At 35.2% G+C, this 120,520-nt stretch overlaps 4 protein-coding genes across 23 annotated transcripts; 2 read left to right on the top strand and 2 right to left on the bottom strand.

The window, feature by feature from the left end:
• The first annotated feature begins 1,899 nt into the window (after window positions 1-1,899).
• LOC123310964 (glycine--tRNA ligase) lies at window positions 1,900-37,587 on the top strand. 2 transcript variants are annotated; one of them, XM_044894690.1, is made up of 22 exons: window positions 1,900-2,214; window positions 2,300-2,643; window positions 6,662-6,961; window positions 14,026-14,191; window positions 14,243-14,388; window positions 14,441-14,538; window positions 20,830-21,044; window positions 22,332-22,496; window positions 22,596-22,746; window positions 23,908-24,072; window positions 24,127-24,314; window positions 24,378-24,769; window positions 24,851-25,016; window positions 25,075-25,220; window positions 25,277-25,374; window positions 27,253-27,467; window positions 27,526-27,690; window positions 30,225-30,478; window positions 30,531-30,655; window positions 34,286-34,447; window positions 34,506-34,693; window positions 37,427-37,587. In XM_044894690.1, exons 1-22 carry the CDS (start codon window positions 1,987-1,989, stop codon window positions 37,532-37,534), a joined length of 4,185 nt encoding a protein of 1,394 aa, XP_044750625.1. In that variant the 5' UTR covers window positions 1,900-1,986; the 3' UTR covers window positions 37,535-37,587. The 2 variants fall into 2 exon arrangements, with proteins under 2 accessions (XP_044750625.1, XP_044750626.1); XM_044894691.1 differs by lacking the exon at window positions 6,662-6,961 and having other exon boundaries at window positions 1,901-2,214.
• Window positions 37,588-37,682: 95 nt separating this feature from the next.
• Window positions 37,683-41,169, bottom strand: LOC123310965 (co-chaperone protein daf-41). The gene is made up of 4 exons (XM_044894692.1): window positions 40,958-41,169; window positions 40,626-40,712; window positions 39,808-40,133; window positions 37,683-37,884 (listed from the first exon to the last, which is right to left on the bottom strand). The coding sequence occupies exons 1-4, from the start codon at window positions 40,969-40,971 to the stop codon at window positions 37,796-37,798; spliced, it is 516 nt and encodes a 171-aa protein (XP_044750627.1). The 5' UTR covers window positions 40,972-41,169; the 3' UTR covers window positions 37,683-37,795.
• Window positions 41,170-44,975: 3,806 nt separating this feature from the next.
• On the bottom strand, window positions 44,976-99,980 carry LOC123311457 (uncharacterized protein PFB0145c-like). Of its 9 annotated transcripts, none has more exons than XM_044895445.1 (18): window positions 99,822-99,980; window positions 99,646-99,763; window positions 99,447-99,590; window positions 99,234-99,391; window positions 92,900-93,065; window positions 92,584-92,752; window positions 89,406-89,600; window positions 79,823-79,843; window positions 76,324-76,798; window positions 74,188-74,303; window positions 72,353-74,004; window positions 70,285-70,471; window positions 70,179-70,234; window positions 69,977-70,127; window positions 64,488-64,579; window positions 63,920-64,306; window positions 58,351-58,491; window positions 44,976-45,612 (listed from the first exon to the last, which is right to left on the bottom strand). In XM_044895445.1, the coding sequence occupies exons 1-18, from the start codon at window positions 99,847-99,849 to the stop codon at window positions 45,441-45,443; spliced, it is 4,428 nt and encodes a 1,475-aa protein (XP_044751380.1). In that variant the 5' UTR covers window positions 99,850-99,980; the 3' UTR covers window positions 44,976-45,440. The 9 variants fall into 9 exon arrangements, 7 of the variants coding, with proteins under 7 accessions (XP_044751380.1, XP_044751382.1, XP_044751383.1 ...); XM_044895447.1 differs by having other exon boundaries at window positions 76,690-76,798; XM_044895448.1 differs by lacking the exon at window positions 63,920-64,306.
• Window positions 84,196-86,484, top strand: LOC123311460. 11 transcript variants are annotated; one of them, XM_044895457.1, is made up of 7 exons: window positions 84,196-84,361; window positions 84,429-84,664; window positions 84,722-84,862; window positions 84,921-85,461; window positions 85,512-85,665; window positions 86,050-86,169; window positions 86,236-86,484. In XM_044895457.1, the coding sequence occupies exons 1-6, from the start codon at window positions 84,320-84,322 to the stop codon at window positions 86,070-86,072; spliced, it is 1,137 nt and encodes a 378-aa protein (XP_044751392.1). In that variant the 5' UTR covers window positions 84,196-84,319; the 3' UTR covers window positions 86,073-86,169; window positions 86,236-86,484. The 11 variants fall into 11 exon arrangements, with proteins under 11 accessions (XP_044751392.1, XP_044751393.1, XP_044751396.1 ...); XM_044895458.1 differs by having other exon boundaries at window positions 86,223-86,484; XM_044895461.1 differs by having other exon boundaries at window positions 86,042-86,169; window positions 86,236-86,257.
• Window positions 99,981-120,520: the final 20,540 nt, after the last annotated feature.

Genomic DNA, 120,520 nt, shown 5'->3' with positions numbered 1-120,520 from the left:
ATGTCTTAAAGACTCTTTTGACTCAGGAAGTTCCAAAAGGGGACGCGAGGAAAAGTTATCATCTCACCGTGACGACCATTTTGGAACTCAATAATCAGAAGAACAAATACAGATAGAGTTATTTTATAATCTTTGCAGCAGACTTGTTTATTTCTTAACATAGAATATCAATTCATAAATGAATAATAATCAATTGAATTATAACTTGCTAAAAAATCAACATGAAAAAACACTAACCTATAATGTAATGTCAGTATCGCCAAAAAGGATTGTTAATATTTGAATATTTAACTACCTTGATACTAGATTTAGCTTTCTTTTATAGGTGTAGGTAGGAAGTTTTTGTTTGAGAAATCAATTCAACACTTTGTCGACAGGGTCTTACATCCAGGCCCGCCGCTAGCTGTCTGGGCGCCCGCGTGCAAATACTGTTATGCCGCCCCCAGTAGGGCGCTACATCAGGGGTGTACCCAGAGAGCAATTCGGGGGGGGGGGGGGGGGGAAGTAGTGGCAAGTTTTAGCCAGGGACCTGAACTGATAATTGGAATTCAATTTTTGATCGTTACTGTTCATACATACACCACGGAACTGTTCGAATCGAATCATAGACAAGAGAGACAAGTTTCAATTTCGAATGCAAAATGCAACTGATCCTAGGGGGTGTATTTTCCGACAAAGACCCTCATTCTGTTTTTATCTTTATTTTCGTAATTCTCTCTTGAAAATGACGTACCTACCTAAACTCGGCTGGTAGAAAGGGCGCAATTTGGTAACAGATGGTTTTTTATGACATGCAATAATTGGCATAAACGATACGGCGACACTGAAAATATTCAACTACTACTACTACTACCTGGTTGCAATTTTGAGAAAAAGAACATCTGCAAATTTTTCTCGTAGAATATTCAACAAAATTAGAGATGCCGTAGGAACTTTCTGAATCGATGTTTCTTTCAGAAAATTTTTCCCGAGGGCGCAATTCGAAGTTGCGGGAGGGCAATTTATCGGATTATGTGAATTTTTCGATCTTGAAGTTTTTCGCCATAACTGGATCTAGGCGCCCTCAGTATTTCGCCGGGGGGGGGGGGCGCCTGCGGAACTTCGGGGGGCGGCAGTGCCCCTCCCGGAAATATACCTGAAAGAAACACTGCGTGGATATACGGAAATTATCGATGTTGGCCGCCTGTCCTCCCGATCCTTCAGAGAAAAAGTCTCTCTAAGGGGGATGGGGAGACCTTGCCGCCCCCAATGTTGAACGGAGTTGGAGAAATTTCAAAGCAGTTGGCAAAGTTTCGATCGCATATGGCAAAATTTCTATGTTTCTATGACAGTTGGCAAAATTTTAAAGCAGTTGGAGTTGTACAACCGCCCCCCCCTTTTTTTCTCCCTCCCCTCCGCTTACCACGTTGTTTGTCCCCTCCAAATAAAATTTCAATTTCACTGGATTTGCCGCCCCCCTGGACGTGCCGCCCTTGTGCCGGGCACGCCTTGCACGCCCGCTTACGGCGGGCCTGCTTACATCTTTTATCTTCAATTTCTGGGTATGTATTTGTATGTTTATGAGATTTTTTCTCCTTATAAGGGTAAAATATAAAGCGTTGAATATTTGTTAATCATTCTAGAGCCCTGAGGATGATTTTACATAAATCTAAACTGTCGGCAAACTGCTGATAGATTTCTCAAAAATTTCCTATCTATACCAGAGACAATCTCTTGTAAAGACAAGAGGCAGAGGCCTATACCTATAAAAAGAATCTAAATCTAGGAATGTTCACCTTTGGTAGCGTACACCACTGAGCTAACTGGTTAATCAACATCAATACAACTAGGCCATAAACGAAATATAAATGAATTCACTCACAACTCTCTAGTCTTGTATGTGTCAAAAGGTGAGGTTAGGTTAGGCCAACACATGAGTTGACAATCCACTCTAGCAATTAGCAATTGGAAAGGAACTTTTCATCTGTTAGAATCTGCTTAGAATGTATGGAAGCTCTTAATGCTTTCAGCAAGTTATACCAAGTAGTGAAACTAGGGAAATTCATCACAGCATTTCCGATTCATACTAGTTCTTTTCATTTTAAGTTTAATCCTCAGTGGGGTTCTAGAAAGAAAAATAGAAATATAAAGCTGAAAAAATTGTATTTGGGAGAAATGGCTGATCCAGAAATAGAGCAAATACTCTCACCTTTGAGGGCCCTAGTCAAAGAACAAGTGAGTTCAATTTTCTACAATAGTAGAGAAGATATGATTCTGATGTTAATGTGGTGAGTTCTACATAGTGTTCACTTTCTTCTAGGGTGACTTGGTGCGTAGCCTTAAATCAGCTGGGGCACCATATATTGAAGTGAAAAAAGCGGTGGCTGAATTGAAAGCTCGCAAAAAAATCCTAGAAGATAAAGAACTTAGTCTATCACCCAATGTTACTTTTGATAGAGCAAGAATGGAAGATTTATTGAAACGAAGGTTTTTTTATGATCAGTCATTTGCAATATATGGTGGTATAACAGGCCAGTATGATTTTGGGCCTATGGGATGTGCTTTCAAATCAAATATACTACAAACATGGAGACAGCACTTTGTTATGGAAGAACATATGCTGGAAGTTGATGCAGTTACTCTTACACCTGAACCTGTACTCAAGTGAGATTTTTATAGAAACTAGGATTTTAATGTTTTTTGTGGCATGTATGTGGGTATAGTTTTAGACCTAGTAATGTATTGCCTGGTCGTCTCCTAATTTATTATTGAAAACTTTGCGGACAATATAGATGGGAAAGGTTGAATATAATCTTTGTCCATCAAAGACAACCTACATTTCTCAGAGAAGTCCAAGGTTAAACAGAAGAGAGCCTGTTGAATGATTGAATAACACAGTTAACATTCAGCATGTATTCAGATTGAGCGATGCAACCTAATTATTTACACAGTGATTTAATTGCAAGATTCTTCATCTCCACCACTGGAGAGAGTAGATATAATTACTTTGAGGACCAGACCATATATTGATAGGTCTATGGTTGTAGGGGATGAGAACTAACAATCAAATATCAATCTTGAATTTTATCTTTTCACTGTTTGGATATCTACCAGGCTATTAGAACATCTCAAGTGTCAACATGTTTTTATGGGTTGTCATGTTAAGCTCCAGAGCTGCCCAAATTTAACATCTTCCACCCCCTCCCCCATTTTGCACCTTTCTATAAGCAGGCTGAGATGAAAGTGAAATTATTGTGCTCTAAATTACAGGCTGGGCAAAATTGGTAATACCTGAACTACAACTTTTTAACCTAACAAGATAGAGAAAAATGAATGTGCCATTCATGTCGTCTTTTTTCGAAAAACTTAATAAATAATGCCATCAACTGCATTCCACTATCTTCTTTTGTTTTCAAGTTATAGGCCAAAATTGAAATTTTGGCAAATTCAATTTTGATCATTATGTCCCTTTCTTTTTGTGCTAAGATGTTGAAATAAAAACATTATGGAGACACTTTTCCGATAACAATCCAGTGGCGTACTATGATTTTTTTCAAACAGGTTTAGTTGCTGAGCTATAACATAAAGTTGTGTTTCTTCTTATGAAAACAGTAGTTTAAAATGACTTAGAAAGAATCGCCATTTTTTTCTTGTTTCAGAAATACATCATACATCTCACTCTTTCAAGTCATTTCAAACTACTGTTTTCATAAGAAGAAACACAACTTTATGTTATAGCTCAGCAACTAAACCTGTTTGAAAAAAATCATAGTACGCCACTGGATTGTTATCGAAAAAGTGTCTCCATAATGTTTTTATTTCAACATCCTTGCACAAAACGAAACGGACAAAATGATCAAAATTGAAATCGCCCAAATGTTATTTGTTGAGCAATAACATTAAGATGAGTTTTTTCTTAGGAAAGCAGTAGTTTAAAATGATTTAGAAAGAATCGTCATTTTTTTCCGTTTCAAAAATACATCATAAATCGCCCTCAGTCTCTTTAAACTACTCTTTTCCTAAGAAAAAAAACATCTTTATGTTATAGCTCAACAAATATACCTGTTGGAAAAAATCATAGTACGTCACTGCATTTCCATCAAAAAAGTGTCTGTATAATGTTTTCATTTCAACATCCTAGCACAAACAGAAACTGAGATATTGACTAAAGTTGAAATTTTAATTTTGGCCTATAACTGGAAAACAAAAGAAGATAGGGGAATGCAGTTATGGCATTATTAGTTTCTCGAAAAAAGACGACCGTAATGTGCCATGCATTTTCCTCTATCTCGTTGGTTTGAAAAGGTTGTAGTTCAGGTATCGGCAATTTTGCCCAACCTGTACATAAACTGATCAACTTCGATAGATTATGTTTAAATATCTAGAAACAAAGTATGTGTTGCTCAAGGTATATCAGAATAGAATCCAACATATAAATATTAACAAATGTTACAATTCAATTCAATCTAGTCGCATACAATCCTCTGGAGTGCCAATTGTGGTCTTTTTTAACCTTCTCTAAGCATCACAACGCTCACACCAACAGAAAAGGCACGGATTCTACTAAATTTAGTGAATGCTAGTGCGCGCTAGGAAGTAATCTCCCAGCTCCACCTAGTAGTATAGGTCCAACTTGATTCTGTTATCTTGCATAGAACCTAATGGCGAATTCGAGTTACGAGTTGTTCAACAGGGTATTGTCGAAGAATTTACAACAAAGATAACAATACAATTTGAAACTATAGCTGCAAATAACTTCTCCACTAATTCTTCAACTTGTTAAAGTATCTGCAGAGGTTCCTATGACTTATTCATCAGATAAACAACGTTTTCGCACTAGTTGAAGGTATTTCAACTCATCTTCTTTCTAACTTTACCCATTGTCTATGTTTCGCCACTGCTAGCGATACCAGTTCTGTCAATTCAGTTTGACATTAAAAACACAGAAAACAAAAGAGAAAGACCCGTTTGCACCAAACGCGCTTAGTGTTAAGTGTCCCTTAAAATGAACCCTTAACTTAAATTACGTTGCACCAACTGTTAAGTGACGTTTAAATGGCTAAAGCTAGCCTTAAATTTAAGAGCTCCTGTAATGACCACTCAGATATTTAAGGCCGGGATTCTAACCTAAAATAATTTGTTGAACTCATATACTGGCTGCAGAACTGCTGTGGTTTTTCTAATTACGTCAAGTACCTTTTATTCGACAATCCATTTCATTATCAATCATAATGCTAATTCAGCAAAAAAAAAGTTGTCACTCTGCTGACAGGACAATAAAGTTAGGTAAATGAAATGACAACGATCATCAGCAACCGGCCCACCAATGAAAAGGCTTCATTAGACTAGAATGAAGTTGCACCAAAATAAAAAACTGAAATATCATTAGATATGAAAACTTAAGGGTCCCTTACTTAAGATTCTGTTAAGCCGCAGTCGTGCAACTGACAATAAAATTAAGCGTCCATTAACTTTAAACTACGCTTAGTTAAGTACTCATTTTAAGGGGGATTGGTGCAAACGGGCCTAAACCTTTTTTACTCTTTTCACCCATTGCCAAGACGGTGCAGCTCATGCCGCACCCGAGCTGAGTATCTTTACCAAAAATGGATCTTGTTATGGACCACAGACACCTAGCCGACAACGGACGAAGGTAAACCATTCCAAACAGCAAATACACGGTTCGTCAAAAAGTGCTTCCCCTGGACAATTCTGAAATTTTCCTTCCGGAGCTTGAACGCATGGCCACGCGAACAACCATCCGAGCTAACCGAAAATAAATGTTTGAGATCTACACCAAAGATGCCACGAAGGAAACGTAACTAAAAGATCGCCTCTAGTCTTCTTTTCTACAAACGTCGACAGATTCATGATGGAAAGTCCCTCCTTGTAACTCGGACGAGAAATACCATACGTTAGATGTGTTATGCGGCGTTGGACATTTTCGAGGAGCGAAGGATCGCGACACAGAACTGAGCACCAAACTGGACCGACGAACATACATTTTGTAAAGGGCAGTATCGGCAGGATCGGACCCAAAACAGAGCCTTGAGGGACCCCACTTAAAACTGGTGAAGATACCCACTTGACCGCTCGAACACGGAAGGATCGATCGAACAGACAGAAACGCCCTGATCCAAGAAAGGATATGACCACGAATGCCAAGTTGTTTCAGCTTGTGTAGAAGACGATCGTGGGGCATACGGTCAAAGGCACGAGAGAAATCCAGAAATAAAACGTCGACCCGAGAATCCTTCAAATATTTCGACCAGCAATTTATACAATCGAGAAGATTGGTGATGATCGAACGACCGGGTAGGAAGCTGTGCTGGCAGTCTGGGATCAAACTACATTCAAGTACAAACTCAAGAATGATTATCCTCTCGCAAACCGTCGCCACCGCTGACCTTGAGGTCACCTGTTGAGGAAAATGTTGGCCGATCTGAATATGCGGCGCTAAAGCAATAATGAACCGCATATTTGGAGCTTGATATTCTCTTGCCTCGATATAAACAATGGATTGATGGAAAACCTTTTATAACTGTGAATAAAATGTGTCGTGTTGAATTGTAATCTTGTAAACACACTAATGACTAATGGTTCACTTGTTATGTCGTTCGTTATGAATGGGTCTTTTTTATATTAAAACATGACCACAAAGGAAAGATTGTTGTGGTTTCAGAAAATTTCGTAAATATCTTGTTGTGCCTACACCACCTCGTCGAAGATGCGAAATACTTCCACGTCAGGAAGATGCATGTTGGTGGACATCAAAGCTCGGACGGCTTCGTAAACGGTTAGTCCGGCTCAGAAGAATCTTGACAAGAGCACGCAAATCTAATAGGAAGGATACTGAGGAATGCTTTCTTGAATATAAGCAGGCAAGAAGAAATTTGAAAAAAGAAATAAAGAAAAGCAAAAAATTATACTGGCACTTCATTCGTATATTCTTAGATAGCAATCCATGGCACACTTCATACAGGTTAGTAGAGGAAACTACCTAACGGAGTACTTCTCATCGTTGATTAAAGGCCCGATCACACGATCAAGCTATTTGCTCAAACTGGAAGTTTGTGCAAGCTGGATTGAAAGTGTGAACGCAGAAGCGCAATTTTCCCTAGCCAGATCGATTGGCTTATGTAAAGTCTGTCCTGGACAAAAAATAGGCTCTAGGATTAATTGGCTTGAGTGAAGTATCTCCTTGAAACAGGAGAGCTTGAAATTGGTGCTTTCGAATTAATGTCCGAACTTTATTTCTGCGTTCACACGTTCAATGCTGAAAGTCGGATTGAACGTGATTGAACAGTTTTTTTATCAAATGACTCGAGCGTGCAAACGCGCTTTTGTCTTCCTCAAAGAATTTCATTGGAACCATACTCATAAGCAAATTGAGTAGGAGTAGTTGTAGCAAAACGGGTCTTATTTCCAAAAACAAAACTGCAGGAGTCGCATGAAAGTTTTCCATTAATAAATTATATAAATAATCGTGAAATGTAATATTTTCATTAAAAATCGTATGGGAAGGTAAATAGCATAAAATCTCTTTGATAAAAGGATTGCATTGTCCAAAAACAAAACTGCAGGAGTCGCATGAAAGTTTTACATTAATAAATTATATAAATAATCGTGGAATGTAATATTTTCATTAAAAATCGTATGGGAAGGTAAATAGCATAAAATCTCTTTGATAAAAGGATTGATTTCTTGTATGGGGGGCTGTAGCCCCATAGCCCTCACAGACCAGCCGCCACTGTTTCCAAGAGACTTACTCAGGCTACAAAAAAAGTAAAAGCTTCGGTATATACTATTCTGTAGGTAAATGCTAGTACAGGTCTTGCACCCTCTACGAGGGGTGGACGAAAGTTGGGTTCTTTAAATGGCAACGCTAACCTGATACCCTTTTTATTGCTCTCCTAATAGAAAAATTGTATTTAACCACATAAGATATGAAAAAATTAAAGTGACTTTTCCTGAACAGTTTTATTCTCTTTCATTGTCAGTACGAATGTAGCTTGTTTATTACTGTTAGTGAAAGATGAATCCAAAAGTTCTGAAACAAACATATCCTTTTTTTTAATATTTGAGAAATATCGTTGGATTCACGATGGAAAAAATATCAGGAAAATTTATTCCGGTCACAAAGGGTTAATGTAGGAATTGCATTTACTTGCCAATTCACCGAATAAAATACGTATAAATTACTTGAATGAGGATTTTTTTTGAAGTTGCCCTACGACGAAGTCATGTTTTCAATTATACTTCAGAAACATTAATCACTCCTGAAGTGTATGTCACTGTCACGAAAAATTCCTAGCAGTGTGTAAAAGCCTTCATACCAACAACACCGCTAGAATACAGCATAATGGCTCTACAACCGACCATTTCTCAACCAACTCTGGAATAAAACAAGGCTGCGTATTAGCGCCTTTACTGTTCAATATTTTCGCGATAGCTGTATCGATAATTGCTGACATGAGCATGCCCGTAAGAGGTGTTGGGATAAGATTCAGATTTGATGGAGGCCTGTTTAACCTGAAGCGCCTCAGAGCAAAAACCCGTACCAAGTTTATCACGGAACTTCAATATGCAGACGACTGTTCACTCATCGCTAGCAGCTCAGAGGATCTACAGATAATGATGGACACCTATAAACATATATACGAAGCTTTAGGCCTTAGACTCAATATTGATAAGACCAAAATCCTGGTGAGTCCGCCAGAAAGCCTTCAAACAGATATCAGCCTGGACAATGAAACTCTAGAACAGGTCGAGCAGTTCAAATACTTGGGAAGCTTCATAAATACTAGGGCTAACCTTGACACGGAAATACACAACCGTATCAATTCGGCATCACGGGCATTCTGGAAGCTGAAGGACAGAGTGTTTCAAAATCACGACCTCAATCTGAAGACCAAGACAGCTGTTTACAGAGCAGTGGTCCTCCCAACGCTTCTTTACGGAAGCGAAAGCTGGACTCCCTACAGGCGACATATTAAACAGCTTGAACAGACGCAGCAACGTCATCTAAGACAGATAATGCACATCAGATGGTTCCACAAAGTTTCGAATGCAGAAGTCTTGCAGCGCGCGAGTTGTACAACAGTTGAGACTCAAGTAACGAGGGCCCGACTCAGATGGAGCGGCCACATTCTGAGGATGCAAGACACAAGACTCCCCAAGGTAGCTCTATACGGCGAACTCACTGAGGGAGCCCGGAAACCAGGAGGCCAGTATAAGCGGTTTAAGGATACACTACATCAATCCCTAAAATCAGTTAATGCCAACCATAACTGGGAACAACTAGCGTTAGACAGGTCACAGTGGAGGTCTTTGGTAAACAGATATAATGGAGAATCGAGAAGGATACAGCGGCGGCCAGATCTGGTTGGTGACTATCCATGCCCTGAGTGTGGAAGGATCTGCAGGTCACGGTTGGGTCTCTTTAGTCACAGGAGGGCACACAGTCGCAACTAGCACTAAGAAATTACTTATAATAATAATAATATAATAAGTCTGTTCGAATTTTTTTTTTTTTTTTTCTTCTTCTTCTTTTTGTAGATTCATTCCCGGTAACGGGATACAGCAATGAATGAATGAATGAATGTATGTCACTGACCACAGAATACATAAAAAAGTAAACATTCGAATTCAATGAGTTGAAACGTTTCATATCTAGATTGAAAAAAGGTAAAAAGAAATCGTGCATTATCATCATCCTCAGCAACTAGAGGCCTTTCCATTTTTGAGACAAAAAGTTGCTGTTCAAAAAACTCAACTTCTCTTCACTCTTCGTAGAGTGTACATGAAAAGTTGCATTATTCAAAATGAAAATTTACCTGTTCGATCGAGCATTTTTCTACGAAATAGTGAAAACAGATATCTATATGGATATTGTGCGTTACTTTTAAGTCACTTGGAATAAATATACGTACATATCAAGTGATGAGAAAACACCTATACAATTATTCATGGTGCCATGAGTTTGCGATCTCAATATAATGCCATTCCCAATGATCGGTCGATAATTGCTAGTAGGCAACATGAAGAATAAATCTAAAGGAGCTGCAAAATTATTTACTTTCAAGAGACGTGTAAACAAAAAGTGCCTGTAAGTATTCTTCATTTTAGGAAATTAATTCGTGATTGAACTAAATTTAATTGTGAGGAAAACTCAAGAGATCCACACATTCTTAGAGAGAAAATTCTAATTGGGATTTTAGTTCCAACTCAAATCAAATTGTTGTCATCTCTTATAAGTGAAAGATGATGAGTCTTGAATTGCATTTCGAAAGAGGCAATTCTACACGTTATACTTTTTTTAAAAACATTGCTCGAACCCCCTTCGCTGTCGCTTCGGTGTAAATCGCTGATGAAGATATATTTGGAATAATTCAAGAGATATAATGAGCGGAAAATCAACAAAGCTAACTACGAAAAATGGGAGGGAAAAAACTAAATCACAAAGTAATAATAATTGATAATCAAGAATGATTAACATCATAAAATTAATAAGCTTGTAAGTAACGAAAATCCTCACGAAGAATAAAACAAAAGAAACTTCTATTATCGAAAGATTGGCGGAACCCTCCTGAAAAAAAGAACAATCCCCCATTAGCCATTTCAAATAGAAATTACCATATACAGGGTGTTTTCAAAGGTAAGGTTTTTTTGACAGAAGGTAGAAGTCGTCAAAATACGTCATTTCACAAAAAATTGTCTACATAAAATATTAACGAAGGCTGAGCTACAACCCCTAGAATTTCAACAATATTTCGGAAAAACGAAACAAAACCTAAACATATGGTTGAGAAATGAATGATTCAGAACATCCGAGTCTATCTGATTAGTTCGAAAAATTTTTGTACCTTGCGATTCGGAGTGGAAACACAATGCTATTATTGTTACCCTACTTCATCCCTTTTTTACGACGATTGTTGGAAGGTTCGAACAAGAAGAAGATGGTGATGACCATCATGAAAAAAGTTATATAGTGATGAATAATTTAGATGGATTTTATTGGTGAGATTTTGAACTAATACTCTATTTTTTTATACTTGACCTTGAGTATTTTTCTTTCAAAAATGAGCCATTTCATAAAATCGTTTAAATTACTAAATAATGAGAAAAGTTCAGCAATCCTAAGTTATCATATTCATTCTCACCCAAAAATCGAAACCATATGGTTGAGTCAATCATCACGATATAAGTTTTTTCCCATTACTTTGCCATAATGCAGTCAGTCGTATTAGGATCTATCTCACAAAACATTTTTAATTTTTGTTCAACTTTGTCATTTTGAAAGTTTTGTAGAGGTGATTTTTGCTGGGACGCTCTATTTTGACCAGTTCTACCTTCTTCAAAAAATGATGTAAATTGAGAAGTGCGAAGCTCAATCGCGATGTATACATATAGTTCCTACTTAAAATTAATTGAATGATTATCAAGTATGATGAAGGTTTCAAAGAAAAAATAAATGAAATCGGTTCAGCCGTTTTTAAACCAAGCCATGAAAACACAAAATACACTGCGCAAAAAAATTTACGCACATTATGAAAATCTCAAATTTATTCTACAACTGAAGGTGTTCTCAATGATAATTATTTTTATCAGAATTATGCATGCATATGTTATCCACTTTCAACGATTTCCTTCAATACAGATGTTTTTTCCCAGCAGGAATAAAAAAAGATGATATTATCAGATTTTGAATGTATTGGCACCATTATAAAATCAGTTTTTCTCGATCAATTCTGGTGATCAATACTTTTTCTTTCATTTGATTTTCTACACTCGATAGCTATGCAACGCGAAACACGCAAGTTGACCCAAGAGGAATGTGCCCAAGCGGTAGTTTTGCGAGAAGAAGGGTGGACATACACAAGAATTGCAGAAAGGTTTGGAGTTTCCCATACAAGTGTGTCCAGAATGTTGCAGCGATTCAGGGAGACAGGTATGAATGTCCGACGACCAGGACAGGGTAGACCACGGGTAACAACTGCCATTCAAGAACGTTACTTGAGAGTTTCTTTGTTGAGACAACGGTTTGCAACCGCTCGCCTCCTTCAAATTCAGCTTGAGCAAACTCATGAGGTGCAAATTAGCACTCAGACAATAAGAAATCGCCTCAGAGAATATGATTTTAGCCTCGTGTCACGGCAAGAGGCCCAGCTCTTACCCCATCCTATCGAAGGGCGCGTTTGGATTTTGCGAGAGAGCATATCCATTGGGAAGAGGCCGATTGGGAAAGAGTTCTCTTCACAGATGAGTCTAGATTCTGCCTCTACCATTGTGATCGACGTTCCCTTGTATAACAGACGTCCACATGAAAGATATGCTCAGTGCAATTTCCTGAATACTACTGGTTTCGGGGGAGGATCGATTATGGTATGGGGTGGAATATCTTTGACTGCTCGCACAGACCTAGTGGTCGTTGATAATGGAGCTATGAATGCTGATAAGTATATAAGGAACATTCTTGAAGAGCATGTAGTGCCATTTGCCCCATACATTGGTAAAAATTTCATTTTTATGGACGATAATGCCAGAACCCATCGTACGCGCATCATTCAGGAGTACCTTGAAGAAGTCTCTCGAATGGAATGGCCAGCAAGAAGTCCAGATCTCAATCCGAATGAGCAGGTTTGGAACAACTTCAATAGAAGGCTGAGAAGTTCAGAAAATCATCCAGCTACTCTTAATGACCCAGGAATCCAACTCGGAGAAATCTGGGAAGGATTAGATCAGAACATTTTAAGATCACTCATTTTGAGTATGAACCGTCGTTCCCGAGCTGTAATTAAAGCAAGGGGTGGAAATACCAAGTATTAAATCACTTATCAGCATTTCAGTATTTTGAAAATTGTTCATTTCTCTTCTTTCACATAATATTCGGTGAAATCCCGAATTGTTCTTCCATTTAATGTGTCTTGTTCAAAACTTTCCCGAGAGAACATGAAAAATAAGTTATAAAGTCAATGTAGAGTTAACTTTCATTAAAATTGAGATTTTCAGAATGTGCGTTAATTTTTTTTGCGCAGTGTAGATAACTTCATACGAGTTAATTTCCTTTTTACAGAATAACCTGATTTGTTAATATGTGCGACTATTAACATACGTTAAAAATTAACATGCAGCTTAGACTTTACAGAATAACCACCTATCCAGAACTGGATAGAGCATGCTAATAAAATATATAAGGTCATTTCGATAAACTGAGATAAAAGCATTTACTACTTCTTTATGCATATGGCCCATTATGATGGCTTATATTCACACGGATAACGAGATGATGTCGAGTTAGGTGAATCATTCAAGTGATAATAGCCATAATATGCCAGTGAAATATTTTAATTTATCCACGGTTGTAAAATCCTATAATTCTAAAATATCTCACCTCGTTATCAATAATTTATGTATTCATTTCGGGATCTCAATATATAGGTACTAGCAACAACGGCAACGTCTGGCAATTCAAGTATTGCTATAGCTATAGCAATACCTAGAGGCGGCTCGTTCTATGATGCAGAAACACATAATAAATTTAGGATATCATTATAGGACATCTCATTATTCATATTTCAACATCGCTCTTCAGTCATAATTTCGTTTCTTTTTCATGTGCACTAAGAATCATTTATAGCATAATTTCGCTCCATCATACATAGCTTTCTTTCTATCGGACTACGAAGTCTCACCTATTTTCATATCCCACATCTCATTAGCCCTCACATCCAGAAGACAAGTATGGTTAGATGAGGCGAGCCTCTGCGCTCCTTGTACAGTATGCCTTATTTTATGTACGTTTTTTTTGGATAAAAAAATACATACTGGAAAGATTATTTTGAGTCAACTCTTCAGAACTTCAGGACTTATGCACTCAAAAGGTTTCATTCCGAAAGAAAGAGTCGCAAATCAACTTATAATTCTTGAATTATATTTGAATGAGTAGAATGTATGAAGTATAAAATGTTAATGTAGGTAGTTAGAAAAAAAAAAACTTTCTTTGACTCCCACATTTGCCAGCATTCAAAACTCTCTGTATTTTAGAGCTTCAGGTCACGTGGATAGATTTGCTGATCTCATGGTGAAAGATCTGAAAACCGGTGAATGCTTCAGATTGGATCACTTAATAAAAGCACACCTTGAACTTGTGTGTGCTGATAAAAAGACATCATCGCAGTTGAAGGAGCATTGTGAAGATATCGTAGTGAAGGTACCAGTATATTAATTTCCATTCTTTCCTTTTCAGAAAGTATTTTTTTAGCTTGATGGTATGAATAAAGATGAAATGGCTGAATTGCTGAAAGAATTCAATATTAAGAGTCCATTGACTGGTAATGACCTCACTGAGCCCATCGAATTTAATCTGATGTTTTCCACCCAAACTGGTCCTTCAGGTCAGACCAAAGAGTAAGCTGTGGAATATTGGATATACAACTAACTTACTCAATAATATTTTTAGGTTTCTAAGACCAGAAACGGCCCAGGGTATCTTCGTTAATTTCAAGAATTTGTTAGAATTCAATGAGGGAAAACTTCCATTTGCAGCAGCGCAAATAGGTAAATATTTCATAGTTAATCCGAATTAGATAGTCATAAAACATTTTCACTTCAATCTGAATTACTATTACGTTCTATCCTATATATTGGGCACAATAGGTTTCAAGGTTGCAGTGCAACGCAACCTTCTTGAAAATCTATAGTTAGTAGTACAATTTCTGCTCCTTCATTTTAAATAATCACACACAAAAATTAATCCTCCATATACTAAGGCGGATGATCTATCTGTTGATACTCCGAGTAATGTTGCTTGGTTGGTTCTATTTAGATCGTAACATTTGTCTATTTATATATATCACTTCACTGGAAGAAAATAATCCTTCATGAAAATTAATATATACAGGGTGTTTCATGAGTCGTTGGCCATAGCACAATGGTGAATGCAGGTCATCCAGGCCTTTCAGAAAACTTGCTTGTTTTGTATCATAAGGCTATTAGTTTCGGAGATACGCGGTGATTCTTGAATATTAGCCTAAATTTGCGAAAGCCGTAACTCTGGAATGCAAGGTCCAATTTCGATCAAACTTTATGGGTTTGTTCACTTCAGAAAGCTCTTCCAAACGGTTTATGAAATATTAATATTTTCAGGGCAATACTCAGAATATCCTGATTTTTCACTCAAGCTCCAAAATCTATATTTCTCACTTCCCTTACAGAAATTTCGTTATTACCATAAAAAACTACATAACCCATTTTAAGGAATTCAGTTTTCACTTTGCATGGCACACTTGTCACAAAAGAATTCGAACCGGACGAATTAATATTTTATATCATTTTTTCGAAATACGGTCCTGTTATTATTTCTTTGGTGATATTATTCATTGTCTTCGGTCGAGAATTAAAAATTTTCAAAATTCTGTTCAGCTCTGTTTCATTTTAAACCCTCAGTTCCTACTGAGTGTGCGTGAAAAAGTGACAGACACTTCTAAATTCACGGGAGCATTTGCGGCAGAGGATAGAAGAAGCCTGTGCAGAAGTTAAACAAAATCCCGATATGATGAGAAGAGCAATAAATAATCTGATTTCAAGAGCTAGGAAGAGATGGAAGAACTCCATTTTGAACATCACTTATGATAGTAAATTTTCATTGTTGAAGAATAAATTTTATGTGTTCTATGAAGCAAATATACTTACGGATTATATTTTCCAAGATAGTTTTACATCATATGTATGTAAATTCAATATGTAATTTAAAAAAAATTCACAGCTCGACCTTGCATACTTTCAAACAATTTTTTACGAACACGCAGTATGTGCTGGGGGTTTAAGATGAAGAAGAATTGAACAGAATTTGAAGTAATTCAGAATCACGACCTTTGTCGTGATAGTAATCTAGTAGTTATTGTCCTTTGACAATAACTACTATCACCGAAGAATAAAAACAGAACCGCATTTCGAAAAAATGACATAAAATATGAATTCGTCCGGCTCCTATTCCCTTGTGACAAGTGTGCCATGCGAAGTGAAAATTGGATGTTGTTTTTCATGTCAATAACGAAATTACTGTAAGGTATGTACTGCCCTGAAAATATTTCATGCGCCGTTTGAAACAGCATTCTGAAGTGAACAAACCCATAAAAGTTGATCAAAATCTGACCTTGCCGTCCAGAGTTATGGCTATCGCAAATTTAGGCCAATATGCATTATTCACCCCGTATCGCCGATAGTAATAGACTTAGGATACAAAACAAGCATGTTTTCTGAAAGACCTGGATGACCTGCATTCACCATTAGGCTATGGCCAACGACTCATGAAACACCCTGTATATCTTTAATATTGAATTTTTTGAAACTCAAGTTTGCCGGCCAAGCTGTCTACTACCTGACCTGAGCTACCTACTAATACCGGCGTTCGTAAGGGGCTGGACGGTTAGTAGGAGGAAGGGGCATTAGCGTATGTTTGCGTATCACATACATACAGAAATGGTCCTCATCACACTTTATTTTCCTTTGTGGTCCGTAGGTGCATAATGATAGCACATCTGGTGTTGTATAATATCAATTGTGGATTAATTGTCATGCGTTTAAAAGCCTTCCTACAAGAAGTTGCTAACCGTCTCGGGTGTTCTCAAAGTAGTTGGTAGAGCGTGGAATCGCTATAGTACAGAGAAACTACTGCATATACTCATGAGAGTGGAAGAGCAAGAGCTACTACACAAGATCGGCTAATATGCTTAACTGCATGACGCAATTGCTCATTCCGTCAAGCTACTGGTGGGATATTTTTTGGTCAAAAATCCGGAATAGGTTGCAGCTTTGATTCGACGGCAAGAAGATCAGCCGGGCACCCGCTTCATCAACAACGGTCCAGAATTGTCAACGACTGTATAGAAATATATGTCCTTAACCGAATGCAGTGGCGCGCTGCCTCTCCACACCAAAATTGTATTGAACATGTCTGGTCTGCAATATCACAGCAAATACGCCGTAGACATTACAACAGCTCGCCAAAGCTTCCAAAAATTCTCAGTGAGAACCTCATTGGCACAGTGCCGAATAGAGGAAGGGCACTACGAAGAGCTCGAGATGGCCACAAACGATATTAAACCTTAATTTCAAGGTCGTAGGACGTTAAAAAAAGGTTCCTTCCATTACAGACTCTTATCAGGTAGAATGTTTCGTTCATTTACTATATTGTCACTCTAAAGCAGACTTACTTACTGTTTAGAAGGCCGACTCAATACATTGGTATTGAGGAAATTTGGGATTTACTCGAGCGTATCAGATTAATATAAGAGGAGATACCTTGATTGATACCAGATTAATATAAGAGGAGATACCTTGAACCCTGTAAAGTACCTATACAAAAAATTAGAATTTTATATGGAGGTTTTTGTTTAAGACACCGTGATATAATGGTATAAGAAACACATTGTAAAAACTCGAACGTGTCAGATTAAGCACCACGTTATGTGGTGTGTGATTTAAGCGTAATAAATATGTTTTCTTGTTCTGAAGCTAATGATTCAAGACTAACGGAAAGAATATAATCCGACAGTTCCAGCAAGCCGAAACAACAAAGGTCACAAAAATCAGTGTTTTTGAATTATCTCGTTACCTGGGCGTTTTTGCATCCATTATAGAAGTTGTAGAGCTTAATAATTTCTTCGGAAGAAATTTTTTTCTACATTCAAACGTTTTTAAGATATGGGACGATAAATGTACATTAGACTGGGATTCTACCTCCTTGCTCTTTCGCATATATGGCTAAGCTAATCGCCCTCATCACCCTCTAGTTCGAAAACGATTAAAAGTATGTAAAATTTCTTCAGACAAAAGTTGTATAGAATTTTATTATCTACAACTTTTATGATGAATTAAAAAATGAGTAGAGATTAGAAGGTCATAGAACGTTCTTTTATTTCTACCATCTAATCTTCAAAATCTACTAGGTCTTCACGACGCTCGAGTAAATCCCGATTGAGCATCGTGGGCTCCCCAACTATTACATGTACGCAAATTATCCACTTCAATTTTCGAGCAGTGCATTCATCAATAACAAAAATACTCTTCTCGAATTTTTATTTGTGTTTATATCATTCTTTTACGGCTTAAAGTGCGGTTAAACCGTTCGTTTAATCTGAATTCAAAATCATCGTTCAATGAAATTGGCCCTATTATTATAAGTTTGACCAAGATGTAACCGATTGTTCTGGGTTAACCTCCAACATATCGTCTACAAATGGTTGCACAGAGTGCGAGAGAGCAGATTAACGAGTTTAAAAAAATTGTTAAATTTGGAGGAGAACTGTTTTATTTAATCAGTTGGTAATATAGTTTTTTTCCCAAGTTTAGAAAACCACATCGATAAGATGACGGCCGTCAGCAGCGATACACTGATGAAGTCGAATTCGGAAGTTTTTGATCACTTTTCGGCATATAGCGAGAGGTATGGCCTGGATTTCTTCGGTTATTCCCTACTTGAGGGTGTGTGGAAGCCCTTATCTTTAAGGTTAGAAATTCGCAGATTCTGAAAACACGTAAGCGCGCTGCCCCCCCACGTCCCTACTCAGTGAGATCAGTGGCCCCTGAAACATCTGTCTTGAAACAACTGATGAACTTCGAGATGTGGGCTGTAGCCCTATCTTGCTCGAACCAGATTTCGCCCGGATCGTGTTCTTCAGCACATTTCAGGCTTTAGGAAAGTTTCCAACATCGAAATGTGATGCTGGGAATTGTGACGGTGACATTGCCCCCCTCTTCCAAATAAGGGCATTTCGAATTGAAACACAGCACACCAAACTGTACTTTAGGGATGGAGTGGTCTTTCATGGATTTCCGCAAAGGTGGCCGCGATCATAGAACGGTTATTTTCGTAAAACGTGCCAACGCCAATGCTAAAACTACAGACCAAAGATTATAGAGTTAAGAAGATAGGAAACAGCCTCATATCGCTAGTACTAAAAACCGACTACGTTTTGGCCTGTGTTGCACACAATTGACAATCAGATGGCGCTGAAATCGTACTGTCAAACTGTTAAATAACAGTTTTCTATTTCATAATTGAAGGGCGCGAAATTCGAATTTTATTCCTCAATAAAAGGGCGCGAAATTCCAATTCTATTCCTTTTATTGAATTCGAGTATAGACTTGGTCGAAACCAGAAAAAACATCCTGAGCGACAAAACAAAAATAGGCCTTTTGTTTTTTCATCTACACATTGTTGTGAATCAATTAATATTAATGAAATACTGTGTTAGATTTGCTATACTTTTTATTTGAAATATATAGAAAAATTTGATTGGTACAATTGGTGAATATAATTCACCTTTGAAAACACCCTGTACATAAATAATTGAGCTCTGAATATAGGACACAACAGAACATGGTGAATGTTATATATCAAAGGTGTTATTTCTACACAATAATTTTTTTTTCAGTCAATAAAATCAGTTGATATTTTACAATTTTTATCAGAAATTAATATGAACAAATATTCGGTACAACATATTTCAAGAATTATTTTACATATTAGTTACAGAATTCTCAGAACCACAATTAAAAACAAATTTACATAGGTGTAATCTGTATGTCGGTAAAGATATGTAAGAATAACAAGTCAACTCAAAAATGCGAATAACTTCACTAATAACATGAATTGCATATCAACATAATAATACATATATCCCGCTATAAATGATAAAATTCATTGATGAATTGAAATACGTGTATCTATTCTAATGTATAAAATTGTAGTGTCTGAATTGTTGAATGTCTGACTTTCTGAAGCGGGGAGGCATTTAATTAATGAATCAAAAAGTTTGCGAGACATTTGCCCCAACAGCAGTCCAAATTAAAAATATAGAAGAGGGCTCATTTTTCACAAAACGGTGTGTAAGAGCCTAGGAGTAAGTGCATTTTATTTGGTTTTGAGAAAATCAGATTTATAGTTAAAAATTATTCCCAAATTCGACCTGTTGGTTTCTCAAGTACCATCCTCAGCTTGTCCCACCACTTACTTACTTTTTCTGCTCAGTATTTGGGAGATGCAACCTCAGAGAATCTATAATGACTCTACTTATTCCAGGAGAAACTTTTTTACTGCAGTTCACCAAGTCAATGTCTTGACATACTGAAAATCCTATTCACTTCAGAGTACTGAAAATAAAAATCAATCAATATCAGAGTCACATTGTACGAGTTTCAATACTTACGTTCCCATTTTTATGGTAAATTCAAAAAACTTATATTCGGAGAATCTTTTGTACTACAGTTTCCACAGTTTCTCACCATACAATAGTTTCCATACGACCTTTTGAACAAAGATATTTTTCTTTGTTTTTAAAGTTTTCCCCAAGAAAATACACAAAAAACTTTAATAATAAACGACTAAAATGAGCTAAATAAACGACGAGCGGGAAGAGAAACAAAACAAAACGGCCATGTTTCTTCAAATCTTAAAAAAGTCAAATTATGTTTCTCCAAATGCCGTCGAATAAATATTTTAACCATTCTTAGCATCTTAGTAACACAATTGAACACCAGGTGGCGCTACCGAAAGTGAAGTCGCTCTATAATCTTTGCTACAGACCCTAAGGAACTCAAAAAGCCGTTCCGCACCTACCCCACCTACCTACCCCCACCGCAGCCCGCGCTACGACCTTCGAAACTCGTCAATCCAATCTGCCGTACCCTGTACCATACCAAAGAGGAACCTTTGACCATACCACCTGCTTCGGCTGCAACTAGGTGGCCCGCTTAAACAAGGAGCAACTTTACTATAGTTTTAAGCCCTGAACATTTAATTTATATTGAATGAATAGTGAAAATTGATGCAAAAATTATTTTCAGGTCATGCATTCAGAAATGAAATATCACCTAGATCTGGTTTGATACGTGTAAGGGAATTTACAATGGCAGAAATCGAACATTTCGTTGATCCTGAAAACAAGAAACACCCCAAGTTCAATTCCGTCAGAGACACTGAACTGATCTTGTATTCCGCCTGCAATCAAATGGACGGTAAAGCTGCCGAGAAGAAAACTATCGGAAAGGCAGTGGATGAGGTAGACTTTGAAACATTTCGCAACTTTTGAATAGCTCCTATCAGTTTTGCCTTGATTATAAGTAGACTTTTCGCGATTGCTCCTAGGAGCACGTTCGTTATTATTTTTCCAAAATGAAATTTCTCCATTGATGATGAATTCGTGGTCAAATTCAATTATGTCTTTTTTGCCATCCGTAAACACCCTTTAATTTCCGAAAACAGAACATTTTTTTCAAAGTAGGTATAGGTTCCCAACGCGTCGGATAACTTCATTTATACATTGCATCTTAAAAACTATTGAACAGAAGACACCTAAACTCTGCAAGAACTTTCCAAAAGTTATTTCATAGCTGCTTTCAAGTTTTACACTTCATACTCAATACCTTAACCTGAATTTCACATTAGTAAGAAGCTGAAAGTAGATAGTCCGGTTATGTTCATAAACTTCTCCATGGAAGCAAAAATACTAAGTGACTAAAACGGAACACCCAGTATTAAGGAATTTATTACAAACATGCCATGCTCTTCAAACTATTGGTTCGCAGTTGAACCTGTGAATGTGAAGCGTTCCCGAGGATTTAAAGGCCTAAGGCGGCGATCCTGAAATGGGATCGTTTTTCTGACACTTGTAACTCTAGGTCTCGTGTGCGGCCTTCTTGATTCCATACCCGACAATTCACTATCGTATTCACCGTATCATTCATTCGTATCACCAGCCTCGCATTAGCCTATTCAACATTTTCCAACTAGCTAAGCTGTTGAATATGTTCTCGAATTCTCACTCTTGGCCTGATAAACAAATTAATCCAGCTTCTTAGAAGGCATTGTACGAAGATGAATTGAAAATCGCGGCTTCAAGATGGCGGACCACTTTTCAGAACATGGTCCGATTCTGTGCAAAATGTGCATATGACTCATATGAGGGCTTTCGGAGTAGGACATTGTTTTTTTTTTTTTTTTTCGAGAAAATTCATAAAGAACTTAGATAGCTGTTCCCAGTGGCAGACAAGTTTTGTAATCGATTCGTTTCAAAATTTTACAAAAAAAAAACATGAGAATACGAAACGGAACAACTAGGGGCGCATCTACAGGGGGTACTGAGGGTAATAACTTTTTCAGAATTCAATAATTTTCGTGAATTATTATTGGCAGACAATAAATCAACTTAATTATTTCTTGAGTTTTATATATGTTTTAATTCTTGACTTGTACATATTTCCATATGTATGTTTCCATAAGTTAGTGAGGCCTAATTTTTTTCTTGTGCTTAATAGTGGAAATTTTCTTCCGAATACAACTTTTTTAGGGTTTGGTAGCCAATAGTACACTCGGTTACTTCATGGCCAGAATACAAGCATTCCTCATCAGATGTGGTGTAGATCCAAAAAGATTGCGGTTTAGACAACATATGAATAATGAAATGGCTCATTATGCATGTGATTGCTGGGATGCTGAATGTCTGACAAGTTATGTAAGCAGATTTGAATAATTTCATATGGTTATAATAGTCATTCGCACAGTGTTTTAGATTTATAATATCATTGATTTTCATATTTATTGTCATTTTAAGGGATGGATTGAATGTGTTGGTTGTGCTGATAGATCCGCATATGATCTCACTCAACACACTGCTGCCACCAAAGTGAAATTAACAGCCGTAAGAAATCAACCGTTCAGAGATATTATTGAATTTACTCCAAGTGTTATAGAACCTTCATTTGGTGAGTAGTACATTATATCTGACTAAATTTATTCAATTCTTTCTCAATATTAAAATTATGATATTACATGGAGTTTGATAACGTTCAATTCAATTAGGTATTTCTTCACCGCATTGCATATCATTCCTCCAATAAATACTCCAACTGATGTCATACAAATTTTATGTCATTGAGTACCTATCAATTTACCAAGAGAAACAACCCGATTCAAAGAAATGAAGTCACTTTCAGATGATTGGTCATATACATATGATCCAACGCTACTCCTCACTGAATACTTGTTGCTACAGATAACTCGCGTTTAGAAAAATTCGTACCCAAATGGGCTGTGAAATTTTGCATGTTGGTGTTCTTTCCCTGAATCAATTCATGTTTCCGTGTGAATATTTATGCCATTAACCTATATATCGTAAGTTTGTAAGAAAAAAGCAATTTCTAACCTAACCTATATATTGTAAGTTTGTAAGAAAAAAGCAATTTCTCAGAAAAAGTTACTAGCACATCCAATAAATATTTCTTTCAACGTACGCAAAGTATTACATTCATTGAGTCAGATTACAAGTGGTATTGAATAATTTTGCAGAGTTGTTTATGTGGAAATAATAAGGGGTGTCCATCCATTCAACCATTTATTTGCTATAAGTAGGTAAATCGGTTCCAGAAACTGTTGATACGGAATTTTGTTCTTAATTGTTTTCTATCATCCTTATTTCATTTTGCCAGCACTAATATTGTCGATTAAACTAATCTCATTCTACATATTTATTGTCGGGGATTCTGTATGAGTAAGAATTTGGTTTCGCTTTATTCTGGTGAATTTATCTCAACAATATCATTTACTCGATTAATAATTAAACATAATTTCGCGTGAAATCGGGTTTGGCCGGTAGCAGATACACTGGGATGTTGTATCAGAGACCACGAAGTGAATGGTATTGACCGAAAGCGCACATTTCCAACCATCTAACGATCCACCCTTTGAATTGCTTGTGCAAAGCAAATCCAAACAAATGCAGGAAAATTGCTGTTTTTGTCTGGAAAATTTGATTTAAACTACTGAGGGTTTGAGTTGGATGGTGGGCGAAGTTGATCAACAACATTTTTTTTTGTTCTACGATAAAAAATCCCCGCCACCAATAATAAAATTATTTTGATTTTCAGGAATTGGAAGAATTATGTATGCGATATTTGAACACAACTTCAAAATGCGCGAAAACGATGAACAACGTACTTATTTCGCATTGCCAGCTATTGTGGCTCCAGTGAAATGCAGTGTTCTACCATTGAGTCGAAACGATGAATTCGAACCGTTCATTAAATTGTTATGTAAGCTGTAACAATATTTGAAAAATTCTATGTTGATTTTAATTTAATGTTTAGCTGCTGCTCTCACAAAAGTTAATGTCTCGCACAAGGTAGATGACAGTTCTGGATCTATAGGACGAAGATATGCTAGGACAGATGAAATTGCTATTCCTTACGGCATAACAATTGATTTCGATACACTCAAAGAACCACATTCTGTAACATTGAGGGAAAGAGATTCTATGAATCAGATACGAATATTGGTGGGAAATTTAGATAAAAAGAGTAAAACAAACATCATTTGATAAATTTTCTCGAAATTTTAGCTTGACGAAGTAGCTACTGTTGTTCACAACTTATCATTCAACAAAGATAATTGGGAAAATGTTGTTAAGATGTACTCAAATGGACCTCAAGCGTTCGAAGTCACAGTAGATAAAAATTTGATTGAATCTAAACCCGATAATGTACCGAAATTTGCCAGTTCTGCATCAAACAATTCAATGGATAAAAATAAATTGGATGATTTGTTAAAACAGAGATTCTTTTATAATCCATCGTTTGAGATATATGATGTTTTCAATGGCAAATATGACTTTGGGCCTATGGGTTGTGGCATAAAATCTAATTTGCTAGAAAATTGGAAGAATCATTTTGTTATGGAAGAACAGATGCTAGAAATCGATTCATCTATATTAACACTCGAGCCAGTACTCAAGTGAGTAAATATTTGCAGAGAATCTTCAGAATATCTTCAGAGAAATTTTTGAAGAAAATAAATACCCATCATTGATTTCAGAGCATCTGGTCACGTGGATGAATTCAACGATGTGATGGTACAAGATTTAGGGAACGACGAATACTTCAGAGTGGACCATTTGGTGAAACAAAGTCTTGAACAACTTTGTCTGAATGAAAAAACATCATCAGAAACTAAAACTGAATATGAAGATATCATTCGCAAGGTATATTCTCCTTAATTCACTATAAATGTTTTTTACACATCTATATATTTTGCTGTAGATCCGAGGTATGAACAGAGAAGAGATAGCCAATATCTTGAAAAAACTCGACATCAGGAGTCCCTCAACTGGCAACCAGCTCTCTGAACCGGTCGAAACTAATCTGATGTTTGCAACTCAGATTGGACCATCTGGATTGATTAAAGGGTAATACCCGAAATTCAAGCTAATCAACATTGAGTGTACGTTAATGAGTGTTTTAGATTTTTACGTCCGGAAACAGCTCAAGGTATCTTTGTAAATTTCAAGAGATTATTAGAATTCAATCAAGGAAAACTTCCATTTGCTGCAGCTCAGATAGGTAAGAATTTGTCAAGCAATGAATAATATTCTAGGGAACAGAGTAAGGATTTGAAATTTTTTCTTTATTCCTTATGGTTATCAAGGTATTTCACAAAATATATAAAATAGTTCAGACCAACATTTTTCCAGAAATGCAGTTTTAACGGCTTAAATAAATTGTGTCAATTATCTATTGAGTTGTGTCGGTAATTTCCACGAATTTCGAAAATGAGGAAAAAGCTAGTCCAGCACTTTTGTTTCTTCTTGTCAAAAATGTGGAAAAATTTGTGCTGACTTGTGCCGTGAATATTTGCATGAAAATTCTTTGGATTTTTCTGAGAAATTGGAAATTGAAAAATCTTTGTCCCAGCACTTTTTTTTCTTGTTGAAAACATACAGCGGTTGAAAATTTATAGAATTAATTCATTTTCTCTCAAACAAATATTTTTTTGTTAAAAATGCTGTAACATAGATTAATACCGTGTAAGTTTTAAGTATGGAACGTTTCAATTATTTCGGAAACGGATCGAACTATTTTTAAAAATTATAGTGGTTTTTACAATATTGTCAGATATAAGGAATACTGAAAACTTCTCATTTAATGTTCTCTATACCTAAATGCCATAATTTCGTAGTTAGCTATATTTACATTATCTTCGCCGAAGTTGAAATAATACATTTTGATAGGTATGATTCAATAAACTCGTTTAGTTTTAATAATCTTAAACTGTTTGTTTCATATTATGTCCTCATTTGAATAGTAGAAAAATCAGGAATTTTAGATAACATACAGTACAGGCGTTTACAGCGGAGAAAGAAAAAAAGGTTTTATGATGTATGCACGTTAAGCGGTTCGGAAAGCAACTGCACGTTGCCAAAGATGTAAAAAAAAAATCGTAGGTCTACATACTCGACCGTTTCAGATTAAGAAAATGTATACACGCAAACTGACGGTTTGCGTGGTGGGGATGATCGTACGGAATAGTTCGAAATGTTTTGAATATCTCTATTTCTGCCCCTCTAATCGTTTTTCTATTCATTATGAAAGATGTAGATAATAAAATTCTATACAACTTTTGTCTGAATCAATTTTGCATGCTCTCAACCGTTTTCGAGCTAGAGGGTGATGAGGGCGGGGAGCTTAGCCATACATGTGAAAGGGCAAGGTCAATGTAGAATCCCAGTCTAATGGTACATTAATATAAATCTCAGAAACGTTCGAACGGAAAAAAATGAATCGGGCGAAATTTAAGAAAATGTTATGCTCTGCAACTTCCACCAAGAATGCAAACAAAATTTGAAGCCCAGGAGAGGAGATAATTCGAAAAAAAACTTATTTTTGAGACCTTTATGGCCATTTTTATTGTCAGATTATAACTTCTCCATTATCTCGAATCATTAGCATTTTTGACATTTCCACCATCTGAAAGAAAAGTTGAAAAATATTTACGAACCAAATTCATCCACTCATGTTTTAAGCCCGTTTGTAACAAAATTCTCGCAAGAATACGGCAGAGATTCTTGGGTTTGCAACTGGACAATGAATTCTACCGAAAATGCATATGTAACTGCAGAGCTGACTTTTTTCTTCAATTTCGATATTCCAGGAAATTTAAAGGGCGTACGCAGAAATTCGAACGGCAGCACTCAGTGCATGCATAGCACATCTATTTAAGCCGTTAAAACCCGTATTTTAAAAGAATGCTGTCCTGGTCCGTATGACAGATTTTGTGGAATATCTTAAAACCGTATGCAATTTTACAATGATCCAATACATCACAAACCTAGCAGATTCAGCACAAAAATAAAATCGAATTTCGAAAAGTGCTGGAACAACTTCACGCACACATATTAGCTTTTGTTTTTGTCATTCTGCATAAAATACAATTAATTTCAGGCAAAGTATTCCGTAATGAAATATCTCCGAAATCGGAGATTCTGAGGGTTAAAGAATTCACAACTGCAGAAATTGTACATTTTATGGACCCTATAGAAAAAGAACATCCGAAGTTTGATTCTATCAAGAACACTGAAATAATAGTTTATCCTATTACTCATCAAAAACAAGGAAAACCTGCTGAAAGTAAAAAAATTGCAGAAGCAGTCGAAGAGGTATGTAAAAATTGGAATTGAAATGGTTAATATAATCATGAAAATTTTCTTGTTGAAGGGTTTAGTTGCTAATGGTACTATTGGATACTTTATGGCACGAACCCAAATATTCCTCGTCAAATGTGGAATAATTCCTGAGAGATTGAGGTTCAGACAACACATGGACAATGAACGAGCTCATTATGCAACTGATTGCTGGGTTGCAGAATGCCTCACTAGTTATGTAAGTGGGAAAAAAATTCATCCAATATATTTCTCAAACCATAGAATAGTTCAAAAACTCTTGTCAATATCATAAATAGTCGCAAAAACTTTTATTGAAAACGTATTTATCATTTGTTCTCGTTGTACCTTTCGGCTGTCTTAATCAACAATTGTATTTTCAAGGTAAGATTTTCCATTTTTGGTTTTTAACAAGATTCGCAAGAATTCCGCCGAGTACCAGCAAAGATTTATAGCCGTTTTCAATAAACCTATCTATCCATCGTTTAATTTACTGACGATTGGAAACCATTCTAAAATATAAGATAGATAACGAAATCAGATGGTTTTTTTTATCTTCAGTAACTGAAACAATGGATAGATAGGTTTATTGAAAACTTCCGTAAGGCTGGTATTCTGCTTTTATGCAATTCTGGACGTTTTTTAGTGTACTGTAGCTCACAGAAATCCGTAACTATTTACGATAAGTAGTTCAAAAGTAACACTGTAAATAAGATAGTTACAGGAACATTTCTAGAATTGCATTATTTACGTATCTGTGAATCGGACATTTACTGCGATCGTACGCTACAGATTCGTAACTTACGGATGGAAAACAGAATGCCACCATAAATCGGTTCAAACACAGACGTATAGAGACGGTTCGGATCCAGCTTATGGTTTCGTTCAGTTTGGAATATGAATGTTCCTATTTTTGACCGGGAATGAGAATTAATCGCTGTCGATGTTCAACCTTTGGCGACTTCTTTTAATTTAGTTCATTTTGATGAGTTTTATCCCCTGTCAGACACCAATGTAAAAAAATGAATATAAGTATAAGTAACTTATAATTCTTATTAAATTGATGTGGCCGAAAATTGAACTAAAAACGGATTACATTTATGTTGTAAGGTAAGAGTATACCTTCACCCACCTGAAGAGGCAATTGTGATAGCGAAACAAGTATCGTTGTCAAGGTAATCTAACATGATAGCTTTGAGTATTGAGGGGTTTAATACTCAATGATGACAATAAACCGCCATGAATTGAGGTTGTCCAATATACGCCTTGATATACTTATTTCAACATTTGATCTCGATTTTTATCATTGAACAGGCCATACTGACAAACCCCAATATACACTTAAGTTAGCAACAATATCACCTTCACCATGCACAATTTTTTCTGCTCACCAGTTGGCATCTTTGTAGAGTGAGGTCCTGAACATGGACAAACTAAGATTTGTTTATCTACGATGACGGGGATTGTCATTTCACGGATCATAATATTGGAGAAATTGAATATAGAAATATTTGGTTACTAATTAATATCTTGTCCGTCATTTTTGTATTTTTAGTTCGCGCATGAGTCCCTTTCTGACAATAATTTACTTCACTTCTTTTATAGCGTAAAACACGTAATATCAATAAAAGTATTATAGATATATGGAGACCAACCTAATATTAATCATATAGTCTAGTCTATGATGTGGACCTCACGCTACACTAGCACATCTAGCGGCGAATTCACACGCGGTAGCCCTCATTCTTTTGCACTGTTCACGGTATTATTCCTTTATATTATTATAGATAGTCTTGAACATCTCATTGAGGAACCAGTATAATGAAGATTATTCCAAGTTGAGGACATTTTCTACTCGAAAATTACGGACAAAATGATAACCCATTTGTCCCTAGTTACGAAGAATATTTGTTTGTTGTTGAATCTTGTTCGTAATTGAAAAGCTATTGACGAAAACGAAACAGCGTTAATTGTTTTGCCCCTGGGAATATACAGGGTGAGTCTTCGACTCGTACAAATATTTCAACAGTACCTTCTTGAGTGAAAAGGAACACTTTTTTCCTATACAATTTTTTTCGATTCGGTCCTGATAAAAAGAAATAGCCATTTTGAGTTTTCATAATGAGCTGTGCCACCTGTGTGAAAACAAAATTATCTAGCTAGATCTGTGACCTACACATCTGTGGATTTTTTAAACAGGGTTGTATTCAGCCAAAGTATCCAATTTTTCAAATCTCACAGATACTTCTAATTTTTGAACATAAAATTACTCGAAAACGGCGGGAAAATATGAAAAATAATTTTATTTTTAAAAACGTTCAAATATTCATTAGATAGCGTCCAACTTAGTTTCAATAGTTGGGTTTCTTGAATGTTTGGTATTTTTATGGTACGTAATGGTCATAATGAGGAAACTAGGAGATATCTTGTGTTCGAAAAAGATTCATCAAATAAATGAAAAACTTTATTCCAAAATCAATTTCATTGGATGAACCGTCTGTGAGATAGAACTAAAAATATCATTTTTTATGGTTTTCCAACAGCCTGTATCTTTTAAACCGGGCCGATTCGAAAAAAATGGTAAATGAAATGAGTGTTTCTTCTGTCTTCAAGGGTCTACTGATAAAATATTTGTATGAGCAGTAAAAGACTCGCCCTGTATTATTTGATAGAACCTACCCATGCTTTCACGGTCCTATTGAAATAGGTGACATGTAATTGTCCATCCCGAAATAATTATTATTCCACTTCCAGGGTTGGATTGAATGTGTAGCCTGCACAGATAGATCCAATTATGATCTTACCCAGCACAGTAAAGCTACGAGTGTAAAATTGAGTGCAGAAAGGAGATTGACCTCTCCAAAAGAAGTTAGTGTAACGGAAGCTGTTCCAAACAAAGGTAAAATAGGAAAAACATTCAAGAAGGATGCAGCATTTATTCCAAAAGCCTTTGAAAAGATGCAGCTTGAAGAAATTGAAGATCTTGACAAGAAAATGAATGATGAGGGGTAATATATTGTAATACTTTTCTCTTCTCAAAATAAAAAAAAATTCTTTCAGAAAATACATTCTAGATATAGATGGCAAAAAATTCACTTTGGAAAAGGACATGGTTGAAGTGAAGAAGTATCAACAAATTAAACATGTCGAGGAATTCATTCCTAGTGTTATTAGTCTTTCCTTTGGTTAGTAACTATATTCAGATTTTTTTTCAAAAATTTCCCCATGGTAAATTCCACTATGAAATTTATATTCTAATTGATATATAGGGCGTCTTAATGAATAGGGGCCAACCACGATATTTCTCATATTGTAATAATGGATTATCGAAATTTCATGTTATACGTTCTAATTAACCAATAAGAATATTTATGTTCGTATGAGGAGACAATTTGCGGTGCACGAAAGTCTTAAAATTGCAATCTCTACCAGAGGGCGCTACACCCCCAAGATTTTAATAGGGAGCAGTGGTCGAGCCATATCTCATTCTTCTTCTAAGTGAGGTGCCTCCACCCTGTTGAACTGAGGCTTTGTTGACCATTCCGACTAGAGTTTCTCGGTCAGTGCTTTGGCATTTTCTCTTCTGAAAAATCATATGAACAGACCTACATCAGAAAAAGCGGATTCGGAAATTTAAATTATATTTTGTTAGGTCTCTGGTGTTAGGAGGAGTTTATATCACGGACTTGCTCGCCGTCCGTATATGCCGGAGGGGGAAAGATTACCAGAATGTGGAGTGTTGCCAGAAAACTTGAACGAGCAGTAGAAGTTGCGAATAGTACTATATTATACACTTCCGTTGAAAAGATGGCAGCACTTTACGAACGTCTTTTTTCAATTTCAGCAGGTTTCGCATTGTAGCCAATGGCGAGACTTTTCGAGAAATTGTTTTATGTGAAAATTCATTGAAAAAATCATTTCACCTCGGAATGTGAATAACATGAATGAATTTTCCTATTTTTTATTCCGTTTGACGAATAAAAATATTTTTGGCTTTCGGAGATCACGAACTGATTGAATTTAATTAAAAAAAATGTGAACCTCATATAAATTAGTGGTTTCTGTCATAAGATATATCTTTTCGCTTTTTGAATTGGCCACTAAAACGTTGTAGACCCTCCTAAACACATTTATTAAACATCTGAGATTTCCATGCAAATTTTCACCTTATGATTTCTGACTTCTGTCAACAAGAAAAACTTTGTTTTCTCATTCGCTTCCGCTAAGTTTTATTTTGAATCCTCGTTAATATTGATTTGATAATTGAACATCTTGGCGACAAATCTTGAAGTGGTAATTATTCACGTGGGCTGCTCCAAGAATTTTCAACCAGAATCATCCTTGCCATTTTTTTTTGTGAAACAGATATGTTTTGTATAAAAATTCAGGTAGACTGGTTTAGTTTGCAATAAAAAACACCACCCAGAAAGAGTCGTCAATGACGTCAATGGCAATTAAATATGATATATTATTGAGAGTGTACATGAATCAGCACCCATTTGCAAAGTCAAGTAGTGGAACAACTGGCGGCGATGCGCTTTTTGTGGGTAAAAATTAAAACATGCTCTACGAGTGTTTCGTACTAATTGAAAATTGTCAAAGAATAAGTTTATAGTACGAAAAAAACTGAAGAGAGTGGTCAGACCGCTACTTTCTTTAATAAAAGTTAAACGCTGTTCGTCAGCACTCCGCATAAGCTGCCGCCATAATTATGATGGTGCAAGTGTTTTGTAATGGTTAAAAATGCATTTAGTACTTACTTATCATATATTATTTGAGAATAAAATAGTCAGTCCACAGATTAACCGAACAGAGGTAGTCAACAGTCGTTTAAAGTGGAGATATTGTAATTTTACTTACATCGAAGATCGCCGCCGCCAGGTGTTCTGGTCTATGCAAGAAACCCCCAAAAAATGGCCTGACGTTCGTAGACATCTCAGTTTGCTGTGTCTGAATGAAATCTCAACTAGTTAGCTCAGCTGTTGAATAGATCGCTTTACTGTGAAAGTTCAAAGCTTTTGCGAATAATTCAGTTAATAAATAATGAAAAGTCTACATTATTGTTTGTATTATGATATAATTCATAATGCCGTACTCCTGTTGTGTTCCGGGTTGTAGGGGAAACTACAAAAATGGAGTGCATGAATTTCGTTTTCCTACAGATCCCAAAAGGGCAAACGGATATAAGCTATTTTTAGGAAATATTTTACCCCATCTGTACATAGCAGAGTCTGTGAGTTGCATTTTTCAGAAGAAAATATAGTAAGGTCAGATTTTAACGATTTTCGATAAAAATCCCAAGGCTTAAATTAGATGCTGTTCCAATGCAGTTTCCTAATTGCCCTCATTATTTATCGAAAGATATTAAATTGAGGCAGAGTGGGAATGAAAATTAGAAAGAACTGACCTAGGGAATATTGCAAAAGCGATAAGAGAAAGGCCGATTTTGAAAAATACCAAAAATGTCATTATGCTAATTTCGAAACGTTTATTAAAGTTTTGAATTATTGTAATTTGCCGGAATAGTGAAACACAATTATTATGGGCGATCAAAAAGCTTCATTGTTCAAACAAGAGTGTTCTTCATGACTGGTTATTATATGTATATTCTGTTGTAGTTAATAAAAATTTAAAGGTACAAACGTTCTTCTATGGCAAGGATATACAATTACTTCGAGTTAATGCAGTGGCGGCTGGTCTTTGAGGGCTATAGGGCTACAGCCCCCCATACAAGAAATCAAACCTTTTATGCTATTTACCTCCCCATACGATTTTCAATGAAAATATTACATTCCACGGTTATTTATATAATTTATTAATGTAAAACTTTCATGCGACTCCTGCAGTTTTGTTTATTTCAATCATAATCTAGCAGTTCGTCCCAGCATGGGCGATGAATCGTATAGCCCCGAATTCTTGCATTCGGACAGTCATTCGGCTCCAGCCGCAACTCTTCGTGTCGGTCGTTTTAAAAAGTAAAAGGGCTACGATAAAAGTCGCCCCTATCCGCTTCAGTCTAGCCGCTGCCTGCTAGCGTATAGACAACCTAGCGTGTGTTCGTATTTGTTCACGTTTTGAAATCATGGCGGACAATAGTGTTCCAAATATTTCGAAAACTGATTCGCGAGGCTTTCGCTGGCGGAAAAAAGCCGTATTAAACTGCTGGGTAGACCGATTTAAATTTAACCCAGGCAGATAAAACTCCAAAAACTTCTTACGCAAGACGATTCTCAAGACAAGTGTATAACAAGTGATAACGTATGGGCAAGGGCAGGATTTAGAGATTTGAAGCACCTTAATGAAAAAATTAAGAAGCATGAGCTATCTGCCAAGCATGTAAATTGTTCGACAGAATTAGCTTTTCTGGTTACGACTAATATCGCTGCTCAATTAGATTCAGCTTATCGGAATAATATTATATTATTAAGCACAACGAGCAAGTAGATAATAACAGGTATGTTTTAAAAAGAGTTATAAATTGCATCAAATTTTGCGGAAAACTGGTTTTAAAATTTCATATTTTTATTATTATTCTAAAAGTAGCTCCCTAGTGAACTAGATCACGAGCTGCCACTGAGTTAATGGAAAAACTGAATTCACACCTTTTAAGTATAACATTTTCTCTTCGCAGTAGTTTGAGTGGATTTTGTTCTTGAACTTCGTTTTTCCAAAATAAAATCGAAAGGGATCGAAGGGCTCCGTTGACGATTGGCATCCTCTATTATACTATGAGAAATATAATATGGCTCATTTTCATTGAGACACTCTGCATAAAGAAATCTGTTGTTAATCAAAGTTTTAATGATATTTTGTAGGTGTTGAAAGATTGATGTATTCCATATTGGAACAAAATTTTAAAGTACATGATAAAGAGCAAAACCACTACTTGTCACTTCCTACAAGTATTGTGCCAATTAAATGTAGCATTTTATCCACTCGTAAAGAATCTGAATCACATGAGTACATTGAATCTATAAGTAAGTTCCAATAATACATATTTTATATAATATAATTACTAATAACACAATTTTGCAGCATCTTCTTTGAGTAAACTGGATATTTCTCACAAAGTAGAGCACAGAGATATCTCTTTGGAAAAATTGTTTCTCAAAACAGATCAAATTGCAATACCCTACAGCATACTCGTTGATTCTGATACTGCCAAAGTACCACACACTGTTATTTTGAGAGAAAGAGATTCCACTACCCAAATCAGGATTCCGGTAAGAATGTTCTTGTGATTTTGGTAATGAAAAACAATACATGTATATCATATTCAAGCGAAAAACAATCCAAGGGAAAATATTTCAGAATTCTTAGAGCTTCCCATTCGGGTGTCAATGAAAGTGTTTTCGCGCGCTTACAAAACAGGCGGCTGGCGCTGCGCTATAGGAGTTGTCCACTGGCGCTGCGCTATGGGAGTTGTCCACTGGGGGTAGCTTTGTGTGGTGAAACACTTTGTTGAAAAATTGGTCTTTGGGTGTATGCACTGGGTCCTATCCAATGCAAAATAGCATAATTGTATGCTTTACAACATTTATATGCGTCATTTCATTTTATATAAAGTCTTTGAAAATTACTTAAGGCACATCGGGGCTAGTGAAGTCAATTTTGATCTATCTGGAGTAGACCACGTTGGTATTCGTGGGCATTACAGTTATCAGAAGCAAAGCCCTGCATTCCCTCAGAAAGCGGATTAGAGCAGAGGTCACCTGGCATCCTTAATTCACGTACTTGAAATCAATCTTTTCCACCAGTCATGCAGAAGCCCATACCAAAAAGTATCTACTCTTTGTCCATACACATGCAGTTCCAACTCCTCCCGGGGAATTGTTTCCAAACACTTGGCTAGGGCGGTTAAGACAGAAACTCCAACATTTTTTTATTGCCTAACAAAATGACAGTCATTATTCAAGATGGTCATTCTGAATGTCTAATTTTCAACCACTTTTTTGTGCATTTTGGGACCTACCCCAATAATAACGCGTTCAATATCAGTTTCCAAAGCGTCAGAGTTGCGGGCCCCAAAGGAAATACTCCATTTATATTTTCACTAGACGCCATCTTTGATGATTAACAGCATAACCCTCTAATATTCGTGATTTTTATCTACGGCAAAAAGAACTGTTTCCTTTTATTTGCACATAATCTTAGAATTCTAGGTTGTGTTCGGAATCAACGTCGAACGTTGCCCAACGCGCACTTTAACGGGACTTAACGATCCGACAACCAATAAAACAACCGTTTCAGACGTCGGACGCACAACGAGCGATGATTCCGAACGCTACCCTAAGGTCGATTCAAGATTTTGCCAAAAAATCATGATGATCTCGTGAGACTTTTGATGTAGGTACTGCTATAGCATACATTGTGAAACAACTAGTTCTCTCCATGTCCATAGACATAAGGGACTTTCCTGTCATTAGCTGAGACTCACCCGGTGCGCCCCGGGAGCGTACCGCTCCGAATTTTGACCGTTCCAGTACGCGAGGCGAGGTTAATTTGACAGTTAAAGTTAATATTAGGAGTTCCTGTCAAAGCAAGAGCGTGAAGCTCCAGTGCGTCAAGCCCCGGGGTTTCGCGCACATGACTGGAAAGCAGCCATAGAGACATACATGCACTGTGCCGTGCCTTCCCTTTCTATCTGTGCATGAAATACGGTCAAAAAAAGTGACAGAGAGAAACTGAACATCGGGCCATAAAGTAAGTCAAGCAAGTCAACACCACAGAACAGACCCATTGACTTACTTTATGGTCAACACTGGTGTGTTGTGTGCATCGGGCCTGGTATTTGTCTTTTTCTAGATTTTTGATTGGTCCACACTCACCTCTATGTTAACAGAAAAGAGACAGGTATTGGCCCGGCGATCACTTCGTTCTTTCTATAAAATAGCTTATTTCATGCTGGTATTGCTCAGTCCATGTCTATGATCCTCAATTTGAAAAAGTTGGTAAAAAAATACGAAATATCAGAAATTTTTGTTTTTAGGAAAGCTTAAGTGATGATGTGTTCTTTATCACATAATACTTAACAATAATGCCGTCCAAATGACGGTCTTGGCGAGTGCCGCACGCACTAGAGTCGTGGAGTCTTTCGCGAAATATCTTATTTCATTTCGATACAAAGCTTAATTGAAAAAAGTCAACTAGTGTATTGCTGTTTGCAAAAAAAGCATTCAATTATGCATATACTAAGTATCGCTACTAACTGGAATCGATACTTTTGGTTATCGTTGTATCCCTAATACCATTGAATATTTTTTTTAACTTTAACCTTTCATTTGGGACAGCCTGCACATTAAAAAAATGTTTCCAATTTGAATTCAGTTTTTTTGGCACCAGTGTGAGCTTTCTAAATGAATTGAATATATGTCCATATTTATTGCCTTTAGAATTCGTATACACATTTGGTTGCCCAGAGTCGTCAGTAAGGTTACTCTGACAGATATTGCACCGAACTGACCAAAGAAATCAAAAGAGATTTTTCCTCGAGCTTATCACACCTAACCATAGCATACCATAGTTAACTACTTTTTCTTTGCCGAGTAGTTATAAATGACGTCAAATTTTACCACACCAATTAACATCAGACTACAGCTCAGGTAATGGATACTTGGTGTGGTAAACTTTGTACTACTTTGACTACTCGGCGAAGAAATAGTAGTTAACTATGGGATGCTATGGTTAGGTGTGCTAAGCTCGAGGAAAATATCCCCAGTTTATATATGGACCATACCCTATCGATCAGAGGCAGAAAAAGGATCCTACTCATCTAGCAGGGAGTTTACGAAGCAGAAATGTACAAATTCTTATACTTTTGAGCTTTGATTATTAACGAAAATATGTTTTATAACTTTTCATTAAATTTGAAAAGATCTATTTGGAGTTACTGACGATTCACAGTCATATGTCCCAAATATTGAATATTTATATTTCTTTAATTTTTTCTATTTCAGATTGATGATATTGCAAGCGTCGTCCAGAAGTTACTGTCAAATAATGATGAATTTGAAAATGTTATTAAAAAATATTCGCTATCGCTTATGAATGAAATCTCAGCTTAATACGATACACATATGTTGATACAGTGAACGAAATAAAACATATAATTGATTGATACTCTATTTTTTGTAAATACATACTGTAGCAAAACTTCAAATTCTAATTTTCACTCAAACTTCAGAAAAATTGAAGATGTTCAAATAAAATTGCTACCACTAAAGACGTTTTATTTGTAACATAAACAGGTGGAAAATTGGCTTAGTAATAATGTAAAATACAAAACTTAAGTTTGTATCGTTAGGTTGATTTTATTGATCTAACATTTATTCAAGATCGGGAATTGGCTCATCATCTGAATCTGCTTCTTCACCATCATCTAAATCATCAAAGGAAGGTTTTTTGCCACCAGCACCTGAAAGAGATATCAATTAAATCAGGTAATTAAATCCAGAGCCGAGAACCAACTGAGCAAAATCATGTGGAATAGAGTATTATTTATGATTCATACCAATATGAAAAACTGCTGTGGACTTTCATGACAATTCAATAACATAAGGAAAAAAATTTCAATTCCAGTTGAAGAGTGCTAGAATCAAAAGTTCCCTTCCAAGGAGCCAATGCACACCCTCAAATATGTTTTATTAGATTGATTATGCGAAGATTTTTTAATGTTTTTTTTTCAGGTTAACATTAGATTCTGTCCTACTCAAATTTGATTAAAAAAAAAAGGAATAAGTTGATTTTTCCAGAAGCAAACAGTAGGTATATATTATACCCACATTTCTATCAAGACCAAAAAAATATGAGGAATGTTGAAAGTTCTCTAGACCTAAAGCATTGTTCAGATATTCTGAAATAAAGGTTGTGTAAGTGCAAATTAAGTATGTATCACTTTTTATCTATGTTTGCCTGTACCTACATGAAACTATGACCATTGTCGAAAATATTTTTCAATGTTTTTGTGATCACCAGTTGGCGTCTCTGTAAAGAGAGGTCCTGAACATGAAAAACTAATACAAGTTTAGTTTTTCTTATGATGACTGGGGCTTGTCATTTCACAAATATTGGAGAAATTAAATACATAATTTAGCTGGTTTTTAACCAGTATCTTATCAGTCATTTTTGGTTTTTTTATTCATGCATGTGTGCGAGTCCTTTTCTGGCAACGATTTGGCTTAACTTTTTTGTAGCATGAAACATATCAAGGGTTCCTTGGCAGAAGGGCGCATCCACAAAATGTTAAGATAAACCCTTCTGCATGAAACCCTCGATATAATATCAATATAAATGTAATAGATATATGCAGACCAAAAACTTAATATTTTTCAGTTTTCATTGTGAAAACTGTTGATAATAGACACAAAATATTCAAACTATGGTCACATGTAGCAGTGATGTTTGGTTAAAAAAAAAACTGCTACAATCCTAATTTGCTCTCATGTCACCTCGATCTCAGGATATTCCAAGAATATTATATTATATTTTTGTATCATTGTTCCATGTGCATTTAAATTTTCGCAAAACTGATAATAGGGGGGGGGGGGGGTGTTATGAAGTGGTTTTCAAAAATTTGTAACCCAACTCCATAGCAGGGTAACAAGCGTTAATGTGGCAAATGAATGTGAATTTTGAACATTTCAATTTATAGTTAAGAAAAAAATTAAGACCCATATCAGTAAAAGCTATGAAAATATTTGTATCCTCCATTTTTAAAAGTATCTAATTGTGAGTTAAAAATCTACACCTGAATTTCTAGAATTCAGGGCAATGGATTAGATTTGATATTCTACAAGGAATAACATGTTATTGACTTCAATCAAGGAGGGTATAACCATACAGTTACTGATGGTTCAACAGGACATTAGCATGGTAACTTTTGGAACTATTTTTTGTTTCAAAACAACAAGCGGTACTGTTTATATTTAAAAAAACTGCCAGTATCTTTTGAACCTTCTGTTATTCAGAACCTAATGTGATTTAATAATAGGTACTCCTGGCATAGACCTAATAGATGGACTGGCCCTCACATGGCTTTTGCATTTCGAACTTCAATTCATACATTCAAGAAGCATCAAAGCTGTGGTAGCTAATAGGCTATGTTGAAAAAGATCAATGTTTACACTTCTTCGAACATAATGTCCATCTCCCTCTTCGGAATGAAGGGATGTCACTAAAGGCCAGTCCATATATTATTAGATCTAAGACTCCCAGTGCTACACTTTGTGTATATTATATAATATATTACATTCAATATACTCTGTATTTCTATTTTTGCCTGCACATGAAAACGAATATTACTTGTTCTTAATAAATTTTGATTATGATAGATCCTTACCACCTAAACCTCCCATTTGTTTCATTATTTCATCAAAATCGCCTCCGCCACCCATACCACCTAAGCCTTCATCACCTGAATCGTCCTCATCATGCCATTTGTTGAAATCACATTTCAACCAATGGAATTTCTTTTTGTCTTTGGTTAGTGATGGCCAATATGGTTCATCACCATTAGCTTTCACAAGGAGTATTTCAATACATCTACCTCTTTGAAAACTTTTACTTTTTTCTGGGTCAATTTCTTTGTATAAAGGGATTGTAACTTCATAAGTCTTTTTCTCTACACCACCAGTACCTTTGAAATATACCGAGTCCTTTTCAAATCTGAAATTGAAAAATCACATTTATGCAATCCTCGTACAACCTTCGTCAATATTTTGAGCATCTGAATGAAATATTTGGCAAGCAAATAACAAAATGATATAATTAATAGGCTTGTTCGTAGAGTGGTTCACAACGGTTGTGAACTGTACAGAGTAAGCGCAAATGGATTTTCGCTACCCTAAAATGGAATTGCGCTTGCTCTGTACAGTTCACAACCGTTGCAAACCCCTCTACGAACAAAGCTATAATGTTAATACCAAAATGTTGGCGATAAAAAACAGTTAACTGATTTATTTAAAAATTTACATAGAAAATATAATTACTCTACCGACATCACTTTTCACGTAACTTATAACAACTAGCAATTTCAGGACAATTCTTGATAAGGATATATCAAGCAATCGATCTTGGAGTAATAATATAACCTCTAAGCAACAATTTTTTTGGATTAAAGCCTACTATTCAAAATACAAATATAAAATATATACTCACTTTATTTCAGGGTCTTTTACATCTTCTAAATTGATTGTTAAAAATACTACGGCCGTTCTTTGCGCCCACATTACTGGTGGTGGTAAACTGAAATTTGAAAGGCATGAGAGGAATGTTAAGCATTATTTTTATTCAAATTAATTTTGATTCAAAGGGATGGAAGGAAGAAATCCTATTTAGCTCATGAAATTAAAAGGAAATTTCTAGAATCGATAAAACTTAATACAACATGGCCGCATCATGAATCACAAATATAAATGGATGTTTTCGACAAGGAAATTATGTTGGGAACCTATAAAGACGTAAATTGTGTAAGGATAGTTTACACTCACCTTTGTTCGGTCATTTTTGTTTAAGTTACTGTACTATTTACCGTAAAACTAGTTGCACTAACTAACCACAAAATGCCGAATTGTGGATACAATCACCGACGTGAAGTTGCCTTCACGAAAAACAGAGAGGAAGTGGAATAATAAACTTCAGCGGTAAATGCGCAAGCTCTACAAAATTGGGACTTTCAAAAAGAAGCTTTATTTTTTATTTTTGAAATGAAATTGTCAAATCAATGACATATAAAAAAGCTGAATTCAATTTTTTTGAAAATAGTTTACGAAAAAAATCTAGTCTTCCGTCCTAACAATTTTGGAACCACATAGATACTCAATTTATGAAGCCCTTTTCATATGAAATTCAGACAAATGCAGTAAATTTCAACTTGATATGTTTATTCCAAAATTTAACCTGAAAATAAAAACGATCGCGAGACAAAAAAAAGAGCATCATATTATCATTATTACAATAATGATATAGAAAAGATTTTATCACTTCGGGAAAAAAAAATTATAGATCGATACTACTGTTTATACAAAAGAAGAGGTGAGCAATTTAAGCATAATAATAAAGGAAAATATGCTGCTTCATTCCAACTTTTCTTCCTTCTTTCCTAAAATAAGTAGAATCATCCATGGCAGGAAGATTCTTGGTTATGTATCATGTTCTATGTTCTATCTTTGGTTCTATGGTGAACATTGAACTCTAACGATTTGTCAAAATCAGCTAAGCACACAGAGTAGGCTAAGCGTTCGTTGCCGTGGTGCACACAAGCTTTTCATCAACACACAACCGTAGATAGAGGACATCTACCTACGCACACAACACACAACAACTCTTTGTTGTTACTTTTTTTGTTACTCTTTGTTTTCACTCCATTGGTTCGCATGCTGTTTTGGTCGAGTATTGTGTTTTTTGCATGTTATTATTAATATCTTTGGTAATAACCGCGGTTATTGTTGGTTTTGCCCTTGGTTATGGCCCTTCACAACTTTTAAGCTGCATTCACAATCAATTCGCGGGCCGAAGTGCACTTCGGCACGAAATTTACCATTCGCAATAATCTTGGAACCATATACTCAAATGAATCAAAAATGTAACTGATCAAAACATAAGCATCAGCATCATCTATAGCCGGCACGAAATTCCTTGACGAAGTGATAGTTTGCGACTTGCAAGAAATTTGGTCTTGAACTTCTACTCTGTAATCTGTGGTCTTGAATTTCATTGTGAATGGTAACGGAGAACGCCATCTGCTAAGCTTCCGTGCCGAAGTGCACTTCGGCCCGTGAATTGATTGTGAATGTAGCTTGAACCTCACTTCAATAACCAGAAGTTTAACCCAGCTCTTGAGTATGGTTATCTCCGGTTATCTGCGGTCCAGATGATGACGTTAAGGGCTAGTTCATGACGTCACGATATTATAACCACAGAACATTATTATTAGATTATAACCAACAATGACCAGAAGCGCTTGAATGCTTATTGTTGGTAATTACCAATGATGACTAGGTTATTCGCTTGAAATTGATTCATTAGGTCTATGTCTTAAATACATCTTTTATTATGTCTATGGGCGGGAGCTTTTTTCTCTATGGCTTATTCCTAGCGGGACTTTTAAAAGAGGCATATGGCAAATGATTAATGATTTATGGGTCGACTAATGAATTCAATTCTCCTCTTTCAATGCATTTATTTAATTTCAGTTGGTTCATCCTAATAGATCCTATATCTAGGAATGGCTGTCGTATCCTGCACATATTAAATCACACTGAAAGTTAATTTAATCAAAAGTAAAATTCATTGATTCCTGAAAGATATTCAGTTGGAGCACAACGAGAAAATTCATTTATTTATTATGGAAAAGAAATCTGCAAATGGAAACAACCATATCGAGGTAATAAGTCTAGATATGGAAACAAACCGATATTACAATAATAAAGTCAAATAATTTTTATCAAATGAAAATAAACGCCATTATCAATTATTCACATTCCTTCATCAATTCATATAGTATCTAAATTGAGCAAATAATCACAATCCAAATTGCCAAAATATAATGATAATAATCAATATAATCATAATTATGATTGTACGGTGTGTGATTGACTAAAAAGGGTGGCGACCAAAATTGATTAAATATGATAAATATCTTCGCTTCGGAACGACAAGAGATAAGAGTTCACAGTTTTGACAAGACAGAAGATTATGATACAAAGGAGGAACAAGTTCCTCTTTGTTCCTTTTTGGTGCTACTTGCTACTTGACTGTCTATATATTCAGTATAAGGTAATAATGTGTATACTGGAGTACTGGACTTTCATACCTTGACATCATCTGTTATGTAATTGAGATGAATAAATTTATGTTTATGTTTATAAGCAGCAGATGAAATGGGAAGTAGGACAGCTGAAAAAAAAGTTTGACTAGTTATAACTTCGACATTACTTTTGGTGATGTTGGATTTTCACCCCGAGAAGCAAAGCAAATCCACTGTATGCCACATAGTATTTTTCTTCAATCTCTTCTTGCTGTTCAGAGGGTGTGAATGTAAGACACCCAAAAATTTCCTGTTTTTATCGACGAATTTGGGACTAGTAGAGGACCTAAGAGTTTTTTCATGCTCGGTGGATACAAAGAGGAAGATGAGAATTTTTCACTAATTTTTTTATTTCTAATATATAAAATTCTCGTGTCACAGTTTTCGTTGCCATACTTCTCCGAAACGGCTTGACCGATTTTGATGAAATTTTTTGTGCTTATCCGGTATCTATGAGAATCGGCCAACATCTATAATATTTTTCATCCCCCTAAATGGTAGGGGTCCACCCCTAAATTTTTTTTTTTTTTTTAGACAAAATTTTTAATTTCAATTTTTTATGATACATACATAATACAACATACAAAAGGAAATTATTTATATGGCAAAACAACGTTTGCCGGGTCAGCTAGTTTCCTTATATTTAACCGTAGCAGTAGTCGCTCAACTGCGCGACTCCGCTCTAATCTTACCTCGACAGATATGGACGGCTGAGTCACGACCTGCCAGTTTAACGTCCAGGCACCCTCCAGCTAACGGCCTCATAGACATTGGTTAGATAAAATCGTCGAAACGCAGCGGTTGACGGCCTGAACGCGACGGTCGACGGGCTGTCCGAGAAAACGGACCACCATCACTCTTTGGCATCAAGACCAACGCAAATTGTTGGACTCAGGTTATCTTCATTCTTTTCGAATTTCGATTAAAACTTAAATCTCAGTAAAAATAATACTTAGGATTCTGTTTAATATCCCACAAATACCTATTGCTCTTTAATGAGAAATTTCCAAAATTTAAGCAAGTATATACCTATTATTATCAATTGACCGATTCTTTTTTGAGATGGATTACAAATTTCAAAATTATTTAATGAGAAATATAAAATTCAATACCCCTCTCGTTTTTTTCTTTCTTTTTTGTTTTCAGATTATTCTTCGTCAACCATCATAGTAGAAAGAATGGGAGGAAGTTTTTGGATTTTGTCATATGAAGAAGATGTCCTTCAATATAATAATTTTAGTTTATTCTTTACACAAATACATCATTATTATACTTGTACGGGCAAACAGAGAGTTTTTTATCAGTGTTTTTTTCATGTATCATACGAAGATATGTATGGTACCCCGTTGACATTTTTCCTCTGCTTACACTGAGATCTGGAACGAGGAACAGGTTTTTAGGATCTGTCTCTTGTTGCCATTTCTTTACTCCCGCTTCATTGTTTTACAGAAAGTAAAAGTTTGTAACACTCTTTTTCAAATATATATATATATATATATATATATATATTTGAAAAGCTACAACTATTCGTAGGTTTTTATGCAGGCTCCTTCAGAACTAGAACCTAATTGGCAGATATCGATAAGTGATCTCAATCTGCCAGTAAAATGTTTCTTTTCTCAGTTTACGAGGCCCACATTTCGATAATTTGGAGCAACTCTGAAAGAAAATGCAGTGGTTCTTTAATTTCAAACAATTCATATCTATTGAAGATTTATTTTCAGTAACTATAAAAAATAATTTATATAATCAAATGCTTCACATTAAGAAAAACTTTGCAAGTATTGAAGATCACAGATTCTCTTTTGATTCGATCGAAAATTTTCATTTTGGAAGAAATAAAAATTTCTTCAAATGAATATTTACATAAAACATAAGGTTTAGTACAATGCAAATAAGAAAAATAAATCAAAATTGGAAAATCAACATTTTTCCATAACCAACATATGAGCACTGAAACTCAACAATAATGAACAATACTGAATTTCAATAATGACAAATATACAACCTTTATACATTTTAAAAAAACCCAATGAATGGCTGAACTGAAAAATCATTCCAGTATTATGTATTACCACTCACAAAAACTCGAATACTTTGAATTTTTAATACAATTACAAGAAGACAGGTACATTTCGGAAAATTACTTCCTTCTACTCAATAACTTAATGACCAGTCGGAGCCCTCTTAATGGCAACAAAGAAGTCAAGTGGGCACATTATGGTGTCGTTTCCATTTCTAATACATTCCATGTGAATAAAAATGATGCACATCGCTATTAAACCCATTATTGTAGATATCATCATCATACCTGATGAACATTTTCTGCGTTTTGTGCTGTAATTAAGTGTTTCGTTAATAAGTATTCAAATCAATTATGTTAAATTACGTCTAGGTACTCAATTACTTATCATCAATTGTTTTTTACTGTTTCTTTTGAATATCGCAGCCCCAAATAACAAATGGAAGATTATTCACATTAATATAATTTTCAAATCTGTAAAATACTTTATTAATTACGTCACGAAAGTAGCAAGCGATTGTGGACAATATAGTTTGATTATTGAATCAAATTATTGGTTTGCAGATATTTGCGGTTCGTATGGTAAACGACAATTGGAGAGGACTTGTCAATATCATGGGTGTTATTATTATTCAGAAGTCAATAGCATACTGATACTAGTGCATACGGATGGACAGTCTCTGGGATAGGTCAATAAACAAGATGAAGAGATACGCCAACGAGGTAGGGGGAAAAGGAAGAAATATAAATAACCTCATACAAGCATGTCCATAAATTTGGACAGTTATTAAGAGTTCGCGAAATCACCCTGTACAATGAATTCCATAATTTCTTCGATATCTGCGTGAACTGTAAGATTCATTTATTCAATTCGCCAAACATGGCACTATCTCGGTCTCGGTTGCCGAGGATTGACGTTTTTTCTTGATAATGATTAATTATGTTTTCTCTAGTGTCGATATTCCTATTCATTTCATAACGCAGTGAATTTTGAATCTTTATAAATATCAATTGAACAGGTATGCATTTTTTAATATTAATTTCAGTTTTAATTTGATCAAATAGGTACATCAATATCTGAAGCGTAACCCTAAGATGAGTTTTCAACAATAATTTATTTTTAATTCATTCAATTAGCCTGAAAAAACTATAATGAAGTGATAGGTTAAATAAAACAAAAACTAAGCGCCTCTTATTGTGTGCTCGAAATGAAGGCAACCTAAATCATTCTGATTATACATTCATCCCAAAGTGCCTACTATAAGAAATAACATTGAATGTCATGTCATGTTTATATTTTACAAGAAAGTTTCTCTTCTAGAACTCCTGATGATGCCGATGAGGCGAAACATGTAGAGTTGATTATTAAAATAAAACAATCCATGAGTACAACCTGTTCATCATTATAATAAATAAAATTATACCTGCAATCAAAGTTGTACAGGGTGGGCAAATTTCGATGTTTTAGCACTACAGCTTTTGAACCAGAGGAGATCATAGACTTATAATACATGGACTCACTGTCACGTGACTTTTCAGTAGATCGAGAGGTTGGCTGCATTAAAGAGAGAAGAGCTTATGCGTTCTAATCGAATAAGAAAGAGATGAACTGATTCCGTGTGGGCAATGTCAAAATCATATGATGGATATAAACGCAGACGCACAGATTACAGAGATCTGTAATCTGTGCGCAGACGTTGCCCACAAGGTGTTCATACGTTGAGTATTATTCACATTATATTTATTCTTGAATGAAACTCACATAATTTTTTTATTTTCCATTTCGAAGGAATGTTAAGGAATTCCTGTTTGCCTTCTCGGAAGCTTGTTGAACATTTATTATGGAAAATTTTTACAATTTTCGCAGACTTTGCCCACTTTGGTGTTGATACTTTGATTATTATTCTCATTACATCTATTTTTGATTAAAACTCGCATATTTTTTGACATAATTGATTTCGAAGGAATGCTATGAAAATCCTGTGTGTATTCTCGGAAGCTTGTTTAAAATTTATTGAAGAAAATTTTCGTATAAACTTGTGTTCTCTAACCTTTTGACAGCTTGCCCACAAACTCTCCATCTTATTCAAACTACCGACTTCTCTCTCACAGGCGGAGTCCATGTTATTTTAAGTCTATGGAGGAGATAGACAAAATGTGATACCCCATTCTCGTTCTCTTTTTCAGAGAAAATAACAAGAGTAGTAGTCATTTTTGGCCACCTTCTTTTGTTTTCGAATTATAAGCGAAAATTGGAAAAATGGCGATTTCGAAATAAATTTATATCTCCGCTAATACTGATGATAGAGCTCTGAAACTAAAACATTATACAGGCACTTTTTTGAGTAGAATCCAGTGGCGTGCTTGCCTTTTTAGCAGGATTTTTAATTACGAAGCTATGACCCAAAGTTATGTTTTTTTGAATGGGAACACTAGATTTCTGTGCAATTTTTTGAAAGCTTATTTTTTTCTGATCTCAAAAATATATAACATCATATGGTTTGCATCAATATAAATAATAAAAAATGGTCAAAAACCTTTTTTCTCAATATTTCTATGGTTTCAACTTCCGTTGAGAATAGAAAAATGTAGCATCTTATTATTACCACAGTCTCCTTCTATTAGTCCTTTCATTTCTATGCTTCTTACTCAATTTCTCCAAGATTCAAATTTCATGAAAATTGGTAAAAAGCATAGAAATAATGACATTTCCGGAAGGAGACTGCTCTTATTGTAGGAAGCTCTATTTTTCTGTGCTCATCAAAAGTTGAAACCATAGAAATATTGAGAAAAAAAGGTTTTTGACCATTTTTTATTATTTATATTGATGCAAACCATATGATGATATATATTTTTGAAATCAGTAAAAATTAAGCTTCCAAAAAATTGCACAGAAATCTAGTGTTCCCATTTAAAAAAACATAACTTTGGGTCATAGCTTCGTAATTAAAAATCCTGCTAAAAAGGCAAGCACGCCACTGGATTCTACTCAAAAAAGTGCCTGTATAATGTTTTAATTTCAGAGCTCTATCATCAGTATTAGCGGAGATATAAATTTATTTCGAAATCGCCATTTTTCCAATTTTCGCTTATAACTCGAAAACAAAAGAAGGTGGCCAAAAATGACTACTACTCTTGTTAGTTTCTCTGAAAAAGAGAACGAGAATGGGGTATCAGATTTCGTCTATCTCCTCTGGTTCAAAAGCTGTAGTGCTAAAACATCGAAATTTGCCCACCCTGTACAGTTATTTCATCGATGAAATTCGTTAAGTTTTAAAATTCGTTATGAGATGAATAGGATGTTAAATAGCGACACGAGAAGAAAAATTATTGTCACTATCAAGAAAAAAATTACAGAATTCATTGTACAGAGTGATTTCGCGAACTTTTCAGAACTGTCCACATTTATGTGATACGGTCCTGCAAATCGAATGATTTTCGATTGCAGTTTTCTGGAACCTCTTGGAAACTATCTTCATTGCAAAACTCGGATAATTCGGTAATTCCGTTCAGGAGATAGAGCGTGATTTTAATTTCCATTCAAATTTGAAAGACACCCTATGAATCAGAATCTAAATACCTACTATACATATGGAGTTTTTTCGTGATCCTCTAGGCATTTTTTTGTCACATATTGAAATGTTTCTCCTCATATCCGTGACACCTTGTATATTATGATACATAGTCTATTTCGAAAGTTCCAAGCAGGTTCCAGCAGGATGGGGCTACAGCCCACAAAGCTCGAATTTCATTAGCTGTTTTGAGCCAGATATTCCCAGATATGACCATAGAAATCATAATATATTCATTCATTCATTGCTGTATCCCGTTACCGGGAATAAATCTACAAAAAGAAGAAGAAGAAAAAAAAAAAAAAAAAAAATTCGAACAGACTTGTAACTTCTTAGTGCTAGTTGCGACTGTGTGCCCTCCTGTGACTAAAGAGACCCAACCGTGACCTGCAGATCCTTCCACACTCAGGGCATGGATAGTCTCCAACCAGATCTGGCCGCCGCTGTATCCTTCTCGATTCTCCACTATAACTGTGGACCAAAGACCTCCACTGTGACCTGTCTAACGCTAGTTGTTCCCAGTTATGATTAGCATTAACCCTTCTACAAAGGACAGATTCACAGCTGCCGTCAAAGATAGCCTAACACCACCGGATTATAACGACGACATTGAGACTCATTGGCTCCGTTTCAAATCATCCCTTAAGCGGCCTACAGACGAGCAACCTAGTTGACAACTTGGTTGTCAACACACCGTGTTGACAACCAAGTTGAACGTCTGTGGGCCGGTTGGTGGTTGATATTCCAAGTTGACAACTAGGTTGCTGTAAGATCAAATCGGTTTGATATTCGATGGGCGGAGTCCGATGTTGGTAACAAAATTGCAGCGTCTGTGGGGGTAATCAGCAACGCGCATGGCAACATCAGTTGGAGTTGTCGACGAGTAGAGGGAAGATCTCATCTTTTCTGAATTCAACGCACGCGTGAACGTAAAATATATACATAAAACATGAGCAATATTCCAAATATACCAGATTGGGCGGATTTTTTTCGAATGTTTGAGAGATCTGCCCGAATTATGGAAAGTGAAGTCCGATGTATTTAAAGATAGGAATAAAAAAAATAGAGGGTGGGACACACTTTTGGAAGTAAATAAAAAATCGATCCAAATGCGCACATTGATAGTTTAAAGAACAGGGTGTTCCAAGACTTTGGGGTGAAATAGCAGTAAGGAATTTCAAATCCTCAAAACTCTGTCCACTTGCTAAAAATCGCAGGGTAGCAGAAAGCCGTTCATTTGTAGTTATAGCCTTCCTCATAACTGTGTCCTGCTTTTCAATATATGGTCGCACTTTATTTAACAATTCATCATATGTTTTGCCATCCATTCTTAGAAAATTTTTAAAATCGTCGTAATCGATACGTAATTCTTTCATTAGACTGGAATGGGAAAACTTAGCCCGATTTAGGTACCACTCTTTTGCCCAAATTATTCTCTTCTTAGAAGTGTGCTGCATTTCATCGTCGCATAACTCGTTTATTATTATATATAATAAAAGATCTTCCTCCATTTTCTGATAATTCCTCCGACTCAACCGACTAGTTCACTCGACGAAAACTTCTACTGAAATGATGTTTGCAACCTGGTCGACAACCGCTATTTCCACCCTCGTTTGGTTTACAACCTTGTTGGCAACATAGTTGTCGACTAAGTTGCTCGTCTGTGGGCCGCTTTACAAATACAGCGAAGGAAATACTGGGCACGGAACGCTCCCGAAAATCCCCAGACTGGTTTGCAGACAGCGAAACTCATATCGCACCCCTTTTGGACGCAAAACACAAAGCGATGAAAACCGCAATTAACAAGCCTGGCGATGTTGCAGCCCAAATAGGTTTCATAAACATAAAACGCGAGGTCCGTCAAGAAATAAGAAAAATCAAGGACAGCTGGTGGAAAGAAAAAGCTAGAGAAATACAAGCTTACGCCGATAACCATGACTACAGGCGTTTTTTCGAAGCTATTAAAACTGTTTACGGTCCAAGCAGAAAAGCTAGCTTTCCTATAAGAGATGCTCATGGAGCTATTCTAACTGATGATAGAAAAATTCTCGAAAGATGGAAGGAGCATTACTCACAGGTCTTGAATCAAAATAACGACTCGGATTTATCCATTTTAGAACTGCTTCCCGCGTATAGTCCGATGACATCGCTTGATGACGAAATTTCAATGTCGGAAATCATAAGCGCGATTAAAAATATGAAAAATGATAAGTCCCCTGGTCTAGACGGCATTCCGGCGGAGATATTCAAAGCCTTGGATGAGGACATTGTCAATAGTCTCCTAATACTATTCCGCAAGATCTGGGAACAGGGAGATGTGCCACAAGACTTCAGAGACGCTTTAGTTATCAACCTCTATAAGAACAAAGGCGATACGTCGAATTGCAACAATTACAGGGGCATATCGTTGCTTAATGTGGCCGGTAAAATTCTCTCGAAGATCATGGCTAATCGTCTGGTTCCACTCTTAGAGAGGCTTTTACCTGAATCCCAGTGCGGCTTTCGACCAAATCGAGGTACGGTGGACCTAATTTTTACACTTCGACAGCTACAAGAAAAGGCCCGTGAACAACAATCAAGGATTTATACAGCCTTCATCGATTTAAGCAAGGCATTCGACTCGGTGAATCGGAGAGCGCTCTGGAAAATCATGGCACGTCTAGGAGTACCCGAAAAATTCCTAGCAGTGTGTAAAAGCCTTCATACTAACAACACCGCTAGAATACAGCATAATGGCTCTACAACCGACCATTTCTCAACCAACTCTGGAATAAAACAAGGCTGCGTATTAGCGCCTGTACTGTTCAATATTTTCGCCATAGCTGTATCGATAATTGCTGATGGCATGCTCAAGTGAGCATGCCCGTAAGAGGTGTTGGGATAAGATTCAGATTTGATGGAGGCCTGTTTAACCTGAAGCGCCTCAGAGCAAAAACCCGTACCAAGTTTATCATAATATATATACTTACTCTAGAATGCTAATCCAGTAGTAAAAAATTCGGCGAAAAATTGACAGTTGTCGTTAGAGCGAATGTGCGACATTAGTTTATTTCAACCATAGACATATTAAACACATGGACACGGCGTAGAGAGAGAGGGGGTGCGGCCGAAATAAGATAGAGCTAGTATGGGCAAAACATTCGTTTGCACTTTGTATTTTTCGAAATTTTCAGAATTCTCTCATCAATTTTAGATCAACTTTGAAGTCGTATCCTTTTTCTATTATGAAAGTAATAATGGTGTCCTCGTAGAGTGCAATTAATAGTACGAAATGAGTTGAAAAGACAGATAATGTGTAATTTCACAGGTAGAGTAACTTCGAATGTATTAATCGATTTATTATATCATAGTTGAATTATTCATTTCGAATCAATACATGTATGTCAATTCTTTTCTCATCTAGATAAAATAATACTCAAGAAGCACTTGAGATTAGAAGAGAAAATAAATGCCCAAAATGCGAGCTTTTCCATTGGTACAAAATATAAATATGCTTCCTAAAAATTATCCTCAGTCGAAAATTTACTCAGTATGCTGATTGTAATGTCTATTTTTCAACCTTTTGATCAATATTGATCAATGAAATATTTTTTCAGATATTGAACCAACAAGAAACCAGAATATTGTGTTGTTTTATCTCTAACGGGCGCCAATATACAAATATAGCTCGGAAATTAATACCTAAAATAAAAGAATTATGTTTATAATCAATTATCGAAATATTTCTAAGCAAATTTCATTTCTAATTTTCCCTATTTAAAAAAAATCTAAATAAATCGTATGCGCTTAGCGCTAAGGCGTTCTAAGGAACGTTTTCTTGCCCATACTAGCTCCATCTCATGTTGGCCGCACTCGTGGCTATTGAAACTCACTGGAAGGGCGCGTCCATGTGTTTTATAGGTCTATGATTTCAACTCGAACGTTGCCTAGACTTTCCTACCTTATGTCAGTCGAATTGTTTATTTGGTATAAATGAGAAATAAACATACATACATTCGGTGAAAAAACTTATTTTTCGATTCACACAGGATTTCTAGTCGGTATTGAACACATGTATGGATGACTAATTGTGTTTATATATGCTTTGTTTTAGAAAATCAGTACAATGATGTTGCAGGTTTCAATGAAAATATATCGGGATCTCGGAGGTGACGTGTTATAAGTCCAAATCTAAATTTTTCGATAGAGGTATTATTGAGTATTCATTGATTGTTTGACCAAACCGTGAATTTGCTGAAGATTGGAGTTTTTTAGAGAATTCCATGGTAACAACTGGTGCTTAATAAATATTTGGAACTCACAACAAAAATTCCAGAAGATCTAAACTTAATATCACCAATGCAATTCGATATTATTGCAGATTCGATTAGATGAACAGGTACCTAAGCATTGAGTGCAAATTATAAACTCCGTGCAACAATTTTGAAATATCCTGATCTAGTGCAATACTAGGGGAAAGTGGGGGAATTGGGAACACTTAATTTCAAACGCTGAAAAATTATACAAAAAATCACTAAAAATATTAAACTTCCATTGAAAAATGAACTTTGCTCATTTATGTACTAATAGGAAACAAAAAATTATAAAAAATCAACGTTTTCTAAAAAATATCATCGAAATCAAAAAATACTACCGTTTCTATTTACCCGACACCCTATGGGGTAATTGTGAACAGTTCCGAAGCAAATAAGAATACTTAGAAAGGGCACATATCACACGTCTTGTTTCTCTTGCAGTAAATTTTTCATGTGCCCAGAGTTTACAGGTATCTCACATGATCTATTCCTCCATTGGTGGGGCTTCATACCTTACATAGCAAATTATGCAGAAAAATTCTTCTTTTCTGTGTAACCTGGGTTGAATTTCTCAGTCCTTTGCTTTTGGCGTGCCTTTTTGTACCCTTCTTATGTTGGTTTTAGGTTCTTTATGTTAAATTTTTTCCTTCTCAACATTTCTCTGTAGGTATTTGCCTTCTTTGTTTTTCTTAATGTTGAGTTTTCTTTAGTGAACTTGATAATATCTTGAATTCATTTTGTTTCATTTTTCGGAACATTACAGTATTTAGTTTCAGCTTAGCCTAATGTAAGCTTTTCGTTCCTCACATCTTCCAACACACAGCAGGGATATTCAATTTTATATTCCGTTTCGGTCTTCTTTGTATAATTTCTTGGCATCTAGATACAACACATTCCAACGTTAAAATATTTCTTAACCATCAACCAGAGCAGCACAGAAGTGATTGGGATGGCAAGGGATTTAAGGAACGTTCCCAATTACCCACCTGACATCGTTCCTAATTACCCCTAGTTATCAAAAGAATTAAAAATGGCTGGCATTCACTTATTCATTTTCTTTCAACTTCAAATCACGTAGGTTTTGGAAACACATAGTACCAGTACGGAAACAACAAAATATGGCACCTCTAAACTTCAAAATATGAAAGTTACATCTATTATAACACACGAAAAAATTATAGCTGAAATCCGAAATCCATTCTTCGACTCACCGTAAAAGGAAATATGCAACTTATCGCCGCAACTTTTGACTAAGCCCAGGGAATCGCAAGATGCATCCGTTGAAAATGTTGAAGACATTTATCTAGCTGTTCCCAATTACCCGCCGTTCCCAATTACCCCACTCTCCCCTACCATATACCATCAATGGAATACGCTATCAGTGGAACTCGATAATTCATTCAAGTTTTGATTTTTTTTTTGCATTTATTATTTTTAATATGATAGAAAAGTACACAAGTACATTTCAGAAAATGTGACTTAAAACTTCTTACCTCTGAGCAGATCGTGCAACAGTGAAAAATCAAATGACTGAAAGAAAACGCGTTGTTGTCCGACATACCTTCGTTACATGAATTGCCGCCTCTTTATAAGATTCGATCGACAGAATATTCAGAAACACGGCAACGTTCTACTAGAAAATAAACTAATGATGCGCATTCGTATTAACGACCACTGGATTAGCATTCTAGGGTAATCATAGACATAGAGACATGGACTGAGCAATGTCAGCATGAAATTGGCTATTTATTAGAAAGAGAGAAAAGCTCGTCGGGATATACCTTTCTCTTTTTTGTTCACATAGAGGTGAGTGTAGACCAATCAAAATTCTAGAAAAAGACAACTGCATTCCCGACGTGTTTTTCTCTCTGTCACTTTTTTTGACCGTATTTCATGCATAGATATAAAGGGAAGGCACAGTCCATGTCTCTATGTCTATGAGGGTAATAATATATAATATGATTTCTATGACCAGCACGCTCACCTGATCTGAGCATCTGCGACTTCTTTCGTTGAGAAGCCGTGAATAACCGAAGCAATGCGGGCCATAACGTCAGCTATTGGGAATTCAAAACAAGCGATACGCCCTCTGGTGGCTATTTTTGTAAATAAAAAGTTAAGGCACTTTTGTCATTTGTTTGTTTACATCATAGACCTAATAAAATAAAATGTATTATTAGGTCTATGGTTTACATCGAAAAACGTAGAAAAATGACGTAAAGGCATTAACTTTTTACTTCGAACTGTCACCACTATGTCGCTGCAATCTACATTTGAATTCCCAATATGCCGAAAAGCTGTCGAAAACTTTCGAAATCGACTGCATCAGTGTATCACTGCTGACGACCGCCATCTCAGCGATACATCTGTGCAAAAACCATATTTCCTACTGATTCGAATAAATAAAATCGTCTCTCTCCAACCAAATGTTTAAGTATGGAGGACCTGAATTAGAAACAGCGATCACACTATTATTTCAAAAAATCATCTCGACCCAAAAAGTGCCTACTGATTGGAAAAACAGCGTCACAATTCCAATATACAAAAAGGCAAACAAAAATGACGCAGAAATTATAGTATAGAATTATATCATTGCTAAACAGCATAAGCAAGCTTTTTACCAAAATCATTACAGCAAATTTTTGAAAAGAATTGATATAAGCGAAGAACAACAAGGCTTCAGACCGAAAAGGTCGACAATAGACGCAATTTTCATCCTCAGACAAATGATTGGAAAATCCATTGAATATCAAAAACCTCTGTTCCTTTGTTTCGTCGATCTTAAGAAAGCACTTGATAGAATTTGAATAGACGACGTTGTTGATATACTTCGGGAATATAGGACACCCGTAAATTACATTAACGTAATAAAGGAGCTCAACAACAAATCACAAATCAAAACATCACAGGGGTTTACCGAACAAGCTCCAATACTAACAGGAATTCTCCAAGTTGACAGTCTGAGCACAATCTTGTTCAATTCAATTATGGATAAAATTGTAAGGTAGATTAGTGTAAAAGAAGTCTCTGGTGGATACAGGATGAGACAAATGAGACAATAAAGATATTATGCTATGCTGATGATGCAATCTTGATAGCGGATAACGAGGACGACTTACAGCGACTGCTTTGACGGTTTAAGACAACATCCGAAAGCCTTAATATGCAGATATCTGTAGAAAAAACCGAATCAATGGTCATAGCAAAAGAGCCTACAAGACGTAAATTAAGCCGTAAACAACAACCCCATTCACCAGTATATGCAATGTACATGTTGGAGTGGGATACTAAAATCCGCCAGTTTGAAAACTGACTATAGTCATTTTGTAAACTGGCGAACGTTTCCTAAAACGATTTCAAGATACATATCGTTTTACAATCAGCCTGAAATTTTCAGTTAGTTTGTAAACCGCCTTACAACATATCAGACGGATTTTCATATCTTCATATTTTTAACCGTTTCGTCTGAATGTTATTCAGTTTTCAGTTTTTTGAATGGGGAAGTGCAATTTTGTAGATTACGCCCGCTCAATATCTTTATCAAATGGAAGAGTTGGAAAAAGCATTATACAAAGATATTACTATTCTGGTAAGAAACATAACCTATATAAGGCTCAATATAATATCAGTGCATCATATAGAGGTGTTTTTGTTTCAAGGTATATCAAAAATGCAATTGCATGGCCATTTGACTGTCCTTGCTGCCAGAAGTAATAGTTATCGAATTCAATATAAGAAATATGTTGCATTCCTTCCCATGACTTTTGCCTTTTGTTGTCTTTCGATAATAAAATATTAAGAAACTAATTGTGGTTATACTTTTTCCCAGATTGTTCCTGTGTCTAGGATAATGAAGTTCAGCTGGTATAATGCCAATATAACAGTTCACTTCACAAGTCACCTCAAACACACAAAACGTTTAAGAATAAGATTCATTTAATGATTTGACAATCCGTATGATGTGTTTTTCGCAGTTTAAAAACTTTCTGAAAATTTCAGGCCGATTGTAAAAAGATATCTATTTCAATAGCGTTTTAAAAAATGTTCGTCAGTTTACAAACTCACTAGTGATTTCACAAACTGACGGATTTTAGAATCCGACTGCGACATATGTACATACTTGGGAGTCGAGATCACATGCTCCAAAAACTTACCACAAGAAGTACGAACCCAAGTAAAGAAAGCCTCGAGAATATCTGGCTATCTGACGGACCTCATATGGAAAAACAAATACATGTCCGCCAATAGTAAAGTCCGCATATATTAGACAGTGGTAAGACCTAAACTCACATATGCAGTGGAAACTCGAGTGGACAAAACAAAAACGAAGGACACAATGAGGGTAGCAGATATGAAAACATTAAGAACTATTGAAGGGGTAAGCTTAAGAGATCTGAATATTCAAGACATAGTACGCTCCACGAGATCCAGACGACGATATTGGAGAGAACACGTCAACAGAATGATGGAAGATCGATGGGCGAAATGTGCAAAGGATGGAAAACCACATGCACGGAGACCTCCCGGCCGACCTCCCAAGAGATGGCACGAAAGCTGGATATCTACTACCCAAGAGACTGAATAGTAGAAAAAACAAGACTAAGTCTTGAGAAAAGAAAAAGAAGAGAGTTTTCTCCAACTCGTCAATCGGCCTTGGCATACCCTGTACATTGGATGTTTCAATGGGAAACTAAAGGATGTTATATGAATGCTAGTGGGTATGTACTCACAAAACACTCAACATTTTACCATGGCGTATTTTTTTCATTCTTCGTCATTTGTATCATGCCACATACGGTAACCACTGTAACATGATGAGGGAAGTGCCATATGATAAAGTAGGGCACCGTACAAACTAGTGACTTGGCGCGAGTGTAGTCGGAGAAAAAAATATATTCAAATGGGAATCAGAGATACTGATTATCAGTCCAAATAACACACACGAACAAATTATTTAGCACCTTTATTCTCACATTTTTGGAATGCCGCCCTACCATATTGGTTGACCATATTTTGTGAGGTAGGCAAAAGATATGTAACATGGAAAGCAGCTAAAGATGATTGAATATGCTAAAACAAATGAGGCTGGTCTTCTAATCTCCGTTTTTTATAAATATTTTCCCAAATATCAATAATCATTTTTAAGATAATGAAAGGTCACAGATACATTCAGCATCATACTTACTTGATAGGTAGTGATGGCACCACAATGTTTTGTTCATCGATAATTGAATCACCAACTCCTACCGATCTGAAAGATTTTTTCAATTCCGTTGTTTCTTCACAATTATCCGCTGAAGTGTTAGGAGCATCAGTTATTTGTACACTGAAATTTCAATAACAATTGTATCAATTGCAACACTAGCTTGAGCATGTTGGAATGCTATTAAGCAGAAATTGAATGGTAAAACATATTTTAGCAAACAATACTGGGGTGGGGTGTCGCAAAATATATGAAAAACTAGTAACTGCAATCCCGATCAATTAAATGAATACCATAGGAACTATTCTCGATGACTAGAATCGAACGATTTTGGAACCTATCCTTTATTTCATATCTCCTAGCTTTCAGATAATTTCATAGCGATCTTCAAGGTGACACATTTCAACGTATTATGAAACGAAACTGCCGTATAATGCTTACCAAAAAGCTAGATGTGTCCCCAGAATTTATCCCATTCAAAAACACTCAAAGGTACCAAACGTTCTTTACAAGCTTCACAACACCAATCTATTGGTCTGCCTTCAGAAAACACTCTACCCCAATCTAATTGATATTCATCTACCTAACGAGTTTTACAATGGCTATCTTAGGAATTAACAAAATGATGTCGCACATGTCAAAAATCTTGAACTAAGTAGGGTTTTTTTTGACAGAAGGTACAAGTCACAATAAGGCAGTTCACCAAAAATTTTTTATATGAAATGTTCAAGATGGCTAAACTACAACCCCTAGAATTTCGACAGAATTTTTAATTTTTTCAAAATTTTTCATTTTAAAAGTTTTGTATAGGTGATTTTTGGTGAAACGTCCATTTTGATCAGCTCTACCTTCTAAAAACAAAGAATATGCCTTATATATATAAAATATCATTGGCTGATTTTATTGTTCCATCGCACTTAATCTCATCTATTCATATCAGACCTGTATGTGAGGAAAGAGGGGGATAGTAGTGGACGGGACTACCAGTTTGAAGGGTTTTCTACAAGTTTGATCCATTTTGTTGAATCATGTGAAGCTTACAAAAATTGTTTGGAACATAAAGAGTTTTCTAGATACAAATTCTTGGTGAACATGTCTCTTTTCAGTAAGCCATATGCCCTGACAGTTTTATTTTGTTGTATATTATATTAAAATGGATTATGGCTCCCTGAAGATGGCTATGAAAATTTATGATAAATGAAATAAAGGGTACGTTCCGTTTCAAGATCGTTCGATTCGTATCACCGATAACAGGAAAAACTACTATCTTAGCACACAAAATATGTAAAGGAACACATACTGAAAAGAACTGATAGTCAAGTCAAAGTGGATTGAATTCCTACAACGTGCTGATGTTTTAAGGGCTTCATTGAAGTATTATTACCAAGGACAAATGATGTAGAAGAAATTTAACATCAATATACAGGATATCCCAAAACTAGTGAATCGAACGTCACACTACGATAGAGTAGATCAAATACTATCGAATGACACCAACATTGGTTGAGCGAAAATGTACCGTTTCTGAAAAAACTTAACCTAAAGTTGCCGATTTTCGAACTATTTTTTCAATCACAAGGCCAATTTGTGATTAATGATAGCGTTTTTCTCCCATATTATCACCCCTATAGAGGCGGTTTATTCTGAGTAATGAAAATCATGTAGAAAAAACAATTGTTTTAATTTACATTCACTTAGGTTATCGATTAACTACTTAAAATAATTTCAATTAGGGGAGATAAAACAATAATCTTAGTTCAATATAATTTAAGAAAAATAGTTCGAAACTCGGCATCTTTAGGAATTTTAATAAAATTTTGATTATTTTGGAAACGGTACATTTTCGTTGAACTAATGTTGGTGTCATTCGATAATATTTGGTCTACTCTATCGTGGTGTGACGTTTGATTCACTAGTTTCGGGACACCCTGTATACCTTTACTAATTTTGAAATTCCTGTTATTCTTTAAATAATACTGTGAAATGTTGGTTTTAACTTATAAAACTTGCTGTTTCATGATATACTAAGTGACATATAAAACAGAACACCTAGTGTTATTATTAATCCCACAAAGAGTAAGCGTTAATTGATACAATTCGCATTTGATCTTACTACAATGCTTGGTGAATAGCTGCTTAAATTTGTTTTTCATGCCTAGATTGAGAAGACGAGAAAATTTTTGAAAGCTTCTTTGATGCGGGGGCGACTAATGCGCTAACGCGAGGCAAATAGCCACGAGAATGCACAAATGTGGATTGTTGTTGGGTATAAAATCAAAAGGGCGAAGAGCTAGGGACACAGGACGTGTCAGAAGAACGACCTCACATTAAGATCATCGCCTTAGGCTTTTGGCTCTACGGACCGTTCCACATCCACAATGCCAATTGCGACCAAGGTTTTGCAGAGCATTGCAGGCCAAGTACAATGCGAACTGTTTATCGCCGGATCAGAAGACTCTTTAGTTTGTCCCACCTCCCACTTCCAAACACGGAGTGGTCGAATGGCTTGGTACAGAGAACGGATGAACGACCTTAGATGAAATAAAATTATCTAATAGTGAATTTTTTTGTGGAAAGTCATGTGCAATACACTGTCGGAATTATGATACCGGGGGATATTGCTGATTCTTTCTGCTGTTCGATTTTTCTCAAATTTTTACCGATCCCCAAGACCAATGTATATACAAAATTGTTGTAGTAAATGCATCATGACTGGGTGCTCTGTTTTCTCACCTAGTAAATATAGGGAGTCACCTGGTATACAGGATGAGTCTTTGACTTAAACAGTAGATTTTTGAGGTCAAAAGGAACACTTTTTTCCTTTACCATTTTTTCCGAATCGGCTCGGTTTAAAAGATACAGGCTGTTGCAGTGGCGGCTGGTCTGTGAGGGCTATAGGGCTACAGCCCCCCATACAAAAAATCACAAGAAATCAATCCTTTTATGCTATTTACCTTCCCATACGATTTTCAATGAAAATATTACTTTCCACGATTATTTATATAATTTATTAATGTAAAACTTTCATGCGACTCCTGCAGTTTTGTTTATTTCAATCATAATCTAGCAGTTCGTCCCTGCATGGGCGATGAATCGTGTAGCCCCGAATTCTTGCATTCGGACAGTCATTCGGCTCCAGCCGCAACTCTTCGTGTCGGTCGTTTTAAGGAGTAAAAGGGCTACGATAAAAGTCGCCCCTATCCGCTTCATTCTAGCCGCTGCCGGCTAGCGTATAGACATCTTAGCGTGCGTTCGTATTTGTTTACGTTTTCAAATCACGGCGGACAATAGTGTTCAAATTATTTTAAAAACTGATTTCGCGAGGCTTTCGCTGGCGGAAAAAAGCCGTAATCAACTGCTGGGTAGACCGACTCCCGATTTAAATTTAACCCAGGCAGATAAAACTCCAAAAACTTCTCAAGACAAGTGTATAACAATTGATAACGTATGGGCAAGGGCAGGATTTAGAGATTTGAAGCACCTCAATGAAAACATTAAGAAGCATGAGCTATCTGTAAATTGTTCGACAGAATTAGCTTTTCTGGTTACGACTAATATCGCTGCTCAATTAGAATACCGGAATAATATTATTAAGCACAACGAGCTAGTAGATAAGAACAGGTATGTTTCAAAAAGAATTATAAATTGCATAAAATTTTGCGGAAAACTGGTTTTAAAATTTCATATTTTTATTATTATTCTAAAAGTAGCCCCCTAGTGAACTAGATCACGAGCCGCCACTGGGCTGTTGAAAAACCATACAAAGATGTTATTCTTAGTTCTATTTCACAAGCGGTTTTATCGAATGAAATGAATTTCGGCATAGTTTTTTAGCCATTAAAATGGCTATATATTTTTATCAGGGCCGAATCGGAAAAAATGGTATACGAAAAAAGTGTTTCTTTTGACCTCAAGAATCTTCTGTTGAAATATTTGTACGAGTCAAAGACTCTGATTCTCAAGGTTCATATTCGATGATATCGGGAATTTGGAGTTTCTATACGAGCAGCGTCCATAAAGCAACCTCAAATAACATAGCATCTTTCAAGCCAACAAATTTCAACTGTTCAAAAAAGAATTTTGAAACTGTTGAAAACATTTACCCCACCAGACCTTACTACTAAAGAGGAACAAGAGAATTCACTCATTCGATTTAGTTCCTGAGTCGAATTAAATGGTGGAGAGATCTTCAAAATACTTTGCACTACAATTCAGTTCCCCTTGCCTTCTAGATGAGGGTGCTACGATTAGATTGAAGATGTAGTCGTGTGTATTGTATTTGTCAGCTTGTGAGTGTTTTTCTTACCCAATTCTTTAATATGAATGAGACAATGAATCAAAATTCTTCTATTCTCGATTCATAAGCGTTTAAATTTTTTTCTGCATAATTCGACAATACACAACCCAAAAGAAGTTCCTACTAATCCCCACATACTTCGAGCCACTCAAGATCAAAGAAGCTCGCACCCTGAAAGGAGTGAAATCCATTGTTCCTCTTTGAAACAACTGCTTTGTGAGTACACTTAAAAAGCTTGTGTAGAAGACAATCAATCTAAGCCCGTGAATGGTAATGGCAAGGTTTTATGGAAAAATATAGATGAAACAGAAATAAATAAAGAAAAAAAAATTAAATAAAGAATATTATCAAATCAGATATCTACAAGCCAGAACTAATAACCGACATTATTTCAAACAGATCCACCAGTTTATAAAAATATCAACCGATTAATATCAATGATCCCAATCGAACAGGACCATGGTTTCGACCTTATTTGAACATGTCAGAGCAACACATGGACTCTAATAAAATGCCAGTAGATGCTTGGAAGTTAAACATAAACAATAATAAGCGCCACCTGGAAAGGGGATGAGTTGGATATCATTACCGGTCGGTCAGTGCTGGTCAGTAGTGGGTTATTGTTATAACTTTGAAGCATGTACTGGGTACTGGCTCAATTCAGAGACGCTTTTCATAGAGGTGGGTGTTGTGTTGCTTTGACGAGGTCGAATAAGACCGAAACTATGGTAAGCATCTGCCCTTTCTCGATGGAAGAGTCTTACCGTTGGCACTCTGAATGATGGTATGGGGGAAGTTCGATTGGCATTGGTTAGTATTTAAATAAACTGGTGATATTTTGGGAAGAAGTGACATAAATACAAGTTCAAGTGCAGAGCTAGAAGAAGAATTCTGAGGCCAAACTCTTGCTGGAAACCCCGAATTACAAGAATATTGTTATATTTACGGTTGGAACAATCTTTCAGAATAAGGTTTCTGGTTATTACTAGAATTTCCTGTGAGACATTAGAATATTTCTGAAATATTCTGCCAGCACTCCCAACTTGGGAAATAATTTTAGAACAGGTACATCCGAGGAATAATTGAGGACGTGGGTGAAAACAGAACCTGACGTGAAGAGTACACTCAGGATCCATGCAGCCCTAGATCCATTAACTAAGTGAAAATTCCAATAACAAAAAAGCAAAATGACCAAAGCCAGAAGCGAAGAAAACAAAATATAGTATAATTGGAATAGATTCTCTTCATGCACACCTTGTGCACTGGTACAACTTCAGCAGTCCATTTTCCTGATGTAATCTGTTGACATATTCCACTATCAAATTCCAACACTTTATCGAGTGTAGTTCTTGCCTGGATGCACCGTATTGCTCGGCCAGCTTGAAAACGTCGAACAAAAGATCTTTCAATTTTTCTATATATTTTAGTGCCTGTATCAGGGTTTTCTGCTCCTGGTGACAATGGTGATTCTTTATGTAAGTAACTATTTGAAGTAGTGCATGAAGATAAGTATCCCTCATTTTCGTACATCGGCGTTTCAAACCTCGATATTTCTGCTTTGTATTTTCGAAGTTTGATTTCCAGGTTGCAGAAAGAACGGTAAATTTTTTTTCTGTAACTTTGCGGTTGTTCATCTCCTCCCTAAGACATTAAACTACGTGAGTACGATAAGGTGCTACATATTTAACCAACAAATTCTGAAATCAGAAATGTGTCCACATTTGGAAATGAAATTTGTATAGTATGAAAATAACCGACCCCAGTTCGACTGATATTTCCAATTCAATGATATAGTTAACTTATCAATATAAATCGTTATTACCTTAGTACATCACAATAAGGACCTAGCCAATTATCTGAATCATTTTCCCTCAAATTATCAATGGAACCTTTTTTTTCACTCTCCCTCAGTTCCTAGAAAAAAACAAGTCCAGTTTCTGATTTCAAATTTGCATGAAAAAATTAATTTTTGACATCGTTGAGTTCCATTCAAATTGAGACTGTAGTCCTAAGAGATAGAGGAATATTAATTCCTCATTGCCGTTATCTTTCTTGGAAAAAAACATGAAGCCGTCAAGAGCACTTCTTCATCTTCTATTTTTTCAAGTTATAAACCATGATTTACATTTGAGCAATTTCAACCTTGGTCATTAGTTACATTCCTGCTTGTGTTGAACTTGAATTAAAAATATTATACCTACAGACACTTTTTTGATAGCAATTCAATGAATTTGAGCAGATATTCTATGAGAGCGAGAATGAATAAAAAAAATTTTGGTGGTCTTTCAAACAACGTTAGGCACCTGAAGTATTGTGATAGCGAAACACGTGTGGTAGAGAAATAACTCATGAAAATTTTTACTCATAAAACCTATTTGGTCGTATGGCGTTTAATTATGGGGTTGTACAAAACACCCTCGAGGAAGCGTAATACATAGGTTTCAATCGAATGATAGCCGGTGCACCATCCAGAGCTGTGCTGAGCACTGAAAAAAAGTGTTTTGAGCACAAGAAATGCTCCCGATTCTCGAGCACTAAGCACCGATTTTTCACTAAAATCCCGATTACTTAGCACTTTGTGGAAGTAATTCGATTTTGCGAGCACTAAGCACTTTTCTGAAAAACTGTTGGAAATGAGATTTTTTGTTATAAAATATTTGTTCGATCGAAAAAACCCCGATTCTATTTCTTCGAAAATATATAATAGGTTTTTCGTTCTACTCTACTGCAGTTTCTCGATTTCATAAGTAGGTATAGGATAATAATTTTTTCGCAGTTGGTCATCTGAAGATATTCAAATGCGCTATTCTTGCCATCCATACAATATTTGGATATTGAAAGAAGGTAATTCGGTTCTCACAAAATGCGAATTTGTACACCTGTAAGCAGAATCGAATTATCATCACATTTCATGTGGAATACATGAAAAAATATTGTCTTCATAAACAGCTTGAGTCAGATCGAAATATTCATATCCTTGGGTTTATATTATGAAGGGGATTCACCGCGATGCTTAATTAAATGTTAGAGAGAAGTTATCAAAATTATATGTTGAAAATTTTCATTGTTCACGACAATGAACTTTCTCCCTTGAATATTTTCAGAACTTATGATGAAAATGTTGAAAACGCGAAAGGTCACAAATTTTGAATATTCCTTTCAAAAAAGTCAAGAAGACCAGCGAATTCATCAAAATTCAATATTTTCAATTTAATACCTATATTTTATTGTAATTATGTATTTAAGTCTATTTTAGGTAAATCATCAAGGTAGGATTTTGAAATCCGACAAAAGAGCTATTTCGAACTGCTTGATTAATCTTCGACTCAATTTGTTGGTATTGTTGGAAATCCATGAAAAATTCAAATCATTCATTAAAACATCTAGTTTGAGTCGAATTAATTCAGAAACATTGATTGATTTGATTTTGATAAGATGTCTAAAAATATGGTGTATGCACTCGTCAATTTTTGAATGGAATGACATTAGACTAAATCGAAAATAAGAGATTCGTTTCGTGGCGGCGCCACCATGTTCTATCCTTGTTCTATGAAAGAAAATCTAATGATACTCTCTCGCTTTATTTTGTTCTGCGATTAGATTACAGTCATCTCTGTGTTCCTGATCCATCAAAGAATCAGCTTTTAACGAATATTTGAGATTTACACTTGTTTTTTCGTTGTAAAAGTAAAAACGAACCTGCAGATATTTCAACACTATAGAAGGATTCGAAGGAGTACTTCTATTTTTCTTCAAGATAATTTTTGTTTGACAAATTGTATTCGTGAGGAAGGCAATTCAATATGATTTCAATAAAACACAGTTGATTGACGATATATTCAATTGACTGAAACGCAATTTTCATTATACTTGTGAAGAATATTTGAAGAACAGACTCGAACGGATTAACATATTTCTGTTTCTTAATACATGCTCACAATTCACATTACGTATTTTCAATACAGTTCATTTATTGCTTAAATATTGCTGAAGTTGCCATAAAACTGTTAGCTCTATCCGTCCCGAATGTTCATCTGATTTGGCTCTGCCTCAATTTCCAACAACAAAGGGTGATATAGTCCAACAACACCGAATTCTTAGCTGTAGTTCTTGAGTCCATACAGAAAACAGAACGACATGTCCAATAAATGAATATTGTACGACCTTTCTCGAAAGTAATACATTTTCACACACCAATAATCGCTTATAAATATAGCACATTCGCAAGTCGTAGGAATGCATTCAAATTATTTTCAAATATCGTTTGTCAACTGTCAATTCCTAAACGGCGCTACCTACAGTGGGAAAAACGAAACTTATCTCTTATTATGTTGTAGGAGTCTGCAGAGAAAGTGAGGTTTGGTTCAGTCTTTGCGTGACAGGTGGCGTATCGTGATGAGATATCTCAAAGCGACGTCCCAAGATCGCATAAGACCACCATCCTCCACTCGAGAGATTCAGTGCTATACTGTACTGACGAGGGAAAATGATCCCGAAACCGGTCTACAGTTGCACTTGAATTTTTCGAATTCTCTGGGATTTCCTATGATAGTTCATGACTAACTCACACTATTGGAATGACAATTCCTTCGGAATTGTTATTTCCATTAATATATCATTCTTCCGATGCGCCCGGTTAGGCGCTTGGAGTGCTGTACGCTGTACAGTACTCTTCCTTTTGTATTACATTCTCCGTACCAGAGTACGGACATAGTGAGCGAACCCCCCTCAATTCGCCCGTGGTCCTTGATGAATGTTTGCACATTCGATGACTGCGGGAAGTAGTTGAACTTGGGAGCCATGAACTGTTGTAGGAGTCTGCAGAGAAAGTGAGGTTTGGTTCAGTCTTTGCGTGACAGGTGGCGTATCGTGATGAGATATCTCAAAGCGACGTCCCAAGATCGCATAAGACCACCATCCTCCACTCGAGATATTCAGTGCTATACTGTACTGACGAGGGAAAATGATCCCGAAACCGGTCTACAGTTGCACTTGAATTTTTCGAATTCTCTGGGATTTCCTATGATAGTTCATGACTAACTCACACTATTGGAACGACAATTCCTTCGGAATTGTTATTTCCATTAATATATCATTCTTCCGATGCGCCCGGTTAGGCGCTTGGAGTGCTGTACGCTGTACAGTACTCTTCCTTTTGTATTATCTCTTATTTTCGAAGCGGGAAAAACAAAATCTAATCTGTGCATACACCATGTTTTTAGACATCTTAGATTTTGACAGTTTTTGCAAAATTTGGTGTCATCTGCCAAACGGCTCCTGAGGATTTTCTCATATTTTCTAATTAAACGATTGTCATAAAATTTTACAAAAGTCGGTATTTTAAAACTAGATATTTTGTTTCAATTCATTCGTGTCTATATTTTCAAAATATAAAAAAAAATTCAGATGCCTTCAACTCTAATGATATCATATGAGCAGAATGGACCCTTAACCTACGCCTACCCTATCTCTTTTCCTTTTTAAATGATATAATTGATTTTTATCACTTATTTTTTCATCAAATAGTCTAACCTTGTATCTGTGGTATCCTACATGCTTGTAAAGTGACAACGCATCGGTCCCTTATTTGTGTTTCGACAAGATTTTCGAAGGGCTTCGTGCTTAGTAATCCCCAAAAGTAATCGCGAGCTCTTTAGGGATTACTAAGCACTAAACCTTTTGATAAAGTGCTCGAATTACTACTAAGCACTGGTTTTAAAAAGTGCTCGGGAGCACAAAAAAGGTTCAAGTGCTTTCACAAGCACTAAGCACAATGCTTTGGCATAGCTGTGGACCATGGTATGTCGCAAATGAAATACTTCATACAGATCTCGAAATCGAATTGCACGAGCATGCAAACAACCTCATCCAGAACCTATATTCTGAAGGACCCTACTCAAAAAAATATGGCCCGAGGACCTTCCACAGCATCACTTGTTTATGGTACAATAACAATAAGTAAAAATGTCGCTTGACACTTCACTTTCATGTTCTTAATAACATCGAATTTACTTAAAACCTTATATGAGTAGATTGTAAATTTTCAATTGCCTATTTACAAGGTAGATATTTCAAGTTTTTCCACTTTGTAGATAGAATAGTTGGAAAGTCTATGGGGGTTGTTTCCGTCCGCATTCCTGGAATGTATTTATTGAAACAAGGTGAACAATATTTTTGAATTAATCAAATTTGTATTGAACTTATGGTTTTCAACTGAGGAATGACGATAAAATATAAAAATTCATTCCAAAATACCTAAGCAAAAATAATTGTTAATTAACCCGATTCCGCAAAAAACGGTAAAATATTTTAGTGATTACAGATGTTAGATTCCACATATTTCTCTTTAAATTAACTACGCTCATGGCTTCTTATGAATAGCTCTCAGAGTCAGTCATTCGACGTCAAATGAATGAAAACCGTGCAATTGCATCTACTGGTTGTTTTTATTGTACTCTGTTGCAGCTCTTGATGATAATTTCTGGATTGAAAACGATAAAGAATTATGAAACTAATCGTCTTTTTTTTTCCCAAACCCAATAACCATATTTTATAATTATTTTGATAAATTGAGTGGAAGACAATAACAGGATTATTGAAAAAATCCGAGGTTAGTTCTTTGCGAGTGTAGGAAAATTCCAGAATTTCAATTTCTGGCTTTACTGGAATTTTAGGAAAAAAAAAAATAAAAACTGAATTTTAGTCACCACTTTTTTTTTATCTCGGAAAGGGGTGGGCTGAGGAAATTTTGTTATAGGAAAGACCCATTTTAATTTCATACGAGCATTCACCTCCTGAATTTTGCCGCATGAATTAAGGCACACCCTGTATGACTAGAAACGAGTTTAGTAAACTGGGTTCGAACCGCCTAGTGCTATATCGGCCAGACAAAAATAGGTTTACCTCGCAATCGTATGCGAATGAGAAATAGGTGGTGTACTATGTGATTCCCTTCTGTTTAGAACCCCGACGATCATACGAGTATATATATTAAAAACAACCAGGTCGTTGTTCAATTGTTTTCAATTCAAGATGTAATATTAAACGGCTACCGCTTAAATGAGATCCCTCAAACGGCTGCTCCGCTGCTTCACCCCTATCACCCCCGGAGCCCTGTAGATAGGGACCAAAGTTGAAACTGCACAAATGATTATTTCGAAGCAAAACTCGAAAACAACATTATTTTTTCCTCCACCTCTTAATCTACAAGGGTGCAAAAGTTTTGCCGACACAATTCAATACAAATCTATAAAAAAATTTGTATTTATTTCATATGTATATGCATTTCATATAAAAGTAGGACACACTTACCATTTTTTCTATCAATTCGTCATTTTCAGCATCTTCAGTATGACCTTGTTCATTATCTTTGGTAGAAGAAGAAGAAATATCTGGATCACGACTTGGAAATCGATTGAGTTGTAGTTTCGAAGGTCGCAATGTAAATTTACTAACGCTCTTGCTGAAAGAAAATTTTTCTATAAAACCATCAACCAATTACGAAGATTCTTACGAGATAGATGTATCCTTTTCATGAGAGCATTCACTGTGATCCTTGATAACTGAAACCTTGAAAGAAATAATTGAAGACATTGAAATTTCATTGATGGAGCATTTACCATTGCTTTTAATAGTTTTGAAGTTAGCAACAAGTTATCCTGTGCGTTCCAAATTTCTTTTTCTGTAAAATCATCAACCGTAGAACAACTTTTAGTTTCCAAAATTTCCAGCCCAATGAATAATTCGGGATCAACCCTTTTCTCTTCCAAGATATTTCTATAAGAATTGAAAACTTCAATGGTGGACCTGAAAATGCAAAAAATTGGGTGAAATATTTCATCATTCTCCAAGATTATTCAAAAAGTTTCAATAGATTGATTGACCGAAAACCAATACATAATGATATCATTTACAGGTACGAATTAAGTCTCAATATAATAATCTGATCATCATTTGCAATGATTTGGTACCTTAATTTAACGATTAGACCGATTAGATTCGATTCAGATCAAGTCCGGCTCTATGACAAATATTGCTATCATAGAGAAAGATGCGGGCTGTTTTAAAACACAAACCTGGTGAACCATCGCATGTAAAAGCGATCAACTTTCATTTTGAGTGAAGAGTCTGGAGAGATGAGTAGAAAGATGCATCAGGGATGCCAGCATATCCACTACACCCCTCCCAGCAAGCATACAAGTTGAGCGAATCAGTAGATTCTGCTCTGAACTCGGCTGTTAACTGCATTGAGAACCCAGTACATCACAAAATTACTGGATATGGAGGATTCATTGAACAGCTCTGTGTTAGTCGTGATAGAGGCCGCGTTGTCCAAACCTAGTGTTAAACCTACACTACTAGCTGGGCGGGGTTTCTGCTTGCGGCTCGGCTGGGCGAGTACACCAGGAAGGGGACGTCCGCAAGACTCCGCTTAATATAATAGAAAGCAGATCTTTCATCTTATTTTATAGCAGACCGATTGAGTATCTTCTTCCCACTTTTCTCTTGTTGTTCTACTCTCTGAAATTCAAGGATATGGGCCAAGGGCACTGCTTAGTCACCGATACATCATCATCTGCTCCTGAGTTCCAGAGTTGGCTGGGGCTGGAATATGACCTTTGCGGATAACCTTGTGCTACTGATTACGTAGAGGTTGAGTAATCAGTGTCATTTTCGAACTGATACAGAAAGTTCTGCACACAATTGAGCGATGGTACATATAAAACGAACTCTCAGTCAATCCATCAAACTTCGTTGTTTTTTTGTCCCACTCTATCCGAGCAAGTTCGATATCTTGGTGTGATATTTAGACCTTTAACTAGTGAGGAACACACTGAGATCCAAACGAAGAAGGCCCATTTGATCTTTTTGTCTACTGGGAGAGTACTCTGTAATGAATTGGACTTCAAACTACACCGTATGCACAAGTTGTATACTGTGGTGGTGAGGAGTATACTAACGCACGAATCTTTGGTGTGGTGGAGTTACATGGAGAAGGCCTGTAACCGCAGTAACACGCCTGTAACACACTGAGATCCAAACGAAGAAGGCCCATTTGATCTTTTTGTCTACTGGGAGAGTACTCTGTAATGAATTGGACTTCAAACTACACCTTATGCACAGGTTGTATACTGTGGTGGAGAGGAGTATCCTAACACACGAATCTTTGTTGTGGTGGAGTTACATGGAGAAGGCCTGTAACCGCAGCATTATGTCCGAAAAACACATCTATACATGTTGTGAATAAGTGCGACAGAGATTTTATATACGAAAACGATGATTACCTTCGAAAATGTTTAATGGACGATAAATCACAACTCTGCAAATCACGAATGGAAATCCAGAATACAGAATATTCAAAACAAAATGAGTGACTCTAGTAAAGTGGCCACGATGTTAAATGTAGGTTTACTCGAGCGTAAAAAAAATGCATATGAGGTATGTATGACCTTTAAATGGTAGGCGGGTGTCAAATAACAATACTCAAGTGAATTAGATTTTGATAAGGTATACACACCCCGCATATATCTTAGAGACACTGGATTAAACCAGTTTGAATAGGTAATTGATGAACACATATATCATAATCTGACACTTTGGAGTATATAGAAGATTGTTTGTACACGAAAAGTTAAACCATTTGAATCTCTCACAGACACGGCAATTGTTGGAAAAAAAAATCATTACCTAAGTACATCATTCACAGTTTCTAACAGCACCATTTTGCATTTATCCAATAACAACTCTAAGAATAGACAACGGTTTTCTGCCTGCTTCAAGGAATTATTAGATTTCAGCAAAAGCTCTCTGTTGAATTTCAACATAGATTCTTTTTCTGTAACCAAAATCTCAAAATTTTTTGTTTCTTCAGTTGAAGTTGATATATCAGATAACGCTTTTTTCAAAGTTATTATTTTATCTTCCTGTTTTCCCAAAATAGTTTCAAAAAGTCTCTTTTCTCCCAGAGCGTCATTCAACTGTTTTTTGAGTTCTTCGATTTCTTCCATAAGAGATATTTCCTTCATTTGAGTCTTTTTCTGGGCTATTCTTGTTAATTCTATCTCTTTTTCGTATGACTGATTAAGGTTCTCCAGATCAAAATTACGTTTTTCCTCAAACTGCTTCATCATCTGATCTTTCATGGACAAGTCATATTTTAAAGCTTCCAGTTCTCTCAAAACACTGCTCTTTTCTTCCTGTAAACTTATTTTTTCCATTTCCAAATTATTCATCTGATACTCCAAATTCTTCAGATCTTCATTGATTGCTTTCTCATTATATAGTTGCTTTTTCAGTTCTTCAATTTTTTCTTCAAGTTTATTAATTTTTAATTGCTGTTTTTCATAACTCGATTTTTTGCCACTAGTAGAACTGCGTTTTGATCTATGATGTGCGCTACTCTCACTACTACCTGTTGATGTTGAATCTTCATCGTCACCCTTGTGAACATATTTCACATTAACAAAATTTTCTTCAACATATGACATCAACATGTTTAATCTCTTTTTCTCAGTGTCAATTGTTGACTCTATTTCCTTCACGTACTCTTGAAGTTTCTTACTGAAATTTTCTAGGAATTCAATCTTTGAATTCTGTTCTTTAATTTTTGTATTGAGTTTCTCTATGATATATTTTCCATTATTTCTGCATGTTAATAATTTATTAGATAATATCTTTACTTCTTCACAATTCTGCTCCAGATCAAGTTTGGTTGACTTGACCTCTTCTTCCAATTCTTTGTTCCTAATTTTGAGATTATTCATTTCATTGAGTTCTTTTTCTTTTATTTCAATGAGGCTATTCAATTTATTGTTCTCTGAATACAAGTTATTTTTTTCATTGAATAGGTCATCATTTTCTTTAATGAGTTTACTGATAGTAGATTGAAGATGTTCGTTTTCATTTCTAATTTCACTATATTTTTCTATATCTCTTTCCCTCTTGTCCTTCAATTCATCAATCTCTTCCATCAATTGATGATTTTCTGATTTGAAAACAATCATCTTCTGCAGCTCATTGAATTTAGTATCTAAGTCTTTCTTGAGGTTCGTTATTTCGAAGATATAATTATCATTTTTATTGATTAGCTCTTCATTTTCCATTTTAGTGCTCCTTAATTGTTCTTCGAGGCGCTTAATATCATTCTCTAGGTTTTTATATTTGCTGAAAAATATATTGTATTCATGTTGTGCAGCTTTGAATTCTGCTGCAATTGATTCAATTTCCTTATCCTTATTTGCAATTATTTGTGAACAATTTTCATGTTCCTTAACAGCTTTCAACAATTCAGCATGTTCTTCAATGAAGCATTTATTGTGATTGTCTAAGAATTTGCACTCCTGAAATATTGAAACAATAAATTTAATCAAATCATAATATAAATAGTAAATTTAATATTGAAGTCAAATAGAGTTTGATTCATTGAAAATTTCTATTATTTCTCCCTATTTGGGAATTGCACCAATATGCAAATTATTAACAAAAACTCAAATTCTACGCGGTCCGTTTGATAATGACCTCACCTGCAGTTCACTGAGGAGATCTTGTCCATTAAAGGTTCGAAGATGATCAGAAAATGAACTTAAATCCAAATCTTCCATTGTTTCAAACATTGAATTTTCCGATTGTAAAGAATTTTCTGGAACAATTATAGGTCATAGCATATTAAAAAACATTTAATGTAATAGTAGTCACATTCCATGCATTGCAGAAATAAATACGAAAATACAAATACAAATTTATTTTGTATAGAAACATTAAGATATAGGGAGTTATTCTTTCTCAACCTTCTCAACAAAATTATACAGGGAAATGCGGAAGATGGAATTAATTTGCGTGTGATATCCGGGAAAATTCAAAATATATTCAAGTTTTTGTCACTTTCGGTTATAGTACCTATCAATTCCGTTTATTCAAATGGTTTTTCCAATAATTGAATACACTTTTGGATTCGCTATTGAATTATTATGTGACTTCCATCACGATTGATGTTCAAAAGCATTCCAAAATATCCTCGTTCGGGGTGTCAAAAAAAAAGATGAATATGATTATAGAATTTCCTCTCAACGTTGGAAGGATGGGGTTTTCAGGAATTATTTTTGAAGCCATGTTGTACGTCTTTGCACTATAATTTTGACGGATGGGAAAATGTTGCTGAGAATTCACTAGAAACGGCACATTATACGGAAAAATATGAAGAATACTTTTATTTTATAAAATACTCATTTGATAGTGTCCAAGTTAGTTTCAAAAGTTGGATTCTTTGAATTTTTGGTGATTTCATGGTACTTAATGGTCATAAAGAGAAAACTGGAAGACGTGGATGATATTTTGTGTTCATCAAATAAATTAAAAACTATATTCCGAAATTCACCGTTTGTGAGATATAGTTATTGAGTTCAAGGTTAAAAAAAGGAACAATTTTGACTTCGTGATGATTAAAAGCCTTACAAAAGCATAAGTATATAAAATTCTTGGGAAATGGGGTCACTTTTACACATATGGTTGGAGGTACATTTTTCATAAGGAGAATATACAATGGTTTCCCATTTGAAATAAGGAAGAATTAAAAGCTCAAATCAAAATTCGGCATTTTTTCTGAGTATTCTGTGGAATTTTTGCATCAAAATTAGAATGAAAAACGTACAACATGGCTTCAATAACAGTTCCTAGAAATCAAATTATTTTTAAGTAAAGGGGCATGCCGCTATGAGCATCTTTGCGATCATTCTCAATAGAGAATATTGGTCTAATAGCTCAAATATCTTCAGAAAGCTTCGAAAGATCATGATTAAAATTACATCGAAATTCGTTAGCTAATCCAAAAATCTAATAATTTATTGGGCAAGCCATTGAAAAAAAAACAAGTTCATAGCAACCGAACTGAACCTTGAAAATATTTTACAGCCAATTCAATTGGTTGTACTAGTGCCGTACTAGATCACATAACATTAAAGTTAGATTGAGTTATTTTGAAATTATTACTCTGTTTATATAATATGCACTCAATGCTCGACAGTTTGACTAATGGAATTTCTGTAATGAATTCCATTGGTAAAGATTGTGTTGACATAAAAAATACACTGCACCCCGGTTCTGTGAATGGATTTCATTATTGGATTTTCTGGTTATCGCAGATAACGCATGAGAAATCAATTTCAGGAAAATCTCCTTTGCAGTTCTCTGATTTTGGGAGAGGTTAATACAAAATTACCCCGTGGATTGCGCTTCACTTCAATTATTTGAAGAATTGAAAAGCTTCAAAAGTTTTGAGGGAATTGTGAGAATCAAGCGTATTTACACACATCAGTTCACTCTTCTTCGAGTGAGCAACTCTTTAATTCGCCATTGCGAATCATGGATGAGGATGTTTTGACCATTCATTATTTTATATATAATATATATACAATTAAAAAAAAATTATATTATAATATATAGTAGGTACATGTATTTTCGAGTTCTAACAGTTTATGTTAGTATTAAAAGGATTTCGAAAAAATAATATAATTAGAAACAATCAAACATTTGAAGCCATTTATTTCTTTAAATAATTGAAATCGGGCATTTGTTCCCATATTTTATTGTGGAAAGGCAAAGTTTGTCGGTTAGTTAATAAATAACCCTGCATTGGTAAAAATATTCATTCTCAAAAGTAATACCTGCTTTTTCAGAAAAGCAACGTTTTTCTTCAATATCAACGGATTCCCCTGATGATCTTACAGGCGGTAAATTCTTAGACCGACCGGATTTTGAAGAATTAGTTCCTAACATCCTCTTAGGATCATACAATGAATCCTTCAGAATACAATCACGGGAATTTTCTTGAATATTTGCCGATTTATTGAACAAAAGAGCGTTTTTAAGGAATTGTGGAGTATCTAAACCACCTGGAGTAATGGGGGATGAAAGTTGACGTTGTAATTTAGGGCTAGTGAATAAATCAAAGTCACGACGCCAGGAGTGTTGCAGTTTCTTAAGAGGAGTGGATGATGTAACATGGGATAGAAAAGGGGAGTTAGGAATACCTGAGGAATTGGATAAATTTGAAGGATTTTTTTCAAGAATCGGCTCATTCAATTCAATTCCTTTCTTCTTGTAAGCTGTAGTAAGAGCTTGAACTTTGTTCTTCAGGATCTGAAAGGATACACAATGAAAATACATCATACATGAAGTTCACTAAAGTTATAGTGAAAAAGGTGAGCGAAATATGCAGTTAATTGGATACTTCTCTGAATGTCCGTGCTACAAGCATAGGAAAACATTTAAGAAATTCTACTGCCTTACATGCTGATTAGTAGTTAATCTCAACAATAAAGCCAACCATCCTTATAAGGTAGGTACATGGTAGTTTTGAAAGGGTGCTTAATTCTTAGGTTAAATGAAATTATTTGTTTTTTTTTTTCAAATAAAACGACCTTTCGACGTCCAATTTGATGTATATGGTACAGTGTGTTTCACATAAGCGGGTTACTAGATTTTGTGAGTTATATTGGTTGAGCAAAATTAATAAGTTAACCATCGCTATGATCATATTCTTCACGGGCTATCCAATATCGGAAAAACTATCGAACATAGGTATAAAAAGCTATTACGGAGACATATATGGCATTCTCCTTTGGGGTCAGAGTGCAGATTGCTGAACGTGACCTCCTACAGAAAAGGCTGTGTGGGCTATTTTTTTGATAAAATCTACTGAGAGCTGCATATAGGTCTTCAAAAGTGAAAAAATGCTTACCACATCAGTTTTCATACTTGCCAGTCTAAACTACGTCCGTCAGAATCGGCATAAATTAAAAAAAAAAATCAGATTTCCATGGATACGATGCATGTCAGAAAAATAAGTTCTCTATACCCCTAGCCAGAATAAAGAAGGGTCAGCAGGGCATATTCGATGTAAGCAAGTTAATAATACGTTTCATCGGAATCTGAACGACTTATACTCTACCTACATATTTCCACAATCAGGAAGATAGCGAGACGAATTTGGAATCATAACGTGAAAAATGAACACACTACTCGCAATTATGCGGAAGATAGTTTGGAACATAAAGGGAAAATTTTGAAATCGGTGGATTATTCAAATACAAAAGAAATGTAAATTTTTATGTTAACAAAAGCATGTCATTACAGCCAGAATGTGTTCCTAGATGAAAATGATGTAACGTCTTCAACTATCAGTCCGAGAGGATAACCAACCCTTCTCCAGCATTTGCATTTTATGTGTCAATAATTTAATATCCTTTCATAGAAAAAATAAATATACACTGATCTTTCCATGCAAATAATTAGATTAGGTAACCCTTCAATGATATAAAAGTTAATTATGTTTATCACATATATTATTTTCGAATTCATATTTACCGAAGTGAATTCACATTGTGATAATATACGTTATTACTGAGACTTTTACGTAGAACCTACAACATAGCGCTGATTTAAAACTAAAAAATGTTTTTACAAGCGTCATAACATTTTATATTGTGGTGAGTATTAGACTTGTACACATATTCTAATAAAAAATTCCTGAAATAAAAAAAAACACTTTTCCTTTAACCATTTTTTTTCAATTCGGCTCGGTCGGAAAAAGGCAGGCTGTTGAAAATACATGAAAACATTTAATTTTCACTTTCATCTCACTAGCAGGCCAGGGGATCCACTTTTTCTGACCAATTTGCCTTAAAGAACCATAATAAAATGAATTTCATAACAACCGAGGCGAAAACACTATTCTCCGTTATCGATGAGTTGCATCGGTCGTACCCACCCTGAGTGTGATTGGTGATAACCTCACTTCTGTCAGTTATTTCAACTGACGTGGATTTGTTTACTTTTGGTAAACGTCAAAAATCACAAATTTTCTAGAGCTTTTTTTTTAGGTTTTCCGATGTGGCTCCTGGGACGGGAGTATTCACTGCTAATTAAACGATTTCCTCCAATGGCATGATTTTCGGAACATAGTTTTTCATTGATGTGATGAATCTACTCAGAACACAAAGTTCCACCCACATCTTCCAGATTTTTCATTATAAACAATACATACCATAAAAATACCAGAAATTCAAAAATCCCGTCTTACGAAAGTTGAACGCTCACTTTCACTATTTGATCGTTTCGGAAAATGAAAATATTCTTCATATTCATATTCTTTCATATTTTTTATAAATTGATGTTCAAAAATGAAAAATATTTCTGAAACTTGAGTACTTTGGCTGAATGTATCTCTGTTTAAAAGAATAACCTTAACAACACATTGCAGATGTGATGTCTCTCTATCATTTGATTTTGGAAAACAGTAGAATCTTCAGAATTTTTTTTTAACAACATTTTCTCCGTAATAACTTTGCATGCCTATATTCGAAAGCATTTACGATAGCATAGTTCGATAGCCCATGAAAAATACTATCAGTTCGATGATTCACTCTACAGTTTTACTCAACGAGTCAGTAACTCATAAAATTCAGTGACTCACGTGAAATGAAAATCGAATATACAGTGTTGAACCGCCAAAGTTTCGGCTGGATTTCAGAAGAAAATAAGAATGAATTTTTATTAGTATTATTTGTTTTCGAGATACAGGGATTTCAATGTTTTCAGAAAAAAAAATTTCTTAGTACAAGAAAATTGATGAGCGTACAGAAAAAACCCTAGTATACAATGATCTGTCGATTTTTGTCCTAATGCCGATTATATTATCCTGTGAAACGCCACTGGGATTAATAATTTGATTCATAGAATATTGGAAGAAGTCCTTTAGTGCCGCAAATGAGCATGCTAGCTTTAATCTAAAACAGCCAAAATGTTTTTCTTCAAAAACATTGACACCCTGTATTTCGAAACCAGGACATACGATCATGGGAATACAAAATCTTATTTGTTCAAACTGATCCCGAATGTTCAACGGTTCAAACCAGGGTAACCCTGTACTGTATTTGATTCCAACATTTCAATCCCCCAAAACACATTTCTACTTTCTACATGCTTCACTTGCTGAAGTTGACTTTACGGGGATATTCAATTACAGGCGACTGTTTCCAAGTTCCCTTTGAATTCCTTAATTATATCAGTTTAAAAAATCGTTTTATCCATTCCAAAAACCAGGTCATTGCAAATTTTTATTCCAATCAAAATATCACTGAATATACTTTGTGAAACTCTTACCGTTACTGCTCTTTGTGCATGCTGTGGAACAAAATTTCAACAGTTTAAAAATTGAAAAAAAAAATACTTCTTTGTTGATATTCAAAAATTAATTTACTTTACCCAATGAAATTTTGAATGAAATCAGAATAAATCTTCTTTAAAATATATCCCTGAATAAACTCATTAAATTAATACCCTCTGCTCAACAATTATTGATAGGGATCACATATGAATTCCGTGGCTTTTGAACTTGAAACCGATTAGACGATTATCACAAAATGTGTTCTCAAACCACGAAACGTGTTTCGCTAAAACAATAGTATATTAAGGTGGGTGAAGGTACAATTAGCATAGAAGAATAAGCATGACTTCGCGATTTTTCATAAACCTTCATATGCGAATATAACAATTTTTAAGAACTCAAAACACCAATACTCTCAGAAAATAGCTGCGTATTTATATCCTATAAGTTCGATTTGAATTGACAATAATTGAAAGAGCGGAAGCAATATCGATGTATCATTCATACCGAGAAGAACTTTGGTTCCTGTGCAACCAATACCAAATCATTTGGTGGATACATGAAAGGTTTTAACAGGGAAAAGTGTCCCGGCTTGGAATAGGTTCATCTTAAAGAACTCAGTAGCTTATGGTCATGGGGAAGATCGGTAGCGCAGTATAACAGCTGCTCAAGATAGCCCCTTTTGATTATCAGTGCTAAAAGAAATCCCTCATATCCGTCATCTCGGCTCAATAGATCACTATGTAACAGGAGTTTTAATTTCTAATCAGACTGTATGATCAAAGAGTATCAACAAGATACTCTTTGGTAAGACGCCGACTGTACAGGATGGGCAAAATTGGTGATACCTGAACTACAACTTTTTAACCCAACGAGATAGAGGAAAATGAATAATAATGGCATCAACTGCATTCCTCTTTCTTCTTTTGTTTTTGAGTTATAAGCCAAAATTTAAATTTGGGCGATTCCAACTTTGGCTAGGATGTTGAAATGAAGACATTATACATACACTTTTTTGATAGCAATCCAGTGGTGTACTATGATTTTTTCCTACAGGTTTATTTGCTGAGCTATAACATGAAGTTTTGTTTTTTCTTATAAAAACAGTAGTTTAAAATGACTTACGGCCGTTTTCAATAACCTATCCAAGATAAGGGATAGATCGCTATCTCCAGTTCGTCTGCCTATCTATCCTTGTAGTTATCTATCTATGGTTTGCATTTCACAATTATGGTTTGACGTTATCTATCTCAAGGCAAGGATAGATAGGAATCTATTCATCTCAGACCACAGAACACTAATATAAGACCTCACGTCATTAATTCATTTCTAGCGTTTGAGATATTGGAGTGTGTTAGAAACTAGAAAGTGTAAATATTTGAATATTATGTATTATATAAAAGGTTAATCGTGTGTGTATGACTACATACCCGTATGCACTGTTTCATTAAACGAGCTCAATTCCTTAAGGTCTTTTTTCCCATAGAGATTCTATGCTTAAACGTCGTTCAATGAAAGGTGCATACGGCAATAAATACATCACAATAATTGTTGGTCGAGATTCTCAACTACGCAATACGTGAAAATTAATTCCTCAACCGTAAGTACCTTCAAATAAAAGCGCCGTTGTTATCGATATTCAGTTTTCATTAATTTCAAGTTCTGAGGGCAATGATTTTTTCAGCCTAAATCAAAACCAATGACTAAAGAAGAGACCATGCGTTTGGTAGAATTTGTAGCAGCTGATGGGGTTATTACCAGCAGAGCTACTAATGCTACCAACAATAAATTGAAAGAGGAGAGTTGGAGAAGATTGACCGAATCCTTCAACTCTTCGGTTTCAATTTTCCCACAGTGCGCCCTCAAATATGGATTAATTAAATCCAATAATCCAACAGTTCACTCACAGCACCTTTGCTCAGTTGAATTCTACATGTGAAATCGTAATCATTCAAAATAATCATGTAATCAACTCGTGCTTTATAAACTTTTTGTATTATGGTCTCTTCCGCTTCACTTTCTTCATCGAACTCATCAACCATCTCTAATAATTCCATGTCGCTGTCGTCGCTACTCAAATAATCCATTTTTTAAAGTTAATTACAATTCAATTGTCAAGAAAACAGCACTGAAATGCACTCTGATAACGATTTCCAACGCTTATCTCTACGCCTTACTGCTCGAACTCGACAGATCAAAAAACTGAACTACCGGAGATACTTTTTACAATCGATGGTTTACTTCAAATTTCTTTGAAACGCAGATAGGCGCATATATAATGAAAGTTCCTATCTCTGGTTGTCAATCTGACCTCATTTCAGAGGAAGGGATAGATCGCTGGGACCAGTAAAAATCGCTATCTGCAGATAAAATATTGAAACGTAAACAAGCACAAAAGGACAGATCGGTCTATCCCTAGTATCTATCTATCCACCGTTTTGATGGATAGATAGGTTATTGAAAACGGCCGTTAGAAAGAATCGATATTTTTTTACCGTTTCAGAAGTATATCATACATCGCCCACAATCTTTCTCAGTCATTTTAAACTACTGTTTTCAAAAGAAAAAATAAATCTTTATGTTATAGCTCGGCAAATATACCTGTTAAAAAATATCATAGTACGCCACTGGAGCATACACTAATTTCTCCCTGATGCGAACCAATCAGGAAACAGCACATGTCATGCGACAACGATAGAGAGAGAGGGAGAGTGGGAGTTGTCGCTGTCTCTGTCGTATTCTTCAACTTGAAGAATTTGTAACGGTCTTTCCACTCTTTCCGCCATTCAATTCTGAATTGTTCTGATAGTTGCTTACTTGCCCAAACATTTGTGCTCTGAAAGCTGCTACTGAATATTTTGAGAATATATTTGGAATATCTTCAAGCAATTTTCATTGCTCTAATTTATATCTATTATATTTCAGGAGTTTCTTCAAATTAAAGCAATTTTTATTGCTCTAATTCATATCTATTGTATTTCAGGAGTTTCTTCAAATTAAAGCAATTTTTATTGCTCTAATTCATATCTATTGTATTTCAGGAGTTTCTTCAAATTAAAGCAATTTTCATTGCTTCAATTTTTAACTTGTAGTTTAGCTTTCAGGAAATAGATTCTTGAACATGGATGGGGAAAAGTATGTATTCACTGTTATGTTATGTTATTATACATATTATTGATTCATTATTAAAACCTCATATTTCAGCGATAAACTGATTTGTCAAATCTGTAAAAAGAAATACTCTAGTGTTTCGGCGAAATATCGCCATTTGCGAGATGTTCATAATGAACAACCTATTGCAAAACAGACAGTGCATATAAAATGCCCCATTTGCCCTCAAGAAGAAAAAGTAGCTCTTGAGTCTCATGATATGCTGATTAATCACTTACAGCAGATTCATTCTCTAAGTATCAAGACATCACTTTTTACTTTTAAGAATGAAGAAGAATTTGAGACTTGGAGAGCACTTGATAACAGAAATGTGGATTACGTAAAACGAAGAGATCGTAAAATCAGCGATGGACAGGTGGTATATTATGAATGCAATCGTAGTAATTTTTCAGGTTTGTACCTATTTGTTATTCATCATAATATTTACAAGTGAAGTATTATTATTTCACCAGCGATAATGTAATATCATCTATCTGTTCCATTTTTAGGATATACTAGCCAATGTAGCAAACGCAGCATGAAAACTGGGGGAAGTATCAAAATCTCTGGTTTCTGCCCTTCTAGAATTCGTGTGAAGATATGTAATACAGGTAAATATTGTAATATTTTAGTTGTATTCTCTAGAGCGATATACTGAATATGTTCAAGGGGTGGATGTTAAATTTGTTGAAACACATGTTGGTCATGACGATCTACTGCGATCTAAACATTTGACAAAGGACCAGCAGGAAATGATTGCTAGTAAATTGGCAGCTGGAGTCACAAAAGAAAGAATTTTGGAAGATGCAAGAACTATAACCGGCAATAAGCTAGAAAGAATTAATGTGCTTAAAAGGGCAGATCTTGCTTATATTATAAGAAAATTCAACATAGAGAAGAGGAGACATGATGATGACATGGTTGCCACCACTTTAAAAGTGAAAGAGTGGAACAGTCAAGGAAAAAATTATGTTTTTTTGTTCAAGCAAATTGGTATGTATATTATTCAAAATTGTGCCTTCATTCCTATTCTTTCTTTACAAATTGTAAAATTATCAGGAGAAACCTACCCAGGATTGAAGGCAGAAGACTTTGCTCTAGGATTCATGAACGATGATATGGAGAGAAAGCTCAAACAATTCAAAAGGATAATATGCATCGATGGAACCCATGGCACGAACTCAAGACATTATGATCTGACTATAGTTTTAATCAAAGATGAGAATAAAATCGGTTTCCCGGTGGCTTTCTTATTATCGAATAGACTGGATCAAACCATCCAAAATATTTTTTTTGATGCTTTGAAATCTAAGATTGGAGAGCCAGTGGACGCAGAATATATTATGACCGATGATGATATAAAATATTATAATGCATGGTGTCAGGTATTGAAGAACATAGCTACATATTGGATTTATGTTACAGCTATTAAATTTTTAATACATTTTCCAGGCAATGGTAACTGAAAGAAAGCCAAGAAGGCTCCTCTGTACTTGGCATGTTATTAAGAATTGGAATATACAGGGGAGAAACAAGTTGAAGAATGTGGACAACAAAAAAGAGATGAAAAATAGAATGCGAAAAATTTTGAAGGAGACTGATGTATCAACATTCCACAAGATGAAAGACGAATATTTCAAGCATTTGGAAGAAGGACAGGAAAATGAATTTTTGAAATATTTAAAGAAGTGAGTTGTTTTAAATGTGGAAGAGTATAATTGAAGATTTTCATAAATGTTTTTCAGTTATTATTTCCAAAGTGAAGAAAGAATCATGATGTGGGCTCACTGCCACAGAGTAAATGTTGGGATTAATACCAACATGGCTATAGAAAGCCTGAATAAAGTATTGAAGTACAATAAAATGAGGGGAAATCAGAATTTACGGTATTGTTTTGAAGGATGCACCATGAATAATAATCATATTCTATAAAATGTATTGTAGGGTAGAGAAATTACTGGACACTTTGGAGGAATTGGTAAATGAAAAGATGTGGAAAAACATTATTGACACTGAAAGACCTTCTGCCAATCAATACCAGGCCAGAGTTAACCGAGAAGCTCATTCGAAAGCAGAAAATGGACTGACCGATAAAGTAGTATGCTTAGAAACTGGTGAGTTTAGAGTACCATCGGAATCCGTGAGTAATAAATTTTATATTGTGTCATATAATGAGTTGTGTGATAAGGATTGCACATCTCTATATTGCATTAAGTGCAAAATATGCATCCATAGGTTTAGATGTCAATGTGCAGAGTTTACTATAAAAACTGCCATGTGTAAACATATACATGCAGTTGCTCTGGTCGCAGAGAGAAGCGATTCTGTTTTAGGTGTGAGAACTGTAAATGATGATGATGAGGACAACAACTTATATATATGTCAACCATCAACAAGTAGGGCTGCTTATGAAATGGATGTCCAGAGTGTCGTAGGTGGATCCAGTCAAATTACAAATGATCCAATAGATTCTACTACAAAAGATGTAAGTCTTTGTGATGATTCATGCATATGGTTCTTCATAGTTTATTATAGATTGTATTAGAACAAGCTAGAATGCAGCTTGGTTTATTGGATGTGGGTACCCTTCGTAACATTGCAAAAATTATTAGAGACGCTTATAACTTGCAATGCAATAATGCTTCTACCAGCAGAAAAAGAAAAATAGAGAAACAGTTGTATTTCCCAAGTAAGAAGTAGTCAAGTTGCACATCATGTTGGTGGAGTCAAAAGGTTTATTGTCTATGGAATAAATGTATGTTTTCTAATGTATTGGGGCTTGGTATGATGTGTAAATGTAGCTTATTTTGATAATTCCAGATCAATATGAAGAAGACTCTTTGCCTTTTCAGTTTCTTTTGAAATACTGCATGTCATTTACTCAAATCTACTAACTAACAGGTGATATAATGGAAGGTTGTAAGGTTATCGACAAATAAAGCATGTTTTTTAACACCAAATAAAAGTACGATTCAAGGTAGTGGTAATAAAAAGAATTTCAAAAAGGAAGTATTTTTCCTATAATTTATAGAAGCTTGATGTACATTTGACTTTTATTTTTTGAGTATTCTAGATCTAAATGAGATAATTAAATAATGTTAGAAGAGGAAAATTGGAATTGAAAGAGTCCTTATGTATTTTTCTATTGCAACATGTTGGTGTAAGGATGGTTTTAAGGCTATACTTGAAAGAGGTTGGTCAATTTTTAATTGATTTGACACATAATTAATTTTTAATCTTGTACAGCTTTCTATTTCAGACTTTGAATTTCAACCACCTCGGAGAAGACTCTAATTTCCCTTTATGGAAGAATCAAGATAAGATGTCCTTCAGTATTGAATATCTCCTGTTAATTTTGTTTTGTTTTTTTTTTGTAAACACGGGGAGGCAGGGTTTTTTCTTCTGAGGTTTTTCCCTGAGCTCTTGTATCATACGCAGAATTGTATGGTTCCCCGTTGCACTAACCTCAGCTAAATATTAACATGAATAAAGAAGCATGTTAATCATAGCAAGACTTTTTTTCCTTTACTCCTTAGAATGAAACTGATTTAAGTTTTTCCAAATCATAATACAAAATTTAAGTATGTTCGGTACTAATCAGAGAGAGATGATCAAATCTCAGCTAAATACTAACATAACAATAATGAAGCACATTTATCAATAGCGAGACATTTTTTCTTTTACTCCTCAGTAGGAAATTAATTTCAGATTTTTTGAGCCTTTCCAATTATAATACGAAGTGACCTACTGTCAGTATGTACGAATCATAATTTTTTAGAGATGATCAAATGAAATATACAAAAAAAGATAATATTATTTGTGGCATTATTTTCACTGCTTCACAAATAATGGATCATGCTTATTCGTAACTCGTTATCGAATTGCTGTAATCAAAATTTTTTATTTTTCACTTCAGAGTTTTTGAATTGTACTCGAACTGTATGTAATTTGCGAAAAGTTGAACTCGTAATCGTAATGCCCAAATGAATTACTACAATATTTCTGCTTGTTTTTTATTACAAAATTGATGACAAATCTATATATTCTAACTTTGAATTCATTTGATAATCCGCAAGTCTTCGAAAATTCAGAACAAAATATATGCACACGTACAAACAACACGCAAACATCTTTGCTCTCCACAAAAGTAATTAAATTTAGGCCTTAAAATAATACGCAAATATGAAAAAGAATAGCATATTCCACCTGCTACAATCAAAACATTTTTGTTTTGATCATGTCGCTGTCACTCTGTCACTATCGGAATACAGGTTATGTTGTTTATGGTGCATTTTGGTTTTCCTACACGTCGACGACCTAATCGTCGACGTGGGGAGGAAATAAGTGGTATACAGTGCTGTTTCCTGATTGGTCGAGAAATTTCGTACCGGGGAGAAATTAGTGTATGCTCGCCACTGGATTGCTATCAAAAAAAGTGTCTGTATAATGTTTTCATTTCAACATCCTAGCTCAAACAGAAACAGAGATAATGACCAAACTTGAAATTTCAATTTTGGCCTATAACTCGAAAACAAAAGAAGATAGAGGAATGCAGTTGATGGCATTATTTTCCCGAAAAAAGAAGACCGTAATGTGTCACGCATTTTCCTCTATCTCGTTGGGTTGAAAAAGTTGTAATTCAGGTATCACCAACTCGATTTTCATAAATGAAATTTACTATTATACCAATGAAGTGGCGGACTGAATTTTTTTTTACTACGTCACTGTTTTCTACATAAAAAAAGTGTCTCTAGAATGTCAAATTTGTTTTTTGATATCCGTGAAACTTTACGAAATAGGGGCACCAGTTCAAAGAGCCGAAAAATGAGATTTCACTCATAACTTGGAAACAAAAGAAGATAGAGGGATGCGGTCTGGGCCATTATCCATCTTTTGAAAATCGAGCTCGGAAACGTGTCATCCATTTTTTTCCTAGGTCTCAAGGTTACAGAGCTGCCATTCAATCTCCTCGAATTTTGCCCACCCTGTACGTTGGTGGTTTGAGAGCACGTCGGCGGGCACAGCACCCCGATGGACGGACTCTTGTTTAAAGGGATATACAGGATGTCCCAAAACTAGTGAATCAAACGTCACACCACGATAGAGTAGATCAAATATCATCGAATGACACCAACATTAGTTCAACGGAAATGTACCGTTTCCAAAATAATCAGAATTTCATTGAAATACCTAAAGATACCGAGTTTTTGAACTATTTTTCTTAATCACAGGGCCAGTTTGTGAAGAAGAATATCGATTTTAAATTATATTGAACTAAGATTATTGTTTTATCTCCCCTAATTGAAATTATCTGAAGTGGTTAATCGATAACCTAAGTAATTATAAATTAAAACAATTGTTTTTTTCTACATGATTTTCATTACTCAGAATAAACCCCCTCTATAAGGGTGATAATATGAGAGAAAAACGCTATCCTTAATCACAAATTGGCCTTGTGATTGAAAAAATAGTTCGAAAATCGGCAACTTTAGGTAAGGTTTTTTCAGAAACGGTACATTTTCGCTCAACTAATGTTGGTGCCATTCGGTAATATTTGATCTACTCTATCGTGGTGTGACGTTTGATTCACTAGTTTTGGGACAGCCCGTATGTTGAAGATATCCAAAACTGTTCATGGTTTCCACAACTTCTTTTGGAGGAGATTTCATTTGTCATGGCTAGAATTTTTTGGACCGTCACACAAAGTTGGTTGTTTTGCAGAACGCTAGATTCGCTTGCGACAGCTATTGATAAAATTTTAATTGACGATAAGACCTGTCCTCGCCGTAGTCGCCTGGTTAATGAAACGCTGGAAGCTCATGCTATTTAAAGGATGGAATGACTCTATGCAACATAAATTGCATGGACATGACATGTCTGGGCAGAGACTTCTAGGGAGCTGTCCTCCCTAGAACAACCGATTAACATTATGGAGCAACTTTTTAAAGCTTTGCTGGGTATTTGGACCAATTTCTACCAAAATTTCATGAATTGTCTCAGCAAAAGTATGGTACGAAGAGTAGAATGCTTTACCGATTCTTTCAATTTTTTATCCATTTAATTTTTTTCTCTATTTTTCTAACCTATAATTTCCCATATTTGAAAAAAAAACAAGAATATCAACTAAATATACTCTGGTATCTGCATCAAAATAATCATCTAGAAGTGAACATTCCCGAAATGAATTGATGGAAGGTCGGTGATCCCTATCAATTGTTATAATATTCTCAAAACTTTTCACGCTCAATTTTCCCTAAAATAAAAACAGAGAAACCAAACAGAAAACAAAGTTAACAAAAAAATTTCCCTATTCCAATGAACAATGAAATAAACACTATGAAGTCAAAATATATTATACTTAAGATTTTCTGAAATAATTGGAGTTTCGAAGAACCCAACTTGGAGTACACTTATTTGAATAAAACTTACCTCTGAAACTTCTGTGTAATGCTCGAGTGAAGCTTTTGTTTCTTGCAGTTTTTCTTCTAATTCGACCTTTGATTTTTTCAATAATTTATTCTCATCTTCATATAGAGCAAATAATGTCTGAAGGTCGAAAAATTCTTTTTTTTTCTGTTCATCTTTTCGTTGCATTTCACCTAACTTCCTATCCAGAACTTCCCTCTGAAAAGAAATCATAATAAATATAACAGAAATCAGTTATTGGTGGAAATAAACTTTATTTATCAATAAATTACAGAAATGAAGCGCTAAATCGAATCTCATAGTTTTTATAATTGATAAATTTATCAAAAATCATAAAAAATTGCATATACTGAAAAGGTAGATTGGCCGAACTCTTTTGTCCTCGAATGACCTACGTGATTTTCCTGGAAATCTGATTTATCGCTGAGGTAGTTGGTAGAATATAGACACCATTTTTTTTGTGTGTTGGTGAATCTATTTCAATCCTAGAGCGGGTGGAGAAAAATTTACCTACGTTATATAGTTAGAATCGCAGCAAAAGTAAAAACAAAATGAAAGATAAACTTCAAATCAATCAGTCCTTTCATCTACCTCGGAAGGAGATTGAAAAGCTAGATGCAGATATAAGCAAAACAGGATCATTCTTTCTAAGCCTCAAGAATCAAACGGAGAAGTACTAAAGATTAGTGAAGATATTTTCATGAATAAAAATGAGACCTACGTATTGGAATTAAGTAACATTTCACAGGTTTCTAGGTAACGTTTTTCTTTTCAAAAATACTTTTTTGCAGAAAGGCCAACTAGTTTCATTTTTATTTTGAGATCTTCATCTGAGCACCAGAGAACCCAAAGGGGAAAAAAACCAGAAAAAATTCGAAGTAACTTACGTAGAAAACACCAGATTTAAGATAAATATAGCACGATAAGCAAGTTAACACCGACATGCCTATGATCAATAATACAATAGAAATTGGACTATCAACGATCTGAGTTCAGAGTTACCCATAGAGAGCTTGCCGCCATCGAAGGAGAATAGCGATATACTGGTTTCGGTCTTATTAAAGCTTCTTCAACCAACGATGATGACTATTCATCTAGGGCATTTATACACAGCGCAAAAAAATTAATGCACATTCTGAAAATCTGAATTTTAATGAAAGTTAACTCTACATTGACTTTATAACTTATTTTTTATGTTCTCTCGGCAAGGTTTTGAACGAAACAAGACACATTATATGGAAGAAAAATTCAGGATTTCACCGAATCTTATGTGAAAGAAGAGAAATGAACAATTTTCAAAATACTGAAATGCTGATAAGTGATAATTCCTGGTATTTCCACCCCTTGCGTTAATTACAGCTCGGCAACGACGGTTCATACTCAAAATGAGTGATCTGAAAATGTTCTGATCTAATCCTTCCCAGATTTCTCCGAGTTGGATTCCTAAGTCATTAAGAGTAGCTGGATGATTTTCTGAACTTCTCAGCCTTCTACTGAGGTAGTCCCAAACCTGCTCAATCGGTTGAGATCTGGACTTCTTGCTGGCCATTCCATTCGAGAGACTTCAACCTCTTCAAGGTACTCCTGAACGATGCGCGCACGATGGGGTCTGGCATTATCGTCCATAAAAATGAAATTTTCACCAATGTATGGGGCAAATGGCACTACATGTTCTTCAAGAATGTTCCTTATATACTTATCAGCATTCATAGCTCCATTATCAACGACCACTAGGTCTGTGCGAGCAGTCAAAGATATTCCACCCCACATCATAATCGATCCTCCCCCGAAACCAGTAGTATTCAGTAAATTGCACTGAGCATATCTTTCATGTGGACGTCTGTATACAAGGGAACGTCGATCACAATGGTAGAGGCAGAATCTAGACTCATCTGTGAAGAGAACTCTTTCCCAATTGTCCTCTTCCCAATGGATATGCTCTCTCGCAAAATCCAAACGCGCCTTTCGATGAGCTGGGGTAAGAGCTGGGCCTCTTGCCGCGACACGAGGCCTTAAATCATATTCTCTGAAGCGATTTCTTATTGTCTGAGTGCTAATTTGCACCTCTTGAGTTTGCTCAAGCTGAATTTGAAGGAGGCGAGCGGTTGCAAACCGTTGTCTCAACGAAGAAACTCTCAAGTAACGTTCTTGAATGGCAGTTGTTACCCGTGGTCTACCCTGTCCTGGTCTTCGAACATTCATACCTGTCTCCCTGAATCGCTGCAACATCTGGACACACTTGTTTGGGAAACTCCAAACCTTTCTGCAATTCTTGTGTATGTCCACCCTTCTTCTCGCAAAACTACCGCTTGGGCACATTCCTCTTGGGTCAAATTGTGTGTTTCGCGTTGCATAACGATCGAGTGTAGAAAATCAAACGAAAGAAAAACTATTGATCACTAAAATTTATCGAGAACAGCTGATTTCAGAATGGAGCCAATTCATTCAAAATTATAATAATATAATATAAAATCATCTTTTTTTATTCCTGCTGGGAAAAAACATCTGTATTGAAGAAAACCGTTGAAGTGCATAATTCTGATAAAAATAATTATCATTGAGAACACCTTCAGTTGTGGAATAAATTTGAGATTTCCATAATGTGCGTTAATTTTTTTGCGCAGTGTATTTAAAGCCAATACTCAAATCACACAGTTTTATTCGGACGGACTGTGCTGGACGCGAATCACCCTCTATATTAAAATTTATGCTTGAAACTAGAAACCTTGTATTGTAAGTTAAATTTTTTTTATAATTTCTTAACAAAAGAACACAAATAATTTTATTCCATAAGTGGTTTCCTGTATGTGATTGTTGTACACTATACTATTCATGGTATTATCGGTGCATTGATAAAATTTTAAACGGATTATATGATTTCCACAAAAATGAGTTTTAAACCACGACACGTGTTTCGCTTCAACCACCTGAAGATGCTTTTCTGATAGCGAATTACTTGGCGTGGTTTGAAAGTATCGGCCACATCAATCCAACATTGATTAGGTAAATGAAAAGGCAAAAACAGATGAAAAATACCTTGAACCGATCAAATTAACAAAATTCCTCAAATATGATAGTTACTGCGGAATGCAGAAAGGTGGAAAGAGCTCTGATAGATCTTAAGGTTGCAGTGAAACACTAAAAAACTACAATCTAGTGTGTAATGCAGAAAGAAGCTTACCTCATATTCTAAATCTTTGATTTGTGCTATCAAGTTAACATTTTCTCTCTTAGTTAATAACCACATTCTGTGTAAATGATCCTTTTCTTTTTTTGTGTTACACACTTCTTCCCTGAAATCATCATTATGTTCCATACTTTTCTGTAGATCAGCATTCACTTGTTGTTCCCTAGAAAATATAAAAATTCAACTATTATATTTGAGTATCATTCATTATAACAAAATTTGAATTACTGAAAAAATTTGAATAACCCAACTGCTACGCCTACATGAAAATACCGATATAGAATTTTTACTAGGAGAAATTATTACTCACAACATCAATCTTTTGTTGGTCCTATCAAGATCTTGTTTCAGTTCAGAATATTGTTCTTCAGAAGCTGCCAATTGAGTTCTCAACAAAGCTAATTCTCTAATAGTATTCAAATGCTTGTGTTCTAATTCTTGATACCTTTCTTCAATAAATAATAGTTTGTCCATTCCTAATGAATAAAAATTTGCCAATAATTATAAATATTTTAAATCTGTAATAAGGTAGATTTGACAATAAATCTAGAAAATCTTTGGCACATAATGTATCCAATGAAATAGTTATATACATTGTGTGGATAAAGTGAGGAAATAAATAATTAACGCATAAGTATGGAGGTGTGCAGGCAAGTCGATGATGTCAATCAAAAATTTTACGAATGATAGGCAATGTGGTACCGTGGTATGTAACCAATCAGACTCTACATGAAGACCTGAAAATTCCCATTGTAAGAGATGACATAAAAATCAGGGACAGAAAACACCACGAAAGAGAAGAGGGACAAACAAATACCCTATTGCAACCATTACTAGAAACTAGTCATCTAAGAAAATTGCAGAGGTACTGGCCAGCGAATTAATTATCGTTAAATGGACTTATACAAATCATATATTGATGCAAGAATGATTTTCGGATATATTTGATTGATGTGGCCGATACATGAAAATCCATAATTTCATTGAAAATCCAAGCTAGCTATAAAATATGCTCAGGTGAAGAGTATTTGGCGCATTTTATGACTTTAGTATTACGGCTTTCACATTTATGTTAGAATTCTCGGATATCGAAAGGATTAGGCTCTGTACGAGACCTTTACCGGTTTTTCGGACTTACGATGGTGGTCGGGTCCTGTTTCCTTCCTCCTTGGTGTCCGTTGGGTTCCTGATCCCCCGCAGTTCTTGTAGAAGTGAATGGTTTTCTTCTGCACCTTCCATGAACTTGCATACCGTTCTTGCCGTTCCTAGCAGAACAGCTTTCAACATGACTCTATAGATAGTTCCGCCCAATTTAAGTTTCTTAAAATTCCCTGGTATTTTCTTAGGCCTGTTGATGAAATGACAATAGGGATGGTATCGATATCTTTCAAGTTCCATTGTCTTCTGGTTTGTTCATCGAGGTTTCTGTATTTAGAAATCTGTTCTATGTGCCTATGTAATAGGTTGGTGTTATTTGTAATCGCCACGTCGATGAATAGTGCTGTTTTCTCAAATTTAATCAGTATTATGAGGTCAGGTCAGAATCTGGATAATAACTGTAATAATTAACCTTTTTTGACCTTAGAAGTTAGCAATTCAAAGGCAAAACAAAGGTGTGAGGTCTTTGCAACAACACAACATGGATAGTTTCATGTTACACAGCCATAACGACAGCTATCGTCCGCCACTGAGCTATCCTCTGCGATGTGTAGTTCCTTGTTCTGGTGTCCCCCATGTAAAATTTTGCCAATTAGTTTATGCATTCGGCTTTCTACAGTGTTCGACGATTTCTATGTGTTCTAGCTGCAGCATGATACCGAATGGCATTAACTGATTTTAGGAACAACTAGCGTTAGACAGGTCACAGTGGAGGTCTTTGGTACACAGTTATAATGGAGAATCGAGAAGGATACAGCGGCGGCCAGATCTGGTTGGTGACTATCCATGCTCCGAGTGTGGAAGGATCTGCAGGTCACGGTTGGGTCTCTTTAGTCACAGGAGGGCACACAGTCGCAACTAGCACTAAGAAATTACAAGTCTGTTCGAAATTAAATTTATTCTGGGAGGATTCTGCATTTCTTAATAAACTTTTTAGGGTTTTCACTCCCAATCTCTGAAACAAAATCAATTAAAAATGAAATCGACGATTTGCTCCTGCGTAAATTCTTGCACTAATTTGTCAGGAGCAAATTAACTAGAAAAAATTGTTGCCTGACAATGAACTGAAAATAAATAACGTTGAAATTATAACTTTAAGTGGTAACGTTTCGGAGTCTATATCAGACTCCTTCATCAGACGAAAAATCTATTTTCGAAAATCTTCTGAATTGTCAGGCAACAATTTTTTTTAGTTAATTCGCTCCTGACAAATTAGTGCAAGAATTTACGCAGGAGCAAATCGTCGATTTCATTTTTAATTGATTTTGTTCCAGAGATTGGGAGTGAAAACCCTAAACCAGTTTTCATTATCCTTCTCAATGTTCGAGTGAACTCCTCCGTTAATTCTTTCTTCATCAGGCTCTGATTGATATTTCTAGCATGTTTGATCTCTAGGCATATTAATGCGTATACGTTATATATTATTAGTTGTTCTTTGCATCCTCGGTTGTCTTTGGTGATATTATTATTTTCACAATGGTTGTGAATACGGTTTGAAATGCACGATGTGATTAATTTAAACATAATTGAAAGGCATGTGATTGGTCGATATCTGGATGGATCTTCTTTGTTTTTAGGTAACAGGTATGTTGTGTCATATGTTACAAATATTGGCATTCTTTTAGGAATTTTGATGACATCGTTTATTGAGGGGGTTCAGTTTTCATACTTTATCCAAAGTTTCTTGTACCATCAGGTTCCATGTGTTTTCCAGTTGTGTATTTCTTTAATAGATGGTGACACTTCTTCAATCGTCATTGTCTCATGCTGCATCGGTGTATATTTTTAGTCTTCAATCGATCTAGTATCCCCATTGAACTGCGGTCTCGTAGTTGATGTAGCACTTTTTAATATTCATATTAGCGGGTGGTATTCATCTGAAGTAATTCTTTTTGATGGTGGTAACTGTCCATTTTCTCTATCAGGTGATTGTATAGTATTTGGGTTTTTTGATAGTAATATATTCTCCTCTTACTTGGATATATTCATTACAGCGAACCTGCAACGTCTCTAAACCTTTCAAAAACATGGTTTCTTCTTGCTCTGCAAACCAGAACTCCACAGCATTTATTACCTCCTCTTTGGAAGAAAATTTACGACATTTTAAACTTTCTTTCAGTTGAGGAAAAAGATGATAGTCGAATGGAGCCAAATCTGGTGAATAAGGGGAAGTGTTCTAGTAATTCAAACTCTAAATTACGAATTTTTTGCATGGCAACATGAGATTTGTGTGCAGGGGGGGTTGTCCTGCAAAAACAAAACACCTTTGGATAGCTTTCCGCGTCTTTTCTCTTTAATTTTTTCCAGTAGAGTGGTCAGTAATATGGAATAGTGATCTCCGGTTATTTTTCTACCCTTATCCAAAAAAATCAATCATGATTACTCCATGGCAATCCCAAAAAACTGAAGAAAGAACTTTTCCAGCAGATTTTTGGACACGAAACTTCTAAGGTCTTGGAAAACCAGTGTCGCCATTCCATCGATTGTTGCTTTGTTTCTGGATCGTAGAAATGTACCAAAGTCTCATCCATAGTAACAATTCGGTTTAAGAAGTCTACATCGTTTACAAATCGAGCACAGATCGAACGAGATGCTTCTACCCCATCTCCTTTCTTCTAATTTATTGCGTAACTCTGATTTACTTTTTTGACCTCAAACTTAACTTCACACACTGACACTTCTAATGACTTATTGTTCGTTGCTATCGTAACGCAATATTTTTTTATGCATGGAACTAGTCTTGGTTAGGTCTAGGCTTAGGTATTGCCGATTCCCGGCTATAATTGCTCTTATGTTATTACAGTGATGAGCTGTAATATTCTTCATCTCTCTTTCTGTCCTGTTCTTAGCCATGATTCCTTCAGCTATTTTCACCATTTCCGTTCCCAGATCCTCTTTAAAATATTCCGTCAGCCGTCCAATGTCTCTTCTGAGCATTTCTGTTTTGTTTTGTATGCCATGGTGGCATATTTAATTATGCAATTTTGGACCAACAGTGTTCGTTCGGCAATTTTTTGCCTCAATTGTTTTCGTTGTTGTTAGTGCTACACAGTTAGAAAATAGATGCAGTAATTTCCTTTCTGTAAGTACTCACTTGGGTAAAATGTCTTCATTCAAGATGTCAATTAAGACTGATAGTTTCTTGTATTTATTGAATCGGTGAATTTCTATTCGATGAAGCGGATTTCTTCCTTCAAACTCAGCAACGTATCTTCCCATATCATCATCAATTTGTTGGTGGAGATTTTCCCTATCATCCAGGTGTTCAGCCTCACATACGTTGCGACATCAATTTATTATTAATTACAAAGAGTCGAGAATGAGCATTTCGAAATGAATTCATAGCGAATGAAAGCACGCTGAGTGAGTGCAAGCGACATGCCTCACGTCAGGATAGCAAGGTGGCTTCACAAGCCACCGAATTCGTTTTGTGGCTTATGCGGAGGACCGTCTTCTACTGATTAGAGTAGTGTGATTTTAGATCTGATGCAGAATTCCCTGCATGGTGACATTGGACCAACTTTGTGGAAAAAACACATTGAAACCCAAACGGTGTGTGTGTGTGGCTTTGAACCACGCATTACACACTGGTGGTACACTGTGGTGGTGAGACCTATCCGAACCTACGCATCTTTGGTGTAGTGTGCTTTAGTAGCGAAGAAACCGCACCATTATGACTAAATTTATTTATACCATGTAGGTGGGTATTATTTTTTCATTTTGTGCGGAGGGTTCATATCGATTCATAGGTTTCAGTTTGGATCATAGGTCGGTTTAACAATTCATTTTTCTGTTTTGTTTCATTCTGTTCTGAGATATTTTATTTTTGCGTCCTCAATTTTCAATTGAATTGCAGATTGTGAAATAAGGTAATGTAAAATGTAAAAGAAATATAATATTTTTTTCTTTTGATGATGATGTTTTGTAAATTTTTTGAAGAAAGTTCATTTGAAAGTTTTTGGGATAATTATATGGATAATGTATGATATTTTGTAATTAAGTAGATACTTTGATGGGTAGCAATACCTCTTTGTATCGTATGCAAAAAATAAATGCCAGAGGATAGTTTGCAGACTAAGGTCTTACGAACGCTCTGAGATCTACCCCTACGCAGCGATGGAGTATCTGGTAGGTCAACCTCATGTACACCATGATGTTGCAAAGGTGGATATGAACCTCTTTGAATATAGGACATTGCAGACTTAAAGTGCACCGCGCACCGGCGAACTGCAATCCAGGACTGTCAATTTGAACTGAAACTCCAAAAAACTGTAGTGCAGTTGATTGTAGATCTACGTATCTGCTGTGCGCCGGTGCAGGAATAAGCTCTTTCAGCTCTCACCTACACAAACTAAACACTCTGCAGGCTTTGCCTAGAGAAGGACAAAACCATTGAGCTTATCCTCTGTGACTTCCCGGCGGTAGACAGAGACGGGTTCTCTCAAGCTGAATTTAGAGGAACTCATGAATTACTTCCCCTATGACATCATCTCTTCCTTAAACTGCCTATACATACACCGGTGAACTGCAGTCCAGGTCTGTCAATTTGAACCGAAACTCCAAAAAACTGTAATGCAGATGCACTGAAGATCAACGTATCTGCAGTCTTGGACTGCAGTTCGCCGGTGCGCGTATAGGCACTTTTAGGAAGTTGGGACTGGAGGGAGAAGTTTATTTTTCTGAGCTTGTTTGTTTACCACAAGTTTGGTTCAAGGTGGTAGGTTTGGTGGATCAGACCAGCACACCCTACAAAGTGTAAACGTAACTCTACAGTTTGGGCAAAATTCGATGGGATTATTCAGCTCTGTGACCGTGAGAGCTAGGTAAAAATGAATGATATGTTTCCGACCTCGATTTTCAAAACATGTTTGATGGCCCAAAGCGCCTCTTCTTTTATTTTCAAGTTATTAGTTAAAATTCATTTTATGGCTCTTTGAATTCGTACCTGTATTTCATTAAGTTTCAGAAATATCGAAAAACAAATGTTTCATTCTACAGAAACTTCTTCAAGTGTATTCATAATAAAAAAAAACGTAAGTTACCACTATATCATTAAGGTGTTGGACTGAAAAAATCTTCGACTACTTCACTGCATTCTACATAAAAAAGTGTCTGTAGGATGTAACATTTGTTTTTCAATATCCCTGAAACTTTACAATTCAAAGAGCCGGAAAAAGAGTTTTCACTTATAACTTGAAAGCAAAAAAAGATCGAGAGATGTGGTTTTGCCTTTCAATCCCAACGAATTTTGATCATCCTGTTCTGTCAGTTGTTTCAATATTTAAGTACTCAAGCAATTTTCAACTCAGGTAGCCTCAAATATGAATTTCAAGTGACCTAATTATGTAAATCCAATTATGAATGAATAAAGTTACAATACTCAGACAAGCATAATATGTATCTTTTTATGAAATATTTATATCACTGTCTAGATGATGGAGTATGGAGTTCAATTAATCATAAATACTTGTTGAACAGTGACTTACCTATGCTATTATCTTTCGTATTGGTAGTAAATGAAGTGGGGGATAAGTTAGAAAAGTCCAGTGAATCATTTGAATTTTTCATAGCAGTTGGTTCTAAGCTTGGTTTAGGAGTGGATCGATGAAAAGGTATGACATTTCCATCAAAGACATCAGTATCCCTTTAATATATGATAAATATGATTATTTTTGGTTAACTGATGCAGTCCTACATACTTGAACGAAATATTCAATAATTTACTATCACTCTCGTTCATCTTAGCTGTCCACCGTCTCATAGCTTCATAAAAAGTTGGTCTATTAATGAGAGGGTTTTCATTGTTGGGATCCAAAACATAACGGAGCTGGGCAAGTCCAATTCTTGAAAATAAACAATGTTAAAAAATATTGCTATATTTTGTTGTGATTTCCTTACAGGTGATCGGACATATGCGGTTTCATAAATTCTATTAAAGTAGATGCCGGAATAACATCTCTTCCTGTTTTGGTGCAAGAAGAAAAAATTTCTTCAACTACAATATTGAGACTGGGGACTAAAATAATGAAACAAGTTAAATTACAATTACAACGATCAACTATTTATTATTCTACCAGCACTGCTATCCAAGTTATTTTCCATTGTATACAAAAAAAGCTGAAAGTAACATCACTGTAAGTAAAAACCAAAACTTTTGGAAACTTTATAAATAAACGATAGACAAAAAACATTCAAAAGTTTCAACCGGCTAACGTCAACGAAGTTCGACTGAGTGGGGATAAACCATAGAACATCAGAAAATTGTTACACCGTGTTACATGTTTTTTAAGTGCGAAATTTTTTTAGCGAATTTTCATAGATATATGGCCAGAGCCAGGGTGTGTCTCTGGATGGTAGATAAAGAGAAGGAAAATGATGGTGAGCGTGAAAAAATGTCTTCCAAACGGGGAAAATAGAATGCGCAGCGATCGCTGGGAGGTATGAATAAAAAGCGGGAATTTTGAAATGAACTGCCTTCATTTTATTGCATTGAACTAAAGTTCTTTAGTTCAATGTTTTATTGTAGGTCAGAAACAATTGTGGTTGTCTCCGGTTTTCGCTGGTTTTTCTAATAAATTTTGAAATACGTCTCTTCAAATGTATAATAAATAGAAATTTTCTGATTTAAATGCGTAATTCAAATAAAAAAGTATAATTATAGTCAGTGGCCCATCCGGTGACTGAGTTTGGGAGGGGTAGTGGCAAGTATTTATAAGATAATGAGCTTGAGCGAAAGGAAAGCGGGGCAGGGGGGTGATTGACTGTAGCTCATCAATGATTAGACTTTTTTATTACAAATCAAAATCTTAAAAAAAATATGTACATACATATAGGATGCATGTCAAGAAATAATAAACCTTTCACGAGGGATTAAAAGATTACAAAAATGTACTCTCAAAATTAATCCTGTAAAAAATGTAAACGGGGTACCATACATTTCTTCGTATGGTACATGAATAGGAACCTCGGTAAAAACTCTCTGTCTACCCGTGTAACTATAATCTCCCAAGTCGATTTAGAGTACACCAAATTTTTCTAGGAGGATTAAATCCAGAGATTTTTTTGAAGGATAAACCTATTGAGGAGATTACACGAATTCTATTCTGATTGCCAAAATTCTTTATGACTATTATTCGAATAAAGAAAATCATTAGACTTTGGGCCTGTTCCGATATTGCTGGTTTTACTGGCCAGTAATCGAATAACAATAGAACTCGAACGACTGGGCCAATAGGCATCGTTTCTGAAATACTGACAGTACTGTTCAGGAATATCGGAACAGACGGCATGAGGGCTTATGAAATTTCAATCTGGCGCTTCTAGAATCTAGTAATATGATAAAATTGGAAATAAATTTGGGAAGGAATGGAATTTATTCCACGATTTGGAGACAGCCACCTGTCGGCGAATATGAGTTGGTTGGTTGATTCCAGTAACAATCATCATAGAATCATTGAGTAGAGAGCATAGACATAGAGACATGGACTGAGCAAGGCCATTTTATAGAAAGAGAGAAATGATCGTATGGCTATTTCCTGTTTCTTTTTTGTTCACATAGAGGTGAGTGTGGACCAATCAAAATTCTAGATAAAGACAACTGCATGCCCGACATGCGTTTCTCTCTGTCACTTTTTTTGACCGTATTTCATGCATAGATAGAAAGGGAAGGCACAGTCCATGTCTATATGTCTTTATTTGAACCAAACAGAGCAACAGTACCCAGCAGCAGAAAAAACTAAGGCCAAAGCTGCCGTACGAAGTTTGATGGCATCAGCACCCCATGAAGAACCAGCTAATTTCTGAAGTAGATATATTGTTCCTCGATTTCAATTTTTAACTTCAATGAAAAATATGATAATATAATAATTTTATTCCGGTATATACAGGATTGAAATTATGTTGCGAAACATCATTATTGAAAGTATCTAACTCTCAATTTTCTATATTTTTGCTGATTATTTAAATGGAAACAGGAAACTTCTGTTTTATTAGGACATAAACGTCATTCAAGGAAATAATAAAATCTTGGCTAAAAGCATTTTCTATTACTTCAAAATCAGAAGGGCGAAAAGCAAGAGCAATATCGTCGGCGTAAATACATTTTTAGATTTATCAGGGAGGTAATATAAATCGAAAAGAAGGGGTAATAATACTGCGATCCTTGTAAAAGTTTCGAAACTATTCTTTTTATCATTAACAGAAACACGAAGTCTTCGATCACATAAGATTTTTTCTATCAAAGGAACCATTTACCACATTTTAAGTAAGTGTGAAGTAAAAAAATTAAACCATCTTTCCACACCGATGATAGATCTACAAATGCGGCTCCTGTTTCCTTCTTATCATTGAAACCCGATTCGATGAAAGTAATTAGGCTCAGTAGGTACCTACTTGATCGGAACAATTTCTATTCTTCCTAAAACCTCTCTAATAATTTTGTACAACATCCTAAATTGGATTAATCTCTCTAGAATTCTTAAAGGGACACTCATTAAACTCATAGGACAATAATTATTCAGATCCGAATAATTTTTACCATTCTTCAAGATTGCAATAATTTTTGCTTTTCTAAATTCAATTGGAAAATTACCAGGATTTAAAATTTCATTATAGCTAAGCCAAGATACAGCTTTTACCCCCAGGTGTTTCATGAATTCAGGATAAATGCCATCGAACGCAGCAGCTTTTCGAGATTTTGTGCATCTAATTGCAGATGTTAATTCATCCGTATTGAAAGGCGAAAGGATTAGAAATAACATCTACAGTAGTTGCCGATTTCCTTAATTTATATAATTTTTTCTTCATATCCCCAACTTTTACATTATTTTCATGTTTCATAGCAACTCTTGCTATATTGTTATTTTACTTCTTTTTTTCGGTAATAAAGTACTGACAAAAAAAGTCACGTGTATGATATTTTTGAAAAGGCCATCAAATTACTTTCCAACAAGATGGTTGCTGTCATCAAGCTCGCAGATCGAGTTGATTGGAACCAACCCTATAAAATGTCCAAAGTTCACATTTTTTTGCATTTTTTTTTCTGATTTTAAATGGGACCGACAAAACGGTGCGGTGGTACCTTTCCCAATTGGATATTTTTAACGAAAATTAATTGCTCGTTTGTGAATCTAAAAAGGCCCTATATAGTTACTGGTTTCCATTTAAAATCACTATGCGGACGATATAACTGTAGCGGTCAAAGTTTGGCAAAATTTTTTGATGCAAACTTGAATTACTCCAAGAATAGCACAACCTATCGATTGTCCCACAAAAAAGAAATGAAGGGTGACTTTGATTTTTCTGGGACTTCCTGCATGCTCTTGAATACTTTTAACATATTTTCCTTCAACAATTTTCGAAATATTTGTTATTTTGAGAAAAAAATGATAACTGTAGTTTCATTTAATTATAATTCATGAACCCTTGCACATAACAAAAACAGCTTTACATGGATTGAAAGACAAGACTTCAAAGAATTATAGCCTGCTATAATAAAGCATCTCCAGCATATGAAATGTACACAAAAGGACTGTCAACGTGACGAAATTCAAATCAATTTATCTTAACTTGTTCAAATGCAATGCATATGATTTTTTTCATCATTAAAATAACTATTCATTCTAGTGCCCTGTATATGAGTTTCACTATTTGCATGTGTAATTTTTTTTTTCTGGATAAGTGGCATATTAGATATGTCATGAAACAAGGTTGTTAACAAATCAAAGGGCATCAGGGATCTCATTAAATTATTTTGTTGTTTCATAGGGTGACTTGGAACAATACAGAATAAATACAAGCCAATTATGTCGAATTTTCTCGGGATATTATTATTTACGTTACTTTCACAGATATATCACCAACGAAATCAAAGCTCTATTTTTCGTTTAGTTTTTTTTTTTGAGTATTTTTTTTCGAGTATTTTTTTTTGAGTTTCAATATATTTACTTTGGCTGAAAAAGGGGTTCATCATTTGATTTCCTTACCGAATTTCAACTACATAATCATGAATTATAATTTTTTTAAACTATACACCGTCCCAAGTCACCTATTTCATTTGAGAGTTGAGAAATCAATGCATTTTAACTTGTGTCCCAAGCCTCCCAAATCGGTGGGTGACTCGGGACAAGTATATTTTATTTTTTTTAAAATTTATATCCGAATTCTGAAGCATATAACATTATCGAATGTTTTTTTTTAACTGAATTTTGAGTAGAATCTTTCATGTGATGGATGACTAACAGAAAAATTGGTTTCCATAAATAATTTTCAATTCGATTTTGGAGTTTCAGGAAAACTGCGAATTTCGGAAATGAATTTCAATATCTTGTATCACAAAAGATTAAAAAAAAATATTAATAATAATATTCTTTATTTCTTGAGTTATACATAGTATATTAATAATAATATTCTTTATTTCTTGAGTTATACATGGTGTGGGTCTACCTTAACAAAAGAAAACTTTAAATATATTTGTTCACTCAAAGAACTCTGAAATGGAATAACTATTTCTATCCAGATCCAGACGTAATTAGACTCTCTTAGAAAACAAAAAAATTTGCATTTTGCGACTAGTGATATGTATTAAAATCGTATACAACCTATAAATTGTAAATTTTTCTGGTATTGGATATGAATAAGATTCTATTCTTGTAACTATACAAAAATGCAAATTTCAAAAATGTATATTCTCGCTAAGGTGCGTGAATTTACTCACCTTAACGATTTGAGAATTCAAATCTTTGAAAGCTGATCCACATGATTTTCCAAAAAGCTTTCCAGCAAGTATTATTTTCGTATACCGACTTCTGTAGAAGGAATAATCTTGTTGAACATCCCTAACTAACACAGTATACAGGAATTTGTGAAAAACAGCTGCTACGAAGTTTTTCACACAAAAATTCTATATATGTCCACCCAGAAGTTTTGCGTGCTCCTCAAAAGGAGTTTCTCAATCATGTGAGCTTTTCAACTTATGAAATAAAATCATGTCTAAGATTAATCTTCTTAAATATCGAGATTACCTATACTCCATTCAAATTTATTTTAGCAGTCGGTTGGCCATGAAATAATTTTCTAAATTTTTTGTAACTAGATCGGAGTAAGGTTGGCACTCATGAAATGTGGTCAATGTCATAACGCCGTTGCCACAACTAATATCAATTTTTTATCACGAAAATGCCGAAAGTGATTGAAAAAGAGAGAAGACAGGGTCCGCTCATTCATATAGTTACCCTGATATTCTGAAATCCACAATACGTCAGACGGTAAAGAGCATATATATTCACTGTAAGTGAATTTATATAATGTTTCATCCACAGATTACAGAGTGGTTTCATCTGAATCTAAACGACTCATATTTCAGCTGAATATTTCCACAATCAGAAAGGTTGTGAATAAAAAGGCTGACAAAGAATTTCCTTCTCTTGGCAGACCCAAAAAGTGGTGGCATTCGAGAATTTTGGTTTGGTTGAATTGATGCGAAACGTTACCACAGGATTTTCGATTAATGTCATCGTAGAATAAGTTCCCGTAAATTGATTTTTCTATTTTTCATTTGACTTGTCCTATACATTGTAAATACCTTAAGGTACCAATAAATATCTAATTATTATCATTATATCAATGTATAAGAGAGATCGGCCACCGAATGCGAAGCTGAGCATTTTCAGTACTAATATATAATTGACGAGCTACGAATCGAGTGACGTAACTCGTGATTTAGCATTGAAAAAGCACAGCTTCGCTCAACTGCGCATTCGGTGGCCGATCTCCCTTAAGATGAACAGCCTCAAATACGAGCCAGTTGTCCTGTTAATTGTTTATTCATGTGAAATTTTTGTTCGAAGGTGAAGTTCAGCTTGACTTGAAACTTCCTTTAATTAGTTTGACTTCCATTGATGCAAGATGATTTTTTGTTGAAGAATTCAACATTCTTGTAATTATCTGTTAATTCCTTCGAGAGATACCCATTCCCAACCACTGCATCATATGAATTTCATCTTTGGGTTAATACTTTGAAATCTACAACTGATGTAACGTATTTATACTTTAGCCAAAGTGCCAAAGAAGATAAGAACATTATCTCTCCTCAAGCTAGTGCATAATATGATATAATATACTGATCTCTAGTATTTTCCATGCAAATAACTGGATTTGGTATGCCTTCAATCAGTTTGTATAAACTTCAATTATGCTCGTCACATATTTTGCAAAGAGATTCGACATTGTGATAACATACGTAATAACAGAAACTTTTACGTAGAAAGGGCAACATAGCGTTGATTTAAAACCCAAAAATGTTTTGACAAGCGTCATAACCCCACATTTTCGTACTATGCAGAGTGAAATATGTCAAATTTCCATGGCCAACCGAGTGCTAAAATAAAAGTGAATAGAGTATACCTGTATAAGTGCATTGTCGTTGCATTGACGGGTAATGGCATTCGTTATTCCTCTGAGATTGAAGAATTGAAGATTTGTAGAATAATAAAGATCCTCATTCGTTGAAGTAAATTGGTACCACAGATAACAGTGTAGATTGGTACAATGGTTAAAAACCATTAAAAACCAGACATAGTAACGGAACTAGAAGGGGAACCACGTGCGGAAGAACACTTCCATCAGTTCAAACCAAAGCTGTCGGTGATGGTAGATTCATACCATCGCTTGGTGTCTTTGGTATCGCGATACCAAAGTTAATCCGTTCATATCGTGATAACGGCCGCTTGAAGCGCACCGCAACTTTCAAACTTCGCTCAGCCGCAAACGAACATTGTTGATAATCGCGATTTCAAATTGCCGCGAGTGGTCATTTATAAGCAATTGGCGAGTTCACAGTTTACTAACGACCAAAATGTGATGGTGTGAAGGGAAATTTCGAATATTGCCGAATGAAGCTTTTGGAACGCGGTTTGATTTGAGACATTTGGTGAAATATTTCCGAGCAATAGTGTGTTTATCGAAGTGGCCTTGTGCGGTAAATTAGCTTCCGTGAATAAGTTAGTCGATATACATAGTTTATTCGATAATTTGTCGTGGGCGATACTTTGGAATATTTTTACTACTGATAATTTATGGATACATGGAAAAATGTCGATTTTTAAGGATAACAATTGGGTGAGTAAATTTGTAATTTCAATAAAGAGTTGCAGTGTGATTTCATATTTTTAAGAGCCACCGTGTTCTCCCGAACACAAATTGATTGTGGACGCAAGAATATACTCAAAAAATAATGCACTTGGAATATAGCGACATATCGCTCGTATACATAATTTCATAGAACAATCCTAGGTACGGCTACGGCTATTTGATATTTTGTATGAATTTATGTAGGTACGCAAAATTTGAGCCTCTGAAGTTTTTGTCTTATTATCGGTTATGAAATAACATCCTATCCATAAATACATAATTACAAATAGCGGTAAAAAATTGTCATCGAGTAAGCCATGGAGTTTTGAAATTATACAGGGTGTTAATAAATTAATGGGGGTTAATGGGAATAAATTTAGAATATTTCAGAGCCTCGAAATATGACGAGAAATTGTCATGGTGACCTGTCAGGAAACGCTTCGTTGAAGAGTTACGTTGCTTCAAAGATTACTGCTTGATCATGCATTAATTGAATTTTTTCAAAATGGGGCAGTATTGATTAAATGAAATGGTGGGGATTCACATAAAATTCATTTTCTCACTCATCTCCCATAGCATCAGAGTTTCGAAATTGAATGGTCTTTTCAATTCATAATTTTTAAAGAATATTCAGAGTCTGAATGAAAGTAAAAATGGTTGTCGATTTTACTCTTCTGTAGCTATGGGGGATGCTTGAAAATTGTGCTCTATCCCTGCTATTTGCTATTTGCTATCCCTGATCCAAATTGAAAAAATTCAATAAATCAATCAATCAAGTTGCCATCTTCAAAACAGCGTAACTCTTCAACGAAGCATTCCCAGGTATGACTCCCTAGGACGTCTTATTTTGAAGCTCTGAACCTTTATCCAAATTTATTTATTTATTCTCATACAATGTATGAATAAACAGGAGACCCTCACAAGGCAAAATTTATACAAAACCCAAAGATTATACAGGGTGTTCCATCTCAAACGAGCTCCCCTTTATATTTCTTATCTTTTGACGTATATTTGAGGCTTGGACGAGAAACCCCCTAAGAAGGGATGCTTCAACCCCTCAAAAATGAAAGTGGGTAAGGGGTTGAGTGATACTTCACTTGAAAGGTCTTGGAAACCTTCTTACAACGGAAAGGATCATTTTCTATTATTTACAGATCAATGGCATTTTCAAACATTTCAAGATAAATTTCGCCATTTAAATTACCAGGAATAAACAGAGGTCCAATTAGTTTTTCATATACCGTTGGAAAGAGGTTTCCAAGACCTTCTTAGGAGGTTGCTCGTTCAGTCCTCAAATATACGTCAAAAGATGTCCCCCAAAGAAAATCATTCGACGTGTTTCGGGATATTTTCACAATCACTATGGGATAAGAAATATATAAGGGGTGGCTCGTATGAGATGGAACACCCTGTATAACATAAACTTATGATGCTTCCATGCATATGAACAGCGATCAACGAGTTGATTCTTCATTAACAATAAACAATAATTGTCCTTGCTCTAGACTTAAATGACATGAGACAGAAAAGGAATGACAATATTTGACAAATTCATTCATCGCAAAAAGGCATCTGTTCAGCACCGAATACATAGTTTCCATTAATCCTGTGACATATATTCTGTGTTCCAACCTAGCGTTTCCATAGACTTATAATACATTTATTATATATTTATTATATTATTTATAAGTCTATGAGCGTTTCGTTTTATCCATAGCGTTCGTCGTAATGCATATGAGAAAAAAATTTATTAGAAAAATTTATTTAGTTTTTGGACAAAGCTGGTGGTGATAAATTCGATGGTCACCACTTCCAAACTATACCAGATGGAAATTACGTTTATTGACAAAACAGTTCTGCCTTTGCAAGTCCTCTAACATGAAGACCCTGAAATCTTGATATATTTTTTGTTCTAGATTTATCATGAAAAATTGGAAATATATGACATTGGAAAATTGCTTTCATCTTCTTCAACGAAGAACATTCGGAATTCATACAAAAGAAAATCCTATATTCAGGGCCAAAACATACTTATTTGTCAATTTCAATCGATTTCAATTTGCTGCCCTTTAGAATTGAGTAAATAAATGGAAAAAACATATTCTTAACTTTATTCGAATGTATTCAAACAATAACTTTAACTAAAATCAAATTATTCTGTCTGTTGAAGTATTAATTAAATGTTTTCGTTTACAAAATTATGTTTTTTTACTTACAAAAAAACTTATTCAAATTTTAATTGGCCAAATAAAACCTGCCAATTATTAGAATGGAAATGATTTTTTTCGCTTTCAACTCTGGCGTTTTCCTGTGCACTTTAGCAATAGCATATAACATCTGTAGATTTAAGTAAATGATATTCAGACTCTAACACCTGCTGATATAAATATTCTCAAATGTCATGATCCGAAAGCAACCATAGTCATCCATCATTACTGAAGGTGCGGAAAGAAAGACATGATGTTGACTTTCCGTATACCTGTAGAATTATTTCATTACATTACGAATTATTGATAATTTTTGAATTTCTTTTATAAATCGTCAATTAAACCTATGTCAATAACCTTAAATTCAATTAATCCATGAATTTATCCTAACTGAATAGCACTGATTCAAATACCTCCTTCAACTTTTTTTTTCAATACTAATATTTCTATTCAGAGAGTAAAAAACTTCTGAATATACCTCAATATAAAACAATATCATATGTATCTGTGATGTATAGGAACATTAAACCACAGATTTTACTCATTTCATTAATTGTTTCAGTACTTCGCCGTAAGTGATTATTTAGCCTTCAGAGGACGTTTAGATTTTCAGATTCGTCAATAAGAACCCATACCGTAGGTGTGGCTACGCGTCTCTGATCCTGTATTGCTTGTTTTTTAAAAGCGAAAGGAAAACAGTTAATCTTTCTTGGTATAAAAAATATGTGAAATTCATATGAAAATATATTTTCTTTTTGATTTATTTTCGTTTTGGAATTTGTTGACCAGCCGCCCCTAGAAAATGGCCTGGGTTAGCCTAGTAGCCTTGATTTAGGTGCAATACTTCAGTCAACGTTATATACCATCCACGGCTATATGTCCAAACTACTAAATGTTATCGTTCAAAAGCTAGGAGGTCTTCATAAACTATTATCGCAGCAGGTACCTCAGGGCCCCAAATTATAATACTATTTACTATTACTATTATGTTGTTGTTTTCTCATTTATTGTTGAAATTTCGTGAACTTTTTGTTTTCAGAACCGTGAATATTGTTGAAATCGGCGTAATAAGAATATTTGGGCGCCCACTGCAATTTTACTATAATCATATTACAAGACCTGCATGTTTCAGCAGACAACACTTTGTTTTGGATTTAAATTGGTTTTTGCAATTATTTATCAAGAGTTATTTTGCTTCAATTACTGTTTTGCACAATCTTCCTATTTTATTTAGTTCCAGATGAATATTGCAGTTGTTAAATACTAATTTTCCAATTCAATGAGTTCTTTTTGTTAGATAACACAATTGCTCCTGAATATCACCTACCCATCAACCGTACCATGAACTGAACTCAAATTACTGAAGCAACCTAAGTACTATATTTTTATCTTGGTTACTGAAACAGAGAACCACACATGCCCATAATTTCCACACAACTTGATTCGTAGAAAATTTTTAATGATGAGGTGGATTTTTAATGCTCAATAGGTATAATATTGGTCACCTGAAAATTCTAAATGAGGTTTACTTACCAGATTAAAGATAAATGAGCATGTGGCACTCAAAATCGATTGAAATACATACATAGGTACTAAGGTGTCGAATTATAGATATTTAGTTTTATAGTTCTTTTCTTATTTGAATTGATGTTAATGTTTTTTTTATTTCGTACCAGTGCAGGAAAGTGATTGAAATGAGTGCAGGAAAGTAAAGAAAGAACGCACGAGAGTAGAACAAATAATTATTGAGTACAGACTAATGAGTCTGCATTATCTGAAAAAAGTAATGTAGCATTTTTAAATATTTGAAATATCATATTTCCTTGACACTTCTTTCAGACTAGTTATTACTTTGAAATCGCAAAGTTGCTTGATTGATTTCTTCGTTAATTTTTCAATATACATGTATATTGAAAAATGCTTCTAAAATACGTAGAGTCTGTTGTAATATTTTTTCCTCTCGTATCAAAACCAGCAAGCACCCACAGGAAAAACCGACAAGTTTTTATATTCGCTATTACCGAAACTTATCACAGGAAGCTCTCTGTTGGAAACTTTTTTCAAACAGATTGTGTACTGTGTAATTATCTATATCCTTGCAGTAGGAGTCTCTGAATTAGAATTAGAATGAATTCAGTAAATCAAAGACTGTTTTTTTTGTTGTAGATATATTCGGACAGGTTGATTAGTATTGTAAATTGCGCTCTCTTTGATAAAATAACAAATGGCAACCATAATTTTTTCATGACGATATTCTCAAATATCAAATTCCTTATTCTTTGTTGTTAAAAAGATATTTAATTAACATCAACTAATTCTGCAATGAAGGAATTTGATTCGACTCGATGGAATAATTCAGGCAGTTCAAAATGCCACTAGGTATACGTTCATCATTTTCAAATAAAAAGTTAAATAGAAATAAGTGAGTAGAGTAATACCTAGAGAAGGTTAAAGAGGATATTTTCGGTTCTTTGCCTGCTGATGTTCGACGTAGACAGCAGTGACCTGTATATTATTAAAAACCACACAAACCTAGATACTTATTTCGCAAGGATACATGAATGTGTGTTTTTTTCAAATGATTCTGTAGTAAAACGACAGTATTTAAATAGCCTTTGTCTGGATCATCCCGTGGGCGTAAAGACAGCTTATCAGCTGTGTACAATTAATTTCAACTTCTTCAAGAATTGTGAAAACCGAGGTGAAAACATTATTAATACATGGTGTTTATGAACGATTGGATATAACATTGCAGTCAGCTTTGATTTTTTCTCTGCCACTCCATACTAGCGTATACCAATTTTGAAACTGGCAGTCATTCTAATTATTGTATCGTCAATGCTTAGTACAATTTCGCGGACCTCAAGTTTCTAGAACCGTGAAATTTATTGAGATTTGCAACATCGCGATCTGCGATGTTACAACCATTCATAAAGACTCTGTGCATATTATCAGAAGTTCAACTTGGATGAAGAAATTTTTTATGCCGAGATCATTTAAGAAATGTATAGTTCAAAATATCTTTGATCAGTGAATCGACTTTAAATTAAGAATTTTGTGACATATCAATGGCATCAATTTCTTTAGCGTACCTTCCTATAATATATATACAGGGTGGCCATTTGAAAACGAAACAGACGAGATTACAGACGAAATAAATTTTTTCGATAGAAATGCTCGGACAGGTCGATTTCTGTTTCGAGGGGGACAACTTAAGATGTAGGTTACGGACGCATAGCGCTTCAACCCTTGCTACTACAACCCTCACCCCCAATTTTTGAATAGGGAAGATGGGGTGAGTGATACCTCATTTGAAAGGTATTTTTATACTGATTTCAGCACAGTAATTGTTTCTTCATTTTATGTATTAGTTCTCGAAATATTCATGCTTAAATTAATTTTTTGCGAATAATTGACATTTCGTGCTTCCGAAACACCAAAATTTCCGTACTTGTATTTGAAATTGCAAAACATCTACCACCGGGCAAATGAAGTCATACCGTACGTGTTAATGCTACTAGGGTCAGATGTTCGACTAGCTGTTTTATTCACTGAAATCATTCTCCAACTGTACGGTATCAGAACGATTTGAAGTATTGATCTAAGAAATAAGACTTTTCAAAGTAAAGTAAATAATTTATCAAAAACTCACATCAATTAATTAAATATTCAAATTGTTCACCATTAGCTTCCATATAATGAAATAAGTTTTGTTCGATACGATGGCGCACATTTTGCAGCATTTCTGGAGTGATTTGACGACATTCGTTCACTATACGTCTTCTTAAATCTTCTATGGAATCGGGCTGTGTAGAGGAAAATTTACTCTTCAAGTGGCCCCAAAGAAAGAAATCTAGTGGTGACAGATCTGGCGATCTGGCTGGCCATTCAGTGGGACCGCATGTTATTGGAAATACTGCAAATTATATCGAAGATAATTTAGATTGTGTTTCAGCAAGATTGAGCTCTTTCGCAATACGCTTTGTTTGTTCGACATCTTGATTAACACGTTGAGCGCCACAGCGGTCCGTAGGGACCGCTGATAGTCTTACTTGTAGGACCACGGCGGTCCGTAGGGACCGCTGTTTTGGAATTTACGACTACTTTTTAGTAGTATTTTTTTTCGAATTTTTATTCGAAAAAAAATTGAACAGGTGTTGTTATGGTTATAATAGGGAGATTGGACTCGACGAATTTCACCTGTACTGCCTCTGCTGTGCGTTTCTATTCTTCTGAGGACCAGAGCGGTCCCGTGGGACCGCTCATCAATATTCTTGATATCAGGCGATATTGCACTTTTAGGGAAAATCTGATCAAAGGGATTATCTGTATGACATAAGAGCAAAACAAAATATCGACAAAAAAAATTTGGCCCCACAAGAAAATATATCGATATTCTGATGGCGCTCAACGTGTTAAAGATTTCTATGTCAGTGTATTGGAGGAAGGAAGCCACAGTCATGGTTGTTTTGAAGCTCAAAATGTCGATTTTTCACAAAAAACACAAAAAAACACTACAAGTGCCATGAAAACACCACTTCATTTTCAAATACTTAGTTAAGAATATTTCGAGAACTAATGCATAAAATGAAAAAACAATTATTGTGCTGAAATCAGTATAAAAATACCTTTCAAATGAGGTATCACTCACTCCATCTTCCCTATTCGATAATTGGGGGTGAGGGTTGTAGTAGCAAGGGTTGAAGCGCTATGCGTCCGTAACCTACATCTTAAGTTGTCCCCCTCGAAACAGAAATCGACCTGTCCGAGCATTTCTATCGAAAAAATTTATTTCGTCTGTAATCTCGTCTGTTTCGTTTTCAAATGGCCACCCTGTATATATGGGCTTTTGAAGAAAAAACAACTAATGCTTACTTGGCAGTTCAATAGCGAAATCCATTAATAATAGATTGAATGCATATTGTAAACTTATAACAATCTAGATCTTTGCCAATAGAATTCGCTATTAGAGCAAAGATCCTATAATTTAGTGCAACACTAGTTTCAACAATGGAATTCACTATTAGTCAAATCTGAAAAACGAATGTTTTTTAATTTTTGTTATTTAATGATATACGTATATGATGTTCTACTATGCCTGAAAAATCTTCATTAATCTGTGTACAGTTTCGAGATTGGGTCGAATTTATCCAACAGTTCCAACAGGAATTGAAATCGAACTTTGTCGAGTCGACCTCTGAAATCTCCATTTCTATCAGAAGCAACGAACTGGAATTAAACATATGCATCTCAAGTCGAAAACCATGTATAGTTTCAAGATTTGGTTTGGACTGATCCAATAATTCCTGAGGAATTAAAATCATACTTTGTCGAATCGACCGCTGAAATCTCAATTCCTATCTGAACTATCGAACTGAAATTCAACATGTGCATCTCAATTCGAAAACTGTGTACATTTCCAGATTTGGGTGGAATTGATCCAATAGTTCCTTAGGAATTGAAATCCTACTTTGTCGAATCGACCACTGAAATCTCGATTCCTATCTGAAATATCGAACTGAAATTCAACATGTGCATCTATATTACTATATTCGAAAACTGTGTACAGTTTCGAGATTTGGGTCGAATTGATCCAACAGTTCCTTAGGAATTGAAATCGAACTTTGTCTAGTCGACCCCTGAAATCTCCATTTCTATCAGAAATTCAATTCCTAAGGAACTATTAGATCAATTCGACCCAAATCTCGAAACTGTACACAGTTTTTGAATTGAGATGCACATGTTGAATTTCAGTTCGTTGCTTCTGATAGAAATGGAGATTTCGGAGGTCGATTCGTCAAAGTTTGATTACAATTCCTAAGGAACTGTTGAAACAATTCGACCCAAATCTGGAAAATGTACAGAGTTTTCGAATTATGCACATGTTGAATTTCAGTTCGATAGTTCAGATTGGATTATTTATTTCTTCATTACTTGCAATGTAGGGCATTCTGGGCAGTATGCTTGCGGTAGTTACAAAATCAGGATCATTACACAATTTGAGGTATTGTCAAATTTTAGTGCAGAAAAGTATGTGTAGGTATTAATTATGTCCTGCATTTTTTGGAAAATTCCTTATGGTGATACGGGGGACGCTACAAATTTCTCTGAAATCCTAATATGTTTCATAATCTTTTACCGAAATGTTTGAAATCTAAATCGTGGATTGAATATTGCAATCATTTGCAACGAAACATCTTTCTGTCGAAAATGTAGTTTGGAAATACATATGCTCGAAAATTCCTTGAAATTTTATTAGGAGACCAGAGAACTTCTTCTCCCAGTCGATTCAAGTTGGTTTTAATGATGGAGAAATATGAGTTATATCGAGAAAGTAGATTGAACACGACTGATTCCATGATTTACGCTCAATTATCACAGTCCTACTTCGGATTTTTTCATCTAGAAATCCTTTATTATATTACAATCTCTCTACGCAATAACAGCCATTATTTTTCCAGTGCTTAACGGTTGATAGAATTGACGATTCTGATCGCAGAAGAAACACGAACTGATTGATGTATTCATTATTTTCCTATTTTCTTTATTCGTGAGAAAATACTAATATAATGGTAGGTTGTGAAGGATACTCAAGGATCGTTTGTTAAGATACATTGAAATATGAAAATGGAAATTTCGAATCAACTATTATAAATAACGAACGAGATAATTAATAAGCAGGTAGAATTTCAGAATGATTATCTCACAAATTTTTGAATTATATTGGGTTACAGATTTGAGACCCTTGTTTTCAATGATAGAAGTTTGTTGACAGGATGAAGGTCATGGGGCATTGAATCAAAAGCCACTTCCTTGAACAACACCGACCAGCATCGGTTTTATTTTAAAACCTTTTTCAGGGCTATATAATGAATATCATTATCTTTAATTATTTAAAGCCAGAACACCACCAAATTTTGTTAATGCCTTCTGGCTCCCTTCTCTATGGGAGTGAGTTTCTTCATTTGCAAGAAAAATTTGAAAATTGCTTTTCATGTGCCATCTTTATGGGGCTCCATCTAAGCAGGGACTGCTCAAAAAAAAATATATGAAAGGCCCCATACTATTTTACGAAAAGGAATCACCTCTCAAATTTTTTGGCAAATATTTATTTACACATTGAAAGCAGTAAATCTTAGACGAAAAAAAACCCTATTTCTGAAAAAAATTTTAGTTTTGATAGTAGACGTACGAAGACGCTCTGAGGACAAACCAACTCTTGAACAATTGTGCATGATTTTTTTGTGATCAATCACTCAGGATTTTTGTTTTGATTTTCTCACTAATAATTTGTCTACAGAAAAAGGATTATTCAAGCATTTTTCAACATCATATATGCGAAAGAACATATTTGTTGGAAATTTCGGTTCAATCCAAAATCATTTTCAATAATCGAAGCTCTGAAGTGTCATTAAATGCAATCATTAACATTTCCTAAAATACTGTGGGTTGTTTATTTGATATGTTCACCTTTTCACTTTTGCTTAATTCCACCTGCTCACCTTGACAACCTTGCCAACGTTGATTCGGATCTCGTCTTTTATAACCTAAATTACTTTCAGAATCAAAACTTCATTATTGTGGAATAAATAAATAATTAACAAGATTGACTGCCTATACGACAACAACGAAACAGGTTTAACATATTTGTATTCAATTTGATTATAGAAGTGAAAGAAAAATTTTCAATCGCATGACATTCCCTTCATTTTGCGTTTTTATTTCCATACAGTTTTTTTATAATATCACAATAACTGAAATATACTTGTATATTATGTTCCATACTGGCTCCAGAAATTATTGACATCTCAGGCGGCTGTAAAAAATCTGAATAATAAACGAAATCAATTCGAAAATATATCATCTATTTATACAAGGTGTCCCGGGATTAACTGTAGGTACATACTAATCAGATATAGAGTAGGACTACCTGAGTACGGATTGACTATAATAAATTGATTTCTGTCTTTCCCCAGAAAACTACACGGTGATTTTCGAAATTCAAGGAAATACTGAGACCATCATCAAAGCCAAACTCATTGATGGAATTTATTGAAATTTGGGATGTTATTGACGCTTTTTGAGATCCAGTCAAAGTGATATCAATCATTTCAATATTCCAGGGCCGGACTCATAAATCCTAAGAGTTCAGGGTATAACATCAATTTGTATTTCGAATTTCAAATGATTGTTTCGCTTTATAGAAAGAACCTAAATTAAGCTTCAATACGTTCTCAAAGTTGTCACACAATTCTTCTTTAATGAATTTTTGAAATTGGACAAAGTTGGAAAAATTGAATTTATTAACATGAACAGAACTGAAAAATCCTATGATTGAATATGATACGTGAAAGTATCAGTGAAAAATCATTAAGATAGTAGGCAGATTAAAAAAAACACATTTATGTTGATATCATGAATAATCTGAATAGCATGCTCGCATCAAATTCCATATACAGTGTGGAAAATTCAAATGGAATGAATTCGTTATCTTTGTTACTGTATGGGGTGGACAAAATCGATGGGATTGAATTGAATGGCAGCTCTGTAACGTGAGAGTTAGGGAACTTGACCGAACTAGTGTTTGAGTTTTTTCATTGGAACATCAAAAATTCGAAAGAAACCCATTCAGAATTTTCTGTATGGTTGAGTTAACGAAAAAAATTGTCTCTCTCTGTTATCAAACGTGAATTTGAATAAGACATTTATAGTTATTTGAATATTAATAAGAAACACCAAAACCATCTCGGTCAATTTTAGAAATCTTCTGGTCGTGAGATACTAATTTAATTGTATCCGAATATATTTGTAATTAATTCACGAATATATTTATCTCAAGTAGCATTGATTATTATTTTTCGTTGCCTTTGCTTGATTTTGACCGTCTGTTGAACTTAAGCTCCCCACAAGCTACTAGGAAACAAATGATGAGGAAATGACCCTAGGTTATTAGTATTCGACGAATAAACTTGGTGAAGACCAGAAACGTGAGCTTCTCTCTAACGTCTATGGTTTATTGGACACGGATTGAACAGTTTCATCGGCTTTCGTAATTCGTTATGTATGAAATTATGTTATATACCATATACCACATTTTGTGACATTCATCGGGACATGAAAAATTAATTGAACATTTTTCATATTTCAAGTTTCATGATTTCTGCCCAAATAATTTAGAAAAAGTAAATTTTATTTTCCCCCACATACTTCTAAAGGAGGATGATTAGGTATATCATCAGGTTAGAAAAATCCCACTCATTTTCAGATCAAATATAAGTAGTTATAGAATCTATACATTCTTCTATATCTATCGATATCTATAAAATATAAGTATATTCAGCTGTTGTATGCAGAATGGAGGTAGAAGCCAAGCTTAGTGTGAATGAATTATTACTAAAGAAATGAGGGGCAATTACTCGTCTAGAAATACTGTGGGTCTTTCGAGTAATTCTTTTTTTAACAGCTCCTGCTTAGATACAGCCTCCTAAGGATGGCACCTGAAATTTTTTTTTTCTTAGAAACTAGAACACTGACAGGAATCAAATTAAGCAGACATTCTATGCCATCAAAAAAATTCTGCTGTAGTTCCCTTTAATGTCTGCTTGATATCCGCCTTCTTGGTGGATTTGAGTTCGAAGATAATGTTAACCTCACGCTACGTTCTGCTTGATGAATTATTTTTTTCACAAAAACCTTAACTTTTAGAAAGAAATTACATGAGACCTTAGTCGTTCAAAACGAATCAAGTTAACAAAAATTTATTTTCCCTACTAGCGTTTCGAAAGTATTACTTTCCACACGTATTGACGTTCGGAAAGTATGTAGTACTTTTCCAAAATCGTGCGGAAAAAAGTCCTGCTATTCACTTTCCGCATAACGTCAGTTTCAAGACGATAAGTCTACCGCATGAAAGTGTTTCATTTACGTTAGTAGGAAATAGTTAATTTCCTATCAAGTGCGGAAAGTGATACTTTCCCGCACGAAACTGCCGTTGCGGGTAAGCAGTTGAGTGCGGGCAAGACACTTTCCGCAAGAGTTAGGAACAATATTTTTTCTACAAGCGCTTGAAATATATAAATATATCCATTTCACGAAACAGATCATATCTCATTTGATTAATTCATATATAATGACAGACGTAATTCTGCATGTCATTACTATGGGTTTCTCATCGTTGACGTTCTATGTAGCTTGTAGAAAAAATATTGTTCCTAGTGCCTTTTCCGCACTCGATAGCTTGTCCGAACTGTCAGGTGCCAAAAACCAAAATTTAAATTAATAACCCGCACCATGTTCTGACAAAGAATCACCTCTTAATTTTCTTCGTAACTATTCATTTATACCCTGTGTACATCTATTATTCAGATCAAAGAGAGAGAGAGAGAGAGAGAGAGAGAGAGAGAGAGAGAGAGAGAGAGAGAGAGAGAGAGAGAGAGAGAGAGAAGCGAATTGTTTGATTATTTTCTCTCGAAAATATTTGTTCTCCAACTGATGCTTAACACTAAAACCAGCTGTTAGAGTAATTGTGTAGGCAGTTATGTATGTGTAAAACTGAAATATTCCACGTCACCTTTCATAAATGTTTGTTTTCCAAATTGGATTTCAAATGATGGAAGAGATTCTTACATAATATGTCAGAAAAAACGAACTGGTAAAAGTTTTCCATGTCACGCGCTATGGCCAACTTAAGGCCCTTCTTTTCAATTTTCACTTTCACCGCCGTTGAACGGGCGTTGTTCTAGAATCGACGTTGAAGCTTATAATGGGAATAACATGAAGCAATTACACGGCTGCCTTAGGGCCCCTAATCGTGAACCATTCACCTTTTGCGGGTAATACTGTCAGTTTATGTAATGGTGTGAAATAACAATCCGAATAAGAGCATATTTTGTAAAATAGTGATACTAATACACATTCCAGTGGATAAGTTCTCCATATATGTACTATATTATGCTTTTATAAATATTCCCATCGTTGACGAAAGGTGATGTGACGATCAGGGCCTCCCAGAGCTGTGCAAGGCCCTGGGTATAAAGTTTTACCAATTCAAAATAGTGAAAAAATTCATTCTGTTCAACATGACAGGAATATGTCATGATGTATGAGAATAGCTTCCTAATTACTTCTCAATACTTTGTTTGTTTTGACGGCAGAATACTGTATGCTCCAGGTCTTGAGTAAATTGGCAAAATCAATAAATCTTGATTATAAAGGGTGATAGACCCGTTGAACACATATACAGGGTGGGCTTTTTAAAATGAAACAGACGAGACAACCACCTTAATTGTTGGAAAAAGTAATTACCAATAATAATTATTTCGTTGTCTAATGTTGTCAATTAACGGTTGCCATCGTAACCACAGAATGAATTAGTCAAATAATTGATGATTTCACATAGCATGGTTAGCGGAATGACTGGTACTGTACGAAATTCAAAA

This window comes from Coccinella septempunctata, chromosome 4, assembly GCF_907165205.1.
Source record: "Coccinella septempunctata chromosome 4, icCocSept1.1, whole genome shotgun sequence".
NCBI classification, from domain to species: Eukaryota; Metazoa; Arthropoda; class Insecta; order Coleoptera; family Coccinellidae; genus Coccinella; species Coccinella septempunctata.
The sequence above is the reverse complement of the archived record's forward strand: the minus strand, read 5'-3'. Positions and strand labels throughout refer to the sequence as shown.

Bases quoted from the DNA above. Each gene is read 5' to 3' on its own strand.
- LOC123310965 (XM_044894692.1), bottom strand. The intron at 40,134-40,625 runs GTGAGTATATAT...TTTCAATTTCAG, and splicing joins GTAAAAGACCCTGAAATAAA to ATTTGAAAAGGACTCGGTAT. The intron at 37,885-39,807 runs GTAAGGATCTAT...TATCTCTTTCAG, and splicing joins ACAAATGGGAGGTTTAGGTG to GTGCTGGTGGCAAAAAACCT.
- LOC123310964 (XM_044894690.1), top strand. From the start codon at position 1,987: ATGGAAGCTCTTAATGCTTTCAGCAAGTTATACCAAGTAGTGAAACTA. The intron at 24,315-24,377 runs GTGGGAAATTTA...TCGAAATTTTAG, and splicing joins TGAATCAGATACGAATATTG to CTTGACGAAGTAGCTACTGT. The intron at 25,017-25,074 runs GTATATTCTCCT...ATTTTGCTGTAG, and splicing joins ATGAAGATATCATTCGCAAG to ATCCGAGGTATGAACAGAGA.
- LOC123311460 (XM_044895457.1), top strand. From the start codon at position 84,320: ATGACCGATGATGATATAAAATATTATAATGCATGGTGTCAG. The intron at 84,362-84,428 runs GTATTGAAGAAC...TACATTTTCCAG, and splicing joins ATTATAATGCATGGTGTCAG to GCAATGGTAACTGAAAGAAA. The intron at 84,665-84,721 runs GTGAGTTGTTTT...AATGTTTTTCAG, and splicing joins TTTTTGAAATATTTAAAGAA to TTATTATTTCCAAAGTGAAG.
- LOC123311457 (XM_044895445.1), bottom strand. From the start codon at position 99,849: ATGGAAAATAACTTGGATAGCAGTGCTG. The intron at 92,753-92,899 runs GTGAGTAATAAT...TATATTTTCTAG, and splicing joins ACCAACAAAAGATTGATGTT to GGAACAACAAGTGAATGCTG. The intron at 70,472-72,352 runs GTAATGATTTTT...TTGCATTTTCAG, and splicing joins ACTGTGAATGATGTACTTAG to GTCCACCATTGAAGTTTTCA.